General features: G+C 52.8%; 6 protein-coding genes across 14 annotated transcripts in view; 4 read left to right on the top strand and 2 right to left on the bottom strand.

Annotated features, from left to right (window-relative positions):
- The window catches only part of CYGB (cytoglobin), a 19,590-nt gene extending 1,538 nt beyond the window's left edge, over nt 1-18,052 (top strand). The window contains exons 2-4 of one of the 2 annotated variants that reach the window (XM_027654552.1): nt 8,772-9,003; nt 9,559-9,687; nt 17,621-18,052. In XM_027654552.1, the coding sequence (XP_027510353.1) occupies nt 8,772-9,003; nt 9,559-9,687; nt 17,621-17,683 (424 nt within the window). In that variant the 3' untranslated portion in view covers nt 17,684-18,052. Of the gene's footprint in view, nt 1-8,771; nt 9,004-9,558; nt 14,506-17,620 lie in introns of those variants that run through there. The other variant, XM_027654553.1, reaches the window with a different exon arrangement.
- A 16,304-nt stretch (nt 18,053-34,356) lies between these two features.
- Nucleotides 34,357-41,600, top strand: RHBDF2 (rhomboid 5 homolog 2). Its single transcript, XM_027654692.1, has 17 exons — nt 34,357-34,482; nt 34,588-34,694; nt 34,992-35,184; nt 35,258-35,470; nt 36,036-36,164; nt 36,522-36,655; nt 36,870-37,082; nt 37,243-37,354; nt 37,687-37,761; nt 38,124-38,285; nt 38,441-38,541; nt 39,013-39,076; nt 39,202-39,296; nt 39,525-39,600; nt 40,064-40,164; nt 40,390-40,543; nt 41,181-41,600. Exons 1-17 carry the CDS (start codon nt 34,357-34,359, stop codon nt 41,598-41,600), a joined length of 2,475 nt encoding a protein of 824 aa, XP_027510493.1.
- Nucleotides 41,601-44,103: 2,503 nt separating this feature from the next.
- Nucleotides 44,104-45,842, bottom strand: AANAT (aralkylamine N-acetyltransferase). The gene is made up of 3 exons (XM_027654604.1): nt 45,686-45,842; nt 44,781-44,935; nt 44,104-44,409 (listed from the first exon to the last, which is right to left on the bottom strand). The coding sequence occupies exons 1-3, from the start codon at nt 45,840-45,842 to the stop codon at nt 44,104-44,106; spliced, it is 618 nt and encodes a 205-aa protein (XP_027510405.1).
- Nucleotides 45,843-56,544: 10,702 nt separating this feature from the next.
- On the top strand, nt 56,545-118,573 carry UBE2O (ubiquitin conjugating enzyme E2 O). The gene is made up of 18 exons (XM_027654453.1): nt 56,545-56,932; nt 89,175-89,234; nt 94,324-94,434; nt 95,110-95,207; nt 96,687-96,750; nt 98,474-98,617; nt 99,247-99,356; nt 100,131-100,281; nt 101,063-101,565; nt 104,249-104,403; nt 105,334-105,446; nt 106,506-106,631; nt 107,710-107,799; nt 110,094-110,751; nt 111,646-111,782; nt 112,270-112,473; nt 113,169-113,226; nt 114,705-118,573. The coding sequence occupies exons 1-18, from the start codon at nt 56,549-56,551 to the stop codon at nt 115,463-115,465; spliced, it is 3,927 nt and encodes a 1,308-aa protein (XP_027510254.1). The 5' UTR covers nt 56,545-56,548; the 3' UTR covers nt 115,466-118,573.
- Nucleotides 118,574-119,997: 1,424 nt separating this feature from the next.
- Nucleotides 119,998-127,053, bottom strand: SPHK1 (sphingosine kinase 1). Its single transcript, XM_027654455.1, has 5 exons — nt 126,636-127,053; nt 122,469-122,618; nt 122,140-122,234; nt 121,770-121,885; nt 119,998-121,247 (listed from the first exon to the last, which is right to left on the bottom strand). Exons 1-5 carry the CDS (start codon nt 127,051-127,053, stop codon nt 120,464-120,466), a joined length of 1,563 nt encoding a protein of 520 aa, XP_027510256.1. The 3' UTR covers nt 119,998-120,463.
- A 7,293-nt stretch (nt 127,054-134,346) lies between these two features.
- PRPSAP1 (phosphoribosyl pyrophosphate synthetase associated protein 1) overlaps nt 134,347-138,128 on the top strand; it is a 25,598-nt gene continuing 21,816 nt past the window's right edge. Inside the window, exons 1-2 of one of the 8 annotated variants that reach the window (XM_027654405.1) lie at nt 134,347-134,500; nt 135,146-135,257. In XM_027654405.1, coding sequence (XP_027510206.1) covers nt 135,175-135,257 — 83 coding nt within the window. In that variant the 5' untranslated portion in view covers nt 134,347-134,500; nt 135,146-135,174. Of the gene's footprint in view, nt 134,501-134,535; nt 134,638-134,871; nt 135,258-135,577; nt 135,617-137,162; nt 137,259-138,107 lie in introns of those variants that run through there. The other 7 variants (XM_027654407.1, XM_027654411.1, XM_027654406.1 and 4 more) reach the window with 7 other exon arrangements.

Genomic DNA, 138,128 nt, shown 5'->3' with positions numbered 1-138,128 from the left:
CTCTTGTTAAAAACAGCAAAGATACTGTCCAGAGAGCCAAAGCTCCCACCATTCGTCCCAGGGATCAGTAATGCTGGGATGTCCCTGGTCAGGCTCCCACCTGGACCCAGCGCCAGGCATCCCAGTTTGGAAATGGGAGACCGGGTTGTGTCCTTCCCATTTTGCTCCTGCAGTAGGGGACTCTGGGTGCGTGGAGAACTCCTTGGATGGATTTGCTGTTTACTAATAATCATTCCAAAGTTTTCCAATAGCCTGTGAGCTGATGCCCCAAGCCTGTAGGGTCTGCAGGGAGTGGAGCCTCCCTGGCCAATGCTGGTAAGCAGAGTTGATTTCCCTTCAGGCTTGCTGCCAGCACTGCAATGGGATTTTCCTACCAAGACCCCTTTGCAGATTCCAGAATGACATTGGGCATGAGGGGCATCAAGGTGTGGCAGCAGGGACCATGTGGCCAAGCTCTGGCCCTGACTCAAACTTTCCCAGTAGAAGTTTTCTGTCCAGTTTGTTGTTCTTTTATTCCGGGCATAGTTGTGGCACTGAGGTGAAGGTTTTCCCCTGCTGTGACAACAGGGCAGTTCAGAGCTGCCTCCTAGGGTGAACCCCAGCTCCTTAGGAGCCTTTACATCCTTAGTCATGGCACATGCCCTGGCACATCCCAGCTAAACCTGCCACCTGCTCTCTCAGCCAGAGCTTCCCTTGGATGCTGTAAGTGAGGTCTGGACTTTCAGTGCATGTCCCCGGGGACAGTGATGTAATTTGGAAGTGGTGCCATCCCCTCCAGCAGCACTGGTTGGAGCAGCACACCTGCCTGCATCCCTGTGCCACGGCCACAGCGGCTGAGCTGTCCCCCTGGTCACACACCCTGTCCCCAACGAGGGTTTTGTGCTGCTGCCCTGAGCTCCACTCTCCCCGTGAGCTCCGACAGGCTCCACCTGAGCTCCCTGGGGAAGCACGTGCCGGGCAAAAGCAGGGCAGCCCTGGCCAGGGCTGGAGCACCGGCGGCTGCTGCTCTCCCGGCTGCCTTTCCCAGATGGCATCAGCTGCCGGGAGAAGTGGGTCATGCGTGGAGGCCGCCGGGAGCACGGGCGGCGCGGGCCGGCGGCAACCACTTCCCAAGACATGATTCAGCAGCTCCAGAGGTCGGGGCTGGGGAGGGGGCAGTGGGCAGATGCTGGTGGGGGTTGGTGGGAGGTGACCTGGCCGACAGACTTTGGGTGGGCACCCACAAGACGTGCTGGGGGCTGAGTGCTGCCCAGTCAGCCTCCCTGCTTCACCAGTGCTGGGCCAGTGTTCCTCCCCACCTTGCTGGGGAAACTGAGGCAGAAAGGGATGTGCACAGGTGTGGTCAGGGAGAGGGGAGGGGGATGCACGGCTGTGGTGCCCCATTTGGTGCAACTCCTGTTCTTGGTGTTGTGACCAGGGAATTGACTGTATCTGGTGGCAGAGGGTCTTTCCATTCTTTCCTGCTCCATCCCCTCTCCATCCCTTCAGAGCTGCTTAGGGCAGGGAATTACTTTTCTGGACATAAAAAAGTTGACGTTAATCTGGGGTCTGATCCTGTGCCCCAAGGGTGGGGGCAGGGAGGCAGCAATGCCCCTGCAAAAGGCAGGGATGCAGTGCTGGCATCCTGCAGAAACCCAGCCCAGCTCCCTCTGCCCCAACCAGCATCCCACCCATCCACCCCCAGCCCTTCCATGCTTTGCTGATGGGGAAACTGAGGCTCAGAGCTGGGCATCGTGTTCCCATCCCCCGTGGCTGCTGTTAGTGCTTGAAGCCACAGCAAACCCCTGGGGTCCTGCCCCCAGCATGGTGGGTCCCTGATCTCACAGGGCTCTGGGGTCCTGGGGGACACAAACACAAATAATGGGGAATACGGCTGAGCAGCCACCGGATCCTGGGAATCTGCGCTCTGTGGTTAAAACTATGTCGCTAATTGACAATTTCCTCAGTGGGGAGCCTCCAGCCGGAGGAAGCACAGTCTCCTTGCCTCACTCATCTTCCTCCCTGGGAGCTCAGGGGCCTCTGCAGCTCCTTCTCACAGCTGCCTTAACCCTTGCTGGAGCTGGAGCTGGCTCTGGAGCTGCAGCTGGAGCCTGGAGCTGCTCATCCAGGGCCATGTGTACTGGCTGGGTCACTCCCAAGTGGGCATGCTGGCTGGCACAGATGGGAGCCCTTGGCTGCAGCTCACCCGTAGCCTCCCCATGCCCCCAGGCTCGTTGCTGTACCTCAGTTTCCCCATCTGTAATTTAGGAATAAGTCCTTCTTGAACCCCCCCTCACTCCAGAGCTCATGGTGGGGAGCCCAAGTGTACCAGGGGAGCAGGGCAGCCCTCAGCCCCCCTGCCACCTGCATTAACCCTCACTGTGCAGTGCAGGAGCCCCCCAGAACGTGGCCATCACCCCCCAGGGTCACCCTTTTCCCTCCCAATGGTTGATTGCCAGTACCCCACACTCTGAGACTGGGCTGGGGGATGCAAGCACCCAGGTGGCTCAGCCCTCCGTGGCACACAGGGGCTGGGAGCACCCATGGGGGAGCATCAGTGGGGGATTGGCACCCTCAGTTCTTTGCAGACCCTGACTAAGCCCAGGATTCCATGGCTAAAACTGCAGCCTGTCCCGACCAGCACACACACACTCGCTCCCACACCCACACACACGTACCACGGTCACAGATGTGGGACCACAAAACTTTATGGATCCCATCGGGGGATAAAACCCAGGAATAGTTTCTATTAGATCCCAGGAAAATCTGTACCAAATGTTAATGCTGCACCAAGAGCAGGCGACGCAACCTGCCACAGCCACCACAGGCTGTGCCACCTCCACAGGGCTTCTCTGTCACTGTTCCCTGCATTTCCACTCCAGGCCCATCAGCTTTCTGAATTTCCAACGTTGTTACCTTCTCCATCACTTCTGACGTGTTCTTTCCCCCTCAGGAGGTATAGGAGGGAAAGCAAAAGGTTTGTCAGTGCAGGATCAGGCCCCCGGATTTCGACAGTCTGGGTCTGCTTAGCCTGAGCAAACACACCTGGATTCAGACAGTTTGCAAAGAGCTTTGAAATATGAAAGCGGTCCTTGGATGCCAGACATTATTGGAAGTTTTAGGTTAAAATAGGAAAAAGTCTGAGTAATGGGTCTGGCAATGCAGAAAACTTTTTTTTTTTTTAGCTGAATCTAAAAAATATGGGTTGAATCCACGCAAAAATGGCATTTAAAGAAATGATTATGCAGCTACCCCCAAAGCCAACATGTGTTTTGTGGAGGCGTCTATAGGGCTCCATTCCTGGCTGTTGAAGGGCACATTTCAGAGCAGAGCAGCTCAGAGAGATGCAATATCTCGCTCTGAAAAGGGCCCAGTGAAAGGACCAGCAGCAATGTCCCTGTCCCATGGCTTGTCCCGTGCTCACAAGTCATTGTGGTCAAGCTGGGGAGATGTTTTTCCAGGGACAGGGAGAGACAGAGAGCAGCAGGACACTGCTGTGCTGACAAGGACATGCACGAGGAACATTTCCCAACCCAACAGCCTTTCCATGAGTGGTGAAGGGGTGAGTGTGGGTTTAATAAGGTCAGTCTTGAAACAGCCCCTTTTCCTATGACTGTGTTGTCTCTCTGATCACCAGCCCTTTCACCTGCCTCGCGGCCAAGGTGGCTGCGTGGGGATCCCTGTGGCACATCCTGCCCCAGACACAGCCTCAAGGCTGTCAGCAGCTCTTGGGGTGACCCAAGAAGAGCCTTTCCCATGTCCCCTGTCCCAGGGCTGCCCTTGCATTGCTTGTGAACCTCGCAGGGGTACAAAGATCCCACTTGACCCCCCGAGAGCTGAGAGGACGTCCCTGTCCAAGGGAAGCAAAGGCACGGGGGATGAGCGGTTTCCCCGGACGGTTTCCCTGTCTGTGGCTAAGGACATGCTGGATGCGCTGGTACCAGCCCTGACAATCCCTCCTCCAGAGCAGGCGGCGAGGGCCAAGTCTCCGCTCTGCCAGCCCGCTCCGTTAATGAGGCTGCAGCAGCAGCGGAGCGGGGCTGCACCCGGACGCGGCTGGGCGAGCGCCCGCCTGCGGAGTTTCAGGGCTCATTAAAGGCAGGGAAATGTCAGGACAGCCCTCGGCAGGCTGGCAGGCGCTGAGCGCGGCTGGGGAACGCAGAGTGCCGGCTGGCTGGCGATCCTGCTGGAGCACGGCGCCGGGGGCGAGCGCTGAGCCGGGGCTGCTGGAAATCCCCTTGGGAGCATCGGATTGTAGACGTGTGGTGGTGGACACCGGGTAAACACAGGTTCCCGATTTTGCTGGACGGATGGTGGGGCCCAGCACACAAACCACATCCTTGTGAGTTTTTGTCGCTCCCCTCTCTACCTGGCCAGGGGGTTTCTTCCAGCTCCAAACCCCTCTGCAGTCCCTGGGGGTCAGGGACTTGCAGCCCAGCTCCAGAAAGCTCCATCCTCACTGTGTGTTTGCCTGGGAGGCAAGAGTCTTGTTTTCACATCGTTTCCTGACACCCATAGACCCTGCTGGGCCTCGTAGGGCTGTAGGAAGGATGCTGGGTGCAGGGCGAGATGCTGGTGGTGGGGTAGAGGAGCCTGATGTGTTCCATCCCTGTGTGTTGCTTGCATCCAGTGGGCAGGGACAACGGTTTAGCAGTGGAGAGGGACAGGGACACAAATGCAGAGGGGCTGAGGAGGATGCTGTGCATGAAAGCATTGAGAATAGGGATTGCAAGGGAAGTAGGAAGGCAGAGGTGTGTGGGAAAGCCACTTTGGAGCTGTTAATTCACTTACTGATGAAAGCTGTCCTTACCCCTGCCCTAAAGGTTCATCCATGCAGCCAGGAGGCTTAGGGCTGAATCTACATAAGTGGTAGGGAAAGACAGCAGCCGTGAGGACTTGGAGGTGTGAATTGTGCACACTCAGGTGAGAAAGACATGCCCCTGGGGGTTGATAGCTCATACCCAAGTGTATTTGGTGACATCTTTGCTGATGGGTCCACTCCCAGCCTCCCTGGGGTGTCCTGGTCCCTCTGCCCTTGGGCAGGGGGACATTACAGCCTCTGAGCAAACCTCAGTGTTGTGTTGGATTCTGCTCCCAAGGCTTTGCAGCGGGATGTGGGCTTCACCTGGAGGAAGGCCAGCTACAGCTCCTCTCCCTCAGCTGCAGAAGAAGTTGAATTTAGCATCAGTGTGTGGATGGGGGGCTTGGCCCTTTTCCCTCCAGCCCTCCTGTGCCAGAGCTGGAGACGTTGCCCACCACCACCTCCACCTGCCTATGAGCTTTCAGAGAGAGGACGCAGGAGCAAGCAGGCACCATCCTATTCTCACTCCTATTTGCTTCCCCTTTTTCTGTCTTGCTGGGCTGTGGCATTGACACGTCTGAGACCTTTCTCACCTTAGGCTGGGAGCTGTAAACACTGGGAGCACCCTTGCCCCAGCCTGAAGATGGATGATAGACTACAGGTGGCTGGGAGGAGCAGGGGGGAACGTGCAGGCGAAGCGGTGAGACAGCCCTCGGCATAATAAATAGCAGCATCACACACCACCTGCCTACCCATTATCAGCTGCTTTGTAGGCACCCGAGCAGAGGGAGAGGTTTGAAAAGGGACGGGGAGAGGCTCCAGGCTGCCTTAGAGCTTCTCCCACGTAGAGGGACGAGGCGAGAGAAAACATGAAAGCATTGATAGGTTGAGTCACCAACCCTGGAGGGATTTAAAAGATATGTGGTTGTGGCACTTGGGGACGTGTTTTGGTGGTGGGCTTGGCAGTGCTGGGTTGAGAGTTGGGCTCGGTGATCTTAAAGGCCTCTTCCAACCTAAATGATTCTATGGAAATCTAGAAAATAACAGTCTCCAAGTGCTGGCTGGGGGTTCAGCTGAAGCCTCCCAGCAGCTCTGAGGGCTCAGTAGCATTTTCCCCCTCAGTTTACAAACAGGGTAAGTGAAGCATTAAGGGTTTAGGTGCTTGGGGGGACTGAGTGAGTAGCACCCATATGTCCTCTGTCCAGCTGGGGAGGGAAAGAGGTGGCTGGGCTTGGAGATTTCCTCCATGCAGGGTTTGCTCTTCACAGTCTGGGGAGAGGGAGGAAGATGGGGCAGATGAGAGGAGAAGTGGCATCTCCTCCCTAACAGAAAACAGGTTTCCAGTAACTGCAGTGGGTTTGCACCTTAATTATTTCCTTTGGCTCTGCTACTGGGAATGGTTGTGTCCTTAAAGTTGTTAAAAGGGCAAAAGAGAGAGGAAAAGCAATCCTGACATCCTGTCCGCTGGGTCCAGATGTAGCTGGCAGAGTACAAATTAGCGGGTGCAGAATGGAATCGCTTAAAAAGAAATTTAATGAGATTGGTATGCAGGCATCTGGTTCCTATCAATCATCATTTTGTGTGATATGCAATGGTAAATATCATCTTTTTAATGACTCTGATGAAGAAAAAGAGCCCAAACCACACACACACACATGCATAATGATCCAACAAAATTGCAGAGCCTGCGATGTTTGAACTCTCAAAATGTTCTGTAGATGGAAAAACCCCAACTGACACCTCTTCTAACTCGCCATTGTTTGAGTTATTTTATTTCTTACTTTTTTTTCCCCTTCCTTTCCTCTAGTTATATTTAACCTTTGTGTTAAATTAATCTTCTCTGTTTATTAACAACTAACCCTGAGTGAGCCTCCCTCCCTCTTCTTGTGCTTTGACAACTCAAACATTTGCCCGAGGCCAGAGGTTCTTGCCTCAGGCGCCTGCTCCTCTCCAAGGAGAGGTGGCTGCAGGTCTGGCCGGCCATGGATTTGCTTTTCAGCTTGAAGGAAAGATGGCTTGGGCTCCTCTCTTTCAGGTCTCCACCAAAGACAGCCAGCAGACCCAGGATGGAGCACACAAGCTGAGGGTTTGCTGGTTTTACATCCTCCAGCACCAGTGCCCTCCTGATGGCAGGTCCCTTGGGAAAGCTGCTGGCCTCAGCTCCCATGGGGGCATCACCTTGAGGTCTGTGAAGTGGGGAAAGGCTGGAAACCAAATATTTGCATCCTTCACTGGCCTGGTCTCACCCAGGTTGGGGACTTTTGGGGGTTTAATCAATCTTTGCCTCTGTCGTATCTGGCCAAAAGTGGGGAGAGGTGGAGGTGATGATCTCAGTGGCTCCTTTTGGTCCTTCTCTTGGCAGGGACATGCTGAGATTCCTGGTGATGCAAGGGTCAGTCTCCCCCTTGCTGTTCCCCTTCTGCTGAAAGAGCCTGGCTGAGCCTCTCTGTGGTGACAGGAGCTGGAGACAGCCAGGCCTGGGAATGATTTCTCCCAGCAGGGACCAGACGTGTCAGGAGGAGCTTTGCTAGGGGCAGGAGGCTGCACAATAACAAGGGGAGTTTTGTCATGGGTCCCTTCTGAGTTTTAAAAGCAACACCTTGTCTCCCCCTTCCTTCCACCTTCCTTCCTCCCCCCCTCCTTTCCACCACACACTCTTCACACCTCCAATACCTATTTTGGGCCATCTGATGAATCCCAGATGCCTTGGGAAGCAACAGAAGCGGTGGTGCACTCCAGGCACTGCTTCACTCTGCTTCCTTGGCAATGCCCCCAAGCTTTCACAAGCCAAGGGAGCGGGGGAAGGAAGGGAGGGGGGGAAAAGGAGGATAGCAGAGTGGTAAGGAGCCTGGTACTCAATATTGCGATTATTCATGGAGTGGTGAGTGGGGAAGAGGATCCCACCTGGTTCTGGAGGGAAGTAGTGATGGTTGGAAAAAGTGGTGGGATGGGTTCAGGTTCACATGGTTTGGGATGGTGCTTAGGAAGGGGGCTAGAGAGGGAGTCTGTCTGGACCCAGGGATGATGGGGGACAGCTTGGGAGCCCTCTGCCACTTTCTGAGCATCTTCCTCTGGTCCAGGAGGCAAGGAGAGCCCAGTAGGAGGGAGAGAGCTGGGTGAAATCAGAGAGCAAACACTGACGTGGTTTTCTTTTGCATAAATTGGGTGGAAGGGGGTGGTTAATGTGACTCAAGTGTCAGCCCCAGCTGTTGAGAGCAACCAGCTGCACTGCTGGCATGGGTGGTGTTGGCATCCCTGCACCCTGTCACCTTATCCCTTTCAGCCCCCAGCCCCCTCCATCCCTCCACCTCCCAGGGGAGCACATCAGCTGCAACCACACTTTAACTTCTTTCAGCTGCGTTTGGGTGGGGTTGATTTAATCCTGCAGAAAAGAGGGTCTCCAGTCCCCCTCAGAGGGGCTGGTTTGGGATGTCCTTGTGCTGGGGGAAATGTCTCCTGGTACAGATAAGCAATGATGTGAGCTCAGGGCTGAGATGCAGCAGAAGACTGATCTGTGAAAGCTGGGGGTAACCTGGGTAGGGGGAAACTGTTTGGGGTGGCAATACAGGAATAAAGCCCACGGGGCCAGGAAGCTGCTGTGAGACTGAGGAAGAGGGGCAGGGAGAGACTGGCTGAGATAAAGAGAGGTTTTCATGCTCATCTGCAGCTCTCTGAGGCATGTTTTGATGTATGTGGGCATGAATACAGCATCTGGCACCTGGGTGGAATCTCTGGGCATCAAGAACTCAGTCTTGCCTCTGCTTTGTAGATGAATACCCAGCTGTGATGCCTGTGTAGCAGATGGGGAAGGTTTGGGAGAAAGGCATCAACCTGCTGGTTTTCAGGCAGCTGAATTCTGGGGAATTCAGCAGGAAAACCAGCCCTGGCTGTGTCAGATGCAGGAGGTGGCTCCACCACTCTGTGCTTTGCTTTAACCCCTCAGCCTGCTCTTGCCCTCCTGATGGTATTTCGTGTCGATTCTTTCTTGAAGGTTTTTTGTGAACTTCCCCTCGGCCAAGCAGTACTTCAGCCAGTTCAAGCACATGGAGGACCCCCTGGAGATGGAGAGGAGCTTGCAGCTGCGTAAGCACGCCCGGCGGGTCATGGGGGCCATCAACACTGTGGTGGAGAACCTCAATGACTCCGAAAAGGTCTCCTCCGTCCTGGCCCTGGTGGGCAAAGCCCATGCCCTCAAGCACAAAGTGGAGCCCATCTACTTTAAGGTAAAGGATTGGACCAAAGTAATCTTTGGGGTGCTTTAGAAATTAGGAAGAGGGCAGGAGAGAGGGAGCTGTGGGGAGCTGGTGCTGCCTGTCCTCGCCCAGAGGAGCTTGGCTGGATGTGGGGGTTGCTCCTCATGTAGCTGGAGTGTCCCACTGTGACACTGTCCCATGCAGACCACCCTTCCCACACACAGTCACTGGAGCATCCAGTACATTCCCCTGCCCAGGGGATCCTGCCTACCTGTGTCCTGCTCGCAACCCCACCAGCATGTTCATGGCTGTATGTCCCTTCTTTTAGAAATCAAGCATCACAGTCGGGACTAAATAATCTGAGGTGCCCAAATGGGGCACCCCACCATGCCTTGGTCTCTGGTTACCTGCCCTGTCTGTTCCCAGGAGTGTCAACAGACCTTCAGGATATCCATCTGTCCCACTGAAGGTCTCGTTCCCAGAAATCAGCAGGAGGATTCAATGGCTTTCCCTAGGAAAAAGCAAAATGTGCTGTTAGCTGCTCCCTGCAGAGTTATTAACCCCTTGCTGTCCTCCTCCTTCCAGAAACTCACTGGTGTCCTGCTGGAGGTCATTGCTGAGGAATACCCCAACGACTTCACCCCGGAGGCTCACGGTGCCTGGACCAAGATGAAGACCCTCATCTACACCCACGTGACGGCGGCGTACAAGGAGGTGGGCTGGGCTCAGTACCCCACTGCCACCCTGTGAGCGGCCAGCGGGGCCAGGCGAGGGGCAGGGAGGGCTTCACTCACCCCAGGACTTCACTCTGGTCTCTTCTCAAGATCTTTGCTCAGTCTGAGGAGCCTGGTAGGGCCAGCTCTGTCAGCTGCCAAGTCACAATTTGATCTCCATGGGGTTTAAAAACAAAAGAAATAAGCCAAAAAAACCTACAGAACCACAAAGGGTGTGGGTGGGTCGGGGTGAAGCAGTTGCAGGGGACGCTGGAAGGGGATGCAGAGGGTGAGGGGAGAGCACTGGTTGTTGGCTCCATCTTACTGTCCTGGCCTGTCCACCACCACCTCCCAAATCCTGCACCTCACTTGCGCCATCTCAAAGTCCCTTGCACAAGCGCTGCCGCCCCGTTCGATGATGAACAACACAACCCTCATTTTCCGTGCAAAGCCCCTGGGTTAGGCCCGGCTTTGGGGGGCACAGTGCTTATGGAGACGTCCAGCTGCCCAGCTGGCACTGAAAATGCTTTGCTTTGCACTTTGTGTGTCCCCTGGCAGGGTGGCAGAGCTGACAGCTGTGCCCACAGCGCTCTCGGTGCCCGTCACCCTGCACTCTGGGCTGGCTGCAGTCACCCTGCACTCTGGGCTGGCTGCAGCTGTCACCTCTCCCGTCACCCACAGTCCCTCTCCTTGGCTGGCTGCTGCAAACCCCCCTGGGGCTGGAGGGAGTGAGGGGGAGGGAGAGACGTGCTCCTGCAGCGTGAGAGAGTGGGGAAGGAGGGGGATGCCTTTGGGCTGCCTCCCCTCGTGCCTCGGAGCATGGTGTGTAGGTGGGATCCCTGTGTCATATGTAGGGAGCTGGTGAGTCCACCCACTGCCCTTCAGCTCCCTGAGGATGAGCTTGGGTGGCACATGTTGTGCCATTGCCCTGGGAGCTGGTGTGTGTAGGTCTGTCTGTCCAGCTCTGCCCTGCACGGTGAGAAGGGGGGTTTGGGCTGTGACCAGGAGGGGAAAGATGGTATGGACACAGCAGGAGGGATTCCTAGGTGTGAAGAAAGGTCCCTTCTCTGTTAAAATTAATAAATAACTTGTTGTATATTTACATATTCCTGCCCTCTTGGTGACACTGGGTTCCTTCAAATAAAGTGCCTGGTAGAAATCAGCCCATGCAGGAGCTGTGTGCCCTGCCCGGGGACGGCAGTGCTCCTATCTGTGCCTGACAGAGGCTTCTCCCCTGCCCCCCAAAAAGTGGTTGCAGGGCTCGCAGCACTCATCCTGCCTCCAACACCAACTCCTGCTGGGCCTCCGGGTGAGTCTGCTCGGTTTGTGCCTCAGTTTCCCCTGCAGTTACAGGAAAAAGGGAGGAGAAGCAGCCCCGTTGCCTCCTGCCCATGAGTGGTTGGATTTATAGGATTTCTGGGAACTGATTGGCAAGGGGTTGAGGATGTGCCAGATGTGCTGGGAAGCTTTGGAATCCTTGTCATCCAGTATTTCCCTAAAGGTCTCTTATTTTTAGAGCTCTAGCACTAAGGACAATGTTATCTGTTGAAGTGGAAGGGGGTTCCCTTCCAAGATTTCCTCTGGCCTCACTCCACTACTTGTCCTGGAGAGCTGGCAGCTTCCTGAGAGAGACCAGCTCCTCTCCTGGATGCCAGCTGGATAGGCAGAGAGCCCATGGTTCCTACTGGGATCCCCAGGGCCACCTTGGGGACATCCCCCTGCCATGGGGACACGGACCCCAGCCCTGCCCTTTCCACTGTGCCAAGGTGTCAGCACAGCCCGTGGCTGGGGAGCAACCCCAGGACTGCTGCTCAGAGCAGCAGGGCAGGTGTGTCTGGGTGAATGTGCCCCTCCTTGGAGGGCTCTGTTGGATGCAGCCAGGAGTTTGTGCCATCACCCAGTGCCCTGGCTCTGGGCAAAGTGGATTTGGAGAAGGCTCTAAACCTCTTGGCTGCATTCCCCAGTGTTCCCTTACCTTCCTGCAGAGCCAGAGGAGCAGAGTTAGTCCCAGAATAGCTCCAGGGCTTCAATAATGTCACTACAGCCAATCTGGCCTTGCAGTTCTTTCCTTCCTATGTCCCACAGTAAAACTGATGGAGCAATGGCACCTGGAGTGATGGCACATCCTGGGTGTCCATTGGGTGGAAGTTATGGCTCAGGGCACAGCTGTCCTTGGCATGGCAGGGTGTGAGATCAAGGAGGTTGAAAAAGGAAGGCACAGGGTGACAGGTGATGCTACCTTTGCTCATGAGGCGGGCTGTCATTTAGAGCCAACACCCCCAAAATTCAGCCCATCAGCCTGCACTGGTGAAGGTGCCAGCAGCTGCTGCCTCTGGCTCCCATCAGAGTGTCAAAGCAGCTGCTCATCCCTCATGTCAGTGAAGGCATCCTTCAAGCAGCTGTTGCTGCCCAGGTCGGGAATGGATGGGAAAAGCCCGTTCAGCATTGACTTTGCTCCAGTGCAGGACTGGAGAGCAATTTCTTGGACAAGACTGTTAGATTATATTTTTGTGTGTGCACATCAGAGGACTCTCACGAGCACAGCTTCCCCAGTTCCTGCCAAAACCTTGAGGCCAGCAGCACATGTTTTTGATGAGTTCATGTACTCCCTGTGCCCTGCAGTTGCTGGGCCAGGGGTGTTTCTGTAGAGGGATGTTTCATCTTCAGACAAAATTTGCACATTAACCTTCAAGGTTAATATTGTCCAGGTGGGAATTTTATTTTTGCAGTGCAAGCCCTTCCCTTCCCACGACCAAAACTGGGCTCCCAGTCCACAGGGAAGCCACTTTGGGGTGGCTGGAAAGTCCCCATGTTTGTACCTGACCCACCCGAGTGCCTTGGTTTTGGGGGAGCAGCAGGGAGGTCCTCCCACTTAGTTTCTCCTTTCTTTTTTTACATCTCCAGAAAAAAACCTGACCCACGGCCTCGTGTGCCCACGCATGTGTGTGCTGGGCTTGAGGTTTTTTTCCAGGAACGTTTTCCTAAAGCAAATCCAGATGTGTGCAGCTGCTGTCCCTCGAGGAGTGCCCTCTCCCCCCGCCCCCCATCAGCCAAATTGCAGGCCAGTCCAATAGATGCAAACAAAAACATGTTTATTTTTACCAGTTTCGTAGGAAGTAACATGAAGCAGGAGGGCAGCCAGGGCAAAGCTCCGGGGGGGGGGAGGAGATGGAGATAAAGCGAACGCCCCCTCTTTGCCGCCCGCAGCAGAGGAGGTATTGCTTAAACCGGGAAAAATTCTCATCTGGGGAGAGATGAAAATGAACAGAAAAAGGGAAAAAAAAAAATACCATTCCAGAGTGACAGGGCTGATAAATGCCGAGTGGAAGAGCAGAAAGGGAGGCCGGGTCCTGGCTCTGTGCGTGGCTCTCCAGCACACACACACACGCACAGTCGTTCCCTGTTACTGCCAGCCCCATCCACCCCCATCCCTGAACCCTCCACAGCTGACTGGGGACCCCCTTATCCCCCCCTTTCCATCAGGTCTATCTAACTCTCTGGGGCTTGATGTTTCACCTCCTGGCACTCTTAGGCTGAGCTTAGGGCACTTTAGGATTGGTTTTGCTCTCCTTGGTGGTGGTAGGTAGGGACCAACTTGCAAAGTCCTTCCCCCAAAATTCACAGGTAAGAAGTTGGGGCTCAGGGCATGATGCCAGCACATGCTGCTCTCTCTCCTGCCCTGGGGAGGATCCCTGTGTCCCCCAGCCCTGTCCAACCCCTGGCTCAGCACATTGCCATTGCCATCAGGGCTGGGCTTGTACCTGTGATTGGGATGGGAAAACCTTTGTGACCCCTGCCAGAGGCAGATGGATGATGAGTAAGGGGGGGATTTGGTGTCCCTAGGGTAGGTTTTTCCCCCCAAGCACCTCATCCTGGCTCTCTTTGGGGACACCCACTCATATCAACCAACTTTTGTCGCCCCACCCCAAGTTCAATGTTTGGTCAGAGGGAGCTGAGTGCTGGAGGGAATGGGAAGTGTTGGGTTGGAGTGGGACACAGATCCTGTCCACCCTATCCACTCCCTCCCTGTGGCCAACATTCATGGCAGGTTTAGCTCCACAGGCACCTGAACAGCTGGAGAGGCACCCCAGCACCACCACAACCCTTAGGGACCTTGTGCCACCACCCTCATCTTCTCTTGTGGTGAGACAAATCCCCAAGGCAGCTGAGCCACGGGTTCTTCCACGGGAGTCCTCTTGCATCCCTGCCATTTTGCTCCACTTTGTCCCAGTAAAGGGGATCCCAGTGTCTCCCCACTCTCTGGGGGTGCCCAGTGACTTCAGTGGGGACCAGATTTTGTCTGGCTGGACTCTGGTGCCAGAACTCAGCCTTCCCTGCCCCTTGCCGTGGGGAAGCTGCCCTGGTGCAGAGATGCCGGTGCGAGGGCTGCTTGGGTCCAGCACTGGTGAAACCAGACAGATGGATGGGAGGGAAACCCATGTGCTAACCTTGGACCAACTTAGGGAAAGGGAGGGATAAAACTACCCGCCTGGGTCTGACCTCTCCGACAGGCTGCGGCGCTAATTATTTTCCATAGCTGAAGTTGTCTCTAATTGTTAGTATGTCTTAACCAGTCCCAGCGTGACCCACAGACATGAGCTGGCGTGGTCTGATGTAACTCCGTGTCTTTCCTGTTCCTGCTGCAGATACTGTTCATGTTCGTGTTTCTCGGCGCTTCCGTGCTGGTTTTATACTTGGCCGTTCCGTGTACGATGGGTGTAACTTGTTTTTCTTTTTGTAGGTTTTTAGTATGTTTGTAACCGGACAAAATGGTGTTATTAAACTGAAACTTGTATCTTCAGTGGATAAATCAATCAAACCCCCTCCAGCTCTGCTTGGTTTCTTTCTGGTGGGGTGGCTGCAAGGTGAGGGGTTGTCGGGGGGGCTGCCCCATGGCCAGATGGGTCTGGGGGTTCCTGCTAACTCTGAGGGAATGGTGAGGGAGCTTTGTGGCTGGAAAGCAGCAGCAAAGGGAGGGAATGTGCCCTTCTCTGTCCTCTGCAACGAGGGTTGGGGAGGTGGCTGGAGGCATCTTACCAGCGCAAGTGAGAAGGGGAAGGTCTGCTCCTCCTCTGGGCTCTTCACTTGGCTTCCAGGTATGTTGTGCAAACCTCCAGGGTATCTCCCTGGATCAGGAGCTGTTCCTGTGCCTTTGCCAGCCCAGCCAGGCCAAAATGTGTGCTGATGGCCACAAGATGCAATGACCACAACCACTGAGGGCTATGAGATAGTTCTCAGCCTGTAAAAATAACAAACAGCTCCCTGAGCAGCAGGAGTCCCATTTTCCATGTCTCTATCCCTTGCAGCTCCTCCGGTGCCTCTCGCTGTGGTTGGATCACGTTGCAGTGGGATGGATCCCAGCACGGTTGGGTCACGTTGTGGTTTCCCCCCATGGGTCTTTGCAGCTCCCTCGTTTGCAAAACAGGCCCATGACGTATATGAGACCTCTGTCAAATTCAGTTGGCACTGGCCAACCTTTCCAAAGTTGTTGGCAGAGGACGGATGGATGGACAGACAGACAGACGCGTGCTATGATCCCATAAGCCCAATTTCCCTGGAACACAAGGCTTGGAAAAGAAATTCAAGCAATCCTGTTTATCGTGCTCCTCTTTACTCCAAGAACAGAACAGGCTTTCAGGGAAGGGAAAACCCACCCCACCAGGGTGGCAGGAAGCACCAGCACCTGGCCACAAGCAATTTTAAGGGGAGCAATCCCAATTTAGGACTGAGACTGAGGGGGGAATCAGTGAGTTCTGAGAGGAAGGAGAGCAGAGATTGGTGTCTTGGAGGCTGCCCAGGGTCATGGGGAGCCCGATGGTGACTTGTCTCCGGTTGGGCTGAGGGCGTTGGTGATGCTCTCCAGCCCTGCACGTGGTGGAGTAGATTTTGCATGGGCAGGCACTTGAGCTGGGGTCCCCATGCTACAGCAACTGGGGTGTCCATGCAAGGGGAACCTATTTCTTTCCCTACAGCTTCACCAACCATAGCCATGGAGGAGGAAACCAGAGGCCAACCTACATGGGGAGAGGAATAACTGCCTAGTTCAATCTGTCTTCTCCCGCTGTGCCTTTTTTTGTGGGGGGAAAAACCACTTGGTGTTGTTCATGTGATTAATAAGCCATCCTTGGAGTCTCTGCTGCATCCTGTATACACTTCCAGGCGGAAGAAAACAGTCAGCAAAGCCTGCATGCTGCTGTGCTCCAGATGGGAAACATCGGCTTGGAAACCACGGGCAAAAGGACTGGCCTGCTCCAGAGTGGGGAGGCTACAGTGGGGACCTGAAGCTCTTAGACCTTTGCATGCTGAGCTGAGACTAGCCAGGACCAGCAGTGGCCTGGAGGGCGCTGACATGGGGCTGGTTTTTCCAACAGCTTGTTGAAAAGGAGCCGGGAATTTCAGCATTACCTTGCAGGGAAAAAATATGTACACAGCCCTTTGCTTCATACTAATATTTACCCCCAGATCCCATCACGTCAGGGTGGCTGTGACGATCATGCCGTGACCTGGACCCTGCGGCCATGCCAGTGCTCTGCAAGTGCTGGTGGAAAAGGAGACAGGGTGGCAGGCTGAGGCTCACAGCCCTCTGGAAAATTGGCCCAGGCACCAGGGTGATGGGCTCACACCCTCTGGCTGCCCTGTGCCCGTGGAGTGCTAAAACAACCTTGTTTCCAAGCGTCCTAGCCTGGAGGGAGGGATCCCTTGCCCAAGGGAGCTGGTGGAGGTCCAGCTCTGAGAAATCACCTTCGTGGCCCCAGTGATGTTTTGTGGGCTGGGAGATGGAGGAAGAGAGGAATTTTATAGCGAAGGCGTAGCAAGGGATGTGCTCCCAGCCTGTCTCTCGTGCTCCAGCCCCAGGATAGACCCTGCACCCCACCCCACTGGCCACAGGGTCCAGTGCTCCCTGCCCAGTGCCTGCCACAAGCTGGAGAAACGATGGCTCTACCAGCCTGGTGCTGATGTGGGATCAGAGGTGGCACATCTGCACCCTGTGTCTGTGTTCTCCTGGCCCCCCGTGACAGCAGAGGGGAGAGCCAGGAGGTCACTGTGAGGGACAGGCAGAAATATGACTGCAAGGGGGGATTAAAAAAGAGCACATACAAAAACTGCACTACAGTTATGAATATATCTATTTAAAAACCTATTAAACCCCATCCCACAGGAGCTGGTAGTGAGAAGTGCTCCTGTGTGTGCTGGGTGGCACAGGGTGAGAAGCCTCAAGAGACAGAGCTTGCAGGCTCCCACCAGCTTGAAGGATGTGTCCCTTTTTCCTCTCCTTTATCTGCACCAAGATAAGAGCCAGGAGCTTCAGGCTTCTCTGTATGACACCCCCCACCTCCCCTCCCATGACCACCCTCACCAGTGCGGTGGTTTTGGTGGCTCCTTGCTCAGAGGAGAGAAGAGGGGAAGGGAGAAGAAAAAAAAAAGCAGGAAAATATTCTCCCAGCCCGGTGGGGCTGACACTAAGCAGGAGCCAGCCCTTCCTTCCGCGCCCGGCTCCTCTTCAGCTGCGCCGGCTGATATGGTTTATCTGAGCAGCGCCGAATGTAAACGCTGTCAGCGCCGGCCGGGATTAATTCCCGGGAGTTTGGCAGCCGAGAGATGAAATAACAGCGCTGCGGGAGGGGGGAGCGGGAGGGGGAGAAGTGCACATCTCAGACTGAAAAATCCTCCTGGTTAATTTACAGCCAGGTTTCTCTTCTCCCAGGCACTCTTGAGAGAAAGAGCAAAGCCGGGGGCAGAGGGAGGGTGGGGGAGAGGAACGGGAGGAGGACGAGGAGGAGGACTCCTGGAGCGGAAGGCTGGGACCCAAGGGAGGGGGGATGACTGGCAAACCACGCTTGCCCCGCGTGCCCCACGGTGACAGGGACACTGTGGCTGGTGGGGTCCACGGCCCACAGCCCCCAGCCCAGCCCAATCACCCTCTGGTTTTGCAGGATCCCTCGGGCGCTGGTGGAGGAAGCAGCGCCGAAGGCACCGAGGTGCTCCCGGACACCTGAGCCCCGACAGCCGGCACCATGCAGGGAGAGGAACCCCCTCTGCTCTCCACTTGCACTGGCCTGGGGGGACACTCCCACCCCCCCACTGCCCTCTCCTTGGGGAGCAAACCGCCAAAAAGCACATTCCCATCGAATATTCCCGTATTCGCACTAAACACCGTGAGATCACCCAAGGACTTTGCTGCTGGGAGGACTCCCAGCCCAAAAAAGGTGGGACATCTACTGCTGTTTATTACAAACCCCTTTTCATTAATTGACAAGTATATTTGCTTTAAGGGAAGGCTTTAGAAAACTGCCCCGCAGATGCTGTTTTTTCAAGGCTGATGTTTCAAACAGCTCCTAAAATAAAATAATCATCAGGCTCTGCCACATTGCTTTGGTTTATGTTTATATAGCAGAGGGATTTGGTTTGAGGGTACTTTTCTAAGCAACAGGGCGGTTTTCATTTACTTTCTTTAGATATTTCAGTAAATAACCACAAATACTTTCACTTATTTTTATTGATTTCTTGGTAGAGGATTGGCTGGACAAAAAGCCCAGCAGTGCATGAAGGTAAATTGGTTTATTTTAAACTTAGGAAAGCCCATCTCTCTGCCAAGAGCTGTGCATCACTCGGGACTCTCCTAACAGCAGATTATGGTTTTACTCAGGATTTAATAATCTATTTTATATCTACCTACATCTAATGGCCTGTGCCTGCCAGAGCACTGAGTGACATCTGCACTGACTCTGGAGGTGATGAGAGAGTGCAAAAGGCAGGAAGCAGATCCTGGAAATGGTACTGTCAGCTTTGGGAACCTGATTTAAAAATAATCCTGATGATGATGGCTGGGTAGGGGGTCAGTGAGACAGTGTTTGTACCCCACTCTGTGGAAACCCACCCATGTCATGGTTCACTTTGGGACCAGAGGCTGGCAGAGGGTTTGGGGTGATGGCAGAGAAGGCTGCCTGAAGGGTTGGCATGTCTGCAGAGGTGTTGTGCCTGCAGGCACTGGGGTGCCTGTGGAGAGATGGGGTGCCAGCAGAGAGGCGGGTGCTGGTGACGGTGTGCTGGGGAAGCACCTGTTTTGGCAGTCCAGCCTTGCTCTCCACCAAGCCCCCACCTGCCCTGGGATGCTGTATCGAGAGGTGCTGAAGCATCCTTGGCCCCAGCTCTTCCCCAGCCAGGAGAGACCAGGGCTGATGGAGCTCTGTTTCCCACACCAGACCAGCTGCTGGATACAGCTTGGCTTGGCACTGGTGGCAGGCAGGGAACCTCTGTAAAGCTGAATGCTGGTAAACACCACACTGCAGCATCTGCTCAGCCAGGTATGGATCCACCGAGCCCAGCACAGGGTCAGGCTTGGCAGAAGGAGCCACTGGGAATGCTGGATAAATAGCAGGGGGCAAGGAACATTGCTTCTCAAAGGTCACCATTTCCTCTGTATTGCTGTGAATTCGCCCACTTTGATCCGTCCTCCCCTCCACAGCAGCATCCTCTGCCCCAGCCCCTGTCCCAGCAGCTCCTGCTGACCCCGGCCCAAGTGCTGGGGGGTGGAGCAAGTCCCCATCAAGTCAAACTTTTCCCAGCCTTATCATCTGACTGGGCAGAAAATCCCCAAGGCTGGACCATCAAAGGGAGCAGGCAGCTCTCAGCCTCCTGCCCTTTCCTGCTCCACTAAATCACTCTAGAGTCCTCCCAAATGCTTATTCTTTGAGAAAGCAATAAAAGAAGAGGAAACTTCAGAAGACAAACTCCCACTAGCCTGCCTTTGATTACATTTGATATTGTTTTATTCCTTAATGCTTTCCCACTGCAGGCTGCCTGAGGAGGAAGGGAGGGCGGGAGAGCAGGAGGAAACAGTGCTTGAAAGGGGTAAAAATACAAATTTTCCCATTAATATCTGTGTCTGGAGGGGTCTGTGTGCTGAGAGGGGCTCAGCCAGGCTCTGAGGATGACAGTGCCTTTGAGGACAGGTATCAGGGTCCCCCAGCTCCCCAGGCTGTGGACTCGGGGATGAGCAGGAACATCCCAGTGTCTGCAAAGGTGACCAAGCTCAGGGCAGCTGCAGAGCACTGTACTGGTGAGTGATGGATGCTGGTCCCCACCTCCCAGCCCCTCGATGTCTGGGGCAGAGGAGCAGCAGGGACAGGCAAGCAAGGATGACATGACAAGCTCCAATCTGCCACACAGATGGGTGGCACTGTTGCCACCAACACTGTGATGCCAGTGGGAAAGGCTTAGAGGGGCTTTTCTGCGTGCCCTGCCCTCACAGAACCAGACCTGAGTTCCCAGTTTGCATGACAGGGAAAACTTCTCCTGTCTTTGCGTGAAGCACCAAGAACCAGATGGTCCCAGGGTGTCCCGTGTCCCTCGGGGACTGGGCAGGGGGTGACAGCTGTGACACCAACGGGGATGGGGCAGCAGACACTGGTGGGATGGAGGTGAAAGGGAAGGGAGTGCTGAGCGATGGCAGAGGCTGAGCATACTCTGCTACTGCTGAAACAGCTTCCACCCCGCTCGGAGCGCGGCCACGGCCTGGCCTCTGCCGTTCACACTGGGAACGGCAGCACAGCAGGATCCAGCTGCAGCACCCGGCGCTGGCACAGCCTGCCAGGGGCTCTGCTGGCTCCTAGCGGGCCCGGGGGATGGTGACAGCGGGGATGGGCATTTTGTAACCCTGAGGGAGGTAAGACAGCGTGAGAGTGGGACACGGCAAGGGCCAAACCGGTGGCGAGGGCTGGGGCAAGATGTGTCCCCTCCATGCAGATCTTTTCCCCAGGTTGTGTCCTGGGAGACCAGGGGATGAGGGGATGTGGGGACACAAACCAAACCCATCTGTCTGTGCGTGGGAGCAGCTGGGGGGATTTCACACCTGGATGTGGGGCTCGTAAAGAGCCAACAATGGGGAAAAATCCTGGAGAACCTCGACGTTCTAGGAAGCAATTGGAAAAACAAGGAAACTTTGGACTGCAGCCTTGGGATGGCAGTGTGGGGTTTTCACAACACCGAAACTCCAAGGTTGTGAAAACCGGGATCTTTTGTCCCCTTGTGTCACTGGAGCTGATGCCAGGCTCCTGGAGCCCCTCCACAGGCAGGGGCCCACCCAAAAGGCCATTCCCCAGTTACACCCAGATCCAGCACATCCCATAACACTGTTCACCTGTGTACCCCAGCCGGGGCTGGAGGTGCCTGGTGAGAGGAAAGGTCAAACTCATGGGGTGCAGGGCTCCTTTTCCCCAGGGAGCAGGGAGCAGCCTCCCGGCTCTGCCAGCTCTCCCAAAGCAGGACAACTGGGCTTATGTCACTTGTCACAGCCCAACCGACATCCAGGTTTGTGTACCAGCATCTTTGGCAGGAAAAACTGCAGCTGCCATGGGAGCAAATGCCTTCCTTCAACATCTCTGAATTACCACAGAATCACAGAATGGCTTGGATTGGAAGGGACTGTAAGGCTCATCTGCTGCTACAGGATACCAAGGCTGAGGGGAACAGGGCTGAGCTGGCCCCTGAAAATCCTCTTTAAAATCCCCTGAAACCTTCTCAGCTGTGGTTTCTGGTGAAGCCTGATGTTGCTCAGATCTCCTGCAATGTGCCCCCATACCCAAGGACAGGACCTGCCCTGGCAGCAGCCCCCTGCCTTGAGCCTTGGGTGGGCAGTGAGCAGCAGGACCTTGCCTAGCCCCAGGCTGCTGGGAATGGATTCCACCCTGGGGGGTTTCATGGCATAAGGAGTAGGAATGTCCCTTGCTGAGATGTCCCAGCCCTGGGCCTGGCACATTGCTATGGGGGCTCCCAACGCCAGGGTGCACAGCACTGTGTCCCCTCCCTGCTTTCCTTTGGAGACAGGCCAGCCAGAACATTCCTGGCCAGGCTGTGGGTGGTTTGCTCCGCAGAGGGAAGGGCTCTGCTGAGCATCTCCCCAGCAGTGACGCAACACTCTGTCGTTGCTCCCTTGGGGTTTTTTCAGCCATTTCTTTTGCTTCCTTATTGCCCAATGCTCGGTAGGGCTGGCACAGGTGGCAGATACCCTCCTCTCTTTCTCTCTGTGGGCATTGCCTCCATGGAAAGACTCATCCCACAGGACACAAGCCTTGGAGCAGGATGCAGGCAGGGCCACAGCAGTGATGTTTTTTTGTCAGCCTTTGTTTGTCTCACCCAAAGGTTGTTCTGTCCCTTCCCAAACACAGGGAGAAGTCCATGCCATCTTGGCACAGGTCCCCACTTGCCACCGCCACCTCACCCTTCCCTCACCCCTGAGTCATGGATGGGGAGCACTCACCCACCCTGTGGCACAGCCCATGTTGGGGTGTCCGTGCCCAGACACCCATCCTGGCACCTGCCAGGCTCTCCCTTTCTCCACCCGCTTCAAATCACAACTTCAAAAGAACTGGCAGGAACCAAAACCTTTCCCCACCCTTTTTTTCTGCCGGGAACCGGGAGCAGATATGCTGAGCCATGGAAGTGGAAGGTGGAGTGGTGCTGGGAGCACAAGCTCAATGCCCTACTAGGCATCAGAGATTCCAAGCTGGACCTGAGGACACTTTTAGCACAGTGGCTTTGTGGGTCAGAGAAATATAAAGGAAAATTGCAACTTTGGATAGCGAGGCATAAAATTCCTGGTCCTGGTTGTAAACTCAGTCAGTGCTCACCTGAGACCTGCTGCGACTTGTGAGTCAAGAGTTTATTGTGTGGCAAAATCCAGGGCATATTGTCCTGTATAGAGGCCTCAGCAACACCTTGGAACTGCAAAGGCCTCTCCTCATCTTCCCTCCGCATCCTGCTGGCGCCCAACCTCCTCCTGGGATGGGAGGAAGCTGAATGTGAGGCTGTTGTGAAAGAAGAGAGACCCAGCGCTGATGGTGGTGGAGCAGTGGCAGCCTCTGGGGGGCTCAGCTCTGCCAGCCCCTGGATGAGTCACTGTAAAAGCCGACAGGACTGGCCCTGTGGCCGCTGCCCACTGCCCCAGCCCCACCTGCGTCACCCGAACCTGGCACGGCCACCAGGATGTGCCTGGGCCTGCAGAGCCCTCAGGGCTGTGCCAGCCTGCACCGTGTCCACCACGCTGGCCGGCACCCCGGGGTGCCCAGTGCTTGGAACTGAGGCCATGGGGCCATGCCTGTGGGTCTGAATGGGGACCAATCCTGAGTGACCAGTCCTAATGGTGACCGGCCCTAATACTGACTGATCCTAATGGCTACTGGTTCTAATGGTGACCAGTCCTAAAGGTGACTGATCCTATTACTGACTGGTCTTAATACTGAATGGTCCTAATATTGATCAGTCCTGATGTTGACTGGTCCTAATAGTGGCCGGTCCTAATAGTGGCCAGTCCTAATGGTGACCAGTCCTAATAGTGACTGGTACTGATGGTGACCAGTCCTAATGGTGACTGATCCTATTACTGACTGGTCTTAATACTGAATGTCCTAATATTGATCAGTCCTGATGTTGACTGGTCCTACTAGTGGCCGGTCCTAATGGTGACCAGTTCTAATAGTGACTGGTACTGATGGTGACCGGTCCTAATGGTGACCAGCCCTAATACTGGCCAATCCTAATATTGAACAGTCCTGACTGTGAGTGGTCCTAGTGGTGATCAGTCCTTATAGTGGCCGGTCCTGATAGTGCCCAGTCCCGATAGCGACCAGTCCTAACAGAGCCTGATCCTAACAGTGGCCAGTCCTGATAGCGCCCGGTCCCCCGGTGGCGGTGCCCAGCTCCTCGTGCCCGGTGCCGCGGGGCAGGGGCCCGGGGGAGGCGGCAGGGGCTGAGCCCCCCGTGGCGGATCCCGCTGGGACGGGGCCGCTGAGGGGCGGGCGGGACGGAGCGCCCACGGAACCCCACGCGTGGGGCCGAGACCCCGCCCCTTGACCCGCCCCGGCCCCGGCCCCGCCCACAGCCCCGCCCGGCCCAGGTGGAGGCGGCGGCGGGACCGGGGCCGGGATTGGGACCGGACTCAGCACCGGGCCGAGGTGAGCGGGGTCGGGGAGCGGAGCAGGGCAGGGAAGGGAAGGGCGGGGGGTCCCGGTGCCTCGTTTCGCGGCCGCCCGGGTTGTTGCCGCTTTGTGACCGCCGCGTCCCGCCAGCTTCCTCCTCCGCCCCGCGCGTCCCGCCCGGCCCCGGCCCCGCGGCACTGCGGGGTGGGCGCTGCCCCGGCCCACTGCCGGCCCTTCGCCGCGGCCGGGGGTCCCCCTGCCCGGGCTGCGGCCGTGCCCCGCTCCCTGCCCGCTGCCTCCGGACGGATGGCGGGGGACGGGCTCTTCCTCCTCCTCTTCATCGCTGGGGGAAGTGGGTGCGAGTCCCGGCGGAGTGACCCAGCCGGAGGGAAAAACCCTGCCCAATCCCCGGCCAAAGCAAGGGAGGAAAGCCCTAACCTACTTTCTGGCGCCGATGGCCCGATAACCAGGCGGGCGTGTGGTTTTGTTTGTGTTTGCTGGTTTTCCCCCTCCCCGGGCGAGCAGCCTCGACGCCGCGGGCGAGGGCAGGTGGGCAGGGGAGGGGGCCGGGTCCCTGCCCCCCCCCCCCGAGCATCCTCCGGCGCCGCCGGGGCTTTGTTGTTGTAGCTGGTTTGAGGTTTGGTTAAAGACTCGCACGTGCTGCCTGGAGTGGTGAGTGCTGCCACCAGCCCTTCGCAGGCAGACAAAACCTTCCCAGAGCAGAAGGACCCGGTTATCCTCCATCCATAGGTGTGTCCTGCCGGGAGCAGAGGGATGCTGTGTTGCGGGTGTTTTAGCCAGTTGGATTTTTGCTGTTGGCCCTCCAGGTTTGGGACAGAGGGGTGAGGCTGAGCACTACCCTATCCTGCCCTGCCTTGCTGCCAGGCCATCAGGACAGGGCAGAGGCCGTTCTTCCAGGCTTGCCCACAGTTGGATGGAAGTGCCCACCGTGATCTGGGACTCAGCAGCTCTCACTCAGCTCCCCATGCCCATGTTCCATAGGGGAAAAAGGACCTGAGAGGCTACATGGCCACTGCTGGGTCCCTGTGGCAAGAGGAAGTGTCCGCCTTCTTCCCCAGTGTGGCGTCATCCCTCTCACCACGGGAAGCTGGGACGTTCTCCTGTCTCCGTGTTCCCAATCCCTGCATGGTCACTCCCATCATATCGCCACTGTCCTGGACTCTCAGCCTCCAGCCCAGCTGGAGGGTTGGGAAATGCACCCCACCACAGTCCTGTGGATGTCCTGAGCAGGGAAATACTTCCCACTTGGCTCCCTCCTTCCTGCCCTCTGAAGGAGCATCCTTTGGCTCCTTCCCTTTTCCCAGGTGGGAAATAACCAGCTTGGAATTGTCCCACCTCCAAAACGAACTGGAAGGTTCAGTTGCAGCTGTGTCTGGGGCAAACCAAAGCTGCCTCTGCCTGTGCTGCCCCAGTTACCACTGGTTTCACACGTGGCTCCCTGGGCTCCCAGCTGCTGTGCCCAGGCTCTGCCTCTCCCAGCTCCTTCGCAATTAATGGAGTGATAGACTCCTTTTTCTGCTTGCTTATTTGGAGGGTGGCTTCTGCCTGCCCTGCTCCTGTTTGCTGGAAAGCAGGTGACCAGCTACTGCTTCCCCCGGTGGGGGGTTCTCTGGCACTGCTGCAGCTGCATCGGTGCACCTGGAGGTGCTTCAAGTGAGAAAGAGTAAACCACAGAGTGGTGTTTGACACCGAAACAGGGCCCTGGTTTAAGATGGAGCTGAGCCTGGTGTTGCTCTCAGGGGCATGTGCGAGCACTCTGCATGTGTTGCTGGAGCAGGGATGCCGGCAGCAGGAACAATAGATGCCTGTGGATGCTGGGAGAGCAGCTCAGGGGGCCGGGGATGCAAAACACGGGGGCGTGAATCCAGTGGGGAAGGGGCCGGCTACACTGTCTCTCTTGGGTGGGCTGCACTCCTTGGGGTGTGCTGTGGGACCTGGGGAAATTGGGCTGTGTTGGGCTGGGCTGGGCTGAAAGACAAGCACATGGCTGTCCTCTGAGTCTGTGTTTTGTTCCTGGATACTGCTCCCGTTCAAGTCTTGCAGTGAAGCTGAGAGATCCCCCAAGCACATCCTTATTCCTTCCCTTAGGTTGTTCTCAACCTGAAAACAGCCCCTGGGATGAGCCAAGAGTCAGAATATTGCTTATTGCCAAAGAAAGTAGGGGACAGGTGATGGAGAATCAGATGGCTGAGGGGGTTGCAGAGCTGCCCAGGCTGACACAGGGCTCCTGAGGCATTTCCACATTTCCCATGGGCACTGGGAGCCCTGCAGAGACCTGAGGAGTGAGTGTGGGCTTGGTACCGAAGGAGTCAACTGGTGAAGGCTGAAAATTAATTACTTAAATCTCTATGAGCCCACAAGTGATGGGATCATGAACTCTCCTCCTCTTGAGGAGCTTTTTATCTAATGACTTCTGGTTTCCACTGTCCTGCTGGGCTGTGAGTTGACTGGTAATGTGACAGGCCTCCAGTGGGCACGGTCCCTTTTAATTACAAGGATCCAGGAGTTGTGGTCATTTGGGAGCATGTGGTGCTTTGAGTTTTATGGTCATTTCCTGGCCTCCAAGTGAGCATGGAAAGCTGTGTGTGTGCTGGCGGATACAGAGTAAACCCTTGGCACTGGTACCCCTTTTTCTCACTTAATCCCCATTTCTTAAGAAAAAAAAAGGCAACAAAAAGGCAGTTGTTTGGTGGTTGCTCTCTTAATGAGGCATTTAGGGTGGAGAATGAACTGAGGGAGGGTGCCTTGGGAATGGCCATGTGCTGGGTGGCCCCAAACCAACCCTGCCCTCTGCTTGCCCACCACACAGGATCCCTGTGCCCCCCTCATCCTCGGGGACCTGCACCCTGAGGGCTAGTATCATGGGGTGCTGGTCTTGTTAGCTGAGCAGGGGGCAGGGGCAACCCCCAAATAACTGCTCTGGGAGGGCAGGGGAGCAGGCTGCACCGTTTATGGAAATCGAGTATTTATGGGGTTTCCATGTGAGGGCTTCCCCCTCCACCCTTGTCCTCCAGGAACTGAAATCTGGGGGAGCTGTATGGACTTTGATGGAGAAGGGACCAGCTACGTGCCTGTGGTGCAGCAGGGGGGTGGGAAGGCAGGGGAGTCTTACTGTGTTGTGGTGCCTCAGTTTCCCCACTTCTGAAATGCCACAAATGAGTCATAAAGCACAAAGGTGTCCTGTGAAACCACTGCTTGTCACCTCTGGGGGTGGGGGGGTTTGTGCAGCCACCGGAGCAGGGTTGATGCTGTGGCCATACCCCAAGAGGGGGGAGCGCGGGTGCAAACCGACTCACTCGATGTGGTGCTGGAGGCTGCAGTGGGACACGGGCAGGGAGGGAGCAGGGCGGTACCCAGGGATGCTCCTTGGCTTTTCCCACGCTACTACCATTGGATGGGAGGAAGAAATCCACCAGTGTGGAGGGCACATGGGCTTTGTGCTGCATGTCCAGCCCTGTGGAGACCCGTTCAGATGAGTGGTGTGTGGTCACTCCTCAGTGGGATGCTCACATGCCCAGCCATCCCACAGGACCATCCCTCCCATCCACAGCCTCCTTTTTGGGCTCCTGCAGCTCCCAGGACAATGGGGGCCCTCCTTCTAGCAGTCTCTGTCAGCTTGTGTTTTATTTATTTATTGCTTAAAAGTAATAATTCCTGATGCATTCCTCTGGTCTCATGGACCCGTTCAGGGTAGAGGAGATGTGGCTGGTGCCCCTGGGATGCCCAGTGTGCCCCCTTCCATGCCATAGGGATGGCTTCGCTCCCTGAGTGTCATGCTGCAGCTTGTGCTGAGGGTTTGACAGAGTTATCCCTGTAATTTGCCGGCCTACAGGAACGCCAGGGCAGGGCTGGGAGTGACCTCCCACTACGTGTGAGCCCGAAGGCTGCACGGCGTGCTCACCCTGAGACTCGGCGTTGGTGTGTCCTGCCTGTCCCTCAGCTCCTCTGTGGCATAAGCAGGAAGTCTTGCTGGGCCAACACGGTGCTGCTGGCATAAGGTTTTTCCAAAGGTGATGCCATAACCAGGGTGAAGTCAGCTCATGCACTTGGTGGCACCCAGTCCAAGTGCTCCTGGGGAGGACACGGCGGTGGCTCCTTAAAAATCAGCGTTTCCAGCCCCTGCACTGAACTGTGTGGCTTCCCTGTGGGTGTACCATCCCAGGGATGGGATGGGATGGGATGGCAGGCAGGAAGAGCATGAGGATGGTGGGGGAGACCCCATCACCAGCTCTTGGCAGCCGAGAGGCTGCAAAGTGCGTTGCTGGCACAGGTCCATGGTGATGCTGCAGTGGGGAGAGCATCACATTCCATAGGTACTGGTGAGTGTAGGATTCCCCGTGCCAGGCTTGCACCGTGTGGGATGGGGATGAGCTGTTCCCAGCTGGGCTCTCCATTGCAGGGTGGGGACCTGGGTGCTTCTGGCCTGGTGGTAATCAGGAGTGAAAGGAAGGAAGCTGAGGAGTGACCCACCCACATTCGGCTGCTGGTGGTTGGGAGGAGGGAGTGATGGGCAGGAGGGGTTGTCGGGGAAGGGGGGGAGCCAAGGGAACTGCTGGCCCTGGAAGGGGAACGAAGGAAGCTGTAGGTGTCCACCCAGGGCTCCCCCTTTGCATGGGGGCTGGCAGGGCGAGCAGCACATTGTACGAGCCTTGAAATGGCTGCGTTGAGATAAGGAGTCTGCTCCCAGAGATAGGGAGCTGCAGCCAAGGGGGCTCGTCCTGCCACCAGCCCAGGGATCATCTTGTCCCTGGGATGAGCTGAATTCCTGTGCAGGGCTAAGCACCACCTCCTACTGCTGCATCTCACATGGCATGGGGATGCTCAGAGCTTGCAGCGAGGGGACACTGCAAGTAAGGGGCGTTTTTGTCAGTCCAGTGCTGCTTTGTGTGGCTCAGTGTGCTCCAAGATAGGAGTGAGGGACTGGGGAAGTCTGCAAGCCCAGGCTGAGCCCTGGCACCAAGAGCTGCTGACAAAATTAGTGTTTTGCAGTGGAACCATAGGGAGAACTGTCCCCCCCCATCCCCATTGTCCTTTCACACCAAGAATTTTGCTTTAAGAAGGGAAGTGAAAATGAACTCAGTAATGACCTGCAGCATGAGGATGGCAGGCAGAGGCCTGTAGGCACCCCTTCCCCTGGGTAAATACCAACCTGTGACCCCTCAGCCCTTTCCAGAAGGTGCAGCCAGGCCTCAAGCACTTGCACCATCACGTCTGTGCACTCTGTGCTTAAGCCAAGCTAATGAGGAATCAGAGTAGTTCTGAGTAATTAATCAGTTCTTAGATAAAACCAAATTAAATCAATCCTGGTAGGGTTGATCTGTGCAGATCCTGGAAAAGGGCTTTCCTTGGGTCTGGAGGGTGCTGTGCCCCTGCCCTCAGTGCTGCTGAGGAGCAGCCGACTCCTCTGCACGTTCCCTGGTGGAGCCACCGCGCTTCCCTCGCTGCTGCTGGAGACTTTCGCCCTTTGCTCTTCCCGAAGCCGTTGGGGTGACTCAAAGCCTCCACGTGCTCCTTCCTCACTTGGCTTGGGCTCCTGCCTGAAGAAAGGACCCGTGGGCTGGGAGTCCCCTTGCGCAGCCAAGGCCCCTCCAGCAGCACCCACCGCCCCAACGGCGCGTCTGCACCGCGGGAAGCAGAGGGTGGGTTTGTGCAGGGCCGCCTGTTTTGGGTTGTTCTGCTGTGAGGGTGTGTGGTCACCCTGGGAATGGGAGTGGGGAGGTGTGGGGTGGGTGGCCAGTGGCACAGAGGGACAGAGGGACCCCAGCTCACCAGGGCTGAGGGCTGGGAAGCCTTTGGGTGCTGGCACTTGCTTTGCTGGGATGGGTGGGGGTCGTTGCACTGGTAAAAATTAATGAGGGTGGGAAATGGGCTGTGGCCGGGACGTGGGAAATCCTCCACATGGCTCTTTCCAGACTTTGCAGGCAAATCCTTCCCTCTCCATGCCAGTACGATGGCATCACCCAGGTCTGCCGGAGGGTCCGGGACCACACTCCCAGCACTCCAACCCTCCCGGCAGGGCAGCCCAGTGCGTGGCTGCTGTGTGCAATGGGGTGAGCAGCTGAGCTGCCCCCGGCCCCCGCTCCCCTGCCCGCGGGCAGGGCTCTGCCCTTATCAGCGGGTCCAGCACAGCCCCCCCGCTGCCACGCTCTATCTCCCCGGCCGCTTTCCTTCCTCCCGGGGCGTGCCGTGCTCCCAGCCCGCCTGGGCTCAGCAAACCTGCTGCTGTTGCCCAATGTCCTGCCCGACGCAGAATAATGGGAGAGGATGTTCTAATGGCAGCGTGGGCGAGGTGTGTGCTGGCTGCCTGCACACCTCAGGGACTGGAAGGGATCCCAGCACCCACTGGGCACCTGTACTCTGTCTTCCCACCCCAGCCATCACAGAGATGAGGATTTAAGCCCCTGTGGGTGTCCATGCTGACCATGTGGCTCAGTGGTGAGGGAGAAGGCAGCTTAAAATACCCCCTGAAGCACAGAGGGCCTCTCTGGAGACTCAGAGTGAAACCCTGCATGTTTTGCTGACTGAGTCAATTGCAACAGGGCTGGAACACGTGGGGAGAAGATGGAATATTTTTCCTTTTTACTTCCCCCAATAATATTTTTTCATTTCAAGAGCTGTTTGTGCTGGGCTGCTTCTCTCAAGATCTGAAACTTGAGACTGGAAAATGGTCCAAAGCTCTTCAAAAGGGAGCAGGATGGGGGAAGGTTCTGGGCAGTGGGTTCTCACACACTACTCGGATGTGAGTCCACAGGGGCTCAATGCTCAGAGCAATTACACCAATCGAGTTTCCTATCCAGAGCTCTTAATAACTGTAGGAGCACCTTTTAACGCAGCTCCAGCCTTGAGAGAGGACTTTAACGTGCTTGTGAATCATTTATGGGCAGCAGCAGCAGCTCTGCCTGATGGACTCTTGGGTGTGAGCGGCAGTGCAGGTTGTGGGTGTGTTTGGGGGCTTTGTGGTATTGCTGACCCCTTTCTCACTCCCCTGTGGAGATGGAGAGGGAAGAGCAAGGGCTCCTCATGCTCTGAGTGATGGGTGTGATGGGTGCTTGTGGGGGTCCCACTCCTGTCCCTGCACCCTTGGGTGGCTCAGAGCTGCTTTCTCCTCCAGCTTAATTGCATCAACCTGATGCACTGTTATTCCAGCACTGGTAATCTTGCTTCCCCCCATACCAACAGGCTCAGGGAGAGAGACCCTAATCCTTCTCCAAACATCTATGAACCCTGTGCTGCATACACCCCCCCCTCTGACCAGGGCTGCTCTGCAGAGTTGTCTCCAGTGTCTCATACAACAGTTGTGCTTGGGTGTCCCAGTTCTGCTCACCTGGCCTTGCTGATGGTCCCTTTGTGTTGCTCAGACCATCCCAGCGTGTCCTGTGATGATGCCTTGTACGAGCCACATCATGTTTTCCATCACTTTCTTCCTTGGGTGTGCTTCCTTGGGTCAGCATTTGCTGTGATTCACCCTGGGGCTGGGAGCCAGTCCTGGTCACCTTCCTTGTGCCTTGCCTGGTTGAAGACTAAAACCTCATCCCAGTTGCTCCCCAGTGACGCCAACACACCTGCCCTCTTGAGGGGGCATGAGGGCTTCACCCCCTGCTGCTGCTGGAGCACGGGCTCTGTCCATCGTGGCTGGATGTCAGGCTTTGGTGAGCTTCAGTGGGCAAGAGCTCTGGGAGGGAAAGGTGGTGATGGTGGGGGATTTCTTCTTATTGACCAGACTAGGTGACCCCCCTCCACCCCTTGCCCATTTATCACTTCCCGTGGGTAATGGCAGCATCCCCAGGGCATGGATATCTTTTACAACCTGAAGTGACATCGTGCTACCCCAGGACCCTTCTTCCAGCCCAAAGCACAGTTCCTACCAAGCTCAGGACATGTTCATGGGTGCTGAGTCCCATGTCTGTCACCCTCCACTGCTGTCACCTGCCTTGTCCCTGCATTAGTGTGTTTGCTCAGCCATCCCCCCGTGTCAGCTCAGCACATCCCCTCTCACTTCCCTTTTCTGTCCCCAGGACAGAGCCACCACGTCCACCCCGAGCACCCAGGGACTGGGCTGAGGCTCCCTGGGGACCCACAGCCAGGCTGTGCCCTTCAATGGCACTGCTGCTGCCAGGTCTGCCAGGCAGGGAGCCGTGTTCCTGGTGGCATAGCCCTCCATCCTGGGGCTGGGAGGGTGACAGGGGCCCAGGACCGTAGTGATCCAGACAGCCAAGCTTATGGCAGGCTGGCTCTGGATGGAGGCGCCGGCTGGCCCGTTCTCATGCTGAGCATGCCAGCTCTGGAGGGTTGGGTGCCAGCACCAAACACGTGGGGAGCTGGAAAACACCTGCCCACCACCATCCCCGAGGGATTTCTCTGCCTGGCACAGGGTGAGACTTCTTGTGGCTCAGAGCCTGTGCTTGGGGGGGTGGCTGCTGCCCGCAGCCCATGTGGAAAAGGAGACTTGAGCCCTCGTGGGCTGCTGCCCTCCTCCCCCCTCTTGCCCAGTGCCAAATGCTGCCCTAATGCCCCGAGCCATGAAAGCCGCTCCGGCCGCACCGCGTGACCGGACGGCAGGTGCCCGCCGGGCTGTGCCAGCTGCCCCGGGAGCTGCGTCACCTCGGGGCAGGCCAGGACTGCCCCTGCACCCCCCCTGCCTGGGGAGCTGCTGGGGAGCGAGACCGGGATTTTAAAACGTGCTACAAACCTGCTCTGCTGGGAAGCCTGGCCAAGGGCTGTCTGGGGTGTGATGGGGGCAATTGGGGGTGGGGTTTTGGGGTTGGGGTGTAAGAGTGGGGCTGTGTAAGAATCGGACTCCGGTTTCAGTGCTTCTGGCTCTGCTGGCTCTCACCACTGAGAGCCATTCCCTGGAGCTGGACGAGGCTAAGGGTGTCCCAAGGATTGCTCTGACCACAGCGTGTTCCCATTCCCAGCTCTCTGGAGCAGCTGGCATCCCAGGCTCATTGCTGACTGCCCTGGGAGGAAAACAAACAGTGTCTCCAGCTCACCAGCAGGACAGAAAGTTTTGTTTGCTGGGGCTGGCATTCTCCCAGTTCAGCAGCTATGAAACAGTGAGCACGGCACTTGTGTTTCATGCCCGCTCTTCCTGGGTGTCTTGCTTCCCAAGAGCTTTGCGTGGCAGCAGCAGGGGAAAGCTCCCTGCCTGCCCAATGCTGTTCCCTACCACAGAGCATTGCTCTAAATGGGGCCTCTTCATCTTCCTGCCGCTCTGTGCCAGAGGCTGATCCATGTCCGTGGTGTCCAGTCACCTGCAGCCCTGTCCCCATGGTCCAGGGAGCACTGAGCTCAGCTCTCCCTCTCCCAGGATGCTCCTGCAGCCCTCTCCTGCTTTCCCATGCATGGCTTTTCATCGTAGCCTCTCTCCCCACAGGCGAGGGGGGAGGAATTCAGCCGTGTCCCAGGGCTCCCGTGCGTGAAGGACAGAGGAAGAGCAAGGCTGCCGTGGGCGTTTGCCATCAAGACACACTGCACAGGATCCCTCTTATGAGGTAAGGAAACCCTGGCGGGAACCAGCCCTGGCTGAGTCCCCAGGGGAAATTTGGGAGTTGGTTGCTCCCAGCTTTGGTGCTGGAGAAGGAGCCCAGCACCCTTTTTAACGCAGGGACAGCAGGCCACCACCTGGCCCAGAAGGGCAGCAATTCCCAGTGGTGCCACCAGCTCCAGGCTTCTCCATCCCCAGGAAGCTGGTTCTGGACTTCTACATTCCCATGGACCTGATCCCATGGGCACCCCATGTTCCTAAAGCTAGGCTTTGCTTGTGGTGGAGTTTAAAGGGGAGGGTTGTGTTCAGGAGTCCAAGTGCTGGGGGAGCTGCAAACGTGTCCCTGTGCCTGACTCTTGCTTTGGGAATGGGCTGCTGATGGGATCCAGTTGCAGAGGGGGCTGGTGGGATCCCAATCACTCAGCTGGTTGCTCAAATGACATTTCCTAAGGAGAGTGGAGCCACAGAAGGCTGATTATTGGGATCTCGTGCAGGGAGAGGAGCCAGGTTTGTGGATTGAGCTGGCATTTCACAGCAAGTGGCACTGGGCAAGCACAGCAGGTGACACCATCCCCATGACCATGGTTGTCCCATGGGGACAAGGGATGCTTCTGAGACCTATGTGAGTCCCCTGTGCACTGGCACATGGTCAGGGGGGACAGGAAGAGGTCAAAGGGGGCTGTGCCTCCCTTCGATTACCCCCATAGCCCCTAATAGGATCTGGGGCTCACTCTCTTGTGCTTGAATGGAATTACTTTTCCTGCAAAGTCCTGCCTGATAGAGCCAACTGCAGGGACCCTTGGGAGGGGATTGCTTGAGGAATTAACCACCTCTTGGCTGTTAAGCTTCCCCCTCCTCGCACGTGGTGCCAGGGAGGATTCAGTCTCCCAGCCTGGCATGTGTGTGCACATGCCAGAGGGGAATGACCTGCATCTCCCCTCCCATGGGGCACCCAAACACGTGGTGGGTCCATGTGGGAGCTGTGGTGCGTCTGGGGATGTGGATTGAGTATTTTCAGGCGTTGTCTGTCCCCTGGGTTTTGGGGATGCAGCAGCTGGACTGATGGTGGCAAGGTCTCACCAGCACAGCCAGTGGCACAGGGGGCTTAGTCTGGTAACATCCCACTGGTGAGGCTCCAAATCCCACTGGGACCCAGCTTTTCCCCCCACATGAGCTCCTGGGGAGGTATTTTTTCCCCTCTCACTGCCTCCCTGCACCCTCCCAGCCTGCCCACCGCCGCCGGCCCGAGATGTCAGGCGGTGACAAGAACGGGGGCAGCCGCTCCAGCAGCAGCCGCCTGCAGAGCAAGAAGCCCCCCAACCTCTCCATCGTCATCCCACCCCGGGAGGCGGAGGAGGATGGTGCCCCCAAGGAGGTGAGTGGTGGAGCTGCATCTGTCCCATGCTGAGTTTGAGGGGCTGCTGTCCCTGGGGAACCCCCCCATGCCCCCCTGTCCCTAACACCCTGCTCTGCCTTCCAGCCCTCCAAGGTCCCCATCTACCGAAAGAGCAAGAGCCTGCAGGAGCCCCGCCTGGAACGCCAGCACGGATTCCGCCGGCAGACTTCCCTGTCCCAGAGCATCCGCAAGTGAGGGCAGGGTGGGCTCCTGCGGTGGCTGGGTCACTTGGAGGGGCCCCTGTCAGGTTGTTGTGGGTACCAGCAGAGGGCTTGGGATGGGAATGGAGAGTCATGTCTCAGAAGGCAATGCGAGAAGGACTTTCCCCCACTTCCCTTCATCTCCCTGCCAGGTCAAAACTGCCCTGCTGCAGGCTGGGCTGAGACAGACCCAACCCAGACCACCTGCTAGAGGGGATGCCTGGGTGGAATGGTGGTGTTGGAGTGAGGGGACCAACTGTGTGACAGGTGTGCCCACCTTGTGTCCAGGGGCACAGCGGAATGGTTTGGTGTCAGCAGCGACTGGGAGGGGAAGCGCCAGCAGTGGCAGCGCAAGAGCCTGCAGCACTGCAGCATGAGGTATGGCAAGCTGAAGCCTGCCTATCGCGACATGGAGCTGCCCAGCCAGGAGGTGCCCTCCTTCCAAGGCACCGAGTCGCCCAAGCCTGCCAAGATGCCCAAGGTAGAGCTCGGGAGAGGGGGGTCCTGCTCCCAAACCTTGCTCTCCCAGCACTGACACCTCTTCCCTGCTGCAGATCGTGGACCCTCTGGCCAGGGGCCGTCCCTTCCGCCACCCCGACGAGACCGACCGTCCCCACACGCCCCACCACGTCCTGCCCCCGCTCACCCCCGGCGTTGTCTCCTTGGCGTCCTTCAACAGCATCCGCTCCGGCCACGCCCGCCTGCCGCGCAGGAAGAGGGAGTCTGTCGCCCACATGAGCTTCAAGGCGGCTGCAGCCCTTCTCCGCGTGAGTTTTGGGAGCCTGGGGGGCCATCATCTTCTTCCTGAGCCAGGTTTCAGCTCTGTCCCTCGCCCATCACCTTTGCTTCCTGGCTGTTGGCTTTACGTGGACACCGCTGCCTCTCCAGGATGGGTTTGAGAGGCGAGATTGGTGGTTTTTAACCTGAGCTCCACTTAAAAAGGGTTTTGGCGAAAATTGGACAATCTTAGAAAAAAGCAGCTTCTGGGTTCCATCGCTGAGGAGCCAGGAAGCTTCTCAGCAACCTTCTTGCTCCTGATGAGCCCTCGGCAAGCCTTGGGGACGGGTTTGTGGGACTGAGACAAGACAGATTCAGAGGTCACTTGTCATGCTGACTGACATGGCTGTGGCCCAGTGCTGGCTCTGACAAGCAAAAGGCAGCACCTGCTGCCAGCTCCTGCTGCCAACCCTTCCCACACAGGAGAATATGGTGGCTGACTGGGATTTAATCCTTGCCCCTTGGCTTTGGGGAGGGAAGCTATGAGAAACCCTTGGTGCTGCAAAACCTGAGGGCCTTCTGGCTTCTTACCCTCATTTGCTTCCCCTGCCAAAGGGACGCTCTGTCCTGGAGCCACTGGCTCCCAAGCGGAGGAGCAACAAGAGGAGCTTCGTGTACCCCAGCTTCATGGATGAGGACATGGTGGATGCTGCTGATACCCTGGACTCGTCCTTCTTCAGTAAGGCAAGCGACGTTCCATGCCGGCCACCAGGGTGGGGGGCTGTCCCAGTGCCCCTGAAGGGGGGCTGGATGTGGAGCAGGGCTCTCACAAGGACCCCTGTGTCAATGCTTCACCCCACCTCACGAGCAGGGGCATTGGTGGCTGCTGTGCCCCAGTCTTGGCGATGCTCCTTGGGGGTGCCAGGGAGTGCTGTCACCATCACGGGTGATGCCCTGATCTCCATTTCACGCCCTGTGATGTGCAGTTAATGAGATCTCAGTGGGGATCACCCCCTCCCCCTGACCTGGGGGATGCTCGGTCAGGGGGAGGCTTCTGACCCATGGCACACATCCAAGAACACACATCCCTTCTCCCTCCAGATGGACATGCACGACGAGACGTACTCCATGCCCGATGATGTCTTCGAGTCACCACCTCTATCAGCCACGTACTTACGCATGCACCATGTGGGGGAGGATGCCAGGGTGTCCCCCGAGGTGGAGCAGCCCACCTCGTGAGTACCAACTCTCAGCAGGCGCTGCCCTGCTGCAGGCAGGCCAATGTCCCCAGCCATCCCTGCCACAGGGCACCAGGCACTTCAGTGTGCTCCTAGGAGGGTGAAGCCAGGAGGTGCTCCCAGCCGTTATCCCAGGGTATCCCTGCAGCCACGGGGTATTTCTCAACTGCTCCCTTTTGGCAGCTGTGATGGGTTTCTCCTCTCTCCGCAGGCGGGAGGGTGCCCGGCTCGCCTCGGTGTCCGGCGGCGCGGGCGCGGCCCCCCGGCGAGGCAGGCGCATCGCCTCCAAGGTGAAACACTTTGCCTTCGACCGCAAGAAACGCTACTACGGGCTGGGGGTGGTGGGCAAGTGGCTGAACAGGACGTACCGCCGCAGCCTGAGCAGCATGGTGCAGTCACAGCTGGAGATCACCGACAGCCACCGGTGAGGGGGACTGAGGGCACGGGGATGGGTGCGGGACACCCTGGCTGTAACCCAGATGTGTGTCCCCCTCAATGCATGGGGACCAGGGCTTGGGGGGCTGCAGTGTCCCTTTGCCCAGCCATCCTTGAGCTGCTCGGATGTTGGGTCCTGTCCCCTGCAGGCCGTATTTCACGTACTGGATCACCTTTGTGCACATCCTCATCACCTTGCTGGTCATTGGCACCTACGGCATCGCCCCCATCGGCTTCGCCCAGCACGTGACGACAGACTTGGTAAGCTTAAGAGCCATCTTCCTGGGGGGACTGTGACCACCAGTGTCCCGGGGTGTCATGTTCCCTACAAGAGGTGGGAGCACCCTGGAGGGCTCCTGCTGTTTGAGAGGCTCCATGAAATAGCCAGGGCAGGAGGATGAGCAGCAGCATGTTGCAGCAGCATGTGTGGTGGGAGCGGAGCTGTTCTCCCTCCAACCTTGCTGGTGGGACCCAGCAGCCCTTCCCCTTGAATGAAGGGGGCTGCTCAGCCTCTCAGGAGTGGAGGGAGAGGGGGATGCCCCCCCATACCTCCTGTTTCCCCACTGAGAGCTGATCCTGGCCTCTCTTGGCAGGTACTGAGGAACAAGGGGGTCTATGAGAGTGTCAAGTACATCCAGCAGGAAAACTTCTGGATTGGGCCCAGCTCGGTAAGGACGCTGCCAGACCCTTGGCCCTTGATTCCAGGCTCTGCCCTCTGCTCCTCTTGCCCTGAGCTGAGGGAATTCTCTGAGGTGCTCCTCTTCCTGGGGGGGAGAGCTTGACCACATCATTCCAGCCTGCTGCTCTGGTCCCTCAGTGCCCCCATCCCTCTGGGACCTGCAGCATCACAGTGGGGTGGTCAGAAGAGACCCCACCCCCTTCCCACCTGCCTTCCCCCCATTGGGGTAACAGAGACCTGTGTCTATTGCCTGTGGAGACCCCCTGCCCCTGCTGAGCTCTCCCCAGGGGCAGCTGGAGGGAAGGGAGATGTGCAGACAGAGCATCCGCTAGACCGGCATCTCCCTCCCAGATTGACCTGATCCACCTAGGAGCCAAGTTCTCCCCCTGCATCCGGAAGGATCGGCAGGTGGAGCGGCTCATCCAGCGCGAGCGGGACCGGGAGCGCGGCTCCGGCTGCTGTGTCCAGAACGACAACTCGGGCTGCATCCAGACCCTGCCGCAGGACTGTTCGGTGCGTGCCGCCGCCGTGGGCACTGGGAAGTGCTGGAGATCCCTGGGGAAAAGGGGGGAAAACATCTCTGCCCTGCGCAGCACCAGGGCACGGTACATGTGGGGTCAGAGTGTGCATTCCCTGTCACATCCTCAGTCTCTCCATCCTTCCCACAGGAGACACTGGCAACGTTCATCAAGTGGCCGGGCAGTAATGCACCGACCATGGGCTCGGGGGAGAAGAGGACATCAGGAGCTGTGTGTCACCAGGACCCCAGGTAGAAGTGGCAACTGGGCAGAGGTGGCACAATCACCTGGCTGCATGCAGGACATGGCAGAGGGGCTGCCCAGGGCTGCCTTTCCAGTTTGGATGCCTTGAATCCTCTTGTCCAAGGGGCTCTTGCACACCATAGGAGAGTGAGAAGGAAGAGGGAATCGGTAGAGAAACTGGGGCAGGGTCTGTCCTAAATGCAGGCAGTAATGGGTGACACTGTTGTGTTGGCTGGTCCCTGTTCTGCTGGGATGGGTGATGCTGGGCAGGGCATCAGTGGGGGTGAGTGCTGTAGGGTTCACCTGCAGAAGGAGCTGCTGTGGGGTGTTTTAGGACACCCCTTGGTGGGCAGGATCCCTCCCCAGCCAGGGAAAGGGGCAGGTCCCAGGGCTGCGTGTGTGTGTCTGAGGGCATTGCTAGTCTGCAGGGAGGGATGTCTTAGGGGAACTCACCTGACTCACCCACCTGCTTCCACCAGGACGTGCGAGGAGCCAGCATCCAACCCACCCCACGTGTGGCCGGATGACATCACCAAGTGGCCGGTAAGAGCCCAGTGCCACCATGAGCTGGTGACTCCATGGTGGCAGCGGGCAATGAGCAGGCAGAGAGCTGCAGGCAGAGCCTGGGGCTGGACCCTGACCCGGGCTCCTCCCCCTCCTGCTTCTAGATCTGCACCTACGAGACCAAAACCAACCACACAGGCTTCGCCCACCTGGACTGTGAGATCAAGGGCAGGCCCTGCTGCATCGGCACCAAGGGCAGGTGGGTCACAGCGATGGGGGCACCCGGCCCAGTTCCCTCCTCTGCCCTCCTGCCTCATGTTGTCCCATCAGTGTCCAGAGCTGTGGCAGGGTGGGGAGGAAGATTATGGAGCCTTGCGGGGTGGGAACATGGTGGCAGCAGGACCAGCTGCTGGGAGCAGAGGGGGATGCTCAGGGGAGCAGGGAGTGTGCCCTGCCCCGAGCGAGCCCCCTGCCTGCCCTCTGCCAGCTGCGAGATCACGACGCGGGAGTACTGCGAGTTCATGCACGGCTACTTCCACGAGGAGGCAACGCTCTGCTCGCAGGTGAGCAGGGCCAGGGAGGCACGGCCGTGGATGTGGGATGCGATGCCAGCAGCCATGCTGCTGCCAGAGTATCCTCTCAGGAATGGGACACGGTTGGGATGGGTGTGAGCAGGAGGGATGCAAAGTACAGGGGCTTGCCCCAGCTTTTGGTTGGGCTCCTGCTGGTGTGGTACAGGAGGAAATGTAGGGCTTGAGCCAGCCTCACCTGGGCAGCGCTGGTGTCCTTGGGAAAGACACATCCTGGGCAAGAAAACAGCCCTTCAGCATCTCCTGGGGCACTGGGGATGCTCAGCTGCTCGTTTTCCAGCATCTGGGCAATGCGGGTGCCCCACACCACCTGGGGTCCCCCCACAGCTGGCACACGGCATCACTGGCTGCACATCCCTGTGATCCATCCTTTGCTCCCTGTGGCTCTGGGCTCGGGGCTGAGCCTTCACCACCCCCCAACCCTCTTCCTTTGCAGGTGCACTGCCTGGATGAGGTCTGTGGGCTCCTGCCCTTCCTCAACCCAGAGGTCCCTGACCAGTTCTACCGCCTGTGGCTGTCCCTGTTCCTGCACGCCGGGTGAGCCACAGCCCCCTGCATCTACAGGGTTGGGGGAAATGGGGATGGGAGTGTCCATTGGGATGGTGTGGGACCCCTGGTGGGGTGGGAAAGAAGAGGGAAGTGCACCCCCACACTGTGGTGACACATGCTATCTGTGGAGGGTGCTTTGTAAGGTGTCTTGTGCCCTGGGGCAGTGGGTGGGAGGGCTGGGCAGGGGTCTCTAACACAAAGTTTGTCCCTCAGCATCCTCCACTGCCTGGTATCAGTGACCTTCCAGATGACAGTGCTGCGGGACCTGGAGAAGCTGGCAGGCTGGCATCGCATCTCCATCATTTTCATCCTCAGTGGCATCACGGGAAATCTGGCCAGTGCCATCTTCCTGCCCTACAGGGCGGAGGTGAGGCCTGGGGGGGTTCTGTCCACATCACCTTGAACCCAGTGAGCTCCTTGGGGACTAAAGGACATCCTTCCCCATCCCTGTCCTGGCAGGAATTTGGGGAAGGGGCTGGAGCACAGGGCTCACATCTGCTGGCAGGTTTTGCTGCAGGGAAGGTGAGAGGCTGGCACTCTGGTGGCAGGGGGAGATGGTGTCTCTGCCCCACGTGTGGTGTTCGCACATGCCGTGTGTGCCACACGTCGCCACGTGTCCCTGTGTGTGCCGGGTGCCCGGGCAGGCAGATGGCTAATCTGCTGCCAGCCAAACCCTCTCAGGCTTTAAATGAGATCACGCCAAGCACCCTAATCACCCCGGGGGTGCGTCAGGATGGGGCTGGGGGGGCTCTGTGGTTTGGGAGGAGGTGATGCTTCCTGGCTGCTGAGTCACAGAAAATATCAGCTCTGCCAAAACGGCCCTGATGTGCTCCCTTCCTCTCCCTCCTGTGTCAAGGCTCCCACCCCTGAGCCCCACACAGGAGCCTGCACAGGGATGCAGAAGCCAAATGACTTTTGCAAGGAGAGGAGATGATCCCTGGGGACATGGGGATGTGTCTAGGGTGACGTGCAGGGTCTGGCTGTGACTCTCACCATCCCTGCAGGTGGGCCCTGCTGGGTCCCAGTTCGGCCTCCTGGCCTGCCTCTTCGTGGAGCTCTTCCAGAGCTGGCAAGTGCTGGAGAAACCCTGGAAAGCCTTCCTCAACCTCTCTGGCATCGTCCTCTTCCTCTTCATCTGTGGCCTCTTGCCCTGGATCGACAACATCGCCCACCTCTTTGGCTTCCTCAGTGGCCTCCTGCTGTCCTTCGCCTTCCTGCCCTACATCACCTTCGGCACGATGGACAAGTACCGCAAGAGGGCCATGATCATCGTGTCCCTGCTGGTCTTCGTGGGGCTCTTTGCCTCGCTGGTGGTCTGGCTCTATGCCTACCCGGTGAACTGGCGCTGGGTGGAGTATCTCACCTGCCTGCCCTTCACCAGCAAGTTCTGCGAGAAGTACGAGCTGGAGCAGGTCCTGCACTGACCCTGCCGGCGGGGACAGGGCTGGGAGAGGATGCTTTCCGTGGGGGAGATGGCAGCAGCTGCTCCAGGATGGGGCAGGCCCTAGGCACAGCTTCATCCTCAGGGATGGTGGGTTTGGGGTCCTGCTCAGTGCTGGGGATGCAGTGGGCAGCAGGCCTGAGCCAGCCCTGCCTTGCACCCCTTTGGGCTGCCTCCTGGTGCTGAAAAGCCATAACTGGTTTGGGGACCGACTCCTGCATGGGGAAAGGGCTGAAGGATGTGGGATTTTGGTGTATCCACAGCCAGGCTGGACTCCCAGCCCAGGGGTGAAGCTGCTGAGGTCTCCAGCCTGTGTCCCTGCCTGCCTGGGCCCTGTCCCACCTCAGTGCCTCTGGGTGCTGCAGCTCATACTGTGAACACGACCCCCTTTTTGCAGGGGCACTTCCTTTTATCCACAGCTCTTTAGGCCCAGGGTTTCCCCACTTCAGGCTCCCTGGAGTCTCTGTCATTGCTCTGAGACGTTCAGCGCTGAGCTTCAAAGGTATTTTTCAGTCTCGTTCCCCCTGAGGTCCTAAAGGAGGCTTGTGCCTCCCCACCTGACTCCTCACTGGATGGAGAGGCAGGACTTGAGACAGGGGGCCTTATCTTCCCCTTATTTCAGTGAAATTCCCTTTTTTGAAGGGGAGAAGTGGCATAGACCATGTTTGTATTGCCATGGTGAAGTAGGCAGGCACAGAGAAAAACACCCTGGGGGGTTTGTGCGGCTGCTCCTGAAGCCCACAGACCTCTCAAGAAGCTGTTGGTGCTTCCACCTTCTGCCTTGAGTCCCTCCTGTTACTCTTTTCCCTTCTTCAAAGCCTACAGACCCAGGTAACTCTCCCTTCCTGAAACAGTGCTGGTCAGATGGAGAAGTGCAGGATGGGGCAGTTGCCTTCCCCCTTTGCTGCCTCCAGCCCTGGACTGCTCTGCCAGCATCTCCTCTGCCTTCCCATCAGCCATGGCACGAAGGCAGGTCCTTCCTGGGGTCCAGGTGACTCCTCTGGGCTGGTTTGGACCCAGGCTGGTGCCAGGATGTCTTCCTGGTTATATGTTGCTTTGGTGCTGGAGGCCTCAGTGCTTTTAAATGAGGGCAGGTGGAAATCCCCCAGTTAGGATGTCCTGGGATGAGTATTGAAGGGCTGGGAGCTTGGCTCCCTTCCCACAACCACTGGCCAGGTGATCCCAGGAGCCTGTGGCACCTGCATCCCTCCCTCCACCCGGGGCCAGTTTTCAGCCCTTCTTGGTCCCTCCAGTTGCTGCTCCAGCCAAAGACAGACACTTCACCTCATTTGTCTCTTTTTGATACTTTTTCTAAAAGCTGTGGGTTTCCCCCCCCCTTAATAAATTTCTACCTGTATTTAATGAGACGCACGAGGCCTCTTCTCCCTTCTCGGGCCTGGGGATGTGGCACTTTTGGGTGGTTCTGGTTGTTTTGGTGATGGTTGGTGTGGCAAGGAGGGAGATTGAGTGGGTAGTGCCTGGGGCTTGTGCCCTGGTGTGCTCCTCAAACCCCTCCCTGGGAGAGGACAGGATTTGGAGGGTCTTGAGCAGAAGGAGAAGTCAAACACCCACATCCATGGACCCTCCTGACCCTGCTCATGGGCAAACCCACCCCTGCCTGTATCTCACCCTTTACTGAATGACCCAAGGCTGGATTTGCCCCTTCTCCCTTGAGGCTGAAGTGCCCTAAAGGATGCTGGATAGCTCCCCTTGGGCCAGCTGGTGCCCCTCTTCTGGCCTCGTGGCAGGGTGATTGTCAAAGAAGGACAGGAACACACATGAGCTGTATAGAAAATCACTGCCACATCTTTATTTGCTGCTTCCCAACAGCCTGAGGTGTTTGCAGAAGGCTTCTCCTGAGCCAGTTGTGGGTCTGGGACAAGGAGGACCGAATGGTTTGGACTGGCTTCCTGGGGAGGCTCCTCAACATGCAGCTGGGAGTGGCCATGGGCCATGGCCACGTGTTCCAAGGGGTCTGGAAAGATGTCAGTGGGCAGGAGGGGGAGGTGGCTGCCAGGACCCCTGCCTGGTCTGAGGGTGTGCTCCAAGGGGTCTGGAAATATGTCTGTGATCAGGGGCTGCTCTGGGGGCTGCTCAGGAAGAGCTTGGACAGGGTGTGCTCCACTTGTGGTGGTGGGAGGGGGTGCAGGGCTGGGAGCACATGGATATAGGGGCTCTGCTGGGTGTGTCAGCAAACCAGGGCAAAGCCTTTCCATCCCGGGGAGCTCGTGGCTCTGCAGCCCACCCAGGCTTGCCAGCAGAGCCCAGAGAGCTGCTTCCAGCAGGATCAGGCACAGGAGTTTCTGTGCCCAGCCCTGCAGGGATGTGATGGGGCCAGGCTGATGTGGCTGGAAGGCAGATGCGGCAGAGGGAGTAGCTGTAGCCAGGGCCAGCCGGGGAAGATGGATGTGGTGGGGATGGAGAGGGATTGTAGCCTCTTATCCCACCCCAGCCTCTCTCCCAAGCCGGGACCGAGCGGAGGGGGCTCAGCAGCCGCTGTTCCTGCGCACGAAGGCGTGTCCCCGCACCGAATGCTGCATCTCGATGAAGGCCAGCTCCCCCACCGTCACCTCGCAGGGACCCAGCGCCTCGAACCCGCACTTCTGGTAGAAGGGCACGAGGAAATCTTCGCACATGAGCAGGGCCCGGCGGGCGAAGGGCAGGCACCGCAGGTACTGCAGGTACCGCCACATGAGGATGGAGCCCTTGCCCTGCTGCCGGAAGGTGCGGTGCACGGCCAGCACGTGGATGTGCACGGCCGTGCCCTGCGCCTTGTGCAGGGTCAGCGCTGCCTGCAGAGGGGGGGGGGCAGGGGTTAGTGGGACCATCCTGCTTCAGGCTGGTTCCCCCCCCCCGCTCCCCCCACCGGGCGAAGGGACCCGGGGCCACCCCCTTTCCCCCCCCCCCCCCCCCCCCGCCCGTCATCCTTGGAGGGTTTTTAATTTTAAAATGAATGTTGAGGGGAATTACTTGGCAGATTTTTTTTAACAGCATTGTTCAAGTTAATTAATGAGAAGGTTCATTTTCACCAGAGCAGCACTGTAGCAGTTGGTTCTGGGAGAAGACTTGGTGAGTAACCTCGGGACCCCGGGGAGCTTCTCTTGATCCCCAGGCTCTGGCAGTGCCTCTACCAGTGCACAAGGTGGGAAGAACAGGGTCTTACCTGGCTGAGCCTCTCCTGATCCCAGAGGGAGCCAATGATGAATGCCACGAGCCGCCCTTCCTCAAACCAGCCGAGAGACAGCTCCGGGCACAGGTTCAGAAAGTGGCGGATCTCATCCAGGTGGAGGGGACAGTCCCCAGAGACAGATATAAAGGCTGGAGGGGGACAATGGTGAGCTCAGTGAGGGGGACCAAGGACACCCAGACTCAAAAAACCTCCCAGCACCAATGTAGAGGAGGGAAAGCAGGATGTAATGGAGAGAGATGGTGTGTGTCCTGCTGTCTGCTAGGTTTAAAGGAGTTCTAGGGGACATGGATGGTTCCAGGGAGCAACTCCTCCAGAGGCAGCCTCCATGGCCCAGTGACCAGCTCTGCTCTCACTGCTAATTCCAGAGCTAGAGCAGTGAGTGCTGAGTTGAACCCTCCCTCCTGGCACCTCTCCAGCTGCCCTTGGCCTTGGAGAGGAGGGAGAAATGAGCTGGGTGAGTCTGGGTGAGGGAAGCTGGGATTCCTGGGATAGAGGGAAGGTTGCAGGGAGTGCATCTCAAAGTGCCCCTATGCAATAGGATATCCTTCCTCCCACTTCTCCCTCTCCTTTCCTGCCCTCTGGCTCTCACAAGACTATTTTGGGAGAGCTGCTCCCCACTCACCTGGTCCTACTGAGCCTGGGGCATCAACTCCTACCATCCCCACCCCAGACTGAGTTATGGCTGTGGTTCTCCAGCTCGTTAACCAAAGCTCCCTCACCTCATTAGGGAGCCCGTGGTGGCCTGGCCACAAGTCACGGCTGCTGTATCCCTCCCACGAGGGTACACACCACAGTGTGCCCTGAAGGAGCACGAGGGACTGGTGAAGGAAAGGGATGGGTCGTGTCCAGCGGACGGAGCTCCCGCGGGTGCCCGTTACCTTCCCGCTCGATCTCGAACACGCTCACGGCGTCCTCGGGGCTGAGGCAGCGGAACTCGCTGGCTGGCAGCGTGTGCCGGCGCTGGCCCCCCGGCGACCTGCCGGGCGACCTCAGGTGAACGGGCTTCAGGAAAGGCAACGCGCTGAGCGCCGGCATCCTCCTCCTCCTCCTCCTCTTTCTCTTACTGCTGCCTTGCTTCCCGCTGTTCTGCTCGGGGCAGCCTCTGCCGGCTCCCAGACCCGGCGGCACGGGCACCCTTTATTCCAGCCAAGCTCCTCCAGCACTCTTAGATGCCAGAAATACCTGTGGATCACAGACAGGGTTAGGCTGCTTGTCCCGCTTTTCCTATACATACATGTGTGTGTGTGTGTGTGTGTGTGTGTATACAGCAAATACCCACCCACAGTGACCCTGCCCGGCCTCGCTGTGAGCTGGGGAATGGGAGGCTGGCACCAGCTGTGGGCTGAGCAAACCCCAGGGAACAGGGGGACAAAAGCCCTATGATCCAGGTAGTGGGATAGAGCAGGGAAAGAGGCTGGGACCGTTAGAGTTGAAGCAGGTGTGGAGCTGAGCATCCTGCCCAGCATCTCCCAGTCCATGCCAGCACCAGGTAGGAGGGTTCTGGGGCAAGTCCCGCTGCTGCCCTGGGGACAGGCAGAGTGGGATGGGGCTGCAGGAAGCTAAGAGGCTCCAAAAATAAGCTCCCTGTGATGCTCTTGCATTTGTGGAGCAGCACAGCTGTGCCTGAACAAGAGGTCAGGGCCAGGTCACTGAGTGTGCACTGAGGTGCCCTGGCACGGACACACGTGAGGCACCCAGAGCCACCTCCTCCAGACAGCATGGCCTGACAGGATCTACGCCCTCCACCAGCTCACTCAGCAGATAAGTGACACAGCTTAACCTCTGCTGGGCTCTTAGGTCACATCCACACTCACAGATATGGGTCTGTGGCAGGACCAAGCGGGTGCCTGAGGCTGTGAGCCTCGGGTGTCCTCCCTGGTGAGGTGCCCCCGGGCTTCACCCCCTGCCCCAGGAGCTTTGGGTAGCATGATCCCATCAGACACAGCCCATGCCAGGACACTCCACCGGTGACACGGGACCCCAGACCACTGGGTTACCCCCAGAGGGTCACCAGCACCCGAGTTCATCCAGCAGCACCCATCCTGCACAGCACAGACAAATCCCTCAGCCTGGATCAGAGTCTGGAGCTTCAATCTGCCTCTGCTTTCACACGTGAGTGAACTAAGTTAGTAAACTCAGAGAGAACCAAAATCTGAGCGAATAACTTTCCTAAGCACATGCATCCCACTGGCAGAAACAGTGGGAATGTCTCCCAGACCCATCCATCCATCCCTGCTCAGCCCAATATTCAAGTAATTTGCAGCAAAGCCAGAGCAAAGACAGGTCATTCTTGATTATTGTTTCAGAGGTGCCGGCTTTCCCTGCTAATTATAGGCTTGCCTCCAGCTAATAGGATTTATGGAAACAGAAGCATTACCAGCACAAACATTGCACAGGGCAGAACTGGCGCAAGCTGGGAATTTTCCATCCTGAAATGCCGAGGGCTGGGTGCTTGAAATGCCAGTCTTATCCAGTCTGCGGTGAGACAGCGTGGTGTTGGGATTTATTTTCAGTGAATTGCTGTTTTGGCAGTGAATGTGTATCTAGGGGATCAGATCCATTAGGGAAAGGGGGTTTCCTTGGCACAAGAATTATTTAGCATTCCCAGTGCTCATTTTAGTAAACAAGGGCTGACTGAACTGGTGCTGGAAATGAGTGATTCATACTCTTGCAGGAAGCAAGTAAAAGGGGTGAGCTGGAGGGGAGAGTAGGGTACTGGGGGGGGGGGTGTTGTAGTGTTTGTAGAGTTTATTATCAAATCTTCTGGAACTCCTCATCCTGCTAATTGGATTGGGGGCTCATCTACATGGACAAATCCCAGAGCAGGCAAGAGGGTAGGCTCGGAGGACCTAGAAAATGCAACGGTGGTTTGATCCTGGGTGGTGCTGAGTGCCTGGGGCAAGTTCTGGGGATGCTGCTGGATCAGGCCTGGGATGGCTGTGCAGGGATGGCAGAGCAGAGAGGTCAGTTGAGTATGGCCTCAGGCAGGGCTGGTGTTTCAGCTGCCATGGGAATTATGGAGCTGGATTATGGAATCATGGAATGGTTTGTGTTGGAAGGGACCCTTAAAGGTCATTTAGTTAACCCTCCCTGCCATAAGAAGGGACACCATCCACTCGATCAGATTCCTCAAGGATGTTTGCTCACCAATAGTCACCATTCAATGCTCACTGTCCAAGAGCAAGACTTTATCCCAGAGCAAATGAAGGGAACAACTGAATCATGGAAAGTCTCTACAGGGACATTCACAGAGCTGAGGAGTTCAAGACTTCTTGTGTAAGTGGCTGCTCCATTCCCATTAGAGATAATTGGGAAAGAGCAATCAGATCCCTCCAGCTAATTTTAGAAATTTCCTGAGACCCCAACCAGCAACAGCCTGGAGCAGTAGTTGGTGATGGGGAAAGGCTGCTCCTCGGCTTGTTTTTCTTGTATTTTTTCCCCTCCAGCACTTTATTCCTGGCAACCCAGGTTATACAGCTAAAGGGCTGATATAACTGTGTTTGGTTTTTTTGGAAATTAATTTCTTACTCTGCTTCTCAGCTCCCTGCAGGTGCAAAGGTCCTCTGGGGAGGCAGGGGTACACAGAACCTGCAGAGCACAGAGGAACCAGCCATGCTCCCCATCCCCAGAGACAACCCCAGGCCCTGCACTGCCATGGGAGCACCACCACTGCTGGGACACTGGGGAACATCCAACCTGCAGAGGTGAAGGAAACTCATCCCAAGTCACACAGTAAGTGAGAGCCAGAGTGATGAGGAAAATTTCTCTCCCTGGCTCAAGACATCTGTGTTCCAGTGCTCCAACAGAGCCTCCTGTATTTGTTCAAGTCACTTATACCCCAGGCTGAATTTTGTGCTGTAACTCCTTGCCAGACCTGCCTGAGATGAACCCACATTTGTGTGTCATAGCAGCAAACCAAGATCTTGCTCTGTAAATTCCTCCCCCACCCCTTGTTTTTGTGCACCAGAGCTCAGGCCATCTGCGTGGTCCAGAGAGATGCTCACGTGTAAATTGACAGTCCACAGTGCCCCCCTGACAGCATCCTTTCATTAAGTTATGAATGTCTGCCTGGGTTTGAAGCTGGATTTTCTAAGTTAGTTGATAGTAAGGAGTTATTCGCCTAGTTCTGAAGTCAAATATTCTGTGCAAAAGAGCTTGAGTTCTTCCCACACCCAGAACACAGAGGGTTTCAGTGAGAAGAGTCCCTACAGCTGAGTTTTGGTAGCATGTGTTGGAAGTGTGGAGATGGGACATGGGCTGGGATGAGAGTCACACCCTTCCCTACACCAAAATCACTCTCAGCAAGCTAAGCTCCATGCACCAACCTCCCTCCTCTCTGGGGCAATTCTTCCCATTCTGGGATACAGAGGCAAGTGACAGTGGCCAGGGGACCAGCAGCTGTCCCCAAGGCTGTCAGTGCCACCAGGGATGGGACAGAAATGGGGGTGCTTACCCGACAGGGACCCCACGCTGCTCCTCTGCCTGCCTGGCTCTGGTGGTGCTGTCTCACCGCTGGCAGAAGAGGAAGATCTGGGGTTTTGCCTCCCCTCTTCTGGCTGCTGCATCCCCTGCATCCCCTGCTTATATATATTTGTTATTTATGGAGCACGTGATGACATCCTAAGGAGTTTATAACTCCGATGAAAGACAGGGAGAGGTGAGAGGCTTTAAGGTGACAGGCCAGCACAAGGATCCCATTAGGCTTTCCCCCCCCCTTCCCCCGGCATGACTGGCTGCAGAGGGATAAAGCATTTAGCTGATTGATCTGCTCTGCAGGGAGAGCAGGGGACTTCGCCAGGAAAGAAGAGCAGTGTCCTGTGCCTGATCCAGACGTCTCCAACAGCACTGGCAGCCAGTAGGAAGCTAAAGGCAGCCCTGCCCAGAGTGGATGAGCTTTCTTTGTGGTGAGGATGGGGAGGCTGCTGGTTGTGCCAGGTGTGATCAGCACTTGGGCTTGAGCGGCGGGGAGTTTCTCAGGGGAATCAGCTGGCTCCTTGTGGAATGGTGGAGTCAGATATAAGGTTTCTTCCCCAAGGAGCTTACTCCAAAAACCAAGCATCTCCCTCCCATGCAACCCTCAATCCCTGGGAGCTGTTACATAATAAACTGGACAGGCAGAACAGGCAGTATTTGTCCCCATCAGGACACATGTAATAAAAGGGGGATTATCCCAGGCGTGAGCATCATGTTGGAACCATCATTATCATCGTGAACCAGATGCAGCCCTGAAAGAAGCCTGGAGCAGGAAGCAGAGCTGGCTTTGCTCCACTGGGGACATTCCCAGAGCGGCTCAGGACCTGCTTTAGTTTCCAGCCATGGGCAAAGTGACCTGGGGCTATGCCCTTATCTCTCTCTTTTAAGTTGTCTTCATGGAATCAAAGCAGAATCATGACCCAGCAGCTCTCTGCTTTTCAGAAATGGCATTTCAGAGCAGCTCTCAGCCATTAAAGGAGCCTGGCTGGCCCGTGGCTGGAATAGTCAAGCAGGGATGCTGCATTCCACAGTTTTAGTTGGGTCTGCTTCTTCCTGCTCCCAAACAGCTGCGGAGGGTCAACAACTCCATTAAATGAGCGCCACAGCAGTGTGCCTAGATTTGCATATTTAGCAGCTCTCTCAGCATCTTCAAAGAGCCCCGAGCTGTCGCTGCGGCTCCGCAGCCGGGCTGGTCCCTCTGTTGGAGTACCCACTCAGGAAGACAGCAATTATCTCCGGGGAGGATTTGCAGCGAGGGGGCGACGTGTGGGAGGCAGATGAATCACGACTCGCCCCCCCTCTGCCAAGGCCTGGCAATGAAGCCACGCACACGCAGCTCAGAGGCTCCTCAGCTGTGCCGTGCTCTGCCTCCATCCCGGCCATGCCCCATTATCCCGGTGCTCAGCGGGATTAAGCTGCTTTTGGCGGCTGCAGCCCTGGCTTTCAGGGGCAGTGTCTGCCGTCTCAGGGGATACAGATGGCATCAGGATCCTCCCCTGTGTGACGCCATCAGAGAGGTCTCTCTCCCAGACTCACATAATTCCCATGCTGGACACTGTTTACATCCCTGTTTAACACCTTCCCCTGGCTTAGCCACGGGAACCTACATTTCCAAGAAGGTGATGCTTTTCTCCTGGCAATGACCCAGCAGAGGCGGCAGCAGGGATCTGCAGTTTGGCATCACTACAAGGTCAGCTGTGGGCTCTGAATTCACTCTCTCTTGTCTCCTGCCTTTCCATCACCTGTGCTGGTGCTCATCGTTGCTGTAACTTCCCAGCAGGATGTGGCTCTTTGGACGTAGTCGGTATCCTCAGCACTTGCCAGGCTGCCTACCTGCTGCTTTTATCCCCCAGTGCTCCCTCTCATGCTGTCAAGAGTGGTTTTAGTTCACCAGCAGGTCCTGAGAAGCCAGTGTGCCTCCAGCCTCTGCTGGAGCAGAATATTCCACGTGGTTTAAGAACCTGCAAGGTGCTGCTCTTCCAAAACAGCAATACAGGGCTCCTCTGGAGGGCGGCCAGCCCCCAGCCCCAGGCTCTAAATAGGCCCTGGAGGAGCTGGTTGTGCTCTGTGCTCTGAAATGTTAATATATATATATATTATATACATAACATGCAAATACATATGTATATGCTTTCCCTCTGGCATATTCCTTTTGGCCCATCTGTGCAGCTGATGCCCTTCTGTGAGGGTGCAGGGCTGGTTCCCTCCAGTCAGTCACAGGGAGCTGGGGAAGGGATGAAGGGATGAAAGGATGCTACTTCACAGCTTATTTGGATTCAGGGGAAACAGGCTGTAGACTTTGGCTTAGACCTGCAGTACTTAAACACCTGCCTTCTCAGGGCTGGTGTATCTTGTTACTCCTCTCCATGGGCCTTTGAGGAAAGAGAACAAACAAGTTTGAGGGACAGTTTCACCATGTCTGCTCGGCCATGGCAATCTCAGGCAAAGGCAGGAGCCAGAGCCAAGGACCCAGCCAGGATATCTTTTATCCCCTCCCTGGAGCACAGCACTGGTGGCGATTAACCTCCTCTCCTCCTCTCTGCAGGGCTGGGGTTTATAACTAGGTCAGGGCCACTCATGTCACAGTCCCTGGGAGGAAGGAAGATGGGGTTCACCAGGGGCTGCAGGAGCCACTCTGGGAGGAGAGGGCCGGGCAGGTGGGAAGGGGCTTTGCAGAGAGTCCCTACCCTCCAGTTCCAGACCTCCAAGCAGTTTAGATCCAGCTCTGACTTTAGGAATAAGCAGTTCTGGTGATTATTGTTTCTCCTGCTTCTCACAGGAGCTCTCCTGCCTTTGGTGCAGCTCCAGCCCTGGCACACTGCTGTTGGCAGCCCTGGAGATGACTGGAGACCAGATGCCACCTACGGGGAAGAAAAACCCTGGAGAGCAAGGCTGAGCCTGGACTGGCCCCTTTAGGGGATTTGTAAGGTCTTGGTTTCAGCAAAGAGGGTGAGAGGAGGGAGCGGAGGAGGATCATGGTCACATCGAGCTGTACATGTACAAGGTGACACTGCTCTGAGCCATTTGTGGGGAGAGCCAGTGGTGTTTGGTCAGGGCAGCACGAGCAAGGAGGGAAGGGCTGGGTAATCCCATGCAAGATCGTAGAATCGTGGAATCACAGAGTGGCTTGTGTTGGAAGGAACCTTAAAGACCATCTTGTTCCAACCCTATTACCATGGGCAGGGACACCTTCCACTAGACAAGGTTGCTCCAAGCCCCAGCCAGCCTGGCCTCAAATGGGGCACCGGGCACTGACAGTGTCCCCTCTCCCAGGGGAGCAGCATTCCCTGCCCACCCAGCCCCCAGAGGTTTACTGGGCTCACTAAGACAGGATGAAGGATTGCCATATGCTGCATCATTTGCTAGTATTTCTTTTCCCTGATGTGATCAGGACTCAGGGATTCCTGCTGAGCTGTTTGTCTGCCTGATGGTAATAAACTCCCAGCTATCCCTGTGGGAGGGTCTGGAGGCATTCCCTGTGACCCGAGCAGCGAGCTTTGCACTGAATTGCCTTTCCCGAAGGCACCAGCTCTTCCCAGCAAGGAACGGACAGGGACTCTGTGCATCAGGGAAGCAGCAAAAGAGGAAAATATTGGGAGGGTTGGCCGAGGAGGGGTTGTGGAGCAGAGCAGAGGAGGGTTGAGGGCTCACCTGCCCCTGAGCTCGGAGCCCCCCAGCCCGGCGGACAGAGCTCGGCTGCAGCCCCGGGGCTCCGAGCGGAGCTGCTGCCCCTGGGGACCCACGGGCCGGTGCCGCCCGCTCCCCCCGCCACACCGGAGCCGCCGGGAGGCGACAGCCCACGAGGTGGCACCAGAGCCCCGCCACAGCCCGCGACCGGCACAGGGAGGGCATCCCGGCACCCTCGGGGCATCCTGGCACCCTCCGGGAATCCCCGGTGGACAGTACGGCAACCCAGTGGCCATTCCAGTACCCCGTGGGCACCCCAGAACCTGGCAGACATCTCCAACACCCAGCAGACATCCTAGTACCCTGCTGGCGACCCAACTGCCGTGCATCCTGCTGTACTGTGGGTATCTCCAGTACCTGGCAGGCAACCCAGCACCCTGCGGGCATCTAGGTACTCTGCTGGCATCCCAACATCTGCCCCTTAAGGCCTGAAAGGCCCGTGCCGAGATGCCCTGTGAGAGATGCATCCAGTGCCAGCGGGGTTCCAAGGGGCTTGCCTTTCACCAGTATCTCTACAGGGAGATAATGGGTATCCAGGGTACCCCAGCATTCTATGGGCATCCCAGCACGTGCTGGGTATCTTGGCACCCTCTGGGTATTCTGGCACCCTCCTGGCATCCTGACACCCTCTGGGCACCAGTATCTCAACAGGGAGACACTGGTGATCTAACCTAACTGCCATAAGGTGGTTAGATCACACGGGCATTTTGCTTCCAGGGAGGATGTTCTCCTGCAGAGTGAAGGCCATCACTTTCCAAGACGGACTAAATAGCAAGAATTGTCCCTAAACTGGGCATGGGGCTGCCTGACATGTGTCACTTCACAGACATCCTGCGTGTTTTGCTGGGTGGAACTTGCAGAGGTCCCCTGGCACATCAAGCGGGAGATGCTCTTTTTGACACCCAGGGACTGCAAAATCCGAAGCCCGTCAGTGCTGTGGCAGCCCAGGCCCTGGGCTGTTGTTCCCTGAAGAAGCATCGAGTCCTCCTTCAGTGCCACTTCCCGAGGGAAGCACATCAGAGCTCCAGCTGGGATCACAGCACAGAAACACACCCGGCTCAACTCCCGTTAACGAGCAAACAGCCCTGACTTGTCCCTGTTATAATCCCCCTGCTGTGAGCCCAGCCAGTTGTATAATGTGATTGTTTGCGTGGCTGTTGTGGCTACCTGAACCCCCACCACTGCTCTGCAGTACATAATTGCCCTGCAGAGGGACAGTTTCCATTTCCACACACGGTCGTGCCCATTACGTGTATCTATATTTTATTAGCGGCTGTTGCAATGTGCATTAAGGAGACGATGAGGAGCATCACCGTGCTGGAGAAAGCTCTGCTTTGAAACCTCGAGAAGAACATGGCGCCAGTTCCAATGGAGCCAGAGGGCACCGTCTCCCCCTCCAAAGGCGTGATTCTGCTCTCACAAAGACACAACTCTCCCTGACTAGAGAGGGAGAGGGGTTGGTATCTTATCCACAGCTCCAGGTGGGCTGGACACCTTACCCACCACTCTACTGCCCTGGGGAGATGTGCCATGCTCTCCCCTACAGCACAGCAATGGTCAGAGGGTGAAATCCTGTGCCAGAGGCACTTATGTGCTCAGCAAGTGCTGAGTGCTGCCTTTCAACCCTCCACCTTGTCCACTTTACAGAGGTCAGGGCTTGTGGACACAGGTCTGTATTCCCAGAAGCACATCCTTGGAAACTGCTGTAAAGCCACTGAATGGATATTTAAACTGCCTTTTCCCAAGGGTATGCCACTATTTTCCTACCCAACGGTCCCTTTTAGCTCTATTCTCTTCCATATCCCTGGGGCAGAGGCCGAGAAATGCTCCAGCAAGGAATCACATGAACACACTGCCCTTCTGGTTAAAGTGATGGTGTAGGGAGTGACTAAATGCTGGTGTGGTCAGGCTGGCCTGTGGGAAGGCAGGTGCTGGAGTGCCTCACTGCCTGCAGCTCCCTGATTTGGAGGCAGGACAAGGATAGTCTGTAGTTCACCTCACTTGGAGCATCCTGCTGCCCTGCCACCCACAGCTTTGGACAGCCAAGGAGCCAGGCAGAGCTCCCAGTGCATCCCACACCAACACACAGCCTCTGCCCCAGCCTCTTCCCAGCTGCTTCCCAGGGGCTTAGGGCCATTTGCAAGGTTGGAAAATCCCAGCAGGCCTGAGGAGAGGGTTCCAGAATTTCAGAGGTGAGCATGGCTGGATAAAGGAGAGACCTTGGAAGGGGTTAATCGAGCTGGGGTAGAGCAGTCTGGCGTTGGAGGGAGGGAGAGGGCAAGAGGGAAATAACTGCTCTGCTGCTTCTGGGAGTTTTCCTGCAACAGTACAAATCAGGCTGAGGATTTCAGGCATTTCCTTGATACTCCAGCCAGCACTGCACCAGCAGGGAGATCTAGGGAACGAAGAAGCAGGATATGTTGGGATAGAGGACAGACAGTGAAGGCTATTTCAGATTCCTTTAGTTATTCACTTGTCAGAGCAGCAGGATCTGCTCAAAAAACTTTTCTATTTACAAAATCTGTGCAGACAGGGCAGAAAAACCTTTAGAGTCAGTGAAGCCAAATATTCAGCTCATTTGCACACCCTAATGAGGGCTTCTAGGAGCCATAAAAAGCAAGACCAGGCTTTGATGTTAGCTGGAGAGCAGCTCCCAGCAAAGAGCAGTGCCCAGTGCCAGGAAGGGCCCCCACCTGTGCTTAGCGAGATGGATGAAGCTGTGCAGCCCCCCATCCCTGGGGAGTAGGAGATGATACAGTGCAGCCCCCCTATCACTGGGGCCAGGGGTTGATGCAGTTCAGCCCTCCAATCCCCAGGGATCAGGGGATGATGCAATGCAGAGGCTCCCCCAACACTGGGGTCCGTGGGGTGATGCAGCACAGCCCCCCTATCCCTGGGAACGATGCAGAGCAGAACCCCCCATCACTAGGGATGATACAGTGCAGCCTCTCCATCCTTGGGGATCAGGGCACGATGCAGCAGAGCTCCCCTATCCCTTGGGATCACAGGATGATGCAGGATCACAGGATGATGCAGGATCACAGGATAATGCAGCCCCCCATCCCTGGGGATCAGGGGACGATAGTGGAGCCCCCTCATCCCTGGGGATGATGGTCGGTGGTGCAGCGCAGCCCCCCCATCCCTGGGGATCAGGGGACGATACAGTGGAGCCCCCCCATTCCTGGGGATCAGAGGACGATGCAGCGCAGCCCCCCATCGCTGGGGCAGGTGATGTAGCACAGCACTCCCCCAGCTCCCTCATCCCTGGGGTCGGTGATACAGCTCAGTCCCCCCTCCCTGGGGTCGATGGTCGCTGATGTCGCTATCCCTCCCATCCCTGGGGTCGGTGACGCATCATCCCCCTCTCCCCTCCCGCCCCTCCCTCCCGGTGGGCGTGTCCCCTGTCCCGCGGTGGGCGTGTCCCTTGCCTCGCGGTGGGCGTGTCCCTTGCCTCGAGGTGGGCGTATCCCCTGTCCCGCGGTGGGCGTGCCCCTCGCCGTGGCCCCGCCCCCGGGCCGTTACTTGCGGCCCCTCCCCCGCCCTCCCCTCTGCCGGCCGCGCGCTCCCCGCTCCCCGGCGCCATGGCGGAACAGCCCGACGAGGGGGCCCCGCCGGCCCCGGCCCCGGCCCCGCCGGCCGCCGCTCCCCCCGCCGCCCTGCCCCTCTCGGCCGCGCCCGGCGGCTCCCAGCGCCTGCTCTTCTCGCACGACCTTGTGTCGGGCCGCTACCGCGGCTCGGTGCGGTTCGGCCTGGTGCGGCTCATCCACGGCGAGGACTCGGAGGAGGACTCGGAGGAGGGCGGGCGCGGGGCCGCGGCCGGCGGGGCCGCCAGCTCGGGCGGCTCCGAGTCGGGGGGCCCCGGCGGCGGCGGCGGCGAGGAGGGCCGAGCCAGCCCGCTGCGGCGGGGCTACGTGCGGGTGCAGTGGTACCCGGAGGGCATCAAGCAGCACGTCAAGGAGACCAAGGTAACCGGGGCGGGGGGGCGGCCCCCGCGGCCCCGGGTCCGTCCCCGGGGGCGCCGCCTCGGAGGCCTCCCGGGGCAGGGCCTGCGCGGCCTGCGGGTGCGGGGCCGGGTGCGGTGTCGGGTGCTCCGGGGGCTCCCGAGAAAAGGGGGTGGTTACTCCCCCTTTTCTCCCCCCTCCGTGACCCCCGTCCTTGCCCGCTGTCCTCCGGAGGGTGAAATCCTGTTCGCTCCCTTCATCGCCCTCCTTCTGGCAGCCCGGCATGGATGCTGCTGCTGCTGCTGTGTGTGCTGGTGCTTTACTGGGGCTTCATGGCATAAGGAGAAGCCTGGCTGTGAAGGTGATTTGAGCGAGCTTCCAGACCCGTCTTACTTGCTGGGGGATGTTGGCCGGTGTCTGCCTTTATTGCACGGTGTCGTCATCGCCTGTTCTAGGGGAGTCAGCAGCCGAGCAGGGGAAACCTCCACTGGATAAGGATTTCGGCAGGAAGCAACCGTGGTTTGGATCTGCCCTTGTTTACGTGAGCCCTCACCCCTTGCTGATGAGGCATATGTAAATCTGTGACCTCTTAATTATATCTGACGAGCCACGGGGTGTAGGTCTGCGCTGGACTATTCCCACTTCCCAAAGTTGGTCTGGCGTGGGGTTTTAGCACAGGTTGATTGACAGTTTGGAGACAAAAGCGGGCGAGGGGGGCACTGTAATGGAGCACAAAGGGGCTGCCAGGGATGGGCGTTGCATCGAGCAGAACCGGGCGCCTGCACTGTCCCTGCAGGGTCCCTCTGCCCCTCTGGGGTGGCAGAGGGAGGCAGGAGCCTTCTGGAGACCCGTCTGCTTTGCTGTTTCAGAAGTGGCCCCATCCACCGCAGGAAAGAGGAGAGACTGAGAGGAAGAAAGGTGTGTTGCAGTCCTACAGGCATCGCTAGGATTGCCAGTGCTGGCAGAATGAGCTAAATTTAGGTGGTAGTGTCATTAGACACGTGACCAGTTGGAGATAAGGAAAATGAAAACAGGTATTCAGAAAAGATTCTGCTACGTGACTGATTTCTACCTTACAACAACAAAAAAAGCTTATTTTCTCCAAAAGATCCCACGATTCAATCACTGCTCCCTTCCAGTAAAATCTCCGTGTGCTGTTGCAGCAAAAATTTGTCCCAAGTTGAGTGTGGTTTTCAGCATCTAAACAAAGCTGCCTCGATTTGGGTGAGTAAACACAGATTTAGTTGTTGCTGTTGGGTTCCCAAATCCAGAAGCATTAGCTCTGACTTCAGTCACTTGGTACCTGTACCCTTTGCAGTGATAGAAAAAGCTGGACTGGGAAGGATCAGAAATCAAAGACAGTTATGTAAATAAACTGTCTGTCTGTCTTTCCTTTTCGTGGTCCTGCTCTGGTGTAGTTGCTTTTAGTGCTCAGGTAATGGACCCCGGGGAGAAGTTTCCTGAGTGCTTGAGAAATTTAGGTGTGCTGCTATTGATTTTTTCGTTTGAAAAGCTGCCCACTAACAAAATTGAGAGGCATTGTGTACAGTCTGCACTGCAGCTCGGGGTTGCTAAAAACAAACCTGACACCATTTGGAACATGCAGTTGGACCGATCGTGGTTTCGTTGTTACAGTCGGGTTTTTTAGCTCTCCGCTGACCCAGCCCTTTTGGGGCTACACCACTGTGTGAGAACCAGCCAGGTAAGCCTGGCGTGCTTGTCACTGTCCATGCTGGGAGGAGTGAAAACCACAGGTTGTGTTTGTCCTGGGTCTAAAGTTTGTTGGCTTTTGGGTGCTGTTGCCTGAAGATACATCTTTTGGCTGTGACTGACTCTCTGGCATCTTTGGCTGTGAGATTCTTCTTTGATGTCCTTAAATATTAACCTGTCCTGGTCACAGCTAAACCATGGGCTCCAGAGGGTGCTTGTTTTACCCTTTTATTTCCCTGAACTCTTAATTCTGAAACGAGCAGAGGGTAAAAGTGCTCATGGGGGCTGAGCTTTCATGTGCCTATTTTGTGTATTAGGTCCTGCTTCTGTGTGGAAGGTGCCTTTCCACCTCCTGTTTGTCAGGTGCTTCGAGATCTACAAACCCTGGTGCACGCATTGGATAGAGTGAGTGTTGTAACTGAGGGACAAATAAAAGTTGTTGCAAATTTTGAGGCTGGTGAAATTGCACCTTCAGCTCCCAGTGCAAAGGTGAAAAGCAGCTTTCTGTACCCAGTTATAATCCTCGAGCTTTCTTGTCTTTTCTTTAAACTATGGACAGTTATTTTATTTTTTTTTTTGGCCAGGGAATAGGTTGGCCAGTGGTTTTTCCTTATAGAAGTTCAACACTTGCTGTTGCTCTTTCCTGTTGGGAATGCTAGGCAGGATGCCACTTAAACCCAGGCACACAATCATTGGTGTTAATCAGTAATAGAAACTTTCTCTTGAAATAGAGCTTAGCAGTTGGTACAAAGCCCCACCAGCTCCTGCAATAATTGTATATCTGAGCACATTCCTGCCTTTAGTTCCCCTGTTGATGGTCATTAGCAGTATCACAACAATGATGTGAATAACAGAAGAGCCAGGATTTCTTACCCTCTGGCTCCTCATGCTCCTTTCCTGCTTTCCATGACCATTTAAAACACTGTTGCTGAATATTGTAAAACCCAAGCAGACTTGGAAAATATATTTGCCATCCATGTCTTGCCTGACCCAACAAACCTGCAGAGCAGTTTCTCTGGCTGGCTAAAGCCGTATCTCTTCTCTCATGGTACTGTTTGAATGCTCAAATGTAATTTGGAATGCAGATTGTAAAAGTACTGTGAACTGGTGTTAACCCCTGATGATTTTTTGTGACAAATTAGCAGGAGTACTTGAGACCCAGCTGAATTTTAATTTCAGGGTTTCTCAGCTGTAGTTTAGCATTCCTGCTGCACACTTGAGCTGCCTTTGGGAACTTCATGGAAGTGCTCAAACATATTAGGTATTAGTCAGCTTTGGGGACTTTGAAACGCTGCTGCCCTTCCTCCTGCCTCTCACCTGAGAACCCCAGAGCTCTCTGCCACCTTTCATTTTCACAAAGCCTGGGTGAGGCAGCTGGGGGAAATGGAAAGTGCAGGTGTTGTGTTTCAGCACCTTATCTGAAGGCCTTCAGTTCCCAGTTCCCTGCCTCCAGCTCTGTGCCTGGCTCTGGGAGCCAGGGCTTGGTGTGATGCTGTGCTACACAGGCAGTGCTGATTGATGGGCATGGAGGGACCGTGGACGTTTGCCTTGAGAGTCAAGGTGCAATTCTTTTTACAGTTTTTAAGGCCTTTTTTGTAAGATCCAGAATACAGTTGGGTTTGGATGACTTTCTTACCACATTCATCTTTGCTTCAGAAACGGATTCAAACTCTCAGAACTTCTCAGACCCAGTGGCTCATAAACTCATTGCCTGGAAATTATTTTGATGTTATCTCCAAAGGACTCTCTATGAATTCAGCTCTGCTTCATCCCACACAGACCTTCTGTTCCTTTCCACCCTTTGCTGCTATAATTTCTTGACCTCAGATATTCAGTCATGAATATAAGGCTGCAGAAGAAGTTTCTGAAGATCCTGAAGGTCTAGGTTTTCCCTCTGTCCCTTCACAGCCACTCAGCCCTCACTGCTGGGATCCCAGCCCTCCAGTGTGTGCTCTTCAGATGTTAATCCTAGCTAGTGACTCCATGGAACCTACTTGCAACTGAGGGATGAAAGCAGCCTTAAAAATCTTCCATCTTCAAACCTGGTAAAACACTGGCTGTCTGGAAGTGCTGTGATGCAGCGTGGGTTACATTGCAGCAGGTGAAGAGGGACAGCAGGATCCTGCTCAGGAGCTGTGAGGAAATGCTGCCACAGTGCAGAACTCTAGTTTTGTTGCAGCAAACAAATTCCATGCCCATAAATCTATTAACAGTAGGTTTTACTGCGTGAGGAAGCTGTATCTAACCCTCCTCATGCATCTGACATTTCAGTTAGTCTCCCGGGGGGTTCTTTGAAACCACCTGATGTTTGTAGCTGTTAGAGACAGAAAAGGCTTACGGGAATTTTTTACAGTTCTGCGTAAAATAGAACAGATTAATGCGTGACCTTTCCATCCTGTGAGTATCCATTGCAAGGTTAGGTACCCTTGAGTCAATTCCCCATTTCACTTTGATTTGTTTGGCTCTTGTGATGTAGACTTGGGGATCGTCATTAATATTTTACTGCAAAAGTGGAATCCGGCACAACTGGCAGTGTGGAAGTCTCAGGAGTACTAAATAGTGTACACTGTTACTGCTTTGTGTACAGTTTGCACAGTGAATTGGTATTTCAGGAGTTGCAAGTGGCCATCTGGGCTAAGCCATTTGTTATAATTATTCCAAATGTAGACAGGAGTGTTATTTTTAAAATGGATGGAGCCTGGCCCCCAGCAGGCAGTTTTTGTGACACACTTTCTCCCAAGGTGCACTCCCTTCCAACATGCTGGCGTAGCTTAAAAAACCCTAACTAAATTAGTAATGCTTTTAGGACTAGTAAACAAACTAATGTGCACTAAAAGCTTTAGAAGAAATCAATCAATGCCTGTGACAGGCTTTGAAATACCTGTGTGAGTGAGACATTTTGCTGCAGCTTTCACATACAAGTTCTTTCTTTGCTGATGCAGCTCAAGTGCAGACTTCTGCAAAAAAAGTGACTTAAAGCAATTTTAAAAAGTTTCTTATTTGGCTGAAGATTCTTCATTGGAGTTAAATGACAGAAGGTTTGACAGATAGTTTTCAGGGCAAGGTCTTGCTTGCCCATGGCAGCTGTCCTCAGCTCCTCCCTTGTCTTCAGGGAAAAGACATTATTTTTAATGTTCAACATCTGTGTTGGTGCTGGGAAATAATTGGTGTTTGCGAAGCTAAAAGCCTCTTCTCCTTTGACTGTTTAATTACTTGGGGGATTTCAAAGCTCAGAAGGTGATGACACCTTCCTAAATGCTACTTAGGAAAAACCTGCCTCATTGTTTCCACTCCACTGTTACCTCCCACCACGTGCAGGGTCTTTGCCCAAACACACCTCTGCTTGGGTAGTCCTAATCACAGGGGCTGATACTTCAAGATGAAGCCTTTGCACTTGCTTTTGAGGTTGTCAATCCTGATTTTCCTGGAACTGAGAGATGTGAGATGATGGCTTGGCTTTCTGCTTTTTGTGTAGTGCTCCAGAGCACTTGACCTGTAACTCAGATCAGCCTCTACCTTGTGTAGCTGGTGTGTTCCACTCCTGAGATCTTTAGATCCGTGGCAAGGTAGGAGAATGCTAACTCCTGGAACAAAAAAAACCCTAGGGAGACTGTATGGTAATATTTGAGCTTTTTTCCATTTGCCCTTGCAGCTAAATATAAGTGTGCATGTTTGTGACTGAAACCAAAATATTCTGCTAACTGGAATTTATGAAGTTAACTTAAGCTAAAGCAAGTTTCTCCTAATGGCAGTGCTCTGGAACTTTGCAGAGGTTTCTCTTTGACAGATACTGATAGGATTTTTTCTTTCTGAATGTTAAATGTTCCTGTGAAGGGAGCAGACTACGTGGGGGGTAGAGCGGTAATGATTGTAAGAGGTGATTACAAACATCAAATACGATGAAAAACGTGTGGTTTTCACAGTAGAGGTGGTGAAAATTGCTGATTACTGTAATAGCTGCAGCATGGGCAGATGTGCCTGAGTTTCAAGTTGACAGGTGTCTTTTTAGCTTTAATGCTGTTTGCAGTCTGTGCAGAGTGAATTGCAGAGAGAATCCTGTCCCTGCAGAGCACACACAACCCAATTTCATGCAGTTTGGTCGTGTGTTACGGGCTCAGATGTGATTTTGGATAGAAAACATCTCTTATTGTGCATTTCAGGGTTAGTCTTACCAGCCTCAGGCATTTGACTGCACATCTGGCAAAAAGAAAAGTATGGAGTTGTGTGTCTGCTGTGCTTTCTGCCCCAGCCCTTGGGAGAGCCTGGACTGGTCTGTGGAAGTGACCCAGGTGGGAATGGTGAACATTTACTGGGCTGAAATCTTCATAGTCTGGTGTAGATGGGAACAAACATATTGGTGGTGGATGTGGACTTGATAACTGTATGTTGGATGTGTGCCTGTGCAGGAGAGGTGAGGGGAAGTACAGGTCGTGTTACCTTTGTTTTCTGCCACTGGTGTTAGGGTTTAAAGTGACTGAATGGGGAGACAGATCCAATAAGCCACCTGCAGATGGAATTCCTCCCTCTTTCAGAACATGACCTGTAGATCGAGGCCGAAATCGTGGGTTGAGAGTAATCAGATTTTCAGACTAGGAAATCTGTGCCTCTGTACACCAGACGTTTTGGATTGTTTTGAAAAGAAATTACATCACTTTCATGCTTTGTTCAGCTTTCTCCAATGGTCAGGTGCAGGTGGCAGTTCAGGTTACAGGCAAGACTTAAACTAAATAGCATTGATGCCTGTATGTTGTAAGCTTAAAATGTACACCGTGTACCTGCTGGTCTAAAATTTAACAAATGAATAGTTAATGTGTGGAAGTGGTGTCTAGAGCAGTGTCTTGATGAGCCCCTCTAGTTTTGGTGGCTTTTTTGGACTTGCTCCCTCTGTTAGCTGCTGTCATGGGGTAGGAGTTGCTTGAGTATACAGGGGGAGCAGGTGGAAGCCAAGACAGAAAATGCTTTTTGTGCACATATGCTGAGATCTTGGAAGTGGGACATATCAAGCTATACCTTTAAATAGTCTGTCCAGTTTTTCAAAGGGTTTGAACAACCTGCTGATGTATGTTGGATGCTCTAGGTAGGTGCTTCTTTGGGATTGCAAAGCTGAGTTTTTTCCCATGCTTTTGCCATTTCCTTTAAAATTGTGACCTCTGTTTCTTTCCTCAACAGCTGGTGCTGCAGGTCTCTGTGTGAAAGGATGGTCATTGTGGAGGCTGTTGGTGGGAGGTGAGACCAAGGACTTGCAGGAGAGGACAGGAGCACTTGGTATCTTACTGTAGCTTCCAGGCCAGGAAAAATTAAATTCACAGGAGCACATTAGGAACAAGGAAACCCTGCTCAGCCTGCATTTGCAGTGGTATCACTTCACAGCCTCTTGAGTTGAAGAGAAGCTGCACAGCCATGCCCCTGGTCCATTAAGCAGGGTGGGTTTTGTACAATAAAATTGCAGCAGTGGTAACATGTGGTTCTGTATTCTGCACACATCAGACACAGCCTCTGTGGTTTGCTCTTACCACTGCCTGTGAAGCCTTCAGCTTTTCTGCTTGTGAGGGAGGGGTTTGGAGACCGACAAGAGGGCTATTTAATCACCAGCTGGAAAGATCAGGAGCTTAAGACTTTTAACTGGTATTTTTAGCCCAAAGCTGGGAGTTCCTGGTGCATCATTCCTGGGGAAGTGACTGGGTAGTTTTCATTTGTCAGTGAATGATGAACCTTCTGCTTAGTGAAATACACTAATACTGTGAGCTGGAATTAGTTCCATCATGGCTGATTTATTTTTTTTTACCTGCTTTTGAAAGGATATAACTTCTTTGAGAATAAACGAATTTTGCATGTGAATCATTTTGGTTGTAAGAAACGGTCCTGCTTTTCTGCTGATAAGGATACTTAGCAAATAAGTAGCACTTTTCATCTTCAAAGTATTTTCTGGGCTCTGATGTGGCAGTGCAGTGTTGGAAAGGTGACAGAAACTTTCCCCTCAGGTGACTCTGGGTAAGACAGCCAGAGTTAGTGCTGCCAGGTGGTGTTTTCCTGGTGTGTGCTCAATGCCTTCTCTATTTCACCCTTTCCAGGGCTGGAGAAAGTGAGTTGTCTGCTTGGTGGAAAAACTTCTGATGTTCCTCAGTTCAGTTACAGCTACGGATTTCTGTCTGGGTAAATTATTCTCCCCCAGAACCACAGTGCACTGGTTATTTGGCATATGTGTGAAAAGGGATGCTTGGGAATTTGATGACTTTACTGTATCACTTGGTATTGTGAAACTCGAGTTTGAGTTGGTTATACTTGTGTGAGGAGCTGGTCTGAATAACCCAGCATTTTTAAAAGTTAGTTTAGGTGTAAATCTCGTGAGCTGGGGATTTTGCAAGGCTGGATTAGAAAGGTAGTCAGTGAAGAGCAGCCCAGGCTGTTAATTTAGTCTGTGATGGTGTTTCTAGAATCAAGTGGGTGTTTCAAGCCTCTTGGCTCATGATCTGTTGTTAAAGAACTGGTCCTAGATCTCAGTCCTCAGTGAAATTGTTGGCAGCAGCTGTACTGAAGCACAGTTGGAGCTTGAGTAGCACTCTGATCACCAAGGAGCTTTTGTATTTTCCCTCATCCACCCCTACTCCACATGCCACTAAAATGGTCATTATGTCTTAACCTGCTGCTGGAGAGGGGTCTGAGGTGTCAGCCCTACAACAGTGGGGGCTTCTGCCCATCCCAAGTGCCCTCACACCTTTACTTTTCACTATTTGAGGTGTCCGTGGAGCACTGCTCAGTATTTTTGTTGAGAGTTCATCAGATTTCCAGCAAGGCCCTGTTTGTCTTTTGGTTTTGTCCTTTCTGATTTTGAAGATAAAAGTTGTGGGGTGTTTTTCCTCTTGGAAGCTGGGTTAAGTATCTAATCCAAGTGAATAATTCTCATGACTGTTGCAAGCAATATTCATGCTTCTGTTCAGCCTCTGAGTCCAAGTTCCTTGAAACAACATTAGTTTTGAGACAAAATAGCCACATTTTCTAAATTTAGAGTTACTAGGCAGTTGGATAACAGGCTGGAAATGATACATCATGAACAGCCTCTTTGTGCTTGTTTTGTCCTCACCACATATGACTTCTGTCAGAAGCCTTTTCTCTGTCCTTGTGCTACAGGTTGTTGAAGTTGCTCTGGTTTCCCACACTAGGGTACAACCTTGTCTTAGTGTATTGTCTGTGGGTTCGGTTTAAACCAGAAAGTGGGAGCAGGGAAGAGGGAGGAGGAATCTCCATCCTTCCTGGAAAACTTGTGGGTTTGTGTTTTTTGGTTTTTCTGAAGTCTGCAAATGTGGGTGATTCATTCGCTTCCTCTTAGAGTTGGGCTGGCCAACATTTTGGGTGTATTCCAAAGAGGTTGGGAGGCTCTTCCTAAGGAGGTGTAGTAGTATGTAATCATAGAACTTCCTCAGCTATGCATCTCAGTACATTCCTGAAATACATGAAAGAAGAGAGCACCCTGTGGAATGACACAGCAGGTAAGGTGACACTGTACAGGAAACACCAGGATTCCTGGCTGGCTGCTTAGACTAGGAAGAAACTTCAGGATTATTTTTTTTTTTAATTCGTTAATTGATATTTTTATCAATGTTGTGGGATCTCACTTTGTGTTAAAATTGGACAGTGAGATTCCGAGTGTGTCATTGGCTCAGTAACAATTTTTTCACCTGGGGCATCTGACCCACGTAGCTGAATAAGCTCATTGACCCTTTTGACTCTGGGACTAGAAACTTCCTCTGTTTAGTTTTGTGTGGTGTTGGGGATTGTGCTGGTACATGACAGAGAAATGTCATTTAGTTCACAAAACGAAATCTGCCCTGTAATGATAAAGCAAAGTGTGGGGTGACTGTGCTGTAACAACATGTGTGCTGGGCAGGAGCTCCCTGTGAGCCCTCCAGGCTGGTGCTGGTGAGGGCATCACTGCAGCAGCAGCCTGCTCGTGTGTCCCTCAGGGAAAGTCTGTCCTTAAAAGAGTTAAATCTTTGCTTTCATTCCTTGAATTAGGAACCTGTCCCAATCTTGATGATAAAAGTTGTAATTTCCAGCATAAACATGCAAACAGTTTACACCCATCTCTTACTGTTAAAAACAAATCTGGCTCCTAAATAGCTGCTTGTCTTTATAAATGTGCTATTATGCAGTGAAGCACAGTTATTTTCTCCCTTTTCACCCTCAGTTTGTGGATCACTCCTCCCAGATAGGCTCTTTCCCCACTATTCCTGCAGCCCTTGTCTGCACCTATTCCAGCTCACACCACACTTTCTTGATCAGGATTGACTCTGGCTGCCCTGATCAGCCTCGAGTACCTTGTTGAATGCTGTTAATGTTTCTTTCCCGAGCCTGCCTTTATCAGAGCCCAAGTGTTAGATGAAAACTTCACACTTCCCATATCAAACACTCTTTGTATTTCATAGGAGTATGATGTGGTCCGCTCGTATTTCTTGTTTTGTTGGGGATCTTAGAAAGAGATTAATTTATAGGAAATAAATATCACCGATATGGTAATTGCTGTGGTCACTGTGTAAACTCTTTAGTTAGAGGAGTCTTTCTGGGTTTTTTCAGTGTTGACACTTGGAGCTTTGGAAGAAATCCAGAGTAAGTTCCTGGCTTCCTCTTAATCGTACTGTCTTGTATTTTTTTTTTTCTATTCACAGTGACATAATTTAGTACCAAATCGCCATCCATAGATACTGGTTACCATTTGGAATCTCCCTGCTCATGCACAATAGTCAAAATAATTGTGATTTTAATTTCTTCTTACCTTAGCGTAGTGAATGCCTGAGTGTGTGTCGAAGTAATTCTGTGTATTCTGCTCTCTAATTGGCATTCAGGTGCAAACACACCATGTGTATTCACACCTAATGTCTCTCTCACAGGGATGCTTGGGTTTCTTTTGTTCCTGCCCCACGCAGTTGCTTTCTCTTCAGTTTACAGCAGTCTCTGATTAGCATAACTACAGCCGTGCAGGCGAGGCAGCTCTGGGGAGGAAATACTCTTATCTGAGAACTCCCAAAGCTGCCATACTCGCTGTAAAGTGAGCGCTGCAAACAGGGAGCTGCAAAAGCTATTTTCATTCCCTTTAGTGGTTGTGGAAATGGTTCGAAACTGATGGTGTTAGAATCCCTCCCTGTTGGGTCTGACAAACTGTTTGACCTTGGCCATAGTTGGGTGGAGCGGTCTCATCACCCACCCCACCTCTGATAAGTTACCATCGAGTGCATTTTAGTGTCCTGGTGACTGACATGAACCTTAACTTTCTCTTGTGATAATCTCTTCTAATCTGGCAGTGATAAATGCTTGCTGTCAGGAGAGCTGCGATGAGAAATGAAGGGACTGAAAAATCAGCTTTTAAAGGTGGTGTTTGTAGGGCAGATTCCCATCTCTGTGCTCCTGTGCCTGCTTCTCTGAATGAGTGTTGTGCTCTTGTGCTGCTGAGGGGGAGCCTGTGGAGGGGGGAACAAACTCGGGGTGGAGAGTTCTTCCTTTCCAGAACTGGGATTTTTATGACTTCTTGATACTGTTTGGGCTAGCAAGCCATTTTGTAGAAGCATTTGTGAGCAATCCTGAAAATCTGCTGTGTGGCTCCTTTCTGCTTCTCCTTGCTGCTGCAGGAATTGTTGATGGCAGTGAACTGAACACCCCAGGAGCTGGGGAGTCTGTGATACTTGTTCTGGAAGGCAGCCTAAGGAATCTTTATAAAATGCTGGTTGTTTTTGTTAGTGCTGCTTACTTAGCCCAGTTCAGATTGCCTGCCTCTGATCTGCAGTGCTGGCAACGCTTGAATGAAGCATTAAGACAAAAGACCAAGGATTAGATGCAGAATGACATTCAGAGCATCATTTTCCAACCTGTGTGTGCTACTGAGCGTGGTAGAAAAAACTCCAAATTGCACTTCTTAAGTATTTGCAAGCTGGGCTCTTAGCTCAGCTGCTTCCTGCTGTGATGTAGAGGATTGGGTATTCCTGCTGCACACAAAAGTTTATTGTGGTAGCAGGTTGTTTTTTCATAGCTCTTTCTTTCATTTTTATACCATTTTGCTGCTTCAGAGGCCCTGAAGTATTCATGCCCTTTGGTTAGGTTTAGTTTTCTCCTCACACTTGGATCTCTGGTGCCTCAATGACCCTTTTTCCCCCACCCATTTATCCTCACATCCCTATCTTTGCTGTTTTCATTGTTCTCTGGGAGTTGTTATTCAGGGCAGTAGCATGTTCACTGCTGTTGAGAGTGGTCCCTCTCCTGCTCTGCGTAGTGGCAGATCTGTCCAATGCTTTGCCTCCCTGTCTGGCAGGTCATCTGTTTACATCTCAATTTTCCAGGTTCATCAGAAAAAAATCCCTGGATGTTTCCGAAATGCTTAATTAGTTAAGTATGACCTAACCTGGGAGTGTTGCATCTGAACTGAGGAGTGATGTTGAGCTGGGCTTTTAGGTTCTCCTGATAGTGAATGATGCTGATGTGTCAGCCAAAAGGACTTTTTTTTTTTACCACTGAATTGCTTTAGGATATTGAAAATGAAGCAGGATGATCTGTGTTCTTCAGAAGAGTAAAACATGTTTCTTGTGTTCCCTGATGGAAATGAGGCCCTGGTAGGAACACTGCAAGGTTGGTATGTGCTGTGTGAGTAACTAGTGCTGCTACTTCAGCTTGGCCTCATCCAAACAGTGCCTTTGAGTTTATCTTGTGCTTCCAGGAAAACAAGGCACCTGCCACATTCAGCTACACTGTGATTTAGCAAAGTGGGAAATCTCCATGAGAGACCAGGAAGAGCTTTTAATCAGAAATGACAACATACAGTGTGTGATTTGCACCCAGGCCTTAAGTGATGGGTGAAATCACCCTTCTCAACACCCACCTTGCTATAAATAGCTGTTTTCACTGGGGGCAGGTGCTACTGAAATGTCACTTGGGTGAAATCTGAGTGATGTGTTGTGTGTGTCACGGAGCAGGGAGAAGCATTGTCTTCATCAGATGTATTGAGATCTGTGTGTCTCTGCCAAGAGATGTTGTAATGGTGAGATAGATATCGATCAGAGTTCCTCTTTGAAGTGTTCTGAAACTCTAATATTTCCTTGAATCATCTCCCTGCTCCATTCAGAAAAGCTGCTGCTGTTGTTAAAATGTCACACTATATATATATGTATTGTTTTTAGCCCACCTTATTCCCCCACCATAAATGATTTTCTTTTTCAGGAAACTACACTTTTTCAGTTCCTATTTTTGTGCCCATCACAAGGGGTTATTTTTTCCCCCCATTATTATGAATAGAAGTGTTGTTTGAGTGCCCAGACTCTTTGTAACATCTGGCAATACACTTTTTGGTGCAGTGTTCAAGTATCTTCACAATTCTCTTTTTATAATTGTCCTCTGAAAGAGTGAGCTGTGGTGACTTCCCATTGAAATATTTATCCATTGCAGTGCTGCTGTGGGACTTGCCTTCTGGCACTGAGGCTTTCTGCAAGACGAAAATTGCAGTTTGTCTTGATGCATTCAACCCTGGAGCATTACTTGAGCTTTGTGGGGAGGTCTGAGATCGGTGCATATGGCAGAAGAAAAGTAGGGTTCAGTTGCAAATTGCCATCTCACTTTCTGAGATGAACTCTACCAGTCATCACTTACCCTTGAGATGAAAGCAGCAGCTTCTTTTTAAACTTCACTGACATATTTTTATAAAGCTACTGTGTCAAAAATATCTTTCCTAGATGAAACAGATTTGTGACTTTTGAATTACCGGCTTTGACTTTTAAGCTGACGCCAGATCTTTGGGCCATTCCTGTTCAAAAGGTGCATGACCCTTAAATGCTTCAGCACTGAGGTACTTGAGGCTTCTGAGCACCTGGCTGGAGAATTTGGATACCTGAAGCCCATGAAAGTTATCTGTGCACTGCCCTACTCCTCTGTCAAGGAGGCTTTTAGTGCAGGTGCTTGTGAGTGATGGTGGTATTGGGACAATATAATCCTGAAAAGGATCTGGAGCACAGCTGTGGTGGAAGACTCAAGCTTGATGGACAAGTGTGTACCACACCTTAGTATAAATAATTTTCAATAGTTCCCATTTTTGTGTTACCATCTCAGCTTGGGTTGTTGGCCAGACCGAAAGTTAGGGAGAACTCTGAATTTGGGGCTGAAACAGCATCTATGTTGTACAGAGTGCCTGTTTACACACATCTGGGTTTGAGATTTGTTTCATTTCCCCAAGTCTGGTACCTGGGATGGAGAAGTTCAGGAGAAGGTGCAATGCTGAACAGCACCAGGAGCTTGAGAGGTGCCAGTGCTGCATTGAGAGGGTAGGGCATAGTAGAAATGGTGTCTGTGGTGGTGGGTCCTGCTACAGTGGGAGGCTTGGGCCTGCCGCAGGGAGCCTGGATGTGGATGTGGTCTGGCTGCCAGAGCTGTCTGACCACTGCCTTGGTGCAGACAAAGTCCTTTTCACTGACACCCACCAGCCGTGTCTCAGCAGAGTTGCCTTGAGGAGGAAAAGAGTTCATATAACAGAGAGAACGTGCTTGTTTCCTTCCAGTTAGAGGGAACTTTGAAGCCTGATCTCTCCTTACTTTGTTCTCTTTGGGGTGATGTGAACAAAAGGAAAAATCGTGGGATTTTCTTCGTCTGTAGCTTTCTTACCCCGCCCATGTTGATCTCCTATCTCTTTATATCTCAGACCTATTTCTGTGCAACATAATCCTCATTGTTTTTTGACAGCTTATTGTATGCACATTCCCTGTGCATCTCCTGATCTTAACTGCTTAGTGTGTACCAGGAGTTATTTTTACTGCTGTCAGTGGTGTTGAGCTTTGCAGCACTGGGCGTATCCTGTTCTGCATCTCACATCAACAAAGCAAACAGCCTTGGGGGGGATCAGGGATCTGTGCTGCTGGTGGTGATGAAGAGGGCAGGAAAATGATGTGGTTTGGCTTGTAAAAACTGTTGAGCTTTTAAATACTGATACAGGATTGAAAAACTGTAAAGCTGAAACACATCTGATGAGGAGAATGCGTTGATCAAGTGAGTGTTTTCCAAAGGCTCTGGCAGTGAGGTGTGTTACTCTGTCACTGTTTTTTCCAACTGTTCTCAGTTCCTATTGCATCCTTGATACCCTCAGTGTGAGCTGTTGTCCCTGATGCCCTGCTTACAAACTGTGTCCATGTCCCTGGTGTGCCCAGGGGAAGCTCTGAGCAGCTCGGGCTGTAGCCCTGAGAGATCGACCTGGCTCCCTGGATATGCTGCCCCAGAACAACTTTACACAAATTCCTTCTCTTTTGAGCTTTCTGTGGTTCCTTTTTAGTTTCTTTGGGGCTTTCTTAGGGTGAGTTGGGTTGTGTGTTTGGGAGGGTTGTTTTTTGCCAGCTCTGCATTAGTACAGAGGAGAGGCTGTATCTTGGAACCAGCTTGAATCTCCCAAAACTTTTGGGAAACAAGGATTAGGTGTAATCCTTACATGGGAATTGCTGCTCCCTTTCTGTATTTTAGTGCAACCCATGAGTCTGCTTGTCTCTGTTCTCTTCACTAATGGCTCACAGACTCCTTTCCTGTGGAGACAAGAGTTGAGGTTGATGACTGCCCCAAAGACCTCTCCTGAATTTGTGTTCCTCCTCAAATCCAATCTTGACTGCAGTTTCTCCAGGAGACAGCCCATTGTTCAGCAAGGTAAAGCAGCCAGCCAGGCTCACAAGGGGCACGTGGAAGTTTTGGTGTGCCTCAATCCCAGTGGTCTCTGGAGCAGAGGGGCCCATTGGATCAGGCTGTGAGTACTGCCTGCCCTCGTTTGAACGTGATGGCTTTTCTACCACTCTCTCCTGAAGCTTCTGCAAGCTCCGGGTGAGCTGAAGAGGCATGAGGCTGCTCCATCCATCCCTGCTGAACCCTGAAAAAATGGTGGAGCTGATTAAAGAGGCACATTCCCTCTGGAGATGGGGCTCCTTTGAGCAAAAGAATGTAGGTCATGGTTAAGTATATAAAATGAAAAAAGACTCCATTGTAGTGGCAGCGTTTCACCTACATAATCCAGTGAGGTCCTTGCACTAATAGAAACCTGTTCTTACATATATGCTGTTTAATATGACTCATTAAACAAACCTAATTAAATAGCAGCTTCAGCCCTGCTAAATACCATGGCACATGGTGATCCTTAAGGCTTTAGGGTTGGCATCCTGACCAGTGCATCCTCCTTTGTGCCACGTTTTCCCTCTCCAAATCATAATTGTCAGGCTTCAGTGCCCAAGGCAAGGGTAAAGAAGGAGAGCAGCGAGGTGTGAGGCACCATTAAGTACCTGATAGGATAAAGGTAATGTTGTATCCATGGCTCTATGAGCCGGCACAGCTCCTGGGTAATGAGGAATGAATCCGAATGGATGAATTAAGTGGGATGGAAGCTGGCTCTGTGTGGGGAGGGAGGGACTCTGTGTTCCCTGCGTGACTCTGTTGCAAAGGCATGTGTTTTAATATGCAGACCACCTAATGCACACCTGATGAGGGGTGTATCCCAAAAACAATCTGACAGGAAGACAAGGAATGCCTGTCAACAGCGAGCCTAAGGCTGGTAGTTATGGTATGCAGATGTTCATGGCTGAGGACCTTTTGCCGAGGATTCTACTGCATCAGGTGCTTTCTGGATTTTTGAGTTTAAGAACACAGTGGTCATTTCATATTCCTAGCAAAAGTGCCATTTCTGTGACATTGCCTGTATTTTTAACAGAGTTTTTAGTCTTGACAGTATCTTGAGTATATACTTGAGTATATGTGGAGTGTTCACCTTCCCATGGAGAAGTGCCATGTTCTTGGCATATAATTGTCCCCAATTTAATACATGTGGTTTCTCATAGGTGTTCAGCCTCAGCACTGCTGCATTTCAGTGGCTGATGGCACAGTACCCTTGCATATGTACAGCCTGCAAAGCTGGGGAACCTTTTCAAGTGGAAATCGCTGTTGTAAGCATAGGAGTGTCCTGGTAGTGCCTTGTCTGACTTGCTTTGTGCTGGCCCTATTCAGGAGTCTGCCAGATCTGAGGAGTGTACACTGGCAGTTAATGAGTAGGGGCAGTTTTAAGGAAGAACTTAGTTTGTGTTTAATTAGGAACGACAGGCCATGTAATGCAGCCTAAGGCTTATCAACCCATGGATCCTTCCCAGAACATGGGGCTCAGCACCTCAGAGCAGTTCTGCTAATGTTGTTTGTGCTAATGCTGTTCAGTTCATGCCATGTGGCTTTTCAGCAACTCTGAAATCTGCTGTCCAGTCATTCCTTTCCTCAGTCAGAGGCCTGCAGCTCTGTCCCCCTTTCAAGGGTTTTTTCAGGACAGTCCTCACCATGGCATTTTGGCAGTGCTGCTCAAAGGCAGAGTTCAGTTAACCTTCGTTTTGCTGGAATCAGGGAAGAGGAGAAGGAGGAGGAAACCAGAGCACTGCTTCAACTATTGGGAGCAGAGCGCTGTCAATCATCTTGGGAGAGTGTTTTTATAGTGTTTGCAAACCTACTCTAGTCGTGTTTATGGCTCAGTGTTTCACTGGGGTTGTGATGGACTGAAATCCCTCTATTATAGCTGAAGTCATTAAAGCAAAGAACGTGTTATGTATGTGGCACATAACAGAGCCTGATGTTAAAGCAAAATACCCACTTACCTGCTGCATACGTGCATAGCAATAGATCCTCAAAAATATAGCAATATATCCTCATTTTAGGAAGTAGACATGAAGTGAATTGCAGTTCCAGGAAATATGAGGCTCCCTGACAAGGATAACTGACTGGGTTTAAGAAGGTAAAATTTATTTTGCAGACAGCACTGTTGATTAGTTGTTCACCAGACTGTTTATTCTTTGGTATGCAGATGCAAAGACATCCAGATATACAAAGCACACACTTGGAGTCGTGCCACTGCAGGGACAGGGATCAGTGGCTTTGTAATAGATTAGCTGCATCATTTGTCCTTAGCATTTTTTCTTCTTGGTTAAGGTATTTGCTGTTAGTACAGGTGCAGTGCAAGACTTGCACCTGTACTGGGATCTAGTGTGTTTCTGCTCTGAAAGGTGAATGTTTTCTTTAAAGGGGAAAAAAAATGCCTCTCACTGCCTGGCCATGTGTTCATTTGGAGGCAGAACTGCTGACTTGGGGCAAACAGACTTTTACTGCTTTTTGCTCATGCTGTCTCGAGTGAGCATTTATTCCTCTGAGGGCATCCTCAGCAGAGCTGCTTATATCCAGTCAGATTACACCTGAGAGAGTCCACAGAGGCAGTGAAGGTGTTTAAGATGAAAGACCTCAGCTCATCTCAGACCTTAGGCTGAGCTAGCAAGTCTGAAGGAGGGGTTTGGAAGGATAGGAGGAGAACAAATGCACTTTTGTGAGTGTGCAACATTTGACAGAGATGCTGAGTCAAACCTGACATCCCCCAATGCTATTTTAGCATCTTCTCTAACCAGCTCTGCATTGAAATATCTTACAGGTAATCTTACTATGTGATGTTTCTCACACTGGGCCAAGAAGAGACTTAAATACATGTTCCCGTGTTCCTGCTGAAAGGGTACAAATTCAGAGAAGGCTTTTTAAAGAACCTGCTAGGAGCAGCTTCCTGATCTGTGTGCAGAGGTGAAGGATGCAGTAGTGCATCCCTTAAAACAGTTTTAAATTCCAGTTTGGAAAATTCTGAGGCTTTAGTGTTTGACATTTGTGGGAAAATATTCAGCTCTGAGATGAGTTCTGTTAACAGTCAGTCTCCCCTTGCTTGCTTACAAGAGATGACCTTTTAGAAATGTTCTAGTGAAGGGGCCACTCCAGGTTTCTCTGAGATACTCATCTTGTTAAAAATGGAAGATTTCACGGTTTCCTGGTTCGCCTAGAAGTATGTTACTCCCCTGGGGACTCTTCTGATGCTGAGTCTCCTTAACACCTAAGCCTTTCTTGAAAACTGGATTCGAGCATCTTGGGAAATACTTTTTCCCCAGTAATCTGTGATTGCTGTACAACTGTTGGGCTGTAGAGCCTGTGCAGAGCAGAGGAGCATAAAGATGTTCTCCTGCAGCAAGTTTACTGTTATCTGTGTGCTATGTCTAGAAGAAAACCAGGCTAGGAAGGATTAATGAAGGTAGACAGGATTTTGCCCTTAAAACCTGTGTAGAGAGACACTTAATAATCTGCCTTTAAGCAGGTTTAGAATGGGAACTGTGTGTACATCACACAAAACCAGGGAACATCTGGCTTTATCACTCCTCTGGTTCCTGTGCCATTGCTGTAAGTGTTCACTTACACCAGTGGCTCAGTGAGTTCATGAGCCATCTCTGGATGTACTGTTTGGTTGTTCAGCTCCCAAGGAGGAGATGGGGAGAAAAGAAGATCCCTGAGCTATAACCTTGAATTACTGTCACATCAAATATGCTACTGAGTAACTGAAGGGATACCTGCAGAGTAACCTGGGGAGGAGGGCAGTGTTTCCATGAGGATTTTGGATGTTCTGCTGGGCAAGCTCTATGTTGTCTCACTTCACTGGCATAAATCTGGAGAGCTTATGGTAAATGGTTTAGAAGTCAGCCTAGAAAACACCCAAAGGCAAAATGATACAGCAGTGTTGTTATGGTGGCATTGATGAGTTTTAAATATCCCATTGAAAGCTTTGTGCTCTGGCTGAGATGGGAAGGAAAATTCAGTCCACTAGACTTACCTGTGGGTTGAACCAAGGCTTAGCTCTAGGGGTATTAAGACAGACTCTGCAGGGCTTTTACACTTCTGTCCCTATTCTATCATAACTGTCACCCATCCTGGTGAGATTTTCTCACATTTATTGAAGGGAATTGAAGGTTGGTTGCTTTTGTGTTCTGTTTGTGCACACTGTGAGACAATGAATTAAACCTGCTGTGGCTGGGAGATGTTTTAGTCTTCCCCCAGCCGTTCTGCAGGTGGTGGATTCACCCCTCACAAAAAGGGGTGTTCACAGTGCAGGGGTTACAGAAATCCAGTCATTAAATAACTGGACTTCTGTAACCTGGTGTATGGATTAAGTAGGGGCTGCTCCTTCTTTTTGTAATGGCCAATACAGCATTTATGTATGGGGAGGATAATTGAAACTCTTTCAGTGAATAGAAAATGCAGCTGAGGTTTTTTGGGCAATGATGCAACTGTGCTGCATTGTCCCAGTAGCATTCACACACTCTTCTGCAGTGTGAGCTGGGGGAGTGGCTTTGCTGTTTATCAGAAATAAATGCATGTACAGGGTCCCCACACTGCCACTGAATTTGGGGTGGATTCTCTTTAGCATTCCAGAGGTTGCTTGAACTGGGTGTAAAGGCTTTGATTATTTTTTTTTTTTAACCAATATGTGAGTTAACTGTGGATACAGCTGGCTCAGAAGGCGTGTTATTTAACAGGAAGCGTTTGCAGAATGTTTGCTCTGCCTTGAAGCAACAAGCCTTGGCCAAGGTGCCTCTTAAAGCAGCACCTTCACTCTGTGCCAGGAGGGACCGAGATGTGACCCCGACCTCTGCCCTTGCTCTGCCCCAACGAGGAGACAGTGCTACTGGTTTCCATGTCAGCTAAATTAGAGTGTCCCCAGAGTGCTCTTAATCACTAGCTGTGGAAACTACTCCCATAGCCAGCCTGAGCATCGTGTATTTCTCAGCTAAGCCAGCCGGGTCCTGATCTGCCTGTGGAATCCACTGCTCTGCCTCTTCTGCTTGGGCTCCAGACAGCCTGTCTGTCCGTGCAGCATTCCTCCTATGTAGCAGAGCACTAAAGCACTGCAGCGTGTTTGGGGAGTGTGTTCTGCATGTGAGATCAACCAGGAATATTTCTCCAGGGAGATGCTCTCATTTCAGAGCAGGCAGGAAACTCGGAGAAGGTAGAAGAGGGGCCGGGCAGCTCCATGCACTCACTGCTCAGGACTGACTTAGGAGTGTGGCATGACACAGCATTTGCTGTGCTTTCAGCTACAGCTGTTTATACATTGCTTTTCAGGGTTATTTTGTCTCCTCTAGGAGATTCTTTACTTGATAAAATAATCTTACTCAAATTTATTAGATTTGCTAAAGTTCCCAGACCTGGATGAGTATTTTGGCTCTGTGATAATGCTCTACCTCTGGGTCCAAACATGGCTGAATGCAAGGGAATTTTTTCTTTAAAGTATGCCTGGATTCGGTCCTCTGAAGTAATTTGACCTGCAGACTGGACTTGCATTGAATCTCGTATGTGAACTAAAATGGGCACAGTAGGAATTTAAGGATAACAGGCTAATATCTTCCCTCTTTCCTAGGAGCAATTGTGAAACATTGCTATCTGTGGGGGAAGGGACTCCTGTGAGGGTGGTATTGGAGGCTCTGGGTGAAAGAAAGGGAAAGAAGAGTGGGCTGTATTACACTAACCATCCTGTGTCAACCTCCTACGTTCGGGTGTCGCATGGCTGACATCCTATCAAAGAGCTCTGGCTGTGTCCAGAATTTTAAGCAGCTTTATAAATAGTGTTGCTCAAACTGCCTGTGTGTGCAGAGACTGTGAACGACTGGGGTAGACCAAAATATTATTGATGTAATTTTTGAACCAGCCCAAAAATGGGAGCAAGAAAGAGTAGAAACCTGAAGTGTAGAAACACCCGTGGATTATCTTCTTCCTCTGCAGTGCCAAACATACATCTGGGGGGGGGGGTGTTAGAGAGGCAGTGGCTGTGAGACTTGCAAGGCATGAATATGTGAATCTTGTTAAGGCATCTTAAACCATTCTTTCTCTCCTACTTGCCTGACGTCTTACTGCTTGCAGGTTATGCTGTGTCTGAATAATTGTGAACAATTAGAAGCTAATTTAAATGGCTGGTTTGTATTCACAGCAGCAGCAAATGAGCTAACCAGCTGGAAAGCAGACACGGTGATTTTCTGTTGGTGTGTTTCCCTCTTGTTGTTCCCTGGCAGTTTTTGCAAGGTGGATTTTTGCTGTGGGCTAATGAGGAGTTCCTCCTGCATGCTGTTGACTTGATTTACAAGGGGAGGGAGGGTGCTTCGTGCCCCAGCACAGTTACCACCAACCCAGCAGAGTCCAGTTGGGCTCAGCAAAAAAACCCATCCTGACTTGCTCCAGAAATGGAGCAAAGGAATATTTGGTGGATAGAGTAGTAAAGAGTGGATACACTCTTTACTCGTACTCCCAAAGACATAGAAAAGCGAGGTGCACTTATTGTGCTTCAGGAGTGAAATGGTCAGCAACAGTCACACAGATTTCCTCACAGCATCCTTTTTATCTTGTGGAAAGGCAGATGGAGGTCTGAGCAGCCCCACTCTTCCCTCCAGACCTGGCAGTGTGCCCCAAATGCTGTTCAGAGTGGCGAGTGACTAATTTCTATGGCACTGGTACTGTCCAGATGGCATCCCCAGCACGGTCCAGCAAGAACCTGGAAAACCTGTTGCGTAATTAACTCCCAAGGCAACAGTTTGAGGAATTCTTTTGCTCCAGGCAAATGAAAGAGCTACTGGACAGACTATTTTTGCACACAAGGAGGAACAACTATTAATGGGCAAGCTGAAACAGTGGGCTGTTGGGAATCCCAGGAATCCAGACTGGTGGCTGAAATGGGCTTCTACTCTTCCTGTCACGCTGTATGGTGTCAGCATCCAGGTGAGTTTTTCCTTAGGGGAGTCACTTCTAGCAATCAAATGTGTTTCCCTTAGACCTTATCAGATCCTGCCAAAAACCAGCATGACCATTGCTTTCACCCTGGAGGGTCAGGCGTTCACCAGGGTCTCCGCAGCCATTCCCTTAGGTCCTGTTGGAACTGGGCATCTCTGGGCTCGGGGGTCTCTGGGGCTGCTCTGCTCCTCACAGCGGTTTTCTCTGGGATTGCTGGCTCTGGCCTGTGCTTCAGGTGAAGCTTTACTGACAGGTCTTGAGGCAGCCTGTCTGTGAGAAGTGCTGGCTGACGTACAGGCCAAGTGTTGTCCATTTTTCTGCTTTCTGCATCCCGCCAGCTTCTCCTGTGCCTGTAACTGCGGTCTCCTGTGGGTTTCTCAGGTAACAGTGCCATCTGGTGCTGGAGCACTGCTCTTGGTCAAGCTTTTCTCAAATTCTTGGGCAGAGGTAGTAGGGCAGTGTGGCTATGAATCAGCCATCTTGCTGTAAGGAGGTGGGAGTGGGGGTGTCCTGTAATAATCCATGCTGTTGGGACATTGCAGCTGGAGGAGATCCTTTAGGCCCAGCTTGTCTTTTTTATTTAACAACTCACATTCCCAGAACTGCTATACCAGAAGAGTGGGTACACGAGGCAAGAACTATGAACACTGAGAAGGGAGATCATATCTTTTACTATAAACTGCTGCTAAGGATTAAAATCCAACGTTTAGATTAAATCCTGTAACTGGGGACATATTTGAAAGATTCCTCACAGGACTCTAAGTGACTTCTGAGTCGCTAAATCTTTTCTTACAAGATCTTTCCATATTTTGTAGTCATAGCCACGTACTTTTAAACTTTACCCTTCCATATCTTTATACTAAGGATTATGTTCATGCTTTCTGAATTTTTTTTATTTTTTATTTTATTATTTTATCATTTTTATTTCCTCTGAGGTTTTGTAAACCTTTTTGCATGCACAGGGTTCACATTGCATTCCCAGATGAAAGTCCTGGTTATTGATTTAAGGGAGTGAGGTATATGGAATGTAAACTTGTTTGAAAAACATCACTTGATGACAAGGTTGGACAAACTCCTCTGTAACTTTTCTTTAGGTACCAGGTTGTCTTTGCTGCTTTACCATTTCTTCAGATATCTAACCCAGACTCACATGTGGGTTCTCCTTAGTAGTGTGTGGTGGTGCTCAGCATTTACACACGAGGTAGAGATGTGATACTGAGGATGCTGAAAAGCTGAGAGTTGCTGTTGTTTGTGCAGCTCTCCTTGTTCTACTTCTAGGATCCTCTTCTCTCTCAGCCACGCTGCTGCCTCTTCTGGGAAATGCTTCCAAACATACTTCTTTTCCTTTAAATAATAACCCAGTAACCTTCCTGTTGTCTTATCTTTCTTCCCTTGAATTATTGCCTTGTACTTTGTTTTCAGAGTGGTGCATTCACCAGACCAGGGAATCTTTGTAGTGTTTTCCAAAATGTCATGTAAATTTGCAGAGCCACAGAAGCGATCTGTTGCCAGTATAATAAATAATATTTGACAGTCTTGGACAAGGGAGGTCCGAGTAAAAAATTTACTTTGGCTGAGCAAAAGATTTCTGTTAAAGCCAGATCCCGCTGCTCCAAAGCACAGCATTTACCGATGTTATAATTAAAATGAATTTTTGTTTCATCCAATGGTTTGTTCAGACTTTAGCTAAAAATCCACTTCTTGAAAAGGGAAAGTAGAGCCTTTCAGAGCCTTTCTGCCAGGAGGCTCAAAGGTGATACTTTTTGGGAGAAGGGCAAGATCCTGTATCATTTGGCTGTGACTAAAGCACCTGAACTGTGCTGTAGAAGGAGTTTTGTACTGCCACCAGAAAGACTTTATTACCCAAAAGTAATGTGGAGGATAAAAATAAAAAAAAAACCACAAAAGTAATGTGGAGGATAAAAATAAAAAAAAAACCACAATAGGTTGGGTGGTCAGAAATATGGACAGAGACAAAAGTATCTACAAGTCCATTGCAGGTAGATGTGAAAATAGGGGGGAGGCTCAAGGGAGCTTCAGCCTGAAGTTTGGAGGAACGCAACTGAGCAGCACAACTTCAGGTTTCTGTGTCTCCATAATGTGTCATAAAGACAAATTGCAGAGCTGTCAGTTTGTCTTAAGAGAGCTGCAGGTCCCCAGGGAGGCTTTTGCAGCATTGGGAGATTATCAGAACTAATGACACAGCTGGATTTTGGAGCTGCCTGTGTTACAAGCCTTCCCTTGGTGTTAGCAGCGTTCAAAGGGAACAGCGACGTGGAGCTGGTGATTTGGTTCTGGGTTTTGCAGATTGCCTGGTCTCCTGTGGGTGTCGTAGAGAGTTCTCTGCTGCCTTCTACACACTCACCTGCCTGGTGTTTCCTCAGTGACTCTACATGATCACAGGTGCTGCCTAACTCAACCAGTCCTGTGTACAGCTGCTGTGTAATTTGATCAAAAATCACATCCCCTTAGTAGAGGGCTTTCAGAGCTTTGTAGACATTCAGCTGTTGATAGGGAAGTGTGTTTTAGAGCAGTGTGTGGTGGCCTGGGGCTGGAAAATGCTGTGTTCATCCCTACCACTGGTGAGATCCTCGGGAGCTAATTAGGAATTTCTACTTTAGGTCGTGCCTTTTTCTTGTTTTCTGAAAAAATGTCGTGTCCAAACAGTACAATCAATCCACAGCAGTTTGCACGTAACAGGAGCTACTTGGGCTTGGCTTAGTGGTGAATCTTAATTTGTACTGGTATGAATGTGCTGAATGTTGGATGATTGGCAGATTCAGAGCTGCCAGTTGCATGAACAAAAGAATTGTAATATCTGATCAGGTGACTGCCTGCAGGTAGTGCTGCTGTGATGCAAAGCTGTCTTGGTTTCATCTTAGCCCCTGTGAAGTGTTTTTTAAAACATTTATTTCAGTTTGGAGGAACATTTTAGCCCACCCCTGCCTACTTCTGTTCTGTTCTCCCTGCTCCTGCAGTTAATCATCAACCTGACCTTTCATAGAAGGGTGTTTTGCACTGCCCAGAGCAGCCTCATGAACAAGCTTTTGGACTCTTGCACTGAATATAGGAAACAAAGATCCTGCTCTCTGTCCTTCCCCTGCTTTGACCAATCCAAATGGGAGCTGCGTGTTCCTGAAACACTCAAGGTTTTTGAGAATTTGTTCAATACAAGTTATGTGGAACAATTTGTTTTAATCTCCTGATGCAATTTCTAAGTAACTCTAATTTTCTTCTTTCATGGTTCTTTGAGTGCTTTGAGATGACAAGCAATATTATGATATTATGAAAATGATCTTAAAACAAAATAGCTAAAAACCTAAACGCATCTACAGGTTGCCCAGAGAAGCTGAGGCTGCCCCATCCCTGGAAGTGTTCAAGTCTAGGTTGGACAGGGCTTGGAGTAGTCTGGTCTAGTGGAAGGTGTCCTTGCCCCTGGCAGGGGGGGTGGCCTGGATGATCTCTTAAGGTTGTTTTCAACCCAGACTATTCTGTGATGATAATTCAGTGATCTAAAGGCATTAGTTACATGGCAGAGCAGTGACTAATTCTGTTTTACAGTGGTGTTGGAAGCCATGTGCCACTCTGATATCTACTACTTGAGCAGGCAGAAGCCTAGACCTTGTCCTGGAAGGGTGTAATTCTTCTGTAAGTAATGCAGGAATCTCTACAACCTCCTGTCTCAAACAAATTTTGAACTTTTTGTCTGGAGGAGCCACAGACTACTTGTACTTGCCATGTAGGAGTAGCCAGGAGCTGTCACAAGCAGAACTTGTGTGCCAGTGGGGGCAGAAAATTTCTTTTCATAGTTTTGCAGCTGCATCCCTCAAGGGTTGTTTTTAAAACCCTCTGTATTGTGTAGCTCATTGTTCAGCTCTTCTGGGTAGTAGAGCTTTGGTTCTCAGGAGTCTTAAGTTTCTGGTAGTCTTTCTGATGCCCCATTCTCCCATCTTTCTTCCCCATAAAAACCCAGCATGATTGGAAACTTCCAGTTGTTAGAAGTGAAGCAACATGTGCCACTTCAAATGTCACAGTGTGAATTAAATCTGAGCTTCCATGGGATTCCATGGGATTCTGTACTTTTGCTTTATCCTCCTCCTGCTTTTTAGGCTGTTAATGTGCAATGCAATATGATCAATGTAACACAAGTCTTTCATGGGAAGTGAACTCTGGATGTGGAACATATTTTTCCAAGAGTAGTATGTGATGCCACTGGTAATGTGTTGATACTGAAATGATATTAAAAATATCTTGGCTTCAGATCTTCTGGGTCTTTGAATTTCTGAACCTTTGTCATCTAACTCAGTGTATCCATGCTATATTTGGACTGCTGACTTGCTTTTTTAGACACCGCATTTAGATTTAAAATAAAAACAGCTTGTGTTGATTGCTACACTACTGTTTTAGCTGAAGTAAATTTGGGAGTGTAAAATAATAATAATTGGGGGATGCTGGGTTGGGTTGGCTGCTGCCAGCTGTGCTCCCTCCTGTCCACTTCCAAGAGCATCCGTCCCACAGCTGCTGTGGAGCTGCTTTGTCTTCTCTTAGTGCCTGAGACTGGAGCTGATGGTGTCCAGGAGCTGCTGCACGTAGTGAGGAAGTTTCCCTCAACCTCCAGTAAGAGCCCTGCAGCGATCTCAGTCACAAACCAGTGCTGTCTGGTGTAGTTTTCCAAGTCACAGCTTCACCATTGCAGAGAAGGACCCAATTGCTGTCAGGTTTAGAAACCAGGATGGGAAATATGGCACATCATGTCCTGCTTCAGGTGGCACCTGAGGTGCTGAGGCGCTGGCCAGGTCATTCAAAATGCCCATGAGGAGCCTGTCTGGCAGCTGAATTAAGCAAGGTGGTATCTTTTCCCAGCACCAGGCCCTTGGATTTAGCTTTAACTGGTTCTGAGGTGTGTCCTGGGGTTTGGAGAGCTCGTCAATGCCTTGTTACCTGTTGCTGCAGTAGCTGCTTTTCCTGTGGTTTTTCTTTATCTTGTGAGCACTGATGTTACAAGTTTCCATGGCAACTTCCAAGCTACCACGTAGGTGCTGTCCCTTCAAAACAAAAACACTAATATGGGGGTTGTAGGACACTGGCAGTCAGAGTTGATGATCTTGAGGGATGTCCCAGGGAGGATATAAATTCTTAACTCCAGAACAGATTTGGACACTGACTTGCCAGGAGCACTTTCCAGTGCAGTTTAAAAAAACCTCAATATGTGTGAGTCTAAAATCCTAACTGTTAATGTTGGACAGAAAAGGGATATCTAGTTCATCTCTCCTCCATCACATTTGTCCATTGTAACGAAAAGATGAATGTGATAGGTTTTCTGTGAATAAAACCTTGGCTTGACTAAAAAGGAGGCCACAAAATAGTAATACATCCAAAAGGCATTTTGGATAAGAACTCACCATCCCTATTACAAAACAACATTTATAAAACTGCAAGTAATTTCTTTTTTACTTTTTTGCTTACTAAATGTAGGAGCAGAGTCTAGGAAAAAGTGGTTTAAATTAGATCAGTTACACAAGATAAGTATGAAGGGAGTGCTGGGAGGTGCAGGATGGACAAGTAGTGCAAACTGAGTAGTGGTGTCAGCTCTGTGCTAGTCAAAGTCAAGTGCAGTGCCACATCTGCACACCTTTTAAATCCCTGCAGGGATGGGGACTCCACCACTGCCCTGAGCAGCCTGTTCCAATGCTTGACAGCCCTTTTGGTGAAGAATTTTTTCCTAATACCCAGTCTAAGCCTCTGGCATAATGTGAGGCCGTTTCCTCTTGTCCTGCCAGTTGTTGCTCAGGAGAAGAGACTGGCCCCCCCACTTATTACAAACTCCTTTCAGATAGTTGAGAGGGATAAGATCCCCCCTGAGCCTCCTCAGCTCCCTCAGCTGCTCCTCAGAGCACTTGTGCCCCAGACATCTGAGACAGCTCTGACCAAGCGTGAACTTTACCAATTTGAGTTGCCATTGGCAAGTTTTGTACTGGATCAGGTGTCCTATTCCAGAGCCAAGGTGGACTCTATTGACGGGCAGCTGAGCAGAAATGCAGCTGTAAAGCCATGGCTGATCCAGGTGAAAGGTGTGCTCCCAAATCCATGTGTAGCTGGGAGTGGAAGATAAGGACCTGTGGTCTGAAGCTCAGCCTTGGGTGGTGATGAGTCCCAGTGCCAAGGTCTCCTGTCCTTCCTGATGTCCAGGTGTGGGTTAAATTTGCAACACAGCATAGTCAGCTCCTCTGAAGGCAGGTGAGGGAACCTGTGCAAAAAGTGTGTCCATGTTTGACACTGAACAACCAGGGACTGTGTGTCGATGCATTTGGGTTCCCTTCTGTGTTTAAACTTGTCCCCAGCTTCTGTTCTTGGGATGTTTGGAGCAGGGGATGGCTTATCTATAATTACCTCCTGTGACAACATTGCCTACTTGGAGCAAAACCAAAATACTATTTGCAGGCAGAATTACCTTTTATTTCTCCTAATGTAAAATGTCAAGACTTCAACCCCGTGCAGAAAAGAAACTGTGTGGGAATAGGAAAGGAAGGGATGTGCTGGCAGTGAGTGCGTTGTCCTTTGTTGGATAAAACATCTGGGTGGATGGTGACACTGGTTGCTGGAGAGGAAAATTTGCCTTGTGTCTCCCATTTGTTTTATGGAGTTCAGAGGTTAAACCCAGAGAGTTACAGGGGGAGTTCAGCCCACCCCTGCTGTTTACACCTCACTGCCAAATTGTTTGTTAAAGCGAGGATCCAGTTTTCTGTCACAGACATTCCTCTCAACCTCTGCTGTTAATTTAAAGAAACAAAAAACCCAACCTACAAAAGATTTTGCTTCAAATGACAAGTTGGTGATAAGAAATTAGGCAAAGGATTTGAAGCAGAAAGTTCCCAAGACTTCCTGAGTTAATGCTCAGCAGAAATGTCTGTCCTCTCCCACTCTGCCCAGTTCCAGGTGCGAGCTGTGATGGCTCCCTTATGAATTTGAGGTGAGATGACTCAGCTTAGAAGGGGACATGCTCCTGTTGGTGCTTGTTCTCTGTGCAAAAAATCAGAATTTGTGTAGCCCTCCTGCTGTGTGTGGTTTGAGAGCATCATCAACCCTGGTGAAGTATCAGATGTTTTCCAGATTGCAGCTTTTGATGAGTAGATTTGCTGTGGAACTCAGGCACTGATTCAGTGCTGAGCACCAAGAGAACATCTGAATTAGGAAGGAAATAATCAGGGGCCAGAGCTATTCTGCCACTTCTTTCTGCAGCTGAGGCACCGAGGAACAGAACTGACCCCAGATTGGGTGGGTAGGTGTTATCCCTTTTCACCTGCATGAAATGTGTGTGCAGGAATGAATGTCTTTGGTTTATCTGATTTAACGTAGATAATAGTGAACTTATTTTCTAAAAAGGCAGCACAAAACACATCCTGCATTTGAGGAGGGTACTGAGCCCAGCTTGGCATACGGGAGTGTAGGACTCCTGAGGGCATCTCTGGGAAACTTGTATTTCTCAGTTTTTGGGCTGTTCCTGCAGTGCATGTGGAGCATAAAACCAGTCGTGTTAGTCCTGACTTCCACAGAGGTAAATACAGCAACTGAGCTGTGAGGACCTGTTTTAAACGTGCTTTTCCAACAGAGTTCCCTCACTGCTGAGGGAGGGGGTTGTCTGTCCATCACTGATTGAATTGCTCTGGGTATAACAGAGGAGAGGAGTAATGACTGAACTGTTGTTTATTCCAGCTTCCTCTAGTTGGGTTTCTTGGGGGTTTTCACAGTCTTTGTTCAGTGACAGACCTGTGAAGTATTTATTGTTTATGCTGGCATTCTGCCTACTCCTTGGCTTGCTTATCTTAGTAACTGAGGCAGGTGGGTCTGGCACATGAAGCTGAAAATAGTTGTGCTGCCTTAAGAGAGACCTGAAAATAGTTTAAATATAGTCTATACTGAGAAGGTTTTATGTCTTGCCTTGGGAAGTATTTGTGTGATGATATTCTTGAGGAAGGATCACAAAATGGGAATGCTACTCATTTACAACTTCTGATTTACCAGTGTTGACTAAAACACAGATATTGCTGCTGGGTAGCATCAGATCATCTTGATAGTCTGGGTTCTTCAGATGCTGTATCATAGGGAATGGAGCACTGTGGCTCAGTGATATGTTGAAACATAATTCATCAGTTTAAGCCCTAATGCATGTTGAAAGTATCATCATACACTTGGAGCTCTGCAGTGAGAGAACTTCAGTTACAAAACCCAAACTGCTGCTCATGCTTGAATACTTACTGGAATGTGAATGTTGCAGGCTAACTCTGGATGTTAAGAGGCTGCCTGTGGAGTACTTACTTTAACAAATAATTTTAGAAAACTGTATAAAAAATGATGTCTATCTATATACCCCATAGGATGTGGGAGGCAATGAAATCACTTCAGCAGTCTGGAAATGGACTGTGGGCTTCAGGTTTCCCACTCCAGTGTGGTTCTGACTCCAGAAGTTGGGTCTAAAAGCCTGGCTGGCTTTCTTCCCCTCTTACTGAAACACACAATCAAGAAGATGATAAATATTCAGGTACTTTGGTTTGATTCCGGATCCTGTCCTTGGATTCTAGATTTATGCCTAGTTTAGTAAAGCAGGCTGTAAGCCAGGGAGTGGGGTAGGATGAAATGCTGACAAAGCACAGTGGATTTAGGGCTTGGGATGAACAAGGCAAAGCCACAAATGCAGCAGTAGTGAAGAGGTGGGCTCTGAAAGTGAGATGTGAAGGAGCCTCTGTCCCTGATGCTGAGTTCACGTGGTGTGTAATCAGTGTGTCTGCAGGGCTCACTCAGAGTGAGGTACCAATGCAAATATCATCTTGACCACTGAAATGCAGATGAGATTTCTCCCTGTTCAACAGCAGGAAATTTTAGCTGAGTTACTGGGAGGCTGAGCAAGCCTGAAATTGGAGTTCAGTCTTGTGGCCTCCCTGTTAGTACCCTGGGGACGTTACACCTCTTGTAGTGTTTTAGTGTATTGGACTGCAACTGCAGTTTGTAGGTTTGAGCTTGTTGAAAACAGTAATGAAATAGCTTTCAAGTAGTCATTGAGATAGCTGAAATAGCTGGATGAAGGGCCACTTTTGGAAGGACATCACTTGGTTAATCACTGGAGATTCATCAAGTGATACTTCCCTTTCCAGTAACGACTCCTGGTGCCCACAGCTCTGCGTGAGCTCATGTAGAGTATATAAGGATGGTCCAGCCACATCTTTTATTGCCAGCATGAGCTCTTTGCCAACAAGTGCTTTAGCAGGAGCTGGAACGAGCAGTGCTTTGACTTTATCCATGCTCTTATTGATGTTTTGTGTTACCTGCGTGGACCCGAGAGCTTTTAAGTGCAGCAGCAGCCATTTCTTTTCCTTATTTTTTTCAAGGCAAGTGCTTGCTGCAGTGAATTTGTCACCTATTCCCCTGCCAGCTAAGACTTCTCACTGTACAGTACCTTACCTTGGTTAAAATGTTCCAAACCAGACAGGATTTCCACAGATATTTGGGGGTATCTTGGGTGAAAAGCGTGTGGGGTGAGACAGAACTGTGGTGTGATGTGCTCCTTCATGTGTCTTCTGTCTTCTCTAGTACATAGACTGGATGTGGGCAGGAAATAATGCGTTGTGCAGATGGAGGAAGGGGGGAGAGGGAGACTTGAGGTGAAGAATGAGTCAATGTCTGCACACTTTTTAGGTATCTGCTGACTTAGAGCACAGTCGTGGATGGATCACCTGGTTGCTGTATTTCAGATCTGTCAACTGGATTTCGTGAATGTGCCAAGGGAGTTTACTCTGTGTATGGAAGTGCCTTGGCATCCTCTGCTGAAAACCTCCTCAGTCCAGAGGGTTGGGACACTGTGCATTTATATTTGTCATGTTATTTGTATATTCTCATGTTATTTCTGACTAAGAATCATCTGGGGTCACTAAAGTCAGTCTCTCTCTGTCTCTCTCCTTAGCTGAAGCTTGAAGATCGCTCTGTGGTCCCTCGAGATGTGGTCAGACACATGAGCTCCAGCGTAAGTGCTTTTTTCCTTTGCCCCTTTTTGATTGTGATACTGTTGCATGGATTTCTAGGACTTGCCAAATTGCCTGAATGGAGCTGAACAGTAATGCTTTGAGCATGTTCTATTTTTAGAGTGCTGGATAGACCTAGCTGCATCCAGTGAAAATGAAGTGCTGCTAAGGCTGCTGCAGAGGTCTCCTGGGCAAGCAAGCCTAGTAATGGTCAGGGAATGAGACAAGAAGCCTGATTATCCTGCCATCCTTAAAGTTTTAAATTAGTCCATTCTGAGATGTGGGGTCTGTGGACCTGCTCTCTCTGACTAACAGACTGGAGTGGAGGCAAATCCCTGTACCACTGCTTGCCTTTGCCTTTTGGTGTGCTCTGGTAGAGAATTTGGAGGGAATATTTTCAGAGAAACCTCTCAATTTGCAGTGAGCAGCATCTTGTCCAGTTTCTCCCAGAAATACAGCAAATCCCAACACTGCTGGAGCATCCAACACAGCTAGGTTGACAGAAAGCAAACTGGTTCTTAATCAGCAGCTGATAATCATTCCTTTTCCTCTTTATAGATATTATTCTATGTCCCAGTCACTCTGTTCCAGTTGTGCAGCAGTTATGCTTATCAGAGATGTGTGGATTTGGGTTTTGTGTAGGAAATGCTGGGGAGATTGTTGAGTGTGGATTATCAGATGGGATGTGCTCTCTTTAGGGGCTGAGCTGGGTTGGCAGTTCCTTGCTGTGGCTCCCAGCTAACCTATAACCCCGAGCCATATGGGCTGCCATGTGCTTGCCTCTCTTCTCTTGACTTACTTCCAGCAATGTGGCTACCAAGGCTGTGATGAAGGAGGCAGCTGGCCACTAACTGCTGCAGTGGCACCACATGGTGTGCAACTTGGTGCAGGGGTGGGGAAGGCCATTCTCTGAACTTGGGTGGCTTGTTTTTTTTTTCTTTATTAAAGTCTTTTTTTTCTCAATTAATAAAAATAAACCCACCCCTTTTTCGCAGAATATTTCAGGGAGTGAAAAAAGGGAAGGAAGAATTTGAAGGGTAATTTGAAACTTTCTGAAACAAAATATTTCCTTAGGAAACTTAATGGTTGTTTGAAATGGAAAATTGGAGTCTACATACCTTACTAAAACTGCAGTATTTCAATCCAAAACAATGAACAGGTAGAAAATGGAAATATCAGCTGTTCACACTGTTGTACCTGGCACAGCTGGAGTCTGCAATATATTCTTCTTGCTCAGAGGGATACTTTGAGTCCTGTCTCTCAACTGTTTGTTCTCCAGTGCTTTTTAAAGTCATTTTAAGCTTTCAGGACAGCAGGTTGTTCTCCTGTTGGCAAACATGGATGTGCTGCTTTTGTTTGCAATTTCCATACTCATTTGAGCAGAAATTGGCTCCCCAGGCTTGCTGCATGTGTTTTGGTAGATACATACCCAGCAGTTGTCTTGCACACTCATTTATTGTCTGTTTGCATGTTTAAATAATGGTATTTGCTTGACCATTTGTACCAGTGGCCCATAACTTCTTTTTTTTTTTTTTTTTTATTGATGGAATGGTGAGGTTATAACTCAACTTCTTCCTTCTATGAAAAAACATAACAAGTCTGAAGATGCCTTATACTTCATCTTCTCAAATGTTTTAAATGTCAATGGTAAATTAAACAGTAAACTCCTTTTATCCCAAAGAAAACCTTCACTTGCTAACCAGATATATTCCAAAAATTACAGCAGCATTTAGAATAGAAAACCTGCAAGTGTCAGCGTGCCAAATTCAGGATGTGGGATGGTTGCCCTGCACCAGTTGGCCTGGCAAATGCACAATGTGGAACTTATTCTGTATTCACCATACTCTCTTAGGGCTCGTTTTTAACCTTGAGCGGGAAGGACTCGAAATCCTCTGTTCCTCAAGAGAGGAGAGCTGACTCAAATTCATGTCCTTCTCATCAAGCACTGAGTGTGGGGAAAGACTGCTTCAGGGGGAAATGCATAAAATGAGATCATTTTCACTGAATGCACTCGGGCCTCTAAGTCTAATGCAGCTGAATGAGAAGCAGTAAAAGTGGTGGTGTTCATTTTTCCAGGTGATAGCTAATTTGGGGGAAAGATTAGAAGTAGGTCTGTAATCTGTCAGATACCTGGATTTTGTTGCCTCAAAGGATGCTGGGCTATGCTGTCCCTTTTAAATGAAGGAATAAGGGTGGAGTGAAGATCCTCTTACTAGAAAAGAGAGTAGTGAGGGAAAGAGTAGAAGGATGGGAGGTAGAAGATGTGAGACTGAAGCCTGTGCTTGCAGAGATGCTGCTCTTAGATGAGATTTTGCTAGTCTGCCTTAAGGCCTTGTCTCTGATGGGGAAGGAATCCATCTACTGCTTAAATACACAGTATCTCCAGTGTGGTACATACTGTTGGGGTACCAGGAGAAGCAGGAGGAAGGTCTAGGGAATGCATTTAGTTCTGGAGTGAGTGGGGCTTGAACCCATCAGCTCTCCTAATGCAGTTCAGTCACCTCCCTTTTCCAGTTCTGCTCTCGGGGTTGATAGAAATTGTTTTTTGTAACAGAATTGTGAAATGTCAGCTCGTTTCATTTGGCCCCTCCTTTGATGGGATCATCTAGTGAAAGGGTGGGTGTGTTTGAGCAGGCTGGTGCAGAGCTGTGTCCCGGCTGTAGACCGGAGGATGAGATGAGTTGGCGGTGTCTCTCTGGGACTGCATTGCTGAGCACTGCTATAATCCCAGAGTGATTCAGCAGAACCCCTCAGCCTGCAAATCTGCCTCCCCTGTCACAGGCTAAGGTTTCATGTGACAGTGAAATAAATAAACTCATAATAAAGGCAGATTCAGTGCTAGGTGAGGGAAGAGAGCTGTAACTCAACAGCCCTGTAGCTCCAGGGCCTGCTCATACATTGATCTCTGCTTTTTTAACCACAGACAGGGCTCTACCCTTGCTCAAGCATTTTACAACTGGAAGGAGGAGCAAGCTGAGCTAAACCTGGTGCTGTTGCCCGTGATTAATAACACCCAAGTGTGTTAGGTGGGAGGCTAACTTTAGGGTTGTACAGGTGCCTTTTCCATGGGGAAACTCACTCAGAGAATGGGCAGGGGGTGTTGGTGTACATCAGTCCTGATTTTATTGCTTGTTATTCTTTCACCATCCATAAAAGAGGGAGTTTAGGCTGAGAGAGAAGATGATCCACAAACAGCACAGGTGTTGGATTGTACCATGTCTCAGAGCTGCTGTCATGTTGGCTGCTGATAAAGGAAAAAATAATTCTGAGATGTGCAGTGTTAGGGCAAAAAATTTGTTTCTTGGGGGTTTTTTAGTTCTGATTACTAAGCAATCTAAAACACAGGGCCTGAACTGTAAAAGCACCAGCGGAGGGTGGACTGGGCATACTTAATTTAGCTCAGTCTGGAGGAAAGGCAGGGCAGGTGGCTGTGCTGTAGCCTGCAGAAGCTGTGGGTGTGTTGAGCATGTGCCACTCCTGAGCAGGCTTCACTCATCCTATAGCTCAAATCATTCTGGCAGCAGTTGTTGTGAACCTGAGGTAGTTGTGGCCAGCCCTTTTCAGGTGAAAGTTAAGGTACAGCTCTGCAGGGCCCTTCCCTGGCAGCCTGTGTTGGCAGCAGGCTGCCTTAGGCTCAACTATGGCCTGTCATTGTGGAGCTGTAGCTGAGAAAGGCTCCCTTTACTTCCCAGCCTTTCTGGAAAGAAATGTGGAGCAACTGGAGGGAATGAGCCCCTGCTGGTTTGGGGTCTGCCAGCCTGGCTCTCCCAGCCCTCCTGGCTGTGCTGGCACAGCTCTGGATGGGCTCTATGTGGGGCAGCTCCCACTCTCCTCATCACTGCTGCCTCGGGAGCAGGGGCTGTGGAGCACAGGGCTGGTGTGGTGTGAGGAGAGGATTCGCAGCAGGCAGGTGGAAAGCAAGGCAACCAAAAGGGCTGAACAGTCTGTCCAGGAATTATCCTGGACCGTGGTGTATCTTTGCTCTACCAGTCCTCAAGATGAGACTGAATGAGTTGAGCACCAGCAAACTCCTGAAGTCCCACAGGGGCTGCCCAGGGCTCTGAGTGAAAGCCTTGAGTAAACATTTCATGTGCTACAAAGAGCAGCATGTTTATAAGTGGGCTGAGCAAACAAATCCACTTCTCACAGGGTATAAGCCCTTTGGGTGTTGTGCTCAAGTCCTGCTGGAGCAGAGACCTTGATGTTTGGGATAAGGACAGCTTCAGAAGTTGCTGATCTCAGGGCATTTGTCATGCTGGCCGTCAGTGAGCTTTTATAATGGACTTGTGGTCTTTAATAAATAAGAATATCGATTGTCCCAGCTGTCAGGAGGCCGGGGCAGCTGCTGTGTGTGAGAGTTTGGGTTAACAGCCCTTCCTTGCAGGCCCCCACCATATGTGGGCAGTGTTCACATCGTGTGCTGCCTGCCAAGCTATCCCCAGAAGGCTCCTGACAGCATGCATTATTTTCCTGGGGACAAAAAAGATTAAAACTTTTATAAAAAGTGAGGGAGATAATGACAGACCATCTCTTAATTGGGCCAACTGTAAATGATCTGTCTGAAACCTTGAAATCTCACTAAAGGTGCCAGATTTATACTTTTTCAGTAGGGCAGAAAATGAAGACCGTTTATAACCTCCTGCAAAATTATATGAGATAAAGTCACAGTAGCTTTCAAGAATTTTTTTTTGTTCCTGATCTACCACTGCCTTTGCTGACTCAAGGATGGTCCTGTGGAGCTGCAGAGATCAGGAACAGACCAAGGAGCCAGGCAGATTTTAAAGGCAGTAAATACTCATCACCTGACATAGTGTGGTCTTATTTGACCAGATACAGGAGTGTCTGTACTCCTGCTTTGACAGCCATTGCAGATTCTAACTGGGAATAAAACAGTACAGGTCTGTAAAAGTGAACTCACTTTCAGAGCTGTCTCAGTGTCATGTGAAATGCCTCTGCAGAACAAGGTCTGAAGGGTAAAGAGGGAGTTTAGCCTTAAAATTTACTTGTCTCTGCATTTATGACTTGTACCTGTACCTGTGTATGTAGGACCTCCCCTTGATGATAAACCCTTTTTCTCTTTTGTGTTTTTAGGATAGTCAATGTGGAACTGTAATTGATGTCAACATAGAGTGTGCTGTGAAGCTGGTAGGAACCAACTGCATCCTTTACCCTGTCAACAGCAAAGACCTGCAACATATCTGGGTGAGAACGCAGCCAAAGTACATGTGGGAGCCAGATCTGGGTGATTTGGAGGGATGCTGCTGTACTTGAAGTCACTCTTGAAGGCAAAGCATCCATATTGTGCATCTGCAGTTTGGTTTTATTTTAAATTTGCTGCAAGCATCCTCCCTGGAAGAAGATGGTGAAGCATCTTCTCATTTCTCCATCTGTTCTGTGTTTCTGATCACATTGCTGAGACCAAATTGTGTTGAAGGGCTGGACTGGCATTAAATTGTGTGAGAACTCCTGTGCTGAGATGGGCTGGTGTGACAACCTGACTGGGGCAGCCCGTGGCAGTGGCCCAGAGCTGCTGAGCTGCAGTATCATTACTGCTTAAACAGGCTATAAAAATGCTGAGATGAGTCCAGCATCTTTCTGTTAAGCTGGAACAGTCTCAAACATATTTGGTTTTCTCTTGAGTGGGTAGGTGATTTCCAGAGACCAGGTGGAATAGGATTTCATCATTCTTTTTCCTCTGAAATAAAGGTAATTTGGGAGTGAAGAGCAGGAGTGTCACAACCCTTCTGAATTTGTAGCCTGTGGGAAGACAGTGGGATATGAGCTCCTCTGGGATGGAAAATTAGTCTCAGTGATAAAAATTAGCTCCAAGTACAAGGGTTGATATTTATAGGGTTTTGTTTCCTGTTTTCATCCCAGCCTTTCATGTATGGTGACTACATAGCCTATGACTGCTGGCTGGGCAAGGTCTATGATTTGAAGAACCAGGTCATCCTCAAGCTGTCCAATGGAGCCAGGTACTTCTCTCATTTCTGTGTAAGGCTGTCCCCCTGGCTTTCACAATCCTGATCTGTTTTATGAGATCTAGAAGCAGCCTGGGCTTTATTCATATGCTGATAACTTATCTGTTTGCATAATCATTGGATGTAGAGTAACAGAATACATCTTTCTCTGAAAACATTGAGATTCGTTGGTCACCCTCTATAAACAGTGTTCTCTGAGAGGTGACAGTTTTGTTCAATTCCAGCAGATCACTGCTCCAGAACTAAAGCACATTGGTCTTTAAACTGTGCTTCTCCTCTGCAGAAGTAACCATTTAAGATGAGTGGTTATTCCAGACCTTCTCTCAGTGGGAGAGCATAATTTCACTGAGATGCAAAGAGAATTCTTACCTTAAAAAAGGGTCTATGAAAGTGTGGAAACTTGCAGGCTGGTGGTTTATAATCAAAAATGAAAAACCAGCCCAAGACTGAACAGCTTTGCTTTTTCCCTGTTATTTGCAACTGTATTAGGATTTTTTTCTAATGAAGACATAATCCAAATTCATATCTCTAGAGAGAGATTTAACCAGAGATTTTGAAAGAAATATCTGGTGAACTTATTTCTGCATAGCCAGCAGAAGGATCCAAATTCTCCTCCTTGTGCATGTTGGACAGTTCCTTGTGTGCTAACCCTTAGGAATTCACTACATTCACTCTGTTAGTGAGGCCTGTTTTGTCCAACAAACTTTTTATTGATGCAAGGGAAGGAAGGAACCAGTGGAGGGCCAAGAGGCATATGGGCCTGGCAGCTGGGGAATAGCCCATCTGTCTTGTAAATTGAGTGTTGACATTGATGTTTAAAAAACAGCAATCAAATCACAGTCCTGCAGCCAGCTCTAAGAGAAGTGAGTAATGCAAGAGCTGTAGCAGATGATTGGTGGATGCATCTGTGAGTTTGATTGTTTTAGTGTTCAGTTAACACAGGCTGGAAGGCTCTTACGTGTGTTAAACTGGGAGTGAAAAATAACCACACGTCTCTCTCTGTAATGCCTGCAAGTTATTGGTGCAGTTTAAAACCTTGCTTGGAATCTGTTACCAGCTCCTGCATAGCTGTGTAAAATGAGGTAACTGTTTGCAAAATCTCTTTCTAATGAATCCTTTGAAATCCCACCAGAACTCACTCTGGAAATGAAGCTATTACTGAAATAAGTATACCCAAATTGCCTTTAGGTTCCAGCGTGGTGTGACTAACAAATTTGCAGCAGACAGATCTTGCCAGCACCCTGCCTGTCATTAGTTTGGGGGTTTTTTCATGCCAAATGGGACCTTTAGGTACCTTTAGTGCTTTTATAGTTTGTCTATAGCTAGTTTTTGCTCTGGACCACAAAAGCTTAGTGATACACCACTGGGTGTATGGGCAGACTTGCTCAGGCAGTGGCAGATCCTTGGGTGCATTTTGCTTTTGAGGAGGATGGCTCTGGAAATGTGACTGTGTGTCTCTTGTCTGCTTTCCAGGTGTTCCATGAGCACAGAAGATGGAGCCAAGCTGTATGACGTCTGTCCTCACGTCAGTGACTCGGTGAGCTCCTGGCTCTCCTGAGAGTCTTCTTGATCAACTTTGTCTTCTAAACTTTTTATGCAGGAGGGAGGGAGGAGGCAAAATTCATAGGCATTTATTAATCCTAAAAATTAAACAACTGAAAAAAACTTCACTTAATCTTCACTTGAAGTAAGAGTAACAGGATATAGTTTAAAGGTAATGTTAGTAATGAGCAGGTTTTGAAGGGGTATTACAATTAATACATCCAGCTGCTTTCTTTGTAAACAGCTTGTATAACCTGCTGTCAGATTGTTGGTGTCAAGGCAGTTCACTCACTGCTTGTTCTATCAGCACATACTTCAAAAGACTCTTACTCCATTTACTGCTTTCAAAACTGTTCTTCTGGAAAAAGGCATTTTGTTTAACAGGTGTGTTCCCAGGTCACATAAAATACTGTCTGTTGTAGTCAGTCCATGGCATTCTCTGAATGGAGACCTGCCACCATACTGGCATTTTCCAAATCACAATGGCAGGGAAGGTTTTGCTGGCTTTTGGGTAAAACACACTTTGTGTGATGGGATCTAACCTCTCTCGCCTTCTAAGGCTGATGACAGCTAACTTGTTCTTCCAAAGGACATCAGTAGGGCCTGGCTGTGTTGGGAGCAGCGGTGGGAGTTGACAGAGGAGGGTGCATAATTCTTAGGAACTAACAATGCAGTCAGCTCTTATCCTTCCCAGCCTTCAAAGCAAAGATCCCTTTGATCTAAAACTGCACTTCTGCTAAAATTTGATGCCTGTTTCTCGAACAGTAAATGGAATATCAGTTCAATAGGATGTGCTGTTGTGGTTTTCTTGTTCTGTACAGAAAAGGAGTGGTCTGTCGCTCGATATTCTCCGGTACCTTCATCTCTGCTACTTTGAGTTGTGCAGTATGTCTTCTGCTTGCTAAATAGATGTTGTGGCAACATTCAGCTTCTGGTTACCCAATTTTGAGATGGCTTGTTTCGAGTCAGGCTGCCTTTAAAATGTACATAGTCCTCTGGGGACTTGTGGTTTGGTCTGAAACATGAGTTGTCTCCAGTGTTACTCTTGATCCTGTGCTCAGAATTGCTTTGTGTTAGATACTTCCCTGACTTAGATCTTGTCACACTGCTCTTATCCTTTCTGACAAATTACAAGACTTGATACAGTTTTGTGCTCAGTATTTTATCTACCATAAACTGCTCTGTCCGCCCCCACACTCTGAATCTGAATAGCAGTGGGAAGGAACTCTAGAAAAGCAATTGTTGTGTTTACTGTCCTGTTTTGTTTTCAAAGAACTTGTCATATTAACTAATCCACCTAAGACAGGAATAATACTTACACACTTAATTTGACAAGCAGAGGAGCGAAGGCAAACATCCTCTGGCCCTGAAAGCTGTAGGTGCTTGAATTAGAGCATGGAAAAGAGATGGATGTCCTTGCCCAGGACTCAGCCTACCTTGGCTACCTTATTACTGAGAACCTTTGTGTGGAAATATGCATCTTTTGTTCCTTGCAAATACCTTTGCTTCTCCCCCAGCAAGTCATAGTCCCATTTGGATGTGTGACAGAGTGAGTTGCTATAGGAACTGCTGGGCTGACTTCAGGAGAGAACGAGCTTTAGGAGATGGGCATCTTGCAGACTTTACCTTTATGATTAATCTTACTGATCACAAAGGAGAGAAATGCTGGAATATTGAGTCCTTTATGTTGTTTTTTCCTCCTCCCTTTCCCCCCACAGGGTCTCTTCTTTGATGATTCATATGGCTTTTATCCTGGGCAAGTCCTCATCGGGCCTTCCAAAGTCTTCTCCAGCGTGCAGTGGCTCTCGGGTGTGAAACCTGTTCTGAGCACAAAGAGCAAGTTCAGAGTGGTGGTGGAAGAGGTAAGGACTGACAGCCTGACACATGTCCACCTTCTGCACAGCATGGTCCTGGCTGGCTGTTTGGAGCAGAGTCAGCTTGCCATGGTAACCTCCCAAGAACAAGTGCACTGTGGCTGTGGTGTCCTGAGGTGACAAATTTCTCATTGTGGACTGACAAGACTTTTGCGTGTGGTTTGGCTTTTCCTACCAAGGGTCCCTGTAAGGTGACAGTGTGCCAGTGCATTTGGAGACCAGTACTGCTGATCATTAGGGTAGTAGAGGCACATCTTCTATTGAAACTTAGTGTTGCATGCTGTCCAAAAAGGAGAAATATTGCTGACTGCTGAAAGAGGGAGCAGCTCCAAGTCCATTAGCATGTCTCTTTGTGACATTGGACTGCTGATCTGTATGTACTGTAGCTTCTTTCCCAAGCCTTTTCTTGGAGCTAAAAGCTGTAGAAGCTCTCGTGTGGCCAGCAGCCATGGTATGGGAACACTGTAGTGGTCCTGGATGTGGTGAAACTGCACTTGGCCATCTTAAATGATAAAAGCTGGTTTGCAGCCTTCCTGTGTGTAAGCATTCAGATCTGAGACACTGGTCTAGGAAGGCCTCTGAAATATGAAATTGCCGTTTCTGTCTTTGCACTGTAGGTACAGGTGGTAGAGCTAAAGGTCACTTGGATCACTAAAAGCTTCTGTCCTGGAGGTACTGACAGTGTGAGCCCTCCTCCTTCCATAATCAGCCAGGATAAGCTGTCCAGGTGAGATTCCCTTGAAAACCCCTTTCCACTCCCAGCACCCAGGACCTGCACAGACTAAGGGTGATATGCCTACCAACTGATTAGACACAATGCTGCTGTTTCCAGTGGGTTAACCTTGTTGTATGCCTGCACATTCCAGAGCTTCAAAACTGAGAGAATAACTTCCAAATTAGTTTAGCAGACACTTTGAGTTACTAGCACAAGGGCTGGTGTCCTACCAATCCCCTCCAAGTACTCTCCAGCTGAGAAGTGCATAGAGGAAAGTGGTGTCTGTCCCTTCCCTCCTGCCTGGAGCAGACTGCATCTCCTAACCCAGGGTTTCAGGTGTGGAGCTCAGGTGTGGAGCTCCGACCACGCTGGTGCTGAGGCAGCAACTGGTGCCCTCTGCAGGCTGCAGCTGCCAGAATAAGCTGCACAAGCTCAAAAGAAAGGTCAGATGAGCAGTAGCACAGTGCAGTGGGTCCTGCCTGGAGCTCATGTGCTGGAGGAGAGCAGCTCTTGAATGACAGCAAAAAAACCCCAAATGTCTCTTGGCAGCTCTCTCTGGGATGGGGAGCTGGAGGGAGGGGAGTGACTAGTGTCCCACCCAGTCCCTGGTGAGATTCCCACTCCTGCTTTAGAATTGTGTGTCTGGAAATGATTTGGTGTGGTGTTCTGCTGCCCCAGAAGAAGCGCTGTCAGCCTGAGATCACGCCAGCCTTGTGAAGGCCCTGATCACTGCTGGCTTCTGTTCTGTTTTACTCTCTGTTCATGGCTGTCCTTCTGTTTTGACAGGGTGAAGCGTCTGGGGTGCTTTGACCATGCCCAAAGGCAGCTTGGGGAAAGGTGCCTCTATGTGTTCCCGGACAAAGTGGAACCTGCAAAAATCACCTGTGAATGCCCTGAGAGGAACTGTGTGCTGGGTGAAGGATCAGTTGCCAAAAAGGTGAGTTGAGGGGTGGAGGGGAGGCGTTGACTTCTCTAACCATTTCTGGTCACTGTGGCTTTTAAAGCAGAGATCTTCCTGGTAGTCATGTGGTCTGAAATGTGACTCCTGAAATGGTTGTAAAGAGTAATGGCCTGTTGTTGCCAGCAGGGAAGTCACCTTGTAGAGCAGTCTGACTGCACTGGGTGAAGCATGCAGCTAACACAGTGAGGGAACATGAACAGGACCTTGTGCACAGAGGTGTCACCTTGAAGGGGTCAGGGTGTGCTCTGACAGCCTGGACTTAAAAACATATCCTTTTCATTTAGCATGACCTCAGGTTTCTCATGGAGCTGAACTGTTCAGTTAAATCCTTGCTACAGTGAGACAAGAAAGTTGTCTTTGCTTGCTAGGCCAAGTGAGTCATGCTATGGTTTGTACGTGGCTGCAGAGCCACGGTGTTCTAGAATAACAGGATATCACCAGTGTGGATGGTGACCTCCCTGCATAGCTGTGTCTGTTACACAGATTAACTTATGCATCCTCTTGTGACCTTCCATAACAAAACAGTTCAAAACACGCTTAAAATAACCTTAAGGAGCAAAGCTCACTTTCCTTGGACTAGTGAGTGCTGCTGCAGAGCAGAGCAGTGGTGAGATGCTGGTTTGCAGAGTACTGTGGTGCAGGTGAAATGTGCAGAGGCCCATGGGTGCTGCTTTGCACAAAGCTGAGAATTCCCCAGGCTGGCTGGCAGTTTGCTGAGTGTCCAGGCATGGCTCTGACCCACATCTGCTTTCTCCAGGTGAGGCGGCTGCTGAAGAAGCAGATAGTGAAGATCATGTCTTGCTCCCCGGAGTCTCAGGGCACCACTGAAGCCCCTGACAAAGAATCTGCTGCAGCTGCTGACCAAAAATCAGAAGAGCTTAAACCTGAATCAAAATGTGAGCTGGATGACTCTTCCAACAATGCACCGAGTCCTGGGGAGGGAAAGGAGGAGCAACCTGAAGAAACAGGGAAGGAGAAAGGGGGAACAGCAGCACGACAGCAGCAGCCTCCCTTTCTGCTGAAGGATGAAGGATTGTCCGACTACCGGCTCCAGTCCATGGAGCAGGATGCTGACGATGAGGCAGCTGATGACACTGACGACACGAGCTCTGTCACCTCCTCTGCGAGTTCCACTGCCTCGTCCCAGAGCGGCAGCGGCACTTGCCGCAAGAAAAGCATCCCCCTTTCCATCAAAAACTTGAAGAGGAAGCACAAGAAGAAGAAGACCAAGGTTTCACGAGAGTTTAAGCCAGGAGACAGGTGAGTTGGATTTCCAAACGCACGTTATAATTGCCAGAATCTCCCTTATCAAAGTTCTCAGATGTAAAACACCACCTCGTGGAGGTGGAGGATGAGTTAGGACAGCACTTGGTAGTAACCACCAGCAATTATCTTGTGATGACTGTGCAGTGGCCTGTGTGGAATCAACTTGGGCTCAGTCCAGCTCCTGATGAAACGGGGGCCACGTGACGTGACACTGATGCTATTCTGCTTCAGCTGTGCCTCAGGGCATCGACAGCATATCTGTGCTGGGCAAGAGGTGAATAAAGATCATACAGCTTAAACATGACACTAATTGGTTACCTTATTGGCAGCTTCTGCAGAGACACTGAGGATAGACTGTGCTAGGAATGGACAGCTTATCCTAGAGAGCTGTCTCCAGAGCAGCACGGAGGTCTGGGCTGGCTGAGGGGTGTGCTGTGGTGATCTGTTATCCTTACCTCCTCTGCACCGAGACCTGCAGCTTTTGCCAACAGCATACTTTTAAATATTAACTGTTTTTTAGTGAACTAAGTGCACTCACTCCTCAAGAGCCTTGGAGGAATTTCAGTAGCTTGCAGGAGGGAGCATTGCATATATATGTCCATTTTTACATAAAGCTGGATCTCAACAGCTTTTGCCTTTTACCTAACTTGAGAATGTTGAAAGTGTTTTCATGGGATGCAAAGACATCTGACAACTGGCCTGCCTGTCTGCTGCTTCCCTGGGCTACTTAGTTATGTACAGATCCTGCATCAGAAATGAGCTGGTGCAAGAGAACATGTGAGAATTCTCCCAGGAAAGTGACTTTGAGCATTGAAGGGATCCAGTAGTTTGAGAATGTCATGAACTTCATTGACATTTTGTGCAGGATTTTAGCTTTGCCTATATGTAAGGAGAGCTGTTCCTTGAGTCCTTGTGGGTTTTGGAGAAATTAGGTGTGAAGGTCGCAAAGCTCAGCAGAGCAGTATTCCAGTGAAATTAAAAAACTGGAGTATGTGACAGAGTTCCTGGGAACAGATTCTTGGTTCACTTTTCACATCTCACTCCCCCACAGAGTGTCTCTGTTTTACTGAAGGTTTTGCTAAGGAGAGCTTAGCTAGAGAACCTGGTGGCTCTCTGCAGCATTCAGGCAGTGGGGAGAAATCCCTGTGGCACCACCAAGAGATTCCTGTGCTGGATCTGGGCAACTCCCTACAAGGAAATGCAGAGATGACCATGTCACAGAGAAAGAGATAGAGGCTTTTTCAACACAGTGAGCCTCCAGCTGACACTTTCAAGGGCATATGTGGCAGCTGGTCACAGCTCAGTGTGAGGGGTCGTTGCTGTTTGAATATTCTGATGAGGCTGGTGAGGCCATCGGAGATGTGCTGCCAGGCACTGCTGAGAAATGCAGGGTGGATGGGCTGCCTGCAGTTAGTCACCAGATCTGATGTGTCAGCTCCTGGAGCTCTGACTGCAGGGGCCAGCTCAGCATGTGGCTCTGCCATCATTGGGTGACCTGCTGCAGCTCTCCGGGCAGCACACGGACCGCTGGATATCTTTTAGTGAGGACATACAGGGATTTCTATTAATGTCAAGCCGTGATTTTTTTGTGCTGCAGACAGGACTGTGTCATTTCCTTGCTTAGCCTGCCTTTCCACTCCCACCCTCAGCTGCTCTGTCCCCCAAGGAACCATGTTGTTGGCATATCACCCACCACACCTGGCCTGTTACAGACCCTTCTCTGATAATTTCTGCTATTGAGTGCTGGCCCTACTAGAAACTTCATATTTCCACTTAAAAATATTTCTCTGACATTCATAAAAGCAGGGCTGGGAGCAAACAGCTGTGTGCCTATTGTTGTCTTTACAGTTTGACTTGAAACCAACATAAATCCAGCACTTGTGTTATTCTGGAAGGCCTGGCCAACAAAATAAAGGCGAGATTTAAAGTCAGCATGGGATTTGGTTTGTTCTGTGCTGTAGGAGAGATGAAAATAGCAGAGACCTCATGAGAAGAGTCTGTCCAGCTAGGCTGCAGCTCTGTCCCTCTTACCCCAAGTGCTTTGCCTCCTCAAGAATCCCTGTGAAGCCCCACAGCAGAAAACCAGCATGTGGGCCATTGTGGCATGTTTGGGTTTAATTTCTGAGCTCCAGAGACATATGTATGTGTTTGAACAGCTGGGAAGGACACTTTTCTCTTTTTAAACAAAATCCTTTTGTTTTACCCGTATTCAATGTGTTCCCTATTTTCTTTTTGTTTTGTTTGTTCTCTCTGGAAGGGCTGTGGTGCTTTATCTTTCCAGTGCCATGCTCTTCTAGCTTCAAAGACTCCTCAGAGCTGCCAGGCTGGAAGATGCTCCAGTGGAGAAGATCTTAACTCTCAAAGTATTTGAATGTTCTGTTGTGCCTCTGCCAGGGCTAGAAAGTGGGTGCTGGTAGATATTAATTAGCTCCACAAGGAACAAAAGAGAGCTCAGCATCAGCTCCCTGGAAAGTCAGTCCTCCTTCAGTATAGACTTGCAGCAGGGATTGAGAACCCATCAAAACAAAGCCTGCTGTGTAGCTGCTTCCACGGGGCCTAGATGGGTTTTCCCGACTTGCTGATCCATGTACCTTTGTGTTGCTGAGATCCGTCTTGGTTCCTGATGTTGGCAGCATCACGTTCCCTTTGGTAACTCGTTGCCTTTCTGTGTTCCCAGGGTTGCTGTGGAAGTGGTGACCACGATGACTTCAGCTGACGTGATGTGGCAGGATGGCACCGTGGAGACAAACATCCGCTCCAACGAGCTCATCCCGGTCCATCATCTGGACAACAACGAGTTCTGCCCCGGCGATTTCGTGGTGGACAAAAGAGGTATTGGGTGTCCAAACAATGCTCCTGGGGAACAAACGTGCTTTTAATTGCAAAGTATTGTTCAGTCTGGATCCCCTCGTGTACAGTCACTCTTTTTAAGTAGCTGTTAGTGCTCACTTGAGGTGGGCACCTACCAGGGGTGGCAGTGATTCAGCTGACTTAACATGAATGGCAGCAGAGAGCCTTTATTTACATACCAAAGTTGAACTGTCACAGCAGGCAAGATGTGGAAAGAATAAATGCCAAGGAGCCAAGCTAGGATTTTCAGTATTTCTGCAGAGCAGGGGTGGCCCACCTTCTCCTTGAAAGTGCCAATAGCTCTGAGCTCTCTCACAGAATGAGGGGAGAAATGAACAGCTCACCTCAGGCTGCTTTCTCTGTGTGACTGGTTTATCATGACTCTTCCATTTTTTTTTCATGAGGTGTTTTGGGATCCAGAGGCATCTTCTTGAATCCCTTCTCTTCACCAAACGAATTGTTGATGCTAGTGAAGGTCACAAGTTCAAGGAGACTTAGAACTTTTGGATATAAAATACTGGTGACACATATTCTGGCTCTCAACTCCATTTCTAGTGGGGGTAGACCCTCAACAGTGGGGAGTAGAAGATACTGTTGGGTTGGGGAGCAGGAAAGCTGGCTTAGCAAAAAGAGAGGCTGTTTTTTGTGGCCATTTCCCATGAGTAATACTCTGACTGGTCTTCTGGGTTGGACGTAGTCTGAGGAAAGTGAAGTTACCCATCAGCTCCAGCTCTACCGATCTAGTTTGGCAACAATTTTGACTGTGTAGGAAGAAGTGTTTTTCCTCGTGCCATTCACAAATGGAAGGCATCAGCCATGAGAGCCTGGGAGCTGACAGCCTCAGTCACTGAGCAAAGCCCGTGCTCCTTTGCCTGATTTGTCTGTTTTCTTCTCCACCCTTGTGACCCAAAGGTCAGAGCTCCCAGGACCCCGGGTTATATGGAGTGGTGCAGTCTGGGGACCATATCGGCCGTACCTGTGTGGTGAAGTGGTTCAAGCTGAAATCCAGTGGAGATGATGTGGAGGTGAGTGCCTGCTGGAACCAGCTTAGAGAAAAGCAGATAAACACAGAATAAGTGTGGGAATCAGTTCTGTACTGGAGTGTGTCCTTGAGGATGGGAACGCCAATGTGCTTTTGGGACTGAGAGGCTTAGCTAGAGTGATGTCACTTCATATTCATAGATGCCTGCAAGGCAGTGAAGAGCAAGCAGAGAGTTTACATCCAGTGGTAACCATCAGGCTCTGGTATGGATGAAGATTTTTTTTTTTCCTGAAGCTTTCACGGGCAGTTGATTTCTTGAGTTCACTCTAAGAATTTTTCCTCCCCATGTCCTTGCTAGTTCACTGAAAGAGGATTAATCTATTGCATGTTGTCATGCTTGCCTCTGCCAAGTGCCATTGCCCATAGTCAGCCTAATGCCTTTTTCTTGGGGTTTGTAGGAACACTGTTTTCCAGAGTCTTGACAGACTTCAGCTGGAGATGAGAGGGGGACTTGAACAAAACTGGTGTTCTGCTTTCTGCCTTAGGCTAGGACCCTATTGTCATAGCTGAGCAGGGCCCTTCTCATCCAGAAGCAGAACATCAGTCTGGCCTGGGGTTGTGCTCCTCTTTACCCATTTCTCATTATTTGTGAGCTCGTAGCTCTCTTCCTCCGGGAGAAATCAAAGGAAAGATGTTTCCCATTAAGTGACAAGTTTTTTGTCATATACTTCCTGTTGCCTTGGATCGTTTCAAAAGTAAACTCTGACCCTTTGGGCCCCAGCAAACTGCTTTGAGAAATCTGGGTGTTTGGAAGGGAATAAAACACTGTGCTTGCATGTCTCATCCTCATGGTGATGTGGAACCTGAAGTAAAGGTGAAGTGAGCAGATGAGACAGAATATCTGCTTCCTTTCATTGTTGTGCCTTGATTGACATGCTACAAGGATGAGGTGACAGGAAGGGACAGGAGCAGCTCCTTCCAGGCTGTTGGAGCAGCTGAAAATGGACAAAATATAACACAAAGTATTTTGAAGTGCTGAAGGTGTGCTGTGGGGGTCAGTGCAGCATCCTGGGGCTGACACATCATTCTGTCTCTGGTGCAGCTGATCGGGGAGGAGGAGGATGTGAGTGTGTATGACATTGCTGATCATCCGGACTTTCGCTTCCGCACGACTGACATCGTGATCCGGATCGGCAATTCAGATGGAGCCACGGCTAAGGAAGACGAGGTGGGTCCTGGGCACAGTTAGCTGACCACATTGTCACCAAGTATTGGTGGAGACACTTTAAAGAGTCAATAGGAGGGCTTTAGGCCCCACAGAGGCATCCTAAACTCCTTAGCTTGCTGATTTCGTATCAGTGTCCCCTGCTGTCACGAGTAACGCATCAGATCTCTGTCTGTCTGGAGAGATGTAACCTTGAAATCCTTTGACCTTGATGACAGTCTACAGCAGAGCAAGAGTGAAGTTGGGACAAGAACTGAACATAAGCCTGAGGGCTTTTAATCAAACTCTTGCTTAGGATTTCAGAGTAACTTGTAATAAAAGGATATTCTGTGGGCTCCTGAGTGAAGGTGGATTTGTCATGCAACCAGTTTCACTTGGCAACAGAAGAGTGGAGTTCTGGGTTTCACCTGAGTTATGTACATGTTAATTCTGTTGAACTGAGGGATCTTCTGGGGAGGAAAAGGGAACAGTTTACATTGTAGAGGATACACCCTTTGCTAGGAAACACCCTTACTGTGGAGGGAGACCTCTAGCTTTTGAGCCTGCTGCCCTAAAAAAGGGTTAAAAGGTATAGTGCAGCCCTTACTGCAGTTCTAGTTTCAGCAGCTGTGAAACAACATCCCAGCCTGCTCAGCTGACCTAAATAACCTGCTGCCAGGGCAAGGTGCTCCTTACTGTGCACACCCTGAGCAGCTGCAACTTGTCTGTTCATGCCTGTGCTCTGTGGGGAGCCCCCGGTGCTGGGGAGGGGGGAGCTGAGGGCGCCCCACTAGAGGGCACCCCCATTCCATGAAATTCCTGTCCCTTGCTGGCACAGCCCCAGCCCTGCTGCCTGCAGAAAGGCCACTGGTCCTGATCACAGATCAGGATCTCCTGCCAGACCAGCCCTGCTGGTGCCCTGCTCCTTGAGGGGAGCTTTCCCCATCTCCGTGGCAGTGTTGTGTGGTTTCTACTTGTAGGATGCAAGTATTGCTTTAAGTGGTTCTCCAGCTAGGGAGTATGTGTTGGTCAAAACCTTCCTGCTTGTGCATGAAGTGCCTGGGAAAGAAAAGGGACTGACAAACCACTCTTGTCTCCACAGCCTTCCGTTGGACAGGTGGCTCGTGTGGATGTCAGCAGTAAGGTGGAAGTGGTGTGGGCAGATAACTCCAAGACTATCATTCTGCCTCAGGTGAGGTCCTGTTCCAGCTCACAATATCCCTGTAATTTTTAGCTGAGTGACGACTCTTGGATTTAAATCCTGGATGTAGAGAGCTTTACTGGGTAAGGGAATCTTGCTCTGTTGATTGCTGCCTTCCCATACGGTAGGGCAGCTTCCCAGTTCTGTTAGCACAGGAAAATCCATCTGCTGTTAGGAGGTCTGGGCAACTAATTGGTCATCGCTGCTCTTGAATTTAGAGAATAGGAAGGTCTGGGCAGACTGTTTTTGCCTTCACACATGCACTGCATGCTCACAGCTCTGCCCACGGCCCTGTTCTTAGCCTCCAGCACCTGCTCCTCTGCAGAGCTCAGGGATCATCTGTTCTGACTGGAGCCCAGGCTGGTGCCTTGCCCAACCAAGGCACTGCTGAAAGACTGTTGCATGTTCTGTCTTGCTTGTGAAATGGCACCATAGTGGGTTTTTTTGGCTAAAGAAGCTCCTCCAGGGTCTGGGCTAGAGCCACAAGTTGTCACCTTAGCTAACCTAGGGATCAGACCCGAATCCCATCCCAGGGCAGGGAGGGGAAAAGGGTTGAGTGCAAGCTTAAAAATACAGACACAGCCACACTGCTAATCCACTGCACCCCCGTGATTTCTGCATTGCTCTGAGTTTTTACTGTCTTGTAACTGTGCTCGCTATTCCCCATACAGTCTCATCCCTTGTCTTGTCTCCTTGTTTCCTTGGATTAAGGGAGACAACCTAAAGATAGGAGCCGACCTGTATCTGTAGGGTCCCATCTCCATCACTGTGGCAGTGACACCACTGCCTGTGCTGCAGAGATGCCTTTTGCGAGTACAAAGCACTTGATCAAGATTTCTTTTTAAACCAAGCAGCTCTGCATTAATTACAGTAGAATAGTCAATGCCCGCACTATGGCAGTGGACTGGAGCCATACAAAGCAGGCTGCTGTCTCCCTTCCCCCTGTTGTCACATGTGCTTGGATCACAGGCACAATCAGAGGTCTGATGTGTGCTCCACAAAGGGCTGTTCTCACACTGCAGTGCCGGGGCTCTGCAGCAGCTCCTGCTGTGTCACGCCAGTCCCTTCGATTCTGCTCGTCTGCGTAATTATGGGAGTCGGGGAAATGTCAGGAGCAGGAATTATCAGTTGGTAAAACCGTGATTTATCAATGCCTGACCATGTGCCCAGAGACAAGCTGTCTGGGTGCTTTTTCTCAACTCTAAAAATAAAGATGGCATAACTGGCTAATTAACTTTCCAATTCAGATTTGGATTAGCTTTGAGGGCAGTGAGTTTTGATGGCTTTTCCTGCCTGCAGTCACTTGTGTTGAACCCAACTAACCTCTGCTGGCTGCCTGTCTCTGACTGGCACAGGACTGGCTCAACAGTGCTGGTTCAGTTGAAGGCTTTGACAAGATGACTGAGTGTCCATGTGCTTTAGCCTCTGGGGTCATATCTTGCCACATTAAGAGGATTTTTGGGCTGTCACTCAAGTGTTAAAAGTGTGTGGATAAAATGCTCCCATCTTGTAACTCCAAACACAGCCCTGTAAAGGTGCTCTTACTCCCCTGGTTCTGTGTTGGTGCTCCTACCTGAAAACCTCTGCAACAGGACCTTGTGAGAGACATAGCATGAGCAAAAGCAGGTTGTAGATGAGGCTGGATGGAGTGGGGATGGGTTCAGCTTCCAGTAGTGAAGGGGAAGAGAACATTTTATGTAAGAGCTTATTCAGCAGCTTGGGTGAGGCTTCATTGTCCCAGCTGAATTTTAAGCAGTAGCCACATATAACAGCTAAAGGAGCGTAGCAAGGCTCTGACAGCAAGTAGTGTGTGCCACAGAAAAGGAAAGCTGGTATGGGAATGCGTTCCTAGTTCCAGCATTGTCTCTGTGGAAGGATGGAGTGGCAGCCAAACTAGGGCTCTGTGCCAGCACAGTTCCTGGTGCAAAAGCAGGACCAGAAATACTAACTCCTTATATGATATCAAATACCTTCTGAACTAGCTCTGTGTTCAGAAACCCTGGGGCATCCAGATAATTTTTTGGCACCTGTCTGTTGTCCCTGACTGGATCCCAGACACTAGGATGGCTACAACCCACTGAAAACTTGCCCTAGTAACCCCCCAATACTTCAAACAGTGGGACTGTGTGGTTTCATAATCTGTGCAAGTCAGCCCTTTATAGATGGAAGGGTTTGAAACAGCCCAGCCAATCCCAGGTGGAAGCTCCTTTTTCATGGCTTGCTTCTAAAAACAACTAAAACTCTGTGCCTCACCCTTAGTCTCACATAACTCTGCTCTCCTTTAGCACTTGTACAACATCGAATCAGAAATCGAGGAGTCAGACTATGATTCTGTGGATGGCAGCACCAGTGGGGCATCCTCGGAGTGGGAGGATGAGAGTGACAGCTGGGAGACAGACAATGGCCTCATGGATGACGACCACCCGAAAATTGAGGACTTTGAGCCTGAGGAACCAGCAGCAGAGGAGGTGAAAAAAGTAGAGGAGCAAGTCCAGGGAGCTGTGGCTATGGCAGTTGCAGATCTTGCTACAGAGAAAGGTGGCAAGGACGGAGCCCCAAAGAGCTTCCGGGAGCTAAAGGAGGCCATCAAGATCTTGGAAAGCCTGAAAAACATGACTGTGGAGCAGCTGCTGACTGGCTCTCCCACCTCCCCAACTGTGGAGCTGGAAAAACCCACCCGGGAGAAGAAGTTCTTGGACGATATTAAAAAGCTGCAGGAAAATCTCAAGAAGACCTTGGATAATGTGGCTATTGCTGAGGAGGAAAAGATGGAAGCCATGGTGGAGACAGAGAAGAAGGAAGAAAAAGCAGAGGCACAGACACCGGTGAGGTCAGAGTGGCCCAGTGAGACACCAGTGCTCTGCCAGCAGAGTGGAGGCAAGCCTGGAGTCACCTTCACCAGTGCCAAGGGAGAAGTGTTCTCTGTATTGGAATATGCTCCAGGTGAGTGTGGGATTCTCTGTCCTTCATTGCTGTCCTGAAGTGTTTCTTTCTCCAAAACCTTTGCTTCAAGGCCTTTTGGATTGTGGTGTTTTTTTCTTCCTGGTTGTTTCCACAGCTCATTAACCAGGGATGAGAAATTACCACAACTTCTGTTGCATAGTGTGCTCTGGGACCCAAACCTGGCTTTTAGTGTCCCTAGGTGTCTGTCTCTTGTGTCATGGTGTCTCTAGGCTCTGTTGCACCTCTTCAAGCCTCAGAAGTGTGCTTCCCTCTTTTTCACACTGGTAACTAATGTAGGAGGGCTGCAGAGATCAGTCACTTCCCATTGCAGAGACTTCCTTGAAAGTTGCAGGGTTCGTTCAGGCTTTTTTGGTTGAGTTGGCTGAGAAGCAGAGGAGGGACAGCTGGTGTTCTTGGGCTGGATGTCCTTGGTCGGTGAGTGGTGCCAATGTTAATGGCCAAAAATAACAAATAGCATCTGGTTGTATGGAACATTGGTGACAGCAGAGCCCAAGGTGCTCACAATACAGCCAGGCCAGACTTGAGAGAGAAAGGTGGACAAACTGTTCTGAACCTGCAGGTGTGTGTAAAGGGAAAAGGAGAGCTGTGCTTCAGTTTGGCAGAGAAAAAGCCATCTCTTTGTGGGATTATCCTGGCTGTGGGCATAGAGACAGCATTGTGTTAGGACTCTGAGAACAGGAGATGCAGGTTGTGGCTGCTGTACCGTGTGGGAAACATCAAATAATCTCTCCTGCCTCCTGGCTCAGCACCAAAGCGAGTTAACTCCTCTCTTCCTCACGATGCATATTACACATGATCAGATCTACCTTCACGAGGAACCTGTGGCAGTTTCCAAAGGCAGGCTGTAATCCTGTTCTCTTCCTTGCCCCACAGATTCCCATGCCTTCAAGAAAATGGAGTTCCAGCCCCCAGAAGCAAAGAAGTTCTTCAGCACTGTGCGGAAGGAGATGGCTCTCCTGGCCACCTCCCTGCCCGATGGCATCATGGTTAAAACCTTTGAGGATCGAATGGCAAGTGCCTGCTCTCAAATGCCTCTGTGTTACTGCTGGGCTCAGCATCCGGATCACTTTCTTTGGAATTCCCTGCTTAGCCTTAATCCAGTGCATTAGAGCTGCAGGAATGTGTGCAGCATGTGAAACAGGGCTGTAATTACCCAAAACGGCTGGTTTTGCATTCCCTCAGTCAGGGTGGCCAAACAAGGAGCTCCTGGTTGCAGGGAGCCAGTTCCGGGTGCTGAGCAGGAAGACAGGCAGGCAGCCAACAAGGGGCTGGTGTCAGCAGTGAGCAGCTTGGGGATTTTGGCCATCCCTGAAGCCCTGCTGCAGATCCAAAGGCTTGAGTGCAGTTTCTAGGGGGAAGGTGCCCTGAGATGTGTTGCTTGAACTGACTCTTACGAGGGCTGAGTTAATCACATCCCTTCTCTCCCTGTGCATAAATACAGCCCTTGCAAGGTAAGAGAATGTTTCCCAGTGTCTGACCTGCTGCCTCTCCCCACAGGATCTCTTCTCAGCACTTATCAAAGGGCCCACACGCACGCCCTATGAAGATGGACTCTTTCTCTTCGACATCCAGCTCCCCAACATCTACCCCGCGGTCCCACCTCTCTTCCGCTACCTCTCCCAGTGCAGTGGGAGACTGAATCCCAACCTGTATGACAATGGCAAAGTGTGTGTCAGCCTCCTGGGGACGTGGATAGGCAAGGTAATGCTGTCATCCACCTGTCTGTGGGGAGCAGGGGTTGTGCTGAGCTGCTTTTGGAACAAGTCACTTCCTACCAGTCCTGGGTGACTTCTGGTCTCGGGTGATGCTTGAGCTGGGGGTGGTTTTGGGCTCTGTTTTAGGTGCCTGGAGCAGGTAACTGGTATAGTTTGACTTTTTCTGGATCTGTATTTGGCTTGCCTGTTCTTCCTCAATGAGAAGCCTGGTCAGAAGCCAGGCTGTGCCATAGCAGAGATGCCAACACCAGCATGGGGTGTATCCTGTTGCTTAGGTCCCTGTCTCCCACACTGTGGACAAATCCTGTAGCATGATACAAAGTCCAGCTGAAAACTTGGAATAAACAGGGAGCCAGGGACATTATGTGTTATGAGCAGGTAGATGGACAGGGCAGCTGGGGAGGGGTTGGAGCTGATGCCTGGTGTGTAGGGTCATGCTGTTCCAGGCAGAACTGGCCCGATGGGGTGTGGTGCTGGTAAAAAAATAACGGAGAGATGGGTTGTTGAGATGGGACACCAGTACATCACGTGCTTGTGGAGTCAGTTCCTTGTTCCTGCTGTGAGCCACAGGCTGTCAGCAACAGGAATGCAGAGGAACTGGGGCCTCACTTCATCTGACCATTGTCACAGGGCAAACTGGTGGTGCTTCAGCCCTTTAACACATTTGTGTGTGCATTTCAGGGGACAGAAAGGTGGACCAGTAAATCCAGTCTCCTTCAAGTACTCATCTCCATCCAAGGTAAATGCTCCTGCTGAGCCTGTGGGACAGGAAGAGGTGATGGGAGGAGGGGATGTTGGCTGTGGGGGGGGCACACAGTTGGGATCTGCCACCCCAGTCAGATTAATGCTGCCTTCTGCTCTCACCTTGGTGGACAAAGCAGTGTCCTTATCTCTCCACTTGAGCAGTGGAAGCAGGTGCCAGCTTTTCTCATGCCCAGAGTTTTGGCTGCGTCCCAAGGCTCTGACACAATGCCTTCCCTTCTTCTCACTGCAGCAGCCAAGCACAGAGCTGGTCTACTTGTTGCTCTGAGCTGACAAAGGTGAACCACTGTGTCCTCAGCCAGTTACCAAAGTTAGTTGAAGTTGCTAAACTGGGCCTCGTTTGCAGGACTTTTTTTATCCCCACTGAGTCACCCGCCCATCTACATGGGGCATGTTTTGCACATGATGCTGGTGTTTATGCTCCTTCCAAAGCAGAGAATAATCAGGGGTGTGCCTAGACGAGCCCCAGGGCTTCCTGCCATGGGCCTTTGCTCTGCCCTATCCAGTTTGAGAGCAGACAGACTAAATCACAGAACTTCCTCACGGACAACTTTCTGTTCAAGGGAGCCCTGTGATGTGAAACCTTTGACACAGAGCAAGGGTTTCTGCCTCGAGTCAGCAGGCAACTCCTGCTCCCTGAACCCCCACAGTCCACCTGTATCCTCCTGTGGGGGAAGCACACCACAAGAAAAGCCTTTTCTCATTTTCAAAGCCAAGGATCCAAATTTAGAAAATTAAATGCTAAATGTTTTACTGGGGCAACTTGGTGCTAGAGAAAGACCTGCTCTCCTGCTACCTGGGCTTTGGGAGACTTATGATCTCACCTCCTCCAGCTCTAATGCAGTTTGTGGCAGGCTGCCAGCAGCCTGGCAGCACCGGTACAGTTGCTACATATGTGTAATTTCATTAGACCACAAGCAAGCAAGAGAAATCTTGGTATGAGTGACTTGTCACAGTATTCTCTGTCTCAGCTCCACTGTCTGAAGGGACTGTGCTGGACAGGGCAGGACCTGGCCAGCTCAAAGCCTGTTACTGAAGATTGGCCTTTGTTCTGATTAAGAGGAGGAGGAAAAAAAAGCTTTGGGTGTGTTTGTGGGTTTTTTTTTAAAGGAGAGGAGTGGGAGGGAAGGAAAAGGAGCTGTGAAACCTCTCCCCTGCTGCCCTTTTGACCTCTGCTGTTGTGTGCCCTCTGCATCATGCTGGTAGAGGACTGTTCTTGTCAGCCAAGGATCTTGGATGCCACTCCCTGTAGTGTCCAAGGTTCCCACCACATCACGCGATGCTCCTCTTGCGACACCAGTCCTTTGCATCCTGCAGGTTCTGGTTGTTCAGCCTGGCCTCTGCTGCCTGCCTGATCCTTGCTCTCTGCTGCCTTGGCAGCAATCGTGGCCCAGCAGATGGCAATTCCCAGTGGTGTTCCTCCCTTAACACCCCGGTGTCCCTTTGTCCCGGCAGGTCTCATCCTGGTGAACGAGCCCTACTACAACGAGGCTGGCTTTGACAGCGACCGGGGGCTGCAGGAGGGCTACGAGAACAGCCGCTGCTACAACGAGATGACGCTGATCCGGGTGGTGCAGTCCATGATGCAGCTGCTGCGCCGGCCCGTGGAGGTCTTTGAGCACGAGATCCGGGAGCACTTCCGCTGCCACGGCTGGCGCCTGGTGTCCCGCATCGAGTCCTGGCTGGAGACGAACGACCTGGTGGAGCGCAGCCACGAACAGGCCAACGGGGCATATTCTGCCTCCCCCCTCCCCGCCGGTGCCGCCCTGGCCGAGAGCCCCGGAGACGCTGCGGGATCGCTGGCGGAGTACGGCAGCAGCTTGGAGCAGGGGGCGGCCGCCGAACTGTCCGACTCGGCACTCGACGGGAAGGAGGAGCTGGACGAGTTGGAGTTCACGACCCCGACGCCCAACGCCGGTGACCTCCAACAGTACTCAGACTCGGAGAGCACAGGCCAAGCCAGGGGGGACCTGGCCAGAGACCGAACGGACGAGGGGAAGGCTGCCCAGGACTCTGCCGCGCAGCCCAGCGTGAAACCAAAGAAACGGAGAAAGAGCTACAGGAGTTTCCTGCCGGAGAAGAGCGGTTACCCTGATATTGGGTTCCCCCTCTTCCCTTTGTCCAAGGGGTTCATTAAAAGCATCCGCGGTGTCTTGCAGCAGTACCGGGCTGCCTTAGCAGGGGCCAACATCCCAGAGTGGACAGAGGACAAATAAACCATCAGAATAGGGACAGGCAGGTGCAGGGGAGAAGGGAAAGCAGCAGAAAGTAAATTGGCAAATGCTGTTACCAATCAACTGGCTTCTCCTTCCAGCTTTTCTTCCTCAGCTTGGTTTGTTCCAAAGAAGGTGGTAGGCCTGATTGCTCCTCTGAGGAAAGGTTTGTCTAAGCATGAATAACTCTTTGCCCCCAGCCCCTTTTCCTTTTCCCTGTCCCATGTACGTGCTCTTCTTGCAAGTTTGACCCTGCAATGGTAAGATTTGAGACCTGCACAGAAGCAGTCTTGCAGCCACGTTCCCTCTGCACTTTCATCTTGGGGCACCTTTCCACACAAGGACTCTTCCCACCCAGTGCTACACCCAGCAGTTTTTTCTGGTGGGGTTCCAGCCAGAAGAAGGGATTGCTGTAGTTTCTGGAAATGAAGGGCAATGCCCTCCCAGTCTTTCATTTTTCTCGGCGTTCCCATGGGTTCTACGAAGTCTACCCCAGCTTATCTGTACTTAGACATTGGATTGTGTTGCATTGGCGTTGTCTACACCATACAGAGTTGCTCTAGTCTTAGTTGTTCACTGATAGCTACAAGGTTCTTCCAGTTGGGATTGGTAGGCAGGGCCAGAGCTCTGCACTGGCTCTCGTGCTGCGGGGTTTCCATCCAGTTCTGCAACTTCCAGTCGTTCTCCTGGAAGCAAGTCTAGCCATCCCCACTTCTTTGTCTCCAGAGTAAGGCACACTTCCCTTTTCCCCACCATGCATGCCTGTCTTCTAGAAATACATGGGATTCCAGGTTCTGCCCTCGTTTCTTGCTTAGGTATCCACATCTTTCATTCCCAGCCATCCCGGCTGTCACACAGCACTACACCCACCCTGGATCCCAGCCTCATCCGGGCAGGCAGCAGCAAGTGATCCTGTTGTAGATCTGGCAGGAGTCTGGATGGACCTGGCATGGCTGCTGCTCCCTCATCCAGCTGTGCAGGGGTGTTCTGGAGCCGTTTGAGCCAAGGGAAGGAGCTGCCGTGTCGTGGTGAGGCCCTGTTGCAGCAGCAGCAGTTTGTGGTGGTTCCTGTGCTGTTACATCAGACACTGGTGTGAGCTGTTATCAGCTCCTTCCCTCACCAGCTATTTCCTGTGGTGGGTCAGCTCTGCTCAGCAGTGTTGTTGGCACAGCACCTCCTATTCCTAATCCCAACCACAGCACTGCTGGATGCTCTGGGAAACAGCTGGTGAGGGCAGGCAGTGCCTCAGCAGCCTGAGCTGGTGACCATGAGCACTTTTTGAAGCAGTGACTTGCCAGAGTCCCATGGTCAAGACACCTTCCCGAGGCCTCTGGTCCTGTCTGCACACACTTACCTTCGCTTCTGGAGCTGGGAGGTCACACTCCAGCACTACTGCCTTTGCCCAGTGTTCAGGCATTGGAGAGGCACCCATTTTGCATCCATGTGGAGCACAATCTGTCAGGGAGAGTCCATTGGTCCTTCCAGCTGCACAGGGAGACAGTGGTGCCAGGCTTCCCGGGGACCAGTCGGGCTGAGCAGATGGCTCTGCCAGAAGTAAGGATGGAGCCAAAGCTCTCCTTTGCTCTTGCTCAGTATGGCTGTGGCCTCCTCCCCTCACCCCAGGCCAGGGTCTGGCCTCGGTTAGGAACAAAGGAACAGCAGGAGAATGCCGCATGTTGGCATGGTGCTTTCTGCTCCCTCAAACACCAAGGGCTGCACCCACCAGCCCAAATCCCCCCCACCCAGCTCCCTGCGCTTTCCAGCTGCCTCCTGATGCTCCAGGGGTGGCTGCACAAAGCCCTTCCTGTGTCCCCATCCACACTGCTGGGATTTTGGAAGGCACAGGCTGCTCCCAGTGCTCTGGAGGACATAGGGCTTGGCTGTGAGTGCAGACCTGGGCTGAGCTCTCCAGGTCCCAGTCTGTGGGTGGATCGCCTGTGCAGCGACTCTGGCCCTGCTCTGGCACCGGGAGCTCTCCCTGCCTGGCAGGTGGGAGGTCTGGCAGACCCTTCTTTGGGGTGCAGAGGTGCTGAGAGCCCTGGGCAGGGCAGTGTGAGCTGCAGCCACGGCCACGTTCTGCAATGAATGGATTCCTTTGAGCGGAGCACGGGGGCGTCTCCAGAGTGTCGGGGCTGAGGGGGGTGAGGCTGCTGCTCCAGGGCAGGGGAAGGGCAGGCAGAGAGGCTGGTTCCACAAATGATTAAACCTCTTCCAGGCAAAACCACGGTTGGTGATCCACAGACACTACCTCCTCTGTCCCCAGTGCCGGGCTGTGGCTGCCCTGAGCCCCCGCTGGACAGGGAGGGAGGGAGAAACCCTCTGGGGGTGAAGGAGCTGTAGAGTTCCACTGTGCCCCCCCCCTTTACTCTCTGCACCTCTCATCTCACAGGGCAGGGGCTGGGCAGGCAGCATGTCCTCCCCCTCACCTGAAAAGTCTGATCCTAGTCAAGAGCTTTTGCACAGGCTGCTGGGGCTCCCTCCGAGGAGGTGTGTGAGGCCTTCTGGACTGGGATGCTGCTCCCCCCGGCATCGCTCGCTCTCTGCAGCTGTCCCAAACCCAAGCGTGCACAGAGGTTTACAAATTTTCTAAAGCTTTTGATAATGTGAAGCTCCTGGGTGATGAGGTTGGTGGTGAGCACACTGCAGCTATGTAATTTTTTTGTGTATGTATGTAATATTTAAGGGTAACAAAATTTAAAAGGCTAAAACCTTAAAAAAAAAAAATTTAAAAACACACAAAAAAAGCCAAAGCATGATGCATATTGTTAGCCTTAAAACTGGCTACACGACTGTGTGATGTACAAATGAGAGCAGCCTGTAACTGTTTTAAGTGCTGGGGTTGGGGAAGAAGCATTACAAAATCAGTTTGTAGCCTTGATTCTGTACAGTATTTAATGAATTAAAAAAAACCCAGACCTGACTATTGAGGCCATGCTTAGAGGTGTGTCGTTCACGTGCAGATGTGGATGCTTGGTTGCTTACAATATATGTATAAAGTGCTGTGTGACCATTAAAACTTTTTTTACCTGCAGATTTTTTTTTTTGTTTGGCTAACCAAGGTGTAATAAAGGAGGGAAGATGACTTGCCATTAAATTTTGCCTCTGTGAGTAGTTCTGACTGCTGTCTCTTTCTTTCCCTTCCCACCCCCTGCTGTGTTTCTGGCACACCCCTTGTGCCAGGCTCTGGGCTGGCTGGATGCCGTGTTTGCCCCCCGTGGGTGCCCTCCCTCACCCCCTCTGGCTGCAGGAGCGGTGTCTTGGTGTGCTGAGACTCAGAGACTCACGGCTTTGCAGGAGTTGTTCAAACCTCTCGAGGGGTGGGCGGCAGCTCTGCCACCTCCCTCGGGTGCCGGGAGCAAGGGGCTGTATGGGAGGATCAGCCCGTTGCTGCTGTCCAACAGGTTTTGGAAGCAGATGGGTGATGGAAAAGACGTGCAGCAAAACCTGGGAAAGGGGAGGGCAAGGGTGATCGCAGCCGACCTGCTGCTGTGAGGCACACAGCCATTCCCGGTGGAGACTCCAGGGAGCCTTTCAGGTGCTGTGAGCCTGAACGGCTCCGCTCTGCTGAGCTGTGTCACTTGGCAGACACAGCCAAGAGCTCAGAGTGTGTCCCCTTGCCCTGGGCTCTCCCTCCAGCAGCTCAAGAGGGTTAGAGAGTTACTGCTCAGCCTGTTTTTACACCTGGCCCAAAGCCACGGGGGAAATAACTTTATTTTGGGAGGTGGTTCCCAGCTGCCGCCTGCCCTGCCGGCTCAGGGACAGGAACTCGGCTCTCCAGGAGCGAGTGGGGCCAGGGGGGGAGGACAATCGTGCTCTTCTTTCCCGGATCTGCCATCCTAATTGCATAGTTTGCAGATGAATAAATGCAAACAGCCACCACTGTTTACTCTTCTACTTTGTACTTGAGCGCTGTAAATGAGGTTTAATTACTGCAATTTTATACCAAACAGGCTGAGTACTCCCCCCCGGCGAGCCCCCGGGCAGGGACCTATCGCAGGGCTCCAGCTGGCCCCGAGCTGCCCGGGAAAGGGGATTTGAGAGCGCCCCACAGGGCCCCTGCTCCCGGCAGAAAGCCAAACCCCTCGGCTCCAACGACCCCCTCCCTGAACCTCTTCCATGAGCCTTTCCCTGCTCTCCCTCGGAGGCACTGGACCTTCCCCAAGATGTCCCCAAGTGTCACTGCAGGGCTGAGCTCCCTGGATTCGATCAGACACAGCGTGAGGCTGAGCCCGGAGGCATCGACACACCCCAAAAATCGGGGCGGGTGGCAGCAGTGCCCCATGTCCTGCCTCCTCGGCATCTCCCTTGGGAGCATCCCCTGGTTCCAGCGCTCCGTGCTGGTCTTGGCCCCAGGGTGCCAGGGACAGAAGGGCCACGGCGCTGAGCTAAACCCATCCTGACATCTGCGTGTGAGCCCAGCCCAGGGTGACGGCACCGCAGCCCTGCCCCTGACACCAGCCATGAGCTCGGATTTAAAACCCGGGGGAGGTTTTTTTTTTTTGCAAACGCTAGACGTTTATTGCATTTATCACAAGAATAAACTCTGCTTCTAACAGGAAGCTTTGGGTAGAAACATTCTTTAAAAAAAAAGTCGGTTTCCTGTATTAGATCTATTGGTCCTGACCACCCCTGGGGGGGGTGGCACTGGCTCCGCGGCGGGCGGGGACACGAGCAATGCCACCGTGTGCGTCCGAGCCGGGGAGGGGACGGGGCTGTGCCGGCGCAGCCGCCTGGACTGGGACCTCGTACCAGGATGAAACACGCTGGCGTCTCGCCGGCACCGAGTACCTGATGGGGCTCGTGGCTCACTTTTGGGACAGCGCTGATGGCTGGCCCCGAGGGGGTAAAGCTAAGCGTGGGGGCAAGCGAGGGGACGAGCCCCGCAGCCCCCAAGACCTATTGCTACGGCAGGAGGAGGTTCCTGAGTGGGAGGAAGGCTCTGCCACCCTCGTGCTGGGCCGTGCCGGCAGCTCAGCGCTGCAGGGAGGGCGAGCCCGGAGCTCAGGAGCCGCTGACGACGCGGCAGAGGCGGCCGTGGATCTGGCCCTGCACGGGCTCACACGCCAGGGCCTCCCCGTCCACCGTCATGATGCCCGCGGCCACCCGCGGCTCCAGGCGGAACGCCCGGACGGGGACGTAGCACAGGTGAGGACAGTTCAAGTCCAGGTGGGTCCCCCTGGACATGGCCAGGAAGAGCTTCAGCAGCGCCACGCGGCTGATGCCGGCCTTCATGTAGAAGAGGTGGATGCAGCCGTCGTGCAGCCGGGCCGCCGGTGCCATCAGCAGGTTGGTGCCCAGGTGGGACTGGTAGATGGCGTAGACCAGGACGAACTCCTCCTCGGGGACCACGGTCCAGTGCGCCGGCACCGGCTGCCCCAGCGGCGCCAGCAGCGAGTCGGTGGGCAGGGAACCGGGCGCGTCCGTCCCCGCCGGCGGCAGGACGTGGCCGGCCTGGCCGTTGGGGACAGGCGTGGAAGGGTCCCTGGGGGCCGGGGAGGTGCCCTGCTCGGGGCCGGCGGGCAGGTAGGACAGGCGGCCCTGGTACACCCGCAGCTTGGCCAGGCACTGCAGGGTGCCCAGGGTGAAGCGGGCGCTGCCCAGCCAGCGGTACTTCTCACTGTCGATGTCCACGTCCGAGATGAAGCCCCAGCCGAAGCCGAGGAAGGAGAAGAAGCGCTTGCCCGAGGCTGTGCTCAGCGAGACCAGGTCCATCTGTGTGTGCAGCCCCTTGCACAGGATGAAGGTGCAATTTGTCAGCAGCTTCTTCTTGGCAACGTGATCGTAGCTGCGAGGGGATGGAGAGGGTGAGTTTGGAGCTCAGGGCCCCTCCTGCTGTCCCAACATTCACCTGCAAACCCTTATTATCATGGTTGGGACATACCCCAGGTGGGTGACAGTGTCCCTCAGGGACAGCTGCTGGGAGAAGTTTAGCTGAGAGTGGAAAGGATAAACCAGTTCCTGAAAGAGGGTATCGAGTCACAGCAACCCTGATCCCCCCACTCCAAAGCAGGATTGGCTGTGCCTGGGGTGGATCCTTCAGGGTAAAGCTTTACCAGAGTCTGAGCCCAGAGAGGAGAAAGGGAATGTGGGGAGGTGGGTACACAAGGATGCATCCCATGCTCATGGCTGTTCTATACCAGCCTGTGGGTAGGTGAGGACCCCGACAGGTACCCCTGGACATCCCAGCACCCTCCTCCTGGGCCAGAGCCCTGCATGGCCTTTCTCTTCCCCCACCTGGTACCAGCACAGCTCTGTGTGCTGGCCAGTGCAGTGCAGACAGCAGGTGCCCCATGGGGCCAGGACTCACCCTGCATAGTAGTTGATGGAGGCGGCCAGGGCATTCCCAGAGCCTCCTGGCAGGATGCACAGCGGCTTCTTCATGGTGTCCTTCCAGTCTGGACGCTCCATGAGCCCGTTCACCACCTGCAGGGATGAAGGAGTTTGTGGTACCCAAGGAATCCAGTGGCCCCTGTCCAGCCGAGGGGGAAAAGAGCTCACGGTGTCCCAGGCCAGGCCAGGCCAGGACGAAGGCCATGGCTGCTTTGCTCCAAGCTTGGTGCCATCTCTCCTTTGCCATTCCCTGCCTGCCTTTCTCGTACCAGAGGTTGGCTCCTGCCCCAGGCACCCCCCTTCTCCTGGCTCTCTGCCCAGCCCAGACACCCCAAGGTGCCCCTCACCTCGTACAGCAGCCCGTCCCCAGACATGACCACCAGCGTGTCCCACTGTGACAGGTCCTCATCCCGCACCTTCTCGTGCGCGTGGTGGGGTCTTTCTGCAGGGGAAAGTGCAAAGATTCGAGATCACTCTCTGTCTGCCTGCTGCCACCCCCCAGATGGTGACTCCAGCCAGGGGTTCAGGAGGCGAGGCCCTTACCCCTCTTGAGCACAACCAACCCACAGGACCCAGAGCTGTGGTGAGGCAGGAGGAACGAGGCCATCAGAGGAGCCCAGGTAAGATCCCAGGGAAGGGAGGAGGAGGAGGAGGAGGGAGCTGCTGGCAGACTCACCGGTGATGAAGATGGTGGTGGCAATCTCAGCCTCGGCCAGCATGGGCTGCACCACGGCCTGGAAGTCATCGAGGGCACGGCCGGAGCCACTCTGCGGGTTCAGCAGCACCAGAGCACGGCAGGGCCGGGGCAGCACCCCATAGCTGTCACCTGCAGGGGGGAGAGGGGGCTCAGGGTGCTGGGTCACGGCACTGCCCAGGGAGGGCTTTGCCATCCAGAGCAGTGTTTGCCAAAACCCTGCAGGAAGGGGAGCTGCCCCTCCCTGATCCCTACAAGCTCCCTGGGCGGCAGCCCTACCCAGGGGCAATGGGGGGTGAGCAGGGATGGAGGGTCCCTGCTGGGAATGCTGAGGAAGCAGCAGAGATGAGACCTGGGGGCCTGCAGGGCCTCACCTTGAGCTCCCCCACAATCAGCAGGGATGTTTTACACCCAGGATGGGGCCCTGCAGCACCCCAGCTATTCCACAGCAGGAGGACAAGGGCTCCAATTCCCCACATCCCCCCAGATGGAGAGGGGCCAGGACAGCCAGCTGAGCCAGCAGACAGACGCTTCTGCCTCCCCTGCTCCCCACGGGGCTCAGGTTTCGCGTGCGAGGGCCTCAGTCAGGCTGTAATTACAAGCCTGGCAGGGGTCTCATTTTTCTGCCCCCCCCCGCCCCGCCGGCTTCCAGCATCACCTTCCCCAAGCCCAGTGGTGCCCGTGCAGGGGGACAGGGAGAGCCCACTGAGCTGCCCTGCGAGGGAAGCACAGGGAGGATGAAGAGGGCAGGACCCCCGGGTGCTGCTGGGGCACCCCAAGCCCTGAAGCGAGCAGGGCAGTGCGACTCAGGTTCCCTCAGTGCCTCTGGAAATCCCTGGCTCTGCAGGGTGAAGCCGGTTTTGGGGAGTTTGTGGATGTCCCCACCAGCTCTGGGCCCCCTAAGCCATGGCCCCAGGGGGGTGGTGAGTGCCCACCCCAGCACACAGGCTCTGTGGGACAGCACGAGGGCCACGTCTGCTGACTCAGCAGGAAGAGCTGCTGAGTCAGGACAGCAGAGGCATTTGCCAGCACTGTCCTGGGCTTGGAACCCCCTCTAGGCACTCGAGGGGGCTGGGGGTGTCTGCCTGCCCCTGCCTCATCTGGGGTGATCTGAGCTGTTTGAACACACCAGCTGGGGTTTTAGAGCTAAAACCCCCTCCTGCCACCCACTCCAGGGACAGTGGTGGGGAGAGGTGAGCCTGGGTGATGGAGGTCCCCACGTGTCACCTCCCCTGGGTGACACCCAGCATCACATCAGTCATGGCCATGAGCTCCATATGACTGGAGCATCCCACCTCCTTGCCCATCCCAGCTCTGGGAGCACACAGAGCTCTGCTGATTTCACTGCCATCAGGATTACTTCCTGCCCCCATGGATGGGGGCTGAGGCTGTCACCCTCCAGCACAGCTCCTTGTCCCTTTGCCACCTGTTTGGGACCTGCCACCAAGTCCACAGGCAAGATCTGCATGTGAAAGCCCCGTCAGTGGGGCCGAGCCTGGCTCTGGGTGCTGGCTCCGGGCTGGCTCTTCCCGCTGCCACTCCCGGCCCCTTATCAGTGGGCGCCAGACAAGAGGGGAATGGCTTCCCTCGGGGACAGCAGTGAAGCACCCGGAGCAGAGGCCACTCCAACTCGGGTCAGGGATAATAGGCAGTAACCCCGGGGCTGGGCTTGCCCTGCTCCCTCCCCTCTGGAGCTTCCCTGGCCCTCACAGCCACTAAATCCCCCTCGGCAAACACGGATGAGCCCCTACGCAGGGGTTTGGGCTCAAATTCCAGCTGTTGGAGGAAGGTGATGGGGGGGGGGTTCTCTTTCTTTCTCCCCCTCCAACCTTGGAAGATGCAGAATAAGAGCAGGAGGTGCTTCAAGAACATAAAAGCAGTTTTTAACCCCCCCCCACTGTTAACCAGGCACATCATTTCTGACACACACATGGAGCTGCAGTCAGGTCTTGCCTGAAAATCCTGCCTGGACCTGTGGCTGTTGCCCCGTGGCCACCTCTGGGCAGTGGGGTATGGCTGGGACCACAAGGCCCCAATCCTTGCCTGGAGGGCACAGAAGGATGCCATGACTCCATCAAAAGGGGCAAACTGCTGGTACCAGGGTGTGAATAGTGATGGGATGCAATCCCAGTGAGGGAGCAGCGATACCAGCAGCACCAGGCTCAGCCCCACGGTGGGACTGGAAGGTGCTGGGTCAGAGCTGGAGCCCAGCAGCGGCGATGCTCAGAGGGAACAGAGATTTCAGAGCATCCCTTCCCATTGCGCAACTCCGGCCAGTCCCTGGCATCCCAGCAAGGCTGAGCCACTTCCCGGCACACTGCGGTCGCTTTCAGCCTCAAACGTCGAGCAGAGCAGACACTGAGTCAGCAGGAGGAAGGGGCTCTGGCTGCTGGCAGTCCACAAACTCTGCTCCAGTCCCTCTGCCCACATCCCCCCATGTCACATGGGACCACGCTGCCACAGCCCCACCATCTGCAGCCCCAGCCACTCCACTGCGTCCCTGTATCCTTCTAGAAACTCTCTGGACATAAGGAACAAGTGTGCCAGGCTGGTATAAGGCTGAGACTGAGCTCCCTGGGGCTGGATTTCCCTGTCAGGACACAAGCCTGGTGGCAGTTTCTTCCCTTCCAGATGGCTGCAGTTTGGGACACATCCTTGCCCTCCACGGGCAGCCCCAGCTTGGGGGTTTATCAACTGCAGAGAGACTTTTCGTTTACCCCTTGGGGTGAAATAAGAAGGGGGAAGCTTCATCCTTGCTGCAGCATTCCGCAGGGCTTTTATCCCACAGGATGCCGGAGCTGAGATGACACCAGGACAGGATCACTAGTGGCTCCCAGGTCCCCTCCCGGTGGGGACAGGGTGGCAGGATTGCTCCGCACGGACTCGCACGCAGCCTCCCCAGCACGGCCTTATCTGCCCGCACAGGCCTCCCCGCCGGCACGTGCGAGCGCAGGGTGTGGGCGAGGGGCACTTTTAGCCCTGTCCCAAAACTGGGGGAGGAGGTTTGCAAATCCTGCTGGCCCTCAGTGAGAAAAATAACTGCAAAATTCCGCACCGCCTTCTCCCGTCCTCCTTCCTCAGGCTCCCCCGGGGCCCCCGTGTGCCACGAGCTGCCTCCTGCCCCAGCACCCTCGCACCGCCTGCTCACAGGGCGAGGGTTGGGAAGCGCTCCGAGACTTCCAGCTGCGGAGTTCAGGCTGGATATAGAGCTGGGGAACTGGTTTTGCCCTCACCCCATTCCTTCCGATTTTTTTTTTTTTGTTGTTGTTGTTATTCTGAAGGAAGAGGAGCAGAAAGTTGTTTTGTAGCTGCAGGTCACGTAAAAAAAAAAAAGCTGCATTTTAAAATCCGAGCAGGGAAGAGCTGGGCTAAATGTGATTTGACAGGATCCCTCTAACCGCATGCCTCTTAATTTCCAAGTCTGATCAGAGCGACTGGACAGCCAAATAAATGAAGTAGTGCATATAATTGAATCTCTGCTCAGATGTTCAACTATCTGCCAGTGCGCCCTGCCCTGCCTGCGGGAGCTGGGGGACGCGGCCCCCGAGCCGGACCCTCCCCTTCCAGACAGCGGCAACTCCCGGGGGAAGAGGGATCAGAAATCCAGACCCCTCCGGGCTGCCCTGGGACCCCGCTGGGCCCCGGGGGGTCCCGGGGAGCGTTTGCCTGTCCCCAAATCCCAAGTGATGGATGGGACCTGCTGGGGACAGGGGACAGTGCCTGGCTCCCGTCCTGCCTGCGTCAGCAATGATTACTTTTTTTCCTTGGATCATGCTGCCCTTTGGAGCTTTGGAGTTATCGAACGGGAGCGATGGAGGGGGGGGTGTTTGCGTGCAAAGGGCCCCTGTGGTGCGACCACGTCCCTGATGCCCCTTGAAACTGAGGGTGAAAGGGGAGAGACCCCACCCCCGGCGCGGGGGCTTCGCGTGGGGATGTCCCCGTCCCCTCCAAGCTCGGGGCGGGGGGGGGTCCGGGTGACCCCGTGTGTGTCCCCCCGTGGAACCCGACACCGCGCAGCGCTCCCGGCTCGGCAGCGGCCGTCCCGCGTGGGGCCGGGCGGCGGAGCGGCCCCCAGCCCCGCACAGCCCCGACGGGGCGAGCCCCGGGGGCGCGGGGAGCGGGTCCCAGGGGGGTCGGCTCGGCACTCACCGTCCTGCGCGGGCACGGCGGGCACGGCGAGCTCTCGGATGCGGCGGCTCCAGGCCTGGGCGATGCGCAGGTTGCCCTCGGCGTCGGGCCCCCGGGAGACGCGGAAGGTCCGCTCCAGGCGCTGGCGGGCGGGCGGCCCCCAGCGCGGCCCCCGCAGCGGGTAACACACGAGCGAGAAGCAGGCGGCGGCCGCGGCCGCGGGGAAGGCGGCCGAGCCCACGCAGTCGGCCAGGCGGAGCGCGGCGTCGGGACCGGCCGAGCAGCCCGGGGAGCCGCCGGGGCGCCGCACCTGCAGCTCCCGGGCCGTCAGCGACAGCGAGCAGGCGGCGGCACCGGGGGCCGGCCCCGCGCCGAAGATGCCTTGGAGGAGCACCGGGCCCCCGCCGGGCTCCGGGGGAGCGCGGCGGCCGGCGGCCATCGGCGGAGCGGGCGCGGAGCGGAGCGGGAGGCACCGGGGAGCGCCGCCCGCCGCCGCTCGCTGCTGACGCCCGGCGATGGCAGGCGGGGCGGCCCCATTCATAAAAATTTAACCCACCCACCCCCCCGGCCACCCCTTCCCCCGCCGGGGGAGGGGGCCCGTCCCGGGGCTGCTCCGGCACCCCCCGCGCCCCCCCGGCAGCTGCCTCAGTTTCCCCAAGCGCCGCCCCGCGCTCCGGGCAGGGCTCCGGGGGGAACCGGCTCTGCAGACGGGCGGGGGCAAAGCGACGCCGCGGGTTTGCCGCGGGTGGTTCTGCGCTGCCGGGGCGGGTGTCTGGCGTGGGTGCTCCCGCGGGTGCTGGGGCGGGCAGGGAACCGGCCCACGGTCACGCCGGGAGAGCATCGGCAAAGCGGCGCCGGGCAGCCACCCCAGCCCCGGTTCCTGCACATCACTCCTAGCCAGGCACAGATGGGCGCTGGCAGAGGTCCCTCGAGCCCCCACGCTGGGCTGAACGGCGTTCGACACCATTTCTGCGTCTCTCCAGTTGGCACAGGGAGAGAGGAGCAGAGTGGGGGCCTGGAGAAATCGAGGCACGGCAAGGGCTGAGGACAGCGGGCAGCCGGCGGGGGACACCTCCAGGAGGGAGGATGGAGTGGAACAATGTCCTGCCTGTGACTGGTGGCTCGCCATCAGGTATCCGTGAGGGCTGGAGGGTGCCATGGCCACGGAGCCCCGTGGAGGGAGGTGGGCTGTGCTTTGAACCCCACCTGGGGGCACAGAGCGCTGGAGACAGAGCCTAGGGGACCTTTCTGGAGAGTGCCAGCATGGCTGCAAGCTGCTCTGTGCCCGGTGGCAGCTGGCAAAAATCACTTACAGCAGCTTTTGCCGGCGACAGAACTGACCTCACCCTCCCAAGGGACTGTCGGGCTCCAGGGGGTCTGGCCCAGCCCAACAAGGATTATTTTTTTGCCAACCAATTCCCCGTGGATGCAGCTCTGCCCTAACCTTGAGCTTGCACCTCAGGGGGGCATCGCTGTTCACACTTATGGCAATTTAATTAGCAGAAAGCCCTCAGCCCTCTGTCCCTGCTTATACCCGCTGGAACTGGCCAAAACATTGCAGGGAGGGCATGGGATGATCAGCTGGGCAGATAATGCTGTTGAGTCTTGTTTTCCCAGAGTGACCTAAGAGGAGAGTCCAGGTGCCATGCTTTGGAGCACTGTGCTTTCCAGAAAGACTTCTCTGGGTTCTTTGGGTACAAAGGATGCTCAGAGGGGCAGATGGGGCAAAACCTGCTCCCAGCCCTGATGCTTTTTGCTCTGGAACCGCAGCACTCGCAGCTGATTCTGGGTGAGATTCAGGCACGGCCACTTTCCTGGCCTCTGCCATGACACAGACCAGCGTTTGTAAACAGCCCTGAGGTTCCTCAGCAAGGTGTCATGGGAGGAAATAGCTGGATGCCGGAGAGTGCAGCGTCCTGACCTGCCCCTCACCCTTCTTGGTGACTAACCCGCTCCCAATTTCCGCTCAGGAAGGCACGAGTCACTTTGGGAGGATGTGGGAGCAGCTGTCACACTGCTCCTGGCAGGTGCCACGGGGCGATGAGGCTGCTTTGGGCTCTGTCCTCCCCGCACTACATCCATCCATGGCCCCATGTGGCAGGAATCCCCCTTTGCCCTGCCTGCCTGCTCTTGGAATAGGAGTGGAATGCCCATCCAGGCTCTGCTGGCCATGGTCATGCTATTGCCAAAGGGGCTGAGAGTGGCTTCATCATGAGATGTCGAGGATGGCAAAGGGCACAGGAAGGGTTAGGGAAGGGCTGCCCACGGCAGGGATGCCAAGGGCAGGGAAATGAGGGGACTGCAGCCAGGTTTTTCTCAGTGGGGCATGGGACCAACATAAACTCAGCCTCTGTGATGGAAGGGGACACCCAAGCACAGCTTATTCATCTTAGTGCTGGTCTGTGGGGACTTCACACGAGCCCATCCCGATGCTGTGCCACTCTTGAACACCCACTCCATGCCATGGCCAGCCCTGTGGCCACCATCAGCCCCAGGCAGGTCCCTTTGCTCCCTGCAGCCACAGGCTGATCCGACCCTGTCCCACATGGACACCACTTGTTTGCCTTCAGATCCGCTGTCTAATGTGGAAGTGGGATCGGCTCCTTCCCCGCTTAGTGCTGGTAACCAGTTGGGGGCTGTCGTAATTACGGGAGCCTTAACGAGCTCCCTTGACCCCAACGTCAGCCTGAGGAGTGCTCAGCAGCCGGGGCTCCCGTGCCATGGGCAGGTGTCTGCCAGTCAGGTTTGTCCTGATCGGCTCCATTCCTGCCCGAGCGGTGGCACAGGCCGTGTGCGTGGGCGGGAGCGCCGGGATATGCCGTGGGGATGCAGCACGGAGCGTGGGGATGCAGCACGGAGCTGGAGCCGGCAGGGACAGCCGGTGGAGAATCCCCCCACCTCCTTCCTCATCGCCCACGGAGCAGCGTGCCCAGCCCAGCCGTGACCGCTGAGATCACTGGGAGGGCCTGTGGGGTATCCCAGGCCCCACAGACATCATCTGGGAGAGAAGGCTTGTGTATTTGAAGCACCGTGGCTCTGGCTTGCTGGAGAAGGTGGTGGATGCTCTGAGTCTGGGGATACTGAGGCAGAAGCAGCAGACAAGGTTTGTCTTGAGTTGTGCAAGAAGCCAAGGGTTAAATATGGCAATTAACCCTCCCCAGGCTCCTCTGCTTCTGCCCCCAGCTGCTAGAGGAGCTAGACCCCACAGGGAGCTTATGCTGGGGGAAGAAAGCACAGATGCTGGGGGCTTTCCAGCCCTGCTGTAACCCTTTGTGCCTCCCGCTGATGGATCCCGGGAGCTGCAGCACGGACCTGGAGCAGTCGGTGTCAGGGCAGGCCTGGATTTTGGGATCCCACTGCCCTCATCGCAGCCCCGGAGGAGTTGTGCAGAGGACATGGCTCTGCTGCAAGATGAGCTGCAGCGTTTCCCTTCGAGACACGCAGCTCCTCCAGATCCCTGCCTGCTCTGCCACATCCGCCGGCAGCCGCCCAGGGACAGGAACGGGAGGGGGATGCACTCATCCCGGATCCATCCCTTTTAGCATCGTTCCCACCGCTGAAGGTACATGTCTCAAGGTGGAGCCATAAATAGCGCGGCTCGGCGCTGCATCGCGGCTGGCAGGGCTGCAGGCTTGGCAGGGGGACAGGCACCGACTGCAGCAGTGGGAACTTTCCAGGCAGCGCCTGCAGGAGCGGCCAGTGCGGACACGGAGCCGTTTCTGTGCAGAGCCAACCCAGGGACTGCAGCTCAGCCCCTCTGGCCCTGGGGTTGGTGCTGACACAGGGGACCAGCATGGAGCAAGAGGGGACAGAACTAACAGAGGTATCTCCTGCAGGAGGGTGACTGGGATCACATCCCACCCGAGCTGGGACACAGGTCTGGGCCCTGCCACTAATTTGCTGTAGAACTTGGGCAAGCGGCTGCACCCTCTCCCTGCCTCCATGACCCAGGAGCAGCAGGTATCCCCCACAATCCAGCTTCACTCAGGGCCCAAGGCTTGGCCCTGGAGGATTCCCAGTCTCCAAGGAGCTGGGGGTTTTCTGGCAGCTCCTAAATCTCAGCCAGGCTCTACAACCTGCTGGGCGGCTGCTCCCCAGCCCTGACCCTCCGCCGAGCTCTCCACAGCTGCCGGCACAGCCCGGGACCACAGGGCTCACCGGGAAGCCTGAACAATGCCAACGAGCTGAGATCATTCCTCCCAGCTGATTATTTGCTCAAAAATATTTCTGAGCTCAGGCCTCCTTGGGGAAAACACTCCCAAACACCCGGCAAAAAGCTGCTGAGTCTGGAGGAACCACACACCCTGCTCGCTCAACCGAGACACCCCCCCCTCCGATGACAAGCCCTGGCGTCAGAGGGATTGAGGCCAAAGTCGGCGTTTTGATCTCCCCCTCAGCTGGGGGAAGCCGAATTTCAGGCCCTCGCTGGGCTTTCACCACTTCCCTGTAGCGGTTTCCTGCCATGATGGGAGTGCAGGAATTTTTGAGAGGTGAGTCAGAGGCTGCCGATGAGAACCACCTGGCTGGGGCTGGCCTGGGAGGCTTGATCCCCATCCAGGGGTGATCCCTGCTGCGAGGCTGGATGCCTGCGGGCAGCATTCCCGGTGTGGAATTACTTATGAGGGGCACAGCATCCCACTGCAGCCCCCAACTTCTGGCCTGGGAAAGAAGGAGAGGGATTTGCTGCCTCAGTTCCCACGGCTCCTCTTTCCTTGCCAGGCACGCTCCGGCCACCCCACCCGGGCTCCAGGGAGAAACTTGGTTAAGAATAAAGAGCAAAACCTCATCCGGCTCTGCAGGAAACTGCCTGCACTGGCCGTCCCACCCCACGGAACTGCCCCAGAGCAGCGCCGAGGCCTGGCTGTCCCTGGGGAGCAATGCAGGACTTGGCAGAGCTGAGGAACTGCCCTCCCTGGTTGCTGAAATTCAACAAATAACCGAGTTCCTGGTAAAGGAACCTCCCAGGTTTTCCCTGCTGGGCTATTAAAGCTCCATGACCCCCTGCCCACTCTCCCCCTCCGGCATTGCTCAAACCCCTCTGTGCAGAGAATAACTGCGTGGTGTCCAGAGAGTGAGACTGAGCCGGGATAAGCCTTTGGAAAGGAGCTAAACCTGCTCAAAGCCGGCGCTGTTCCCTGACCCGCCCTCCTAATCCTGCCCAGCTCATAATGGAATAATAAAGGGCTGCACAGCCTCGCTCTCCACCGCGCTGTGGGGGAGGTTCCTGCTGCCTCTGTGCATGCCAGGAGCTGGGATATTAATTACTCCCTAAGTAAACAGAATTGCTCCTTTCTTCTCCTTTGCCTGTCTGTAAAACCGTGCGTGACCTTCAGCCCACAGAGAAATCAGAGTCGTTCCCTTTTCCAGGAGAAAGGCTGGTTGTGGCAGTGATAACAGCGTGATCTCTGCCCGCCACCCTTCCCTGGGCTCCTCGGGGGCTGATCCCAACCCTGCACCTCCAACAGCCATCCTGGTGGGACCTCCAGGCTGCTGGGCCTTCCCCCCACAGGGATGAAGCTGCTGATTCACCGAGGGGGAATCTGAGGAACACAGGGCGGGATGATTTTGGGGCACCAAGCCCCTCCAAGGTGTGTCTTGCTGTGCGGGGGGGCTGCCCTGTAGCAGAACAAATAAACTTGTTGCATCTTAGCCTCAGCAGCTGGGAAAGAGCACAGGGAAGTGACAATGCCAGCAGGATCCACCTAAGTGGCTGGGAGGGCTCTGAGCACCCCACAGGGCAGCAGGAATGAGGGCAGGAGGAGGGTGCTCGGGGACCTGGAGGGCAAAGCAGAGGCTGAGGGCACTCAGAGGCCACAGCATCATCCCTGAGCTGAGGCTGCTGAGAGAGGATCCAGCTGGGAAGGGGTTAAACAGCCCTTCCTTCTTCACACACCTGATTCCAGGCAGCCAGGAGGGAAGGGCTTTAAAAGAGAAGGGCAGGAGGAGGTCTTTGGGGGCTTGTGTGTTCTGTAGAGGTGTTTTAACATGGCACCTGCAGTGCCAGGGTTCCTTCCCACCCTTGTTCCCTCCTGTTTGGGTGTCCCTGCAGGAGAATGCCCCTACTCCCCTGGGGGGCTGCCATTTCTCAGGTGGGTGCAGGAGGGAAGCAGCCAACTTGTTACCTCACAAAAACAGTCTGGTTCCCCCCAGATTTTTTTCCTTGGCTCCTTTTGAAGGACAAAGCCAGCCACCCGTGAGGAGGTTGGGGCTGTAGCGAGGGTGCTGTGACTGTTGTGAGCAGCTGCTGATAACACACCTCTGTGTGTGGGGCTGGGGGGAATCCTGGCCTGGGGTGCCCACAGGGGAGGGATCTGGGGTGCCTGGCAAATGGATGCTGCAGATTCATCCCAGGATTATTCCAGCCTGAAAGCCCGATCAGAACCCCACGCCTGGCTGTGCTGCCTCCTCGGAGTGAACTCAGGCAGCTGATGCTGTCAGCTCTCGCCTTGTCTTGGGGACAAGCTGGGATGTGGGAGTCGAGCTGGAATAGCCCCTGCTCTGCCCAGGCATGAAGGACCCGCAGGGGACATGGGAGGAGGGAGATGTGGGGATGGAAACACCACAGGGACAGGTGACATGTCACCCGGTGTGGTGAAGGGAGATGAAACTTTCCATCCTGGTGCTTGGGCGGCACAGCGGTGCCATATGGAGGGGACACAGGCAATTCCATCTCGTTTTCACGGAGGACGTTGGAGAGGGACAACCTTTAATGAAGTGTTCAGTGGAAGGGGAACGATGGCAATGCTGCAGCTCCCAGCTGAGCATGAAATGTTTGTGACAGGGAGTCGTTGCCAGAGGCACTGCTGCCGTCACACACCCGGCCACACACCCGGCCCCACGCGCCAGAGCAGCCCGGGGAGCCACTGAGTCATGGAATGTCCATCCTCCCTGGCCTGAATGAAGCCCACCAGGCTTCCTCCTCCTTCCCCACTCCCAGCTATAAGGACACAGGGCAAGGGATGATGATTTTGCACAGCAACTTAGGAAACTCTCAGGAAAAACCTCTCCCCTCCATGGGGAACCCAGCAACGGGGGCGGTGCTGGTGGTGAAATTAATGCTGTTTGCCATCCCTGCAATGTATAATTTCTGTGAGATATCCTCATTTCTGCTGCTTTGTCAGGTGCTCTGAGTCATCCTGACCATAGGGGGATGGATCCTCGTGGTGGTGTCACTTCCCTTTGCTTTCCCAGCTCCTGAGGCTGAGATACATATCATATATATATACATATATATATATATAAAAAAATATATATATGTATATATATAAATAAAAATATATACATATATATATATTTGTTCAGCCAAGTGTCACCTCCTTCCTATACATACATATTATATAGATATATATTATATACATATATAACATGATATACATATTATATACATATATAATACATATTTTTTATGTATAATACATATTGTTGTATTTATATATTTATAAGCACGCTCTTAGTGCCTGGAAAGGTCAGCACAGTGCTCTGCCGGACGGGTTGGAGCTGAACTTTTCTGCTTAGCTAAGCCGTTTAGTCCCTGGACTTGAGAGGGACTTTGTCCATACTCCCCAGAAGCCATCGGAGCGCCTGATAGCGAGTGTTCCCTTGGGAAGCGGGGCAGGACAAGAGCTGGATCCGGCGGGGCGGGCGGGTCCTCCCGCCGCGCCCGCCATAGAGCGCGGCCAGAGCGCCGCCGCCGCGCTTCCGTTTCCCCCGCCGCCATCTTAGGCACGGGCACTTTAACCCCCGCCTTCAACCCGTGCCCCGCCGCGCAGAAGCGCGAGGCGGCCGCGCCGCGAGCCGCCCTCGCGGAGCGGGAGGTGTATTTGTCCCCTGAAGAGGGAAGCTCCCGCCGCTATTCTCCCGAGGTACCGGCGCTGTTGGGGCAGTAGGTGAGGGGACGCTGTGAGGGGGGAGTGCGGCTGCGGTGCCCTCACCTAAGATGGCGGCGGGGGCGGATTCTCCCCCCGATAAGATGGCGGTGGAGGGGAGCAGCGCTCTGGCCGTGTGGCCGAACTCGCTGCGCTGGGTGAGGGGAGCGAGAGGGGACCGTCCGCTCCAAGGATTCCCCCGCCTCCCAGTGACCCCCTATCCCACCACAGAGACCCCTGTCCAGCCCTGCTGCCTTACACACAACCCCTCTGTGTCCCCTCAGCTCGCCCCACCTCCCCCAGCCAAGGCAACCCCTCTCCTCCTTATTACCCCCGCTCACTTTGGGGGTCGTCCCTCCCCCGGTGCATGAGGGGACACTGGGTGGGCACGGGGTGGGTGTGGTTACCTGCTGCCTGTCCACCCCTCCAAGCCCCTCGCCCCACCAAGGCATCTGCTGCTCCGTTTTACTGTAATATTCATAATTTCAACCCTCCCTTTGCATAGGAGTGCAGCAGCAAGTCCATAGGTAGCGGGAAGGGCTCCCCCCCTCCCTTTCCTCCTCCTCCTCCCCACCCCTTAAGGGGCGGTGATCGCGGCGCAGAGGAAGAAAAGGATGCCACGGAAGCTGTTGTTGCCTTATAAATCTGTTTTTTCCCACTTTCGAGCTCCGCGGGGGTTGCATGACTCTCTGGCGATGAACGCGGCCAGAAGTGGCTACCGGGTCTTCTCGGCCAACTCCACGGCAGCCTCCACCGAGCTGGCGAAGAAGATCACGGAGTAAGTTCCCTCTCTTTTCAAGTTTCTTTCTCCCCCCGCTGCTCCTCAGGCGCCTCCTGAGCGGCTGGAGAAGCTTCTGGCATCCTCCCGCCTTCCCAGGGCATCTGCTGCCGACACCTTTGCCCGCGGAGGATTCTCACTGGGAATCTCCATCAGCTCCGAACGTCCTGCTGCTCCTCATCCCCGCCGGTTATCCCAGCCCGACCCAGCGCTGGGGATGTAGCCGCTGCTTTCCGCCTCTTGCTCCTCTGACACCCATCTCGGTGCTGGAAGGGCCGGGTTGCAGCAAAGGCTGTTGCTTTTGGGGAGGCAGGAGGCGAAACTCGGCTGAGCAAACCTCGGAGAGCGTTTTTTAGCAGGTTTGGGAGACGCTCAAAACTTTTCTCTGGCTGGTGACCTTGTTTTTCCCAACAGCTTCCCTGTCTGGGGCTCGGGGAGTGTTCATGTGCACCTCGGGCACAGCATCTGCCCTTGCACTGACCAGCGTGGATTTTGGGGAGGTAGGGGAGGTGGGCAGCACGTGCTGACAAAAGGGAGCTTAGTTCAGGGTAGAAGTCTCCCCCTTTTTTTTTTCAACCCATCGATTTGAGCAGTGTTTGACCTTGTGTGGTGCAGGATGGATGTGCTGGGTCCTACAGAATGAGGGGTTTGACAGCTGGCTCCAAAACGGGGCTCCTGGTGCACAAGAGGAGCACTGGGTTTCCCCCAGCACTTGACCTTTTTGGTTTTGAATTAGTTTGTTTCAAACTAGGGCACTCCCAGCTAAAGGGGCTCTTCTGAAATGGGCGTCTGTATATTGGGCTGTCATCTTGAAGCAGGATTTGGGTTTCTTTGCTGCTGTTTCTCATAGGAAGCTGCCCCCAAAATCGAGGGGGCTCAGTGCTTGTTTGCCTGCTGCAGCTGACAACATCCCTGCTATCCCTTGCTGTCCCATTCCTACCTCCAAGGGCGTGCTTACATTGGAAACATGACTATGTACAGGTGTGCTGCCACCTTAAACTGTAAGAACACTTTGCTATTCATCCCGTTAGCTTAATAAACACTGTGTTGAATCCTTAGCACAGATTATCTTCACGGAGCTGACTTGGCTGTTTGGCTGGGATGTGTGTTGGATGATAGTGATGGTCTTCTTCGGGTGTGAGGCAGAGAGGGGAATCCTTGTGTTTGGGAGTAGAAAGCTTTTTTTTTTTTGGCTCATATATTCTTGCTATGCTTGGTCAGTTCTGTGTCACTTTCCCTTCACTGATACAACTGTGAAACTAAAGCCTCTCTCTATAAAAAAGTAAGTTTTGCTGCAACAGATGGGAGAGAGTTTTACAAGGCTTGTCCTGTTGCGTCAACACAGCATAACACAAGTCCCCTGAGGACAAGCTCTGAGTTCTTGGGACTGAAAGAGCAAAGGGACAATCCTTATTCTTTGCTTTTTGTCTTAAAAATAACTCCCTTCTTTTTGAAGATGTAATGAGAAGAGACACGGAGCAGGTTCCCCGGGCCATGGCGTGCACGGCTGGCTGGGTGACGTGCTGATGTTACCCTCTGTGGGCTCCCAGGGGTGCTCCAAGGGGGGAATGAAGCAGGATCCAAATCCAGAGTGGCCTCCCAGCTGTCTTTCACCACGTAAATCCCTAATAGGGGCGACGTGGGCTCTTTACCTTGGCTCTCACAGCGGGATGTTGGATGCTCGGGTGGTAAGAGCACAGCTGCTGCTTACCTGAGACTTAAGGACATGTGTCTTCATTGTGGGTGCAAAATCTGGAACCATTAACAGCACAGATTTACCCACAGTAAAAAGTGTCCCAAAAATAAAGGTATTTTCAGCATCTTCTACGATGCTTTTTCACTGACCTCCCCCAGGAGCTCAAGGGCTGTTTCAACACGTCTGTAATACGTCCCTTGTTTTTCCAGGTTGCTGCTGCCTTGCCCCCTGTCTCACATCCCAGCCTGTACTTTGCTGGGGAGGTCAGTTGCACCTTGAGGTAGAGTTGGAGCAATCTTATAAGGGTGAGTTCGTCCTCTAATATTGTGCGTTCTTTTTAAAGTTTTTTTATGACCTTTAGTATAAGCAGTAAAAGAACTTTAAAACAACACGCAATATTAGGAGTAGGGCCCCCTGAGACTCCTGTCCATCTGGGCTCTGTTGCCTGTAGGTATAATCTTAAATTCTATACATGAGTAGTCCTGGCTTATCCTTTTTTAAAACCTCGAGCCTGGAGAGGAGCAATGGGACATAAATCAGGTCAGTCTCCTCACTCTGTTTACTGCAGAACTTCCCGAGTTGCTTTCGTTTCTGGCTCTGAGTGTCATGTTCTGGCACAGTTCTGATCTTTACAACTCCCATTGAGCATTCTTGTCTGGTTATGAGACAGTGACTGATGGTCAGTCTCACTTTCACTTTGGGTTTTCAGAGCTGTGGTTGATATCAATGTCTGCCAGGGAGAGGAGATGGTGCTGGATTATAAGAACCAAATACCTCGTGAAACTTTAAATAATGAAGATGCTCCTTAGATTTGGCACCACTGAAACATAAATTAAACCATATACTTGTATCTAATAAATCGAGAGGGGATGATTATTTTTTTAAAATTCTTTCCCAGATGGAAAGAAAATTCCTACTGTAATTAGGACACTTGGCACCTGATTATGAGCTGCATTTGCAGGGGAGAAAGATAATTTCTGTGGCCAGTGCTGATCCCTAATGGGCCTGTGTGCTACTGGGGGGAGGGAGGTCTGGCAAGTCTTTCTGATCTCCAGAGTCCAACAGATGCATTTAGATCTCCCTCTGACTGCAGTGCTTGGCTCAGAGGGCACAAATTTTACATTCTGCTCACTGCTTATGTGTTTGGGTTGGAGGTGATTGGTGATTGAAGCTGC

Source organism: Corapipo altera, unplaced genomic scaffold, assembly GCF_003945725.1.
Source record: "Corapipo altera isolate COAL_440 unplaced genomic scaffold, ASM394572v1 343, whole genome shotgun sequence".
Taxonomy (NCBI): Eukaryota; Metazoa; Chordata; class Aves; order Passeriformes; family Pipridae; genus Corapipo; species Corapipo altera.
The sequence above is the reverse complement of the archived record's forward strand: the minus strand, read 5'-3'. Positions and strand labels throughout refer to the sequence as shown.

Coding starts and splice junctions, on each gene's coding strand:
- RHBDF2 (XM_027654692.1), top strand. CDS start 34,357: ATGTCAGGCGGTGACAAGAACGGGGGCAGCCGCTCCAGCAGCAGCCGC. Junction 35,471..36,035: donor CGGCTGCAGCCCTTCTCCGC/GTGAGTTTTGGG, acceptor CCCCTGCCAAAG/GGACGCTCTGTCCTGGAGCC. Junction 36,656..36,869: donor GAGGTGGAGCAGCCCACCTC/GTGAGTACCAAC, acceptor CTCTCTCCGCAG/GCGGGAGGGTGCCCGGCTCG.
- UBE2O (XM_027654453.1), top strand. CDS start 56,549: ATGGCGGAACAGCCCGACGAGGGGGCCCCGCCGGCCCCGGCCCCGGCC. Junction 106,632..107,709: donor CCACGGCTAAGGAAGACGAG/GTGGGTCCTGGG, acceptor TTGTCTCCACAG/CCTTCCGTTGGACAGGTGGC. Junction 111,783..112,269: donor AAACCTTTGAGGATCGAATG/GCAAGTGCCTGC, acceptor CTCTCCCCACAG/GATCTCTTCTCAGCACTTAT.
- AANAT (XM_027654604.1), bottom strand. CDS start 45,842: ATGCCGGCGCTCAGCGCGTTGCCTTTCCTGAAGCCCGTTCACCTGAGG. Junction 44,936..45,685: donor GTTCGAGATCGAGCGGGAAG/GTAACGGGCACC, acceptor GTCCCCCTCCAG/CCTTTATATCTGTCTCTGGG. Junction 44,410..44,780: donor ATCAGGAGAGGCTCAGCCAG/GTAAGACCCTGT, acceptor CCCCCTCTGCAG/GCAGCGCTGACCCTGCACAA.
- SPHK1 (XM_027654455.1), bottom strand. CDS start 127,053: ATGGCCGCCGGCCGCCGCGCTCCCCCGGAGCCCGGCGGGGGCCCGGTG. Junction 122,235..122,468: donor CACCACCATCTTCATCACCG/GTGAGTCTGCCA, acceptor TTTCCCCTGCAG/AAAGACCCCACCACGCGCAC. Junction 121,886..122,139: donor GGGACGGGCTGCTGTACGAG/GTGAGGGGCACC, acceptor TCATCCCTGCAG/GTGGTGAACGGGCTCATGGA.